This window comes from Lampris incognitus, chromosome 16, assembly GCF_029633865.1.
Source record: "Lampris incognitus isolate fLamInc1 chromosome 16, fLamInc1.hap2, whole genome shotgun sequence".
Lineage (NCBI taxonomy): Eukaryota > Metazoa > Chordata > Actinopteri > Lampriformes > Lampridae > Lampris > Lampris incognitus.
In genome coordinates this window covers 28,374,001-28,517,612 of record NC_079226.1, presented here as the reverse complement: position 1 = coordinate 28,517,612, position 143,612 = coordinate 28,374,001, and the positions used below count along the sequence as shown (strand labels likewise).

The 143,612-nt window shown below is 43.4% G+C and overlaps 9 protein-coding genes across 11 annotated transcripts in view; 1 reads left to right on the top strand and 8 right to left on the bottom strand.

The window, feature by feature from the left end:
• Positions 1-3,125: 3,125 nt before the first annotated feature.
• fyna (FYN proto-oncogene, Src family tyrosine kinase a) lies at positions 3,126-21,892 on the bottom strand. 3 transcript variants are annotated; one of them, XM_056296229.1, is made up of 13 exons: positions 21,755-21,892; positions 16,655-16,731; positions 13,258-13,514; positions 12,152-12,248; positions 10,632-10,730; positions 10,264-10,367; positions 9,926-10,075; positions 8,826-8,990; positions 7,516-7,695; positions 6,957-7,033; positions 6,591-6,744; positions 5,413-5,544; positions 3,126-4,775 (listed from the first exon to the last, which is right to left on the bottom strand). In XM_056296229.1, exons 3-13 carry the CDS (start codon positions 13,502-13,504, stop codon positions 4,567-4,569), a joined length of 1,614 nt encoding a protein of 537 aa, XP_056152204.1. In that variant the 5' UTR covers positions 13,505-13,514; positions 16,655-16,731; positions 21,755-21,892; the 3' UTR covers positions 3,126-4,566. The 3 variants fall into 3 exon arrangements, with proteins under 3 accessions (XP_056152204.1, XP_056152206.1, XP_056152207.1); XM_056296231.1 differs by having other exon boundaries at positions 16,659-16,731; XM_056296232.1 differs by lacking the exon at positions 16,655-16,731.
• A 10,311-nt stretch (positions 21,893-32,203) lies between these two features.
• Positions 32,204-35,046, top strand: marcksb (myristoylated alanine-rich protein kinase C substrate b). Its single transcript, XM_056296306.1, has 2 exons — positions 32,204-32,535; positions 33,529-35,046. Exons 1-2 carry the CDS (start codon positions 32,440-32,442, stop codon positions 34,090-34,092), a joined length of 660 nt encoding a protein of 219 aa, XP_056152281.1. The 5' UTR covers positions 32,204-32,439; the 3' UTR covers positions 34,093-35,046.
• Positions 35,047-40,376: 5,330 nt separating this feature from the next.
• On the bottom strand, positions 40,377-44,756 carry col10a1a (collagen, type X, alpha 1a). Its single transcript, XM_056296283.1, has 2 exons — positions 44,612-44,756; positions 40,377-42,553 (listed from the first exon to the last, which is right to left on the bottom strand). Exons 1-2 carry the CDS (start codon positions 44,739-44,741, stop codon positions 40,719-40,721), a joined length of 1,965 nt encoding a protein of 654 aa, XP_056152258.1. The 5' UTR covers positions 44,742-44,756; the 3' UTR covers positions 40,377-40,718.
• Positions 44,757-67,288: 22,532 nt separating this feature from the next.
• si:ch211-266g18.9 (transforming growth factor-beta receptor-associated protein 1) lies at positions 67,289-75,407 on the bottom strand. Its single transcript, XM_056296488.1, has 11 exons — positions 74,714-75,407; positions 74,291-74,485; positions 71,765-71,919; positions 70,931-71,013; positions 69,936-70,283; positions 69,633-69,690; positions 69,320-69,463; positions 68,971-69,111; positions 68,713-68,872; positions 68,192-68,613; positions 67,289-68,061 (listed from the first exon to the last, which is right to left on the bottom strand). Exons 1-11 carry the CDS (start codon positions 75,405-75,407, stop codon positions 67,909-67,911), a joined length of 2,553 nt encoding a protein of 850 aa, XP_056152463.1. The 3' UTR covers positions 67,289-67,908.
• A 1,535-nt stretch (positions 75,408-76,942) lies between these two features.
• Positions 76,943-80,663, bottom strand: fhl5 (four and a half LIM domains 5). Its single transcript, XM_056295769.1, has 5 exons — positions 80,502-80,663; positions 80,040-80,214; positions 78,556-78,725; positions 77,343-77,529; positions 76,943-77,094 (listed from the first exon to the last, which is right to left on the bottom strand). Exons 1-5 carry the CDS (start codon positions 80,661-80,663, stop codon positions 76,943-76,945), a joined length of 846 nt encoding a protein of 281 aa, XP_056151744.1.
• Positions 80,664-88,964: 8,301 nt separating this feature from the next.
• fut9a (fucosyltransferase 9a) lies at positions 88,965-90,059 on the bottom strand. Its single transcript, XM_056295710.1, has one exon. It carries the CDS (start codon positions 90,045-90,047, stop codon positions 88,965-88,967), a length of 1,083 nt encoding a protein of 360 aa, XP_056151685.1. The 5' UTR covers positions 90,048-90,059.
• Positions 90,060-93,571: 3,512 nt separating this feature from the next.
• manea (mannosidase, endo-alpha) lies at positions 93,572-96,692 on the bottom strand. The gene is made up of 5 exons (XM_056295709.1): positions 96,440-96,692; positions 95,553-96,176; positions 95,174-95,283; positions 94,913-94,989; positions 93,572-94,697 (listed from the first exon to the last, which is right to left on the bottom strand). The coding sequence occupies exons 2-5, from the start codon at positions 96,082-96,084 to the stop codon at positions 94,064-94,066; spliced, it is 1,353 nt and encodes a 450-aa protein (XP_056151684.1). The 5' UTR covers positions 96,085-96,176; positions 96,440-96,692; the 3' UTR covers positions 93,572-94,063.
• A 5,036-nt stretch (positions 96,693-101,728) lies between these two features.
• Positions 101,729-131,479, bottom strand: LOC130126864 (serine/threonine-protein phosphatase PP1-beta catalytic subunit-like). The gene is made up of 8 exons (XM_056296506.1): positions 131,428-131,479; positions 126,091-126,222; positions 109,367-109,597; positions 109,105-109,209; positions 107,739-107,810; positions 107,350-107,501; positions 106,343-106,477; positions 101,729-103,775 (listed from the first exon to the last, which is right to left on the bottom strand). Exons 1-8 carry the CDS (start codon positions 131,477-131,479, stop codon positions 103,671-103,673), a joined length of 984 nt encoding a protein of 327 aa, XP_056152481.1. The 3' UTR covers positions 101,729-103,670.
• Positions 131,480-141,188: 9,709 nt separating this feature from the next.
• The window catches only part of plb1 (phospholipase B1), a 21,304-nt gene continuing 18,880 nt past the window's right edge, over positions 141,189-143,612 (bottom strand). The window contains exons 34-40 of the mRNA XM_056295405.1: positions 142,894-142,959; positions 142,630-142,724; positions 142,269-142,350; positions 142,024-142,128; positions 141,792-141,887; positions 141,581-141,655; positions 141,189-141,437 (exon numbers count right to left, since the gene is read on the bottom strand). Coding sequence (XP_056151380.1) covers positions 141,189-141,437; positions 141,581-141,655; positions 141,792-141,887; positions 142,024-142,128; positions 142,269-142,350; positions 142,630-142,724; positions 142,894-142,959 — 768 coding nt within the window. The remainder of the gene's footprint in view (positions 141,438-141,580; positions 141,656-141,791; positions 141,888-142,023; positions 142,129-142,268; positions 142,351-142,629; positions 142,725-142,893; positions 142,960-143,612) is intronic.

Sequence of the window (143,612 nt, the reverse complement as noted above, 5' to 3'; positions counted from 1 at the left end):
GGGTCAAGAAGGCAAGTTTTAGGTTTGGCTGCCAAAGCCAGCTTGGACAATGTTTCCAGTGAGACAGTCTCAAAACATGAACGTACAGGGACAGTCTGAGAGTTCTTATAAGAAAGTGGAATCACAGGGTCTGTAGGTAGATTACTTATTTTGTTTCTAATATCAAATTTACTATTTTTGATGTTTTGTTTTTGAAATTTTTTTATGTTATATGGTTTGGAGACAGTGGCACTGACGAAAAGACAGAAAGTGGAGATGGACGTGGCAGCGTTGAAGATGCTAAGATTTTCACTGGGAGTGATGAAGAAGGACAGGATTAGGAATGATTATGTTAGAGGGACTGCTCAAATTGGACAGTTTGGACACAAAGCAAGAGAGGCAAATTTGAGATGGCTTGGACATGTGTGGAGGAGAGATGCGGGGTATATTGGGAGAAGGATGCTGAATATGGAGCTGCCAGGGAAGAGGAAAAGACGAAGGCCAAAGAGGTTTATGGATGTGTTGAGGGAAGACATGCAGGTGGCTGGTGTGACAGAGGAAGATGCAGAAGACAGGAAGAAATGGAAACGGATGATCTGCTGTGGTGACCCCTAACGGGAGCAGCTGAAAGTAGTAGTAGTAGCAGTAGATCAAATTTACTGCCAAAAAGATTCCACGAAATCATGGACAGTAAAAGGGGAGCAGTTGGTAGAAGGTTGCTTCTGAGTAAGTTTAGCTACAGCGTCAAAGAGAAATCAAGGCTTGTATTTATTGACATTAATTAGGCGAGGAAAATGTGCTATTTTAGCTGCCGACAGTGCTCGCTTATTACTTAACAGTCGTGCCACACAAGATGAAAGACCAACTTTGGATTTATGCCATTTTCACTCGTTTCCTATAGGCCAGAGCATGCATCTCATCAGTGAACCAGGGTGTTGATTTTCTTCGGTGACTACTTCTGGTAGTTAGAGGTGCCACTGACTCGAAGATTAGAAAGTGTTGTATTAGGTCACTAGTAAAGCTATGGACAGATCCAGTCAATACAGTGAAAGGAGCCAGGGCCTCTGGTATTCTATCACAAAGTGCTATCAGGCTTGATGGGCCGATATGACGGGTGTTTAACATGTTGGTGCCACAGCTATGAGGACAAGAAAGTGCTGCCTGAAATTTGACAAGAAAGTGGTCTGACACAGCAGATATAAGAGGAGAGATGGTAAGATCAGAAACAACTATACCACATGCTAGAATCAGATCAAGAGTGTTGCCACTGCGATGGGTGGTGCCATGCACATATTAAACAAAACCAAAGGTATCAAGGACTGCCGGAAAAACTTTAACCAAGAGGATCAGATGTTTTATTTAGATATTGCAATCACTATGGATAAAGGTATTGTCAATATGAGTGGCAAGCTCGGAAAAAATTCAGTGAAATCATCTAATTGGGAGTACGGCCCAGGTGGCTGGTAGTAAACAAGGTAAAATGGGCGGCACGGTGGCCCAGTGGTTAGCACTGTTGCCTCACAACAAGAAGGTCCTGGGTTCGAACTCCAGGCTGTCCCAAGTCTTTTCTGTGTGGAGTTAGCATGTTCTCCCCGTGCCTGCTAGGGTTTCCTCCGGGTGCTCCAGTTTCCTCCCACCATCAAAAAGACATGCATGTTAAGGTTAATACTCCTGCCTGTGCCCATGAGCAAGGCAATGGAAAGAAGAACTGGAGTTGGTCCCGGGCACTGCAGTTGCCCACTGCTCCTATACAATAGCATGGGTTAAATGCAGAGAACAAATTTCATTGTAATAACACAAGTCATTGTAAGAATACAATGTCAAATAAAGTGGCTTTCATTTTCAATGGCAGGAGTCCATTAACTTGGACAGAGATGTTCACGGCTGTTGCGGAGGGAGACGTGACTGACGCCTCAAAAGATTCAAATTCAGTATCAGATTTTGAGCCAAGATTAAAGATAGTTATAAATTAGGGCAACAACCCCATTATTTTGGTAGCTCAAGCAGCATGAGCACTAGCGTAGTCAGGCGATAAGGCATCATTTAGTGGTAAGAAAACATTTAGTTTCAGACAAGTTTGGCAAACCGAGCATATCAAAACTGTGCTCCAAGATCAAGTAATTTACCAGCATCGCTTTGCTAGACAGTGATCTGATATTGGTACAGTCAATTTTCAGGGGTTGTTTACTGCTAGGGTTTTCTGGGATAGGCCTTTGATTGGGGCTAGCAGTAGATGAGGTCATTTTAATCAGGGCAAGATGTCTAAGAGTAGCAATAGAAGAACTGGGGGGCCTGCGTATATGTCGAGGGAGAGAATGTGATTTGATGAGATGATTTGTGATACACATTGCAACTCCCAGAAGTGGATATAGTAATTAGATTGTTGTGATCAGCTTTTGGTGTGCAAGAAAACTTGCACGCGACACGGCGGGACAAGGAGACATCTGATGATAAAATATCAGTGTAGGTTGGCTACCACAATTCTGTAGCCGGGTCAGTTATTTTCTTTAAGTAAAATTTCCAAGTACTACAGGCTGACTTTCATTCAAAAAGTACAAATTTCTTTACTTTTTGAAAGAATTGGAAGAATATTTGCTTTAAAAATTCTCGTCAACATACGTATATTGTTTGGCCAAGGCTATGCTATGAAAATACAGAAAATAGTCCAAAGTATAAACTTTTCCCCCTGTTTTTAGTCAAAGGCTCATTGGGATTTCCTAATTCGTATGATAACAAGGAAATGTGTGAAGCCTGCTGTACTTTGGCTGTGGCCCCGTATTGGTATGCACATCTCTGAATGTGTATTTACAAAGCAGATAGGCAAGTGATTTGCATTTAGCCGGAGTTCAATCATGCTGCCTCCTTTGTGTCAAGATAAGCCTGAGGGGAAAACCTCCGGGACATGTACTGACCTCAAATCACCCTCCCAGACTGCACTGCTCTTTTATGTGGATTCATTTCCCCTGTCATCACATTTTCTTGTGCTGAAAAAAATAAAAATAAAAATGGGGATCTCCGTTAGAGGATTCTGTCTGCAAAAATCTGAGCTCCTTTGAAAATATACGTCGGTCTGTAACAAGCTGAAACCATTCAGTTCACAAGATTAGGATGGCAAGATTGTTTATTTCAAAACCTGTGTGAACAATTAACAGACAGAGACAATAAATAATGCAGAGACCAAAAATATTTTGCCTATCTACTCAATGAGAATAAACCAACTGCTACAAAACTGAGGATTCACCCCCCCCCCAAAAAGAAACTTAAATAGTGGCTTACTGTCCTGCAATCTCATCCAGACAGGGAAATTCAACATTTTCAGGACACTGTAGGTTTACCTGGTTATTCCACTGTATATGGTTAAGGACAAAACAAAATGGCAGAGAAAAAGAGAGCAAATAAATACTATGAAATAAACATGTATGGTCTCATAAACAGCATGTTATTTCCAGATACACATTATGGAGGGACAATTACAGGTTTGCATCCTTCATTCCAGTCATGAAAATGTGAAAATGGCAGTTTGTTTGGCCTTAGAAGCGCAGAGACAATCTGTATGTTCAAAGCATAGTTCTTACATAGCCTGCTGCCATACAGTAATGCAACATACTTTTAAAAATATCATCATCATAATAAGCAGTCAGCCTAACAATGGTTGCCATTTGCAGGGGCATCAACCCCTATACAACCACAAGAAGCCACGATGAATTAAGTTACTTTAAGCTGATTCAAAAAAATCCTTGGCTTATAAGCACAAATACAATGGATGCACTTGATGTCAGTGCAGATGCCATACAAGTTTGGGGAGAAGCCCATGATGCAATAGGCGTTTAGTTAGTGTATAGAAAGCATGAAGGCATTCCCTTACTTTATAAGAATATTACTAAACATAAAAAGGCAAGAACGGGTGCTATAATACATCTAAATTCCTTGAGAAGAGGATAGCATTTATAGTAACCTCGTAAAAAAAGGTTGGTGGACTCCCAGAGAAATTTCTGAGATTTTCTCCACAATGTCTAACAATCACCATTCCTACGATTATGTCACGATTTGTTACCAACTGTGAGCTTCACATGTTTATCTACAAGCCATAATTCTGAGATAACCTTGACCTTGGATTAAAAAAAATCCACACATTTCCAAAATATCAAAAGTAATATAAAACAAAAGAACGGGGATAAGTAAACAAGCAGTTTGTATTTATTTACACTACGTACAAGATACACACCACAATCCATTCCTCTCATCTGCAGTAGTCCATTTCAATTCGTCAGTCATCTTGGTGCCCCTCCCCCGCCCCTTCCCCAAAAAGCGTACTTTTTTTCCAGTCCAAATGAAGTGCATCAAGATGGCGGTTGTGAAGTCATCAGCTTTGAAACATGAAACATATCGTAAAAGAACTGGAAGCGTGAGAGTGGTAGTGAGTTGGGTTTTTACACAGCGGTAGTGTCATCATCCACCATATGAGGCAAGTTAGTTATCAGTCATTTAATTATCTCACCACAAGATGACAAAGGACTTGTGGTGTTTGTTTGGCCCCCTCTAGTGGCCAGCGTATGAATAACACGAGATGACAACGGCAACTGATGCTCAGAGATTATCCCCCGGCTGGTACTGTGGCTCAGTGGCAGTGAAGTAGTCCTCCAAAAAGGCCTGCAAGTACTCGAAGGTAGGCCGCTCCTCCGGGTCTTTCTTCCAGCACTGGATCATCAGCTCATGCAGGGATATGGGGCAGTCCTGAGGGCAGGGCATTCTGTAGCCGCGCTCCACCTGCTCCAACACCTCACGGTTGTTCATACCTGGAGAGATGAATACAAAATTAATATTGTGAATGGCAGGCTCTGGACCAGCATGGACACCCGTAGTTCCCATGTCCTTGGAAATGGCTGAGCAAAATAATTTGCTGGAAACATTTCCTTGCGTAAGTTGCAGTTACTGTTAAGAAGAAGAAGAAAGCCACTTTATTTTGTGATTGTATTCTTACAACGAATTGTATTCTTAAAACAAACGAGCATTTAACCCATCCTATTGTATAGCAGCAGTGGGCAGCTGCAGCACCCGAGGACCAACTCCAGTTCTTCTTTCCATTGCCTTGCTCAGGGGCACAGGCAGGATTATTAACCCTAACATGCATGTTTTTTTGATGGTGGGAGGACCGGAGCACCCGGTAGAAACCCATGCAGATATGGGGAGAACATGCAAACTTCACACAGAAAGGACCTGGGACAGCCAGGGGGTTCGAACCCAGGACCGTCTTGCTGTGAGGCAACAGTGCTAACCACTGGGTCACCGTGCCGCCAACTAACAAATAACAGTTTCCTAACTTTCCTTAATCTCTACACAGGTAAATTTCTGTAGCGATGTCAGTGTGAAAAAGGACACAGACAAACGCACAAAAACCCCACAATAAATCAGGGTTCATCACACGTCACTCACCAGGATAGGGGACTCGGCCCTTGGTCACCAGCTCTGTCAACAGGATTCCAAATGACCAGACATCTGATTTGATGGTGAACTTCCCATAGAGTGCTGCCTCGGGAGCGGTCCATTTAATGGGAAACTTGGCACCTGAAAACAAAAACGAATGAAAGAGAGGGGAAATTTTTTTTTAATGAAAAGTTCAGTTGAAAGGGCGGCTGCAAATTTTAAATGCTCATCTTGAGCCTGCTGTCACAAATCCATAAGCAAAGTGAAATCAAAAGTAGAGTAAATGTCTCATAAGGGAAACCCCAATGAGGTAAGTTATTCTGCTCTTCATTGTATATTTTTCCCCACATTTTCTCCACATCTATTATTTCCTCAAGAGCATGGATATGAGGAGATTATAATGTCTCACCAGGGGAAATGGAACAACTATGTTATATTATTCATTTTCCTTCAAGTACAGGCTTTCAGAACACGAAGATATATGTGAATAGCTTCACAAGTTGACAAAAGGACTCCTACGTCTGCAAGCTCACAAGGGGAAAATTATTTTCTCTATTTGTAGAGTAACATGTGCATTCAATTTTCTTTTTTATTTGTATGTCCTGCACTGGCCATCTGCACTAAACATGTGGTGCTTCTGTATCAAGTGTGCACACATATACACTTTCATCAACTTGTCTGTTACTGACATGCCCCTACACCACCCCTTCACTGAAACATGATTCTGGAAAAGAAAAGGGAGTGACTTTGTGAGCAAAGCAGAGAGAGACAAACAAGACAGACGGAGAGAGAGATAGAGAACACAATGTTTTGTTCTTAGAATTTACAACATAGCATAAGTCATTTAACACCCCCACCATTTTTTTGTCCTCTGACAATGACATTTTTTATAGCTGGCTATGGTTGTAATCGTTCTTGTTACCTTCAATCAACTGTGGCTGACAACACACTGTGTTATGGCACTTAGAGTCAGCTGACAGACAAACATTAAAATAATAGTCATCTAATAATCTCTACACCAGCTACCAGTCTCGCTCTGGTGATCATAGACCAGATCCATAACACCAGTGTGAGTTGAATTTTAGATTGAAATTAATAATTAACCCAGAGATGGTGCAACCAGTAACAACAGAATGCATTTTCAATGCTGAAACAACAGAGCTGTGTCTTGAAACTGTGGCTACTACCTTGTCTTGCGGTGTACTCGTTGTCCTCTATGAGGCGAGCCAGACCAAAGTCAGCAATCTTACACACCAGGCTGTCTCCTACCAGGATGTTGGCAGAGCGCAGGTCTCGGTGGATGTAGTTCATCCTCTCAATGTAGGCCATGCCTGCTGCCACCTGGGAAATGGAGTTTTAATATCACTGCTGTTCACACCATCGTGGTTAATGGTTTCAAGGTGATTTATCACTGCCATAACATCAAGGTAAGAAAGTGCTTTACATTTGTATCACTGAGCTTGAATGGTGGACAGTGGTTGACATGACTGAGATGAATGATGTACCTCTACAGCGTGCGGCATTGTGTTTTATGATCAAATATAATGATGTACCTGAGCCGCCATGTCCACTAGATTCGGCAGCTTGAGACCTCGTCCTTCTCCGTCCTTCAGGAAGTCAAGCAAGCTCCCTGGGAAAAAGGAAGGGAGGAAAACTAACTGAAACCTTCTCTAACAGATGGTGCAACATCTTCAGATGCCAGGCTTTAACTCAGACTTGGACCAAGACTGAAAGAAACACACTGTAGCTAATATGACCTCAGTATTGGGAATCTGACAAGATGCATTCCATTTAGCCTGGACATTTATTTGTCCAATATTGTTGTGGAAACTGAACAACAACATTTTTTTAAGCCACATTACTCCCATCACGACAACACTGATTAAGTTGGCGTGCAAGGATCCTGTCATGAATTGTGTTTCCAGCAGAGACTGAACACCAAATTGTAGAATCAGATGCAAAATATATTGGCTATGGTTGCACCCGTGTGTATGTGCACAGCTGCACTGTCCGCATAGATAAATTATTCATATACCTTGTGGATATGAGTGTGCATGTGTGTATGTAATATTCATAATGCGTATTATGAGTGCTGGCTTGAACATCCGCTACCTTTGCTCATGTACTCTGTGACAATATAGATGGGCTCCTCGGACACCACGGCATAGAGCTGGACCAGCTTGTCATGTCGAAGCTTCTTCATAATCTGGGCCTCCTCTAGGAAGGACTCGGGCGACATGGTGCCTGGCTTCAGAGTCTTCACTGCCACCTTAGTGGTGCCATTCCACGTGCCTGATGACAACAAGACAAGAGACGACCACTTAGAGACAGTCTGAAAGATTTACAAAAGAAATTTTCATCTTAAGTATTCTGGTGTTTAGTGTTAAAATCCTTTTTTTTCCTTAAGGGAAGTGAAAAATAATCTGCCTCTGGGATGAGTTATTTTACTTTTCTTATGTTTCTGATCCTAACCAACAGGTTAAAGACCATTCTTAAATCAAGTTTTATTTTGTTTCCATCCATTATCCAAGCCGCATATCCTATTTAGGGTAACGGGATGCTGGAGCCTATCCCAGCAGTCATTGAGCGGCAGGTGGTGAGACACCCTGGAAAGGCCACCAGTCCGGCACAGGGCCGACACACACACGCTTTCCCGCCTAGGAACAATTCAGTATGGCCGATTCACCTGACCTACATGTCTTTGGACTGTGGAAGGAAACCGAAGCACCCAGAGGAAACCCACGCAGGCACGGGGAGAACATGCAAACTACACACAGAGGACGACCTGGGATGACCCGCAAGGTTGGACAAAACCTGGGGCTCGAACCCAGGACATTCTTGTTGTGAGGCAACCATGCTAACCACTGCGCCACAGGAAACCACATATGTTGCATACAATGAAAAAGTACCCCAGTTCTCAACAATGTGAGCTAATCAGTCTAAACCCAAAATTATTACTATTTTTTTATTTTGTTTCAACTAGAAAAATGCACTCCCTACATTTTACTTTGTTTCAACATCCTGGATCCACTTTGTAGAAAACTCCAAACAACTGAAACTACTTTGAATTGAGTGGATTTATCCTACACCATTTGCACTCTTTTTCATGTTTTATGAAAAATATAAGTAGAGACAATGATTCTTAAGATGTACATTTTTTTACTGTAGGTTTGGTGTTGTTCATGTCGAAGGATAAAACATTTTGTGACAGGAGAAAACATGTTCTCGGTGGAGTTCAGACTTTCAGTCATACTTTACTCCTGTATACCTAACGCTGTCAAGGATTAGGGCAACTCAAGGAAAATCCTCTTTGACATATTAAGTCCATTATCGACTGGGCAATACTAGTCACTGACATGAATGTGCTACGTAACTGTAAAAAAAACAAAAACAGTTTTTTATCTCTCATAGCTAACACTTACCCATCCAGACCTCTCCAAACTGGCCATTGCCAAGACGTTTGATGAGCTGCAGCGACTCCCGCGGGATCTCCCACACGTCTTTGGTTTTAACGGACAGGTCTGCCAGACGGGGCATGCCTTTATGGCATGGGACTATAAGCCGGCAGCAAAGTCCTGCAGCCCTGGCTGGATTACCAGAAATCAATCAATCAATCAATCAATCAATCAATCAATCAATCAATCAATCAATCAATCAATCAATCAATCAATCAATCAGACTTTATTCATACAGCACAGTTTGCACAAAAAAATGTAATGCAATGCATGGAGATGAGGGAAACCTCAAAGGGAGGAAATTAAAAGACAAGTATTTATCTATACATATGATATCGTGTGTGTGTGTGTGTGTGTGTGTGTGTAATATATATATATATATAGACAGAGAATACAAAGCCCAGATAGGGCGAAGGCAAAGAGCATACATGTATGTATTTATGTGAGTGTGTTGATGGAGAGTGATGACTATGGACCCAGGTGAGGGTAAAGGGGGGGGGTGAATTTGAATCACATTATAGTTCTATCTAAACCTTTTCTTTTTTTGGATTTTTCCCCCTTTTTCTCCCAAATTATCATTTGTACTTGGCCAATTACCCCACTCTTCTGAGCCGTCCTGGCCTCTGCTCCACCCCCTCTGCTGAACCGGGGAGGGCTGCAGACTACCACATGCCTTCTCCGATACATGTGGAGTCGCCAGCCGCTTCTTTTCACCTGACAGTGAGGGGTTTCGCCAGGGGGACGTAGCGCATGGGAGGGTCACGCTATTCCCTCCAGTTCGCCCTCCCCCCCGAACAGGCCCCCCGACCGACCAGAGGAGGCGCTAGTGCAGCGACCAGGACACATACCCACGTCCCACTTTCCACCCGCAGACACGACCACTTGTTTCTGTAGGGATGCCCGATCAAGCCGGAGGTAACACAGGGATTCAAACCGATGATCCCTGTGTTGGTAGGCAGCAGAATAGACCACTACGCTACCCGGACGCCATATGTAGGTTTTTCTATCGTATAAAAATATTGCCTACGTGCACTCGATTACATCAAACAGGTCTGTCCTGGCCTTACCAGAGTAGTGCTGCACCAGCTGCTGTAGCGTCTCAAACTGTGCCCTGGTGGTGATGTAGTAGCCACCGCTGTCCAACTTGCGAATTTTGTAGTGTTTCACGTGATCTCCTTTGATGTCATCCCAGTCCTGGATAGACAGGGAAAAGGCCCCTGGCATGGAAACAAGGCGGCGCATTAGATAAAGGGAGAAAAAAACAAAACAAAAACAGTGACACCAAAGGGACATTCAAGGTAACTTTAGGTGCGATCTTTCATTTATTCAAAAACACGTATCAGTTTTCCACCACTACAAAAGCAATCATCTTGTCAGCGTGTTAAACGTTTCTTAGTTACAGTACCTTTGGTTGTTTCACTCTCACGGATGAGGAATGTGCCTCTGGGGTTGCCGTTGGAGAGGAGCTGTCTCTCTGCGTCCTTTCGGCCTAGTTTACCAAAATACCAGCTGCAGGGAGGGAAAATATTAATCAAACTGCGCTGCTGAAAATTTGCTTGGGTATTTAGGAAATGTAGCAGTGCTTTCTTTAGCGGTATGACATATCGCACAACAGACAGCGTGATGACCTCTGAAATATTCATGATATGTTCACTGGTGAGGAACAGGGTTGATAGTTTGTCGCAGTGGCTCTGGGATAGGGGACTTGAGTGTGTGTGTGTGTGTGTGTGTGTGTGTGTGTGTGTGTTGTTCATAAAAAAAACTTATACTCACTCCTCAGCTTGGATGGAGTCCACTGGAGCCACGTAATTACTGGGAATGTAACCAGTTCCACCCGTAGTGAGAGAACGAGCCTCCCACCAGTCTCCCTCACTGAGGGAGAGAAAGAGAGCTAATCTTTTGTTCGCTTGTATCATTTCATTACACATTTAAATATTCCTGTTTGAACATAACACACAGTAGCACTTGCTCCACATGTTTCCTTCCATTACTTGTTTTCACATTTTACATTACTTTTCAGTGCACTTGCACAAAAACATTGATGAAACATACACGTCAATGAAGTATTTATGAATTTGTCTGACTTGAGAAAGAAAACCAAGGATGGGAGGAGGAGTGAATGAAGAGACGAATATATAATATAATATACATGAACACGTGATGCAGACAAGATTATATAAACATAGAGATTTAGTGGACGCACAAATTTAAATTTGTGTCCTCCCCCTCAGAACTGACTGAACAGAACTGGTAAAAAAAAAAAAAAAAAAAAAAGGTTGCTCCCAATGTTTTGGTGAATAATGTCGTAAAATATGTAGTTTGAAGGGCGGTCTAGTCTGTTGCCTACCAACACAGGGACTGCCAGTTCGAATCCCCATGTTAGCTTGGTCGGGCGTCCTGACAGACACAATTTTCTGTGTCTGCGGATGGGAAGCCAGATGTGGGTATGTGTGTCCTGGTCACTGCACTAGCGCCCCCTCTGGTCGGTTGAGGCGCCTGTTCAGGGCGGAGGGGGAACTGGGGGGAATAGCGTGATCCTCCCACACGCTACGTCCCCCTGGCGAAACTCCTCACTGTCAGGTGAAAAGAAGCGGCTAGCGACTCCACATGGATCGGAGGAAGCATGTGGTAGTCTGCAGCCACCTCCCCTCCCCCCAGATCGGCAGAGGGGGTGGAGCAGCAACCGGAATGACTCGGAAGAGTGGGGTAATTGGCCAAGAACAACTGGGTAGAAAAAGGGTGGGAAAATCCCCCCCCCCCCAAAAAAAAAGAAAAAAAGTAAGGTTGCTCCCAATGTTTTGGTGAAGAATGTCATAAAAAAATATATAGTTCGACAAAACAGTAGAAAAACGAGGCGAGCAATATGCATGGGTGCTAAGAAACCTGATGGGATGTGTCTGAACTGGGTGTCATCAATACTGTGGCCTGAACCCAGACTTGTTCTAGTTGTGTGTCACGAAAACGTAAGACAAAGAGATGAACAACGAGCATTATATCCCAGGAATAACATGCACCGTGCTGTGTCACGGCAGGACTTTCCCGAGCGTACCTCTGACATCAGCCAACATAACAGGCTGTTTTCCTTATGTGCAAAATTAAAGCGGTCCAGTGTTTTTGCAGAGAACTATCCTTGACACATGACAGATGTTTGATAGACTGGGTCACTTCACCTGTGCCTGTGAAATGACTGTCCTTTTCAAACGCTGGAGCTCAAAGTTCATGAAAAATGAAAAACAGGGGGGAAAAGAAGACCGCCACCCTTCAGGCTGTCATGCAGATGCTTTCACACTTACGTGCTGTTTAGGATCTGGAACTTCTCCCCCTTTCTGAAGCTGAGGTCATCCTCAGTCCTGGCTTCATAGTCATACAGCGCCACAAACAAGGTTACCCCTGTAGGAGACAGTTTGAATGGGATGGTTAGCAAATGTGCCAGTGAAGAAGAAGAAGAAGAAAAGAAGGGGGAAAAAAAGAAGAATGCTGCCAATGGTCTGCCAATATTCTAGAGGCCATAAGAATTTATCTGATGTAATTTCTAATAGCCTCAAAGTCCCTGTATCTCTTACATGCCTGAAGCTAAAATGATTTCATTTTCTGATTTGATCAGAACCATACCAGGACAGCAACCGCTCCAGCGCCTCAACAAAGCCTCACATCTTTTCCCGCCTATGCCACGTCATCTCAACCACACCTAACGCGAGTCAAACCTTACTGACATCTCGGTCCACCCTGCCGATGCATTACAAAGGGGCCAGATAAGGTTTCTGCTCCAGTTCTTTCCCAGTTGACCTTACTGTGAGTATTTTCTCACTATTGCCTTCTCACTAAAATCTTAGATAGAAATGCAGCTTTCTTATACAAACAAATGAATGATACTGGTTCAACACAGCGAGGAACTGTGTCCAAATCTACCTTGAGCAAAGGCCCAGATGAGTTAACATCAGAGCTAGGGATGCTTTCACTGTGAGCATTGCATACACATATCTTTGGGATCTGAGTAAGAAACTGTAAAATTCATTTCTCTACTCCTGCAGAAGTTCTGCACTGTTCAGCATGATGTCTGGTCTTTCTGGTTGTCAGATGTGCTTTGCCGGGAACCAGCAATAATCTAGGTCGCTCTGTTTTCCATTAACTTGGAGCCGATGGCCAATGCATACTGTGTCGTTTTGACCATGGGTGAATATCATCGTATTCATGAAAAGGTGAAAGCGACACACAAAAATTTTAGAACGAAGATGTTAAAAATGACAAAGAACTAGGGGTGAGGTGAAGGTGCCATTTTTAAAGGAGAGGCCAAATTCTGAATTTAACTGTTAAATTCTGAACTGAGCCGTATTTAGAAGGACTGCCAAAACTGACTTGGACCAGTAAAACAGTAAATCAATGAGGTAAAAGTCCTGACCTGTTCCTCCTCGGGACCGGAGCGTCCCAGACTGTGAGGAAGTGTGGACCCCTCCGAACACGGTCACCCCCTGCGTTGCTGCGCTGTGGAAGTTGTTGTAGTTTGGGATGGCGGTGACCCCGAAGCTGGGGTAATGCTGCGGCGTTGGGTCAGCCCCATAGCGGTACCCCGAGTTTTGCGTGAGACTGGTCTCCCGATCATCAGTGAGTTTTGTTGCTTCTTTATCCTTACATTGGACACAGCCCATTCTCTACTGTCTACAGTCAAGGATTGAGGAGAGAGAGAGAGAGAGAGAGAGGAGACAGAGAGAGCGTGAGAGAAGACAGAAAGAGAGAGAGAGGGGAGAGACACACACACACACAGAGGAGACAGAGAGAGGAGACAGACAGAGAGAGAGAGAGAAAATGGTATTAGTGGGTACATTTGCTAAAACAATAGTTTAAGAGCCAATCCCACTGGGAAAATAATGATTCAATATTCCATTATTACAGGGCTTCCTCAGAGAGTCATGGTGAGCCTTTTGAAATTTCTACTAATTAGATGGAAATAAAACATGACACTTTCAAAACCCTCATTATGAATTATACAGATGAATGTGATGTGACAGTATGTTAGCTGCAGCCTGTATCTAATTAGATTATCGTTATAAATTGTGATATTGGATACACTGACATATGTTGCTGCGAGATAGTCTATGCTGAGAAACATTCTCCAGCATACCTTGTCATAAAGACATTAACAACGCTACTTACTACGGTTTATTTTACCACGTTATTCGGCCGCAGCCGCCGAGAATGAATTTAGACATGGTATTTGTGTTTACAAGCTGGCGTGCACTTTATTTTTGTTTGTTTTACAAGAAACCACATACACCCTTCTATAGGTTTGCAACACAAACCCTAAATTAAAATGTGCAGAGGCTCTCAAGAACAAACTGCTCCCTGGCTTTAAGCTGAGTCTCATGAGGGGGAATAAGGGAGCATTTGGCCTCCCTAAACCTAAACTACTTTCTATAATGACTGAGGCAATCTGTTTTGCCAATTAAAAGAGCCTTACCATCTTTAAAGACCCAGTCAGACTAATGCACATTCCAGCTCACAGTCCCCCTTTAAGCCTTGGAAGCCAGTGCAGCCTGGATGACATGGCTAGGAGGAGACCGCTGACAGCACTGTTGTCTTTCATCAGTATTAGCGGCCAACTTACTTCTGAGACGGGTAATTGAAAGCACACTTGTTTACTGCCACTGTGACTGGAGGGAGGGAGAGAGAGAGAGAGAGCTACTGGCTGCGGGTAAAGTCTGGCCTCTCAGTGCTACAGATGGACCCTCGGGGAAACCATCACACTGCTCTTGACCCCCTTCAAAGACTCGATGGGACCCACAGGAGTGGCGGAGAAGGATGGGTTATTGGTGCAGACGCATTTCTGTCAGGTTTACCATTACCACCATCTCGTGGGGAATGTGCTCGCCGTTGAATCATAGAAACCAACGTGGTCAGGCTCATTAGAGGTGCTCACAGCTAAGTAAATATAAGCAACAGCTCAGATAATAAAGATTTAGATTTGGATTGTCAGCCAGCACTTTCTGCCCAAACACTGATTCGGATTAAATCTGATCGTCTTTACAACCGTCTTGTCAGTATCAGTTTGATATTGAAACTACCTCATTTGTAGTGTTGGGCAATACGGAAAATATTAATTCTATGTATTATCACCATAATCATATGGAAGTTTGCATGATAGCCACATATGGTCACAATATTTGCTTACATATGCATACAATACCATGTTTAAGAATCCGACTGAGGTTCCTCACATTGAACTGTTTGTTAATGTTAAGTATAATGTCAAACCAAAAGTAGTTCTCAAATAGTGTTCCCTCGAATATTTCAGACCTCATTTTGTGTTTTAGGTAACAGATTCTTGCTATCATTAATTTAACAAAACTGTGTATCGCAGTATAGGACAATGTCCAAATTTCATCCCAATACAACATCATTGAAAGATGTTAAATGATAATACTGAATGAATGCCCAGCAATACTCATTTGTGAGTACTGTATCAGATGAGCTCTTGTCAGTTTAGTTTTTCTCCTTTAAAGCCCATTGCATGATCACTTGGAAACTTAGGGGCGAAAAGAGAGTTGTACAATATGTTCCTCAATCCCTCCACAGTAGGGCCGTCCTCTTTATTGCATTTACTTGTAAGGGAACCCAACACCGTCAGAGGAAAAAGTGCAAACAGATGTGTCACTTGCTGAGCACTGCTGGTACTGCGACAGGCTGGGTACGATCAACTTATATCCTATGAAGACCCGAGAGCTTGCCATTGGTATTTTTTTCCACTTCTAAAGGCACATCATATTCCACGGAAATTATGGGGTAAAATGGTCCTTTTTAGTGGTGGGCACAGAAATGCTGTAAGCATACATTAATAATTCAACACAAGAAATTGTGGATGTCTACTTGCTGTTGTCCCAAAACTGTGGTTTCTTGCTCCCATGCTGCTGCTCACTGCAGCACAGCGAAGCACTGACATAAAATAGAAGAGTCCCATAATCTTGTGCAAGAAATTGATTCATTTATGGACTTGTGCCAGAGCATAAACAAGGACACTTAAACATCTCCGGCTGTTTGAAAGACTAATAACTAAATTAGGGGTTAGCTGGGGGGCTAGTATGGTGCAAATTTGGGATTATACTATAATTTAATCAAATCTAACATGCGGGTTGTGTTTTAGTTAGTCTTTCATAACATTATCCATGTTAACTTTTTTCTCCCCCCACTTTTCTCTCCAATTGTATCTGGCCGATTACGCCACTCTTCTGAGCTGTCCTGGTAGCTGCGCCACCCCCTCTGCCAATCCGGGGAGGGCTGCAGACTACCACATGCCTCCTCTGATACATGTGGAGTCGCCAGCCACTTCTTTTCACCTGACAGTGAGGAGTTCCGCCAGGGGAGCGTAGCGCGTGGGAGGATCACGCTATTCCCCCCAGTTCCACCTCCCCTGAACAGGCGCCCCGACTAACCAGAGGAGGTGCTAATGCGGCGACCAGGACGTATACCCACATCCGGCTTCCCACCCGCAGACATGGCCAATTGTGTCTGTAGGGACGCCTTGACCAAGCCGGAGGTATCACAGAGATTCGAACCGGCGATCTCCGTGTTGATAGGCAACGGAATAGACCGCTACGCTACCCGGACGCCCCATGTTAACCCTCTTTTGTCCGTCTCTGCTGTCCAGAGACAACACTGGGGGGAAGACCTAATGACTTTACTACGTTAGGTGGAACATAGACAAGACGAGCATCGTCACTAACAAGTTAGGTGTGGCCTGAAACGGACCCACATGGTTGCTGCGTATTAGTTACCGGAAACACAGTTCAACAAGTAGAACTCACCTACTGTATGCTGTAGTTTCAGTGAGTCCAGATCTTTATTTGTTCCACATTGCGTAGCGAACAGCGCAACGGAGCCACTGCAGAAAGAAGGAGATTATTGTGATTCATTACTGCCAGTAGAAAACTATGAAATACCCATGAGTAGTAATGGGCTTTGTGGCAACGTTACAGTATAAGCCCCGACCGAAAACACAGACAGGAATGGGATAAAAGCCCACTCAATCTCTAGTAATCCTTTAGAGATCAGATAATCATCCTTGTCATTTATACTTTTTCCAAGCATCCTCTGGTCTTCTTCCTCCTACCCTACTTTCTAGCAGGTATAAAGTGCATATGCGCAGGTCTCTCCCAAAGCAACAGAAGAAGAAATAGATATAGAAATAACAGAGCCGAGGTAAACATCTGTGATATTTCTCTGAGTCTGTTGACAGTGTGCACCACATTGACTGATTATCATAGCGTTTAACTGGGATGATTTTCCAGACTAATGAGTTCATTTTCCAGCTACTGACTGGTACCTTTACAGTGAAACAAAGGTCTTTGGCACGCGGGCGTTCAAATAGCAATAAGTCTAAGTTCAGCGTGTCACATCCTGTCAATGTGGCAGTTATGTAAATGTGTTACTTAATGATCCCAGCATTGACAACATAGCGGAGCCTCAGTGTTATACGACAGCGTGATGCGAGACCTGTGCTCACTCAGATTGATCAACTGAGCACGCCCGCGGTTGCAAAACGAACAGATGAATTCTGTTTCTACGGTGGACCCCCCCCCCTCTTTATCCATGGTGTTTATAAAGTGCACTGCATCCGTTCCTAGAGAGAGGGGAGTAAATGACGGGAGATCTCACATCATCATGTTGCCTGCGGGGATTATGAAAATCTTCCTACTTTAAAGTAGAAAGGGCCCGGGACTACCACACTGTGGCTTTGAAACGTGCGTAGCTGTTTTGCTACATGGAATCTGGGACAGCCAGCATCGTTAATGCGTATGCTTTGGTGGTATTGTTGTATTGGCAGGGTGTTAGCTTAATAAACATTTACATATGAATCGTGTCTATGGGGCACTTGGTCATGTCACTGAGGTTGCTTAATGAGCACGGCAGAATTTTTTTGTGTGGATTTTTTGGATTTTGATATACTCTATCGATCCCCGTGAGGTAATTCTGCTCTTCATTTAACCCATCCTAGCTGTGTAGCTAAGAGCAGTGGGCAGCCGCCGTGCAGCACCTGAGGACCAACTCCAGTTCGTCTTGCCATGCCTCGGTCAAGGGCACAAACAGAAGTATTAACACTAACATGCATGTCTTTTTGAGGATGGGGGAAACGGGAGCACCCGGGGAGAAAACCTAGCACAGACACGGGGAGAACATGTAAACTCCACACAGAGGACGACCTGGGGTGACCCCTAAGGTTGGATAACCCCAGGGTTCGAACCCAGGACCTTCTTGCTATGAGGCAACAGCGCTAACCACTGGACCATTGTGCCACGCAAATCAGCCATATTTGGACATCAGCGGACTTGTACTGATTGAATTATGTATCTAGTAATTCAGATATATGAAATTTAGCTGTGGCAAATTCACTGGCAATAAAGCAAGCTGGCCAACCCATCTGCCATTCAATAGTTCAATAATGGGATAGAATTTTCTGAGGATCACAGATAGATCTTCTTCGTTCCGCTTGATAAGCACGGGCTAATCGTCCCTTTATCCAATTGTAAATACGAATTAGGACTGTTAACAATAGGGCTGAACAATATATCATTTCAGAATCAGCATCGTAATAGACACGTGCAAACAGTCACACTGCAAAGGATGCAATGTCGGGCTAAAACTCTTCCTACTTAATGGAGAACAAAATCTTGCAAGGTCTGCTTTTTAATGACTATTCTCGAAGAAATATGTTCTGGCATATCTGAGAGACAGTAACATCATTCAGCCCCTCTATATTAACACACAGAGGTTGAGGAAAGACCTGACACTACCACTAAATAATTGGTGTGTCTTATCCCGGCAGCCCAACATGACAGACTGACAGATAAACAGACAGACATGTTAGCCTGACTGCTGCCTGACCTAAGGCACAACATAAAAAAAAAAGCAAGAAAAAAAGGGAAGAAAAGATTATGGCGTTGCAGCCATGGGGCTAGTTCCTGTCATGGAAGAGTGTGAGTATTGCACGACCACCACAGCCTGCAAGAAGACCCATCATGCTATTTTCAGAACCAAATGAACAGCTTGCCTCCGAGAGGACCATACTGATGTGAATAAAAGGGTCCAGTGGGGACACGATTGTGCTTTAACAGTTAATAACACAGATGAGAGAGTGAAGGAAAGACAGTCAGAGCGATAGTAAGCGAGAGAGCAGGTGTGGGAGGATTTTCACATGCAAACATGGGTGGGTTATAATATAAAAGATGGAAATATATCAAAACTGCTGATAAGCCAGAGATGCTGTTTGGACTCTTATTTACTTTAGTCCACTGAACATCATTTGTCCTATTACTAGATTACTTGACAACAGGAAGTGAAGAATGAGAGGATTGAAGCCAAGGTGCTAATACCACTTCAATGTAAAGTAATTGAAAAGGTTTAGTGCAACCTTGGTCACAGGGGCTGCAAATTAATTTCATGAAATGCGGGGCTTTATTTGAACCTTGTAAAGGCATATATGCATTAATCGCCCAACACCGCACAGTGCATGGAGGCTTAATGAGGGAGTCCCCCCTCTATATAATAACCACGAGATCAATACGCTATAACAAGACAAACATGTCAGGGTCACCCACAGTAACAGATTGATTAATGGGCAGTCAGTCAGTCAGGCCAGAAAAAAACAGGTAGGCCTATTTGTCATGTGCTCCTGCTCATCCATGGTGCAACGAATATGAATAATCATTGGTGCTGGACTGTAAGCAAAACATGCTTTCTGTCAGCACTGCCAAGAGTAAGTTTGAAAAAAAAAAACCCAAACAAATCAGAACAATAGACTGACTTATTTCTTTAATTCGATTCAGAATCTGTGTTTAATGTGACATTAAAACTAGGAATCCCGTGACTGTTTAACCCGAATGAACTTCAAATCGCCATAGAATATAATAATTTTTCAATTTGCATTTAAACAGACTACAACAAAGCAGCCCTTTCTAAATTGAAGTGGGGCGTCCCTTTGCACTCGTTTCATTGACATGCCATGGACCAAGGTCAAGCCTCCCACATCCCTCCTACTGAAGATTCCCTTGCAATGAGCTTATTCAAAGCCAGAAAACAAGTTACCATACATTAACCTTTCTTCAGTCTAAGAATTGGCGAAAAAGGGTAGTTTTCCGTTGTGTGCCATTAAATGGCAGCGAAAACCCACTGGCATGCTTATGAGTTTCAGTACTGCACTAATATGTGGACCCCTCCTTAAGGGTACCATTCTCTAGATTGTTACAATATTTGCTTGTCTCAGACAACTGAGTTCATTCAGCGAGTCAACAATACAATGGCTACATTTCACTAGCCCACAAGATTATCTTCACAATGAAATGCAGTGTTGGCCTTTCGAAGCATTCTTCATGTACTGAATGAAAAGAGGCAGTTAGAGAGCCCACAGCTGAGCCTCATGTTTAAGTGTGGTTTTAGGCCCAACTGTGTTTTGGTGTCACACTGTTCTCAGTCGAGGATGTTGAGTCATGCAAGTTGTTAAATCACTGAGCTCATTGTAAATCACGGAGTACCCTCTGAAAACTTGTGACTAGCAGTTGAATATTATCAAAACTGGAGAACCAACTTATCTCTTTCCCCTGCTGCTATGGCGGCAGGCCATTTCATCACTGGTTCTGCACGGAGTCTGCATTAGATTTTTTTTTTGAAGCCGTTCTTTCCAGATCTTCCGCCAGTGGAGGGCAATGGTCAGAGTAAGAAACCACTGGAAAATGATGATGCGGTGGGCCTACAGCATGCAAGGTTGGAAGGTTTTCCATATAACCAAAGAGTAATGCTTGGGTTGATGGAAAGTGAAAACAGGGTTGAGGGCTCCTTGATAACTATGTGCTTAGGTTCCGATGCAAGATTAACCGCATTAATGATATGAGTTGTTTGACAAACTAACAGGCAAACACGGGCCCTGACCTTTAAAAATATATCAAAACAAAAATAATAAAAAATATAAGCATGCATACACCTCCTGTTTGCATGAGCTGCAACTTAATGAGGGTGTAGAATAGCCAATCATGTCCTTACTGGGCTAAATATTTCAGGAGCGCAGCATGGGTCAATACCTTTAGTAAGTAGGTTAAACTGCATGTCCCTATTGCCTAATGCCTGAGGCAAACTGAACATGGTCCATGGCACATAACAACCAATAAACCCCATCTCATTCATTCATATTTGACACACATCACGCACGCCAAATGTGCTGTCATTCATGTACCAAGAACATAAATAATTCAAACAGTTGTACGATGGTATGAAAACCAGCAAACAACTCCAGTGCCAGCTCCACGACGAGGCCACAATACAGCCCTAAAATTAAGTAGGAAAAAAAAACTTATGGAAGCTGCATGTTAGAGGCCAGAGCAACAGCTACATTCACGCCGAGTTTCACACAAAATGGATGGCTACACCTTCACAGCCACCAGATAACCCAATTAATGCATCATCAATTGAACAGTTAACACCGTTGGCTATGCAATGACCTCATAGAAGATCGCAGTTATTCTGGGAAAAAAAAATCAATATGAGGCTTTCCGTGTATATGCTATCGTAGCATTCAGTTTTGGTAAGCTATTCTGCAGCGCATCCATCCCCCTGCTGCTGCAACAGAGGAGCCCCTCTCCAGAATCACAGCGCTGCAAAACATCTCATCCACAAATACGAGTATTTCTATGAGTGCCCATTCGACCGGCCAACACCTAAACTGTCCCGAAAACAGATTCATTCTACGTTTGAATAAAGGCTACGGAGGCAACACTGGCAAGGACTGCGCGGTCCCACAGTGTGTTATTTATCTCCTTTGCCGAAATGAATTCATCTCGCAGGGCAGGCTGGCAGGCTACAACACAAGACGAGGCGGCTGCAGCGATTGAAATTCAACTCAGATACGTTCTTCTTACCACGAATAAAGCAGACTAATCCATCTGGGGTTTTCCGGAATGTCCGTCGCAGAAAATGCGCCGATATTTTCTCTCTCTCTACTTCTCCGTTAATGTTTTTGGCTCGTAGAAGATAATAGCGGCATACCCGTCCCAGCCCCTGTCGCCGTGCGTACAGATGATGATGATGATGATGGTGATGGCGTAAAGGCTGATGATGCGGACGCGGACGGACCACAAGCTCTGATTGACAGCCCGTTCCGCCAATCGGAGATTACGATGCGCAGCCAGACACGTCCCTGTCTAGGGGGTGTTTTGGAGTGACTGAAAAACAGACACGGTGGTTGCGCCCATGCCTGCAAACGTAGCGGGAGACTTGTTTAAACCATCGACCCATGCGTTTCTTTTTTCGGTCTGATGTTCGCTTTCGTGGATTACAATCTTCCGATGTGTCATTCGTGGTGTGATTCATGGTCGTTGACGTGTAGCCGTGATCTCACCAAAAACTAACAGTTCTGAGCATAGTCGTGATTGGGCTTTCAATCGCAGACTCCATTGTACATGAGTTTTGATCGATAGGGTTAAATGATAATAGATGGTCTCCGAGACAGTGATACTGAAATGCCTAGTTTACTACCAAAACATTCATAAAGACAAAACAACTAGGGGATGACATCTGTGCATGCTTACCCTAAAAAAAAAATCAGATATAGGCTCACCCTATCTTGAATACTACGCACATATCTGTTTTATATGGACGGATCTCCTACGTGGTATTTCAAATTTAGTCAGTTTGATTATTAATGTGGGCAAATATCATCTCCATAATTGTAAATGGAGGAGATCAGGCCCTCCTTCACCTTGAAGGAATGACTTCAGTGTCTTTGATCGCCACTTCTTTATGTGTAGTGGTCGTGTTTTGATTGCATAATTGATGTAACCCCCTTGCATTACGTTCCAGGAAAGCTTTGTGGTTTTTCCCTATCTTGTGCTATATAATTGCATAAAAATCCCCACAAAAGCCGGGCACTGCTGGGGCTAAAAGAATGAGAGTCAGACCAACAAAATATCACCTTGAAAACTGTTATTGCTCTGGAAGGACATACAGTGATTTGATCAAGAATTTTAAAACATGTCGTCGACTTCCATCCATGAGAAAACTTAGTTGGTGCTGCAGAGGAAGAAATTTGAATAGAAGTAGAGATAAGAAAACATAATAGTAGGCATAATGATAAGGTGAAATAATCATGGAGGTACACTAGATGACAACCAGTAGCGTACCGTGGGGTTTCAGTCAGGGCCTTCATTAACAAAATGCACCCCCCCCCGCACACACACACAAACTTCTCATATAGTTGCTGATACAGCCAACACAGCCAGTACAAAATACACTATCACACCCTATATGCACTACTGGATCAACACCAACAAAACAGCTGATCATCAACAACCACAACGTACACCACTGTGCACTATAGCACCTATTGCAGCATCACCATCAGATCTTCCTTTATGTCACTCAGCAACCAGATTGCACACACACACACACACACACACACACACACACACACACACACACACACACACACACACACACACACACCACATGGCACAAAAAAACAAACAAATTTCCACAGTTGATGCAACAGTGTTCACCAGTCACTCACGCAACTTCAACAAATTCAATAAAATATAGCCAAAATACTATCAGTGCACCACGTTCAGTTCAATAAGAAAAATTAAACAAGTAAGTTACCTTTGCTGGTCTTGGTAAACCCATCCAGCTATGGTATACGTCTTCCTCTAGCAATTTATTTCTCGTCTCCAAATGGTCACCATGAAAAAGGCCCACAAAGTAGACCAACAAGAACACCAGTAGCTGTGAATGCGGTGGCCATTGCGTTTTCCATCAGTTCGCTCACGACCCGCCAAAGGCTGAAGCTCAAAGTTGATGATGACACCGGGGCTAGCACCGATACATCACAGGGCCCTGGGTGTTCTGTCACTACACATCAAAAATTTGATTGGCTGATGATACAGTCACTCAAAGTTGTAATCAGTTTGCAGCTTTGGGCTTCAACGAAAGGCCAGCAATACCACTAGTGCTGGTCCAAGGGGCTGTGATGCGTTTAGATGACGTAGGAAACCCATGCTTAGCCCCAGGAGAAAACAAGCAATTGAATTTAGACATTTCAGACCCAATTCAATTTAACTATGAAAAACACATTATGATTGTTATTTTGACAGGGCCGGCAGAGAAGGCCCTGATGGCCCTGACAGCCCACCACTGATGACAATGTGATGTACATGGTGTGCTAATGCAGCAGCAGTGCCTGACAGAATCCAGACTCCCACTCGAACAATAAAACGTGGTTGTCAGAATAAACCAGAATATATTTTACTAGTCAACTTTTCCAAGTACTGGGAATTTGACTTAATGGATTTCTCAAATGGGACACTAAGGCATAATACAATATACATATAAACCTAAAAAAAACATGGGTTTGGATTTCTCAATATAAAACTTGCACAAACAATGTCAATAAAGTACATGTATATAAAAGGCATAATGACAAGTGTACAGTTGCAAAATAAATACTTTACATAAGGGGTGATATCACAAGTCTGAAATACCAAAGAAAATGTATCTATGTTTATAAGAAACAGCAGGACACAAGTAATGGAATAAAAAAAATTGGTGTCTATTGTTCAGTATTCACATCAAGGAGCATTTCACTGAGAGATATAATGTTAACACAAATGTATGCAGATCTGGCAGCATGGTGGCAGTGTGGTTAGCACGGTCACCTTACAGCAAGAAGGTCCTTGGTTCGAGCCCCAGGGTAGTCCAACCTTGGGGGTCGTCCCGGGTCGTCCTCTCTGTGGAGTTTGTAGTATGTTCTCCCCATGTCTGCGTGGGTTTCCTCTGGATGCTCCGGTTTCCTCCCACAGTCCAAAGACATGTAAGTCAGGTGAATCGGCCGTACTAAATTGTCCCTAGGTGTGTGTGTGTGTGTGTGTGTGTGTGTGTGTGTGTGTGTGTGTGTGTGTGTGTGTGTGTGTGTGTTGGCCCTGTGATGGCCTGCCAGCCTGTCCAGGGTGTCTCCCCGCCTGCTGCCTCATGACTGCTGGGACAGGCTCCAGCATCCCCCCAACCCTGAGTAAGGATAAGCGGTTTGGATAATGGATGATTGAATGTATGCAGATCTATAAGTATTTTGATGATGAGGATTATACAGAAATACAAAGCCTGATATCTTTATGAATGCGCAATAATCCAGGTAAGGAAATCACAGAAAGTTGAATCAGTTCATCTCGGCACAGCGTTTCCTGACAGATATGGTTCATCACTCATCTAAGTGACCTCTTCAGTCTTAACTGGTATCCCCACCGATCATAGCTTCAAATGTCTTTTGGTTGGAAGGTAATCAGCCCACAGCAGAGCAAAAATAGAAATAAAAAATAGAAATAAATAAATAAAACATTTCACTCCGTATTTGTTCATTAATTGTGGTATCTAAGGCCAGAGAATGACATACAAACAGAACTGACCCCTCAGGGCAGTGGTTCACAATTGGGGTCCTCAAGACCCCCCATTACTGCTGGTTTTCTACCCTGCCAGTTACTTGTATCTATTGTGCCAAATCGTAACACCCCCAGACAAGACCGGCGAAATACCTGCAGAGTTGAATAACAGTGGCACAGCAGAACAACAGAACAGAATCAAATCCAATCAACTAGATCAGATTAGAATAGAAAATAATATTTTACACAAATTATCGTGCAAAGCCACTAAATGAAAAATAAACATGCTGGTCTAAGATGCCCTGAGTTGACCGTTCTCATATTAGTGCTCAGAATTTATGAATGGCGCGCCACACCTCTGTACCAGCCCAGGACGTGTTAGTGGGCGTTCAGTGATGTAACACAACATTATGTGTGACAGCTCTCAGATCATTGATCAATGTAGTGTTGTGAAAAGCGATGCCCTCAGCCAACCTCCAAACATAATTTTTCCACTGCATTGCGTGGCCTTTCTATGTTGAGTTGTAGCCCGTATCCAAGGGGTGGCAGTAGTTTGGAATAATTGTTTTACAATTAATCTCTCTCTCTCTCTCTCTCTCTCTCTCTCTCTCTCTCTCTCTCTCTCTCTCTCTCTCTCTCTCTCTCTCTCTAACTATACACACTCTTTCCCTATGAAATATTATAGATGCGTAACGCACACACACACACACACACACAGGTTGATGTACACGTGTACAAGCTCCACAAACATCATTCTCTCTTACTGTCTCATTTGTCATCTAATTCAACTCTCTAAATCTCACAAAGAAGTCAGCAGAGGAATACGGATGATCACACACACACACACACACACACACACACACACACACACACACACACACACACACACACACACAGATGTGTTTTGCAAGTGGGCTATTTCTCAGCAACACACAGCCTCACACTCATACACACGCACGCACGCACGCACGCACGCACGCACGCACGCACACACACAGTAAATATTTTTGAATATTACAAACACTGACTTTTTACATGCTTTGCTAACAGGCTGAGTAAGACCAGGGCCCTGTTTCAGAATGCGGGTTTAATGAAACCTCAGACACGGTTTCACAAAGCCAACTCTGGGTCAGTTACTATGGCAACATACTCCGTGAAGCTAGCCTGCTCGCTGGCCGGTTTTCTTCAATTAACCCTGAGTTTCTCCTCCTCTTCAGCTGAAGCCTGCAGGCTGAAGGAGGTGTCAGACACGGCATGTCCTTTTCTTGAAGAGCCAGTTGATACTGAAGCACAAATACTCTGCAGAAATATCCGTGAGGTGAGGGTGATCACACCTCGCTTGGATGTTTTATCATCCCCTGATGATTATCTGTTTGAGTGTTACCATTTTTCTGCACAACTGATCATTTATCTGAACAATATTCGCAGCCCTCATATCGTTCATATGACACATCGTGGACATGCTCTCAGTTCGGAATAAATTCTTTGTGTTGTACTTAAGTTTGTGGGGGTTTTTTTGCCAGTGGAAGTTTTCTATATAACATCGGTGATGCTGAGCATATTTCCAAGGCAACTGCCTGTCCGGCTGTCAGAAATATGACTCTTGCACTGAGATGTTTACTGTACACTTTTGTGGTGTTCCCAAATCACAGAGCCACAAGACTTATCAAAGAAGAATTCCACAGAATTGCAGGTATCAGTCTAAGCAATAATTAATTTATTTTGAATGATGCTTTGAGACTTGAAGCACTGTTAATGTGATATATTTTAGGGTTTCCAGGTGTGATTAGCAGCATAGCTGTCACTCATATTCCTATCACAGCTCCTTCGGGAAATGGAGATTATGTGAATAGGAAATCTTTCCACAGCATTAATGTGCAGGTAGGCCTAAATAGTAGCCTTTATCATTCCAAACGAAAGACACTTCACAATACAGCTACTGCAGCCAATCACTGTTCTGCACTGTGAAGATCAAATGTGATGCAGCCCACATCATCAACAATGTGGAAGCAAAGTGGCCTGGGTCTGTGAATGACTCACAATTTTTTTTGTGTAAGTGTACACTGGATTCTAGATTTACCCATGGTGAGTTTCATATATATATATATATATATATATATATATATATATATATATATATATAGTGTGAGAGAGAGAGAGAACGCTGTTTTTCTTCTGGAAACCGTCAATGGTGTTGATAGAAGTGCTCAACTAATGAAGTGCGGAATCTCAATACAGATGCAGGAAATGTACTGATATGTATTAAAAGTTTTTTTTCGGCATCTGTACTGATATACACTGCTCAAAAAAATAAAGGGAACACCTAAAAACACAATATAGACCTCGATGAATGAAATATTTCAGCTGAAAATCTTTATTTATTAGACAGAGGAATGTGTTTAGAGCAAAATAACCTAAGAATGATCAATGGAAATAAAAATCATTAGCCCATTAAGGTCTGGATTCAGAATCATACTCAGAATCAAAGTGGAAAATGAGAACATAGGCTGATCCAACTTCTGTGGAAATTCTTCAAGACGATTCAAAATGAGGCTCAGTAGTGTGTGTGGCCTCCACGTGCCTGTATGCACTCCCTACAACGTCTGGGCATGCTCCTGATGAGACGACGGATGGTCTCCTGAGGGATCTCCTCCCAGACCTGGATCAGGGCATTGGTCAACTCCTGGACAGTCTGTGGTGCGACATCGCGTTGGCGGATGGTACGAGACATGATGTCCCAGAGGTGCTCGATTGGATTCAGGTCTGGGGAACGTGCAGGCCAGTCCATAGCATCAATGCCCTCGACATACAGGAACTGCTGACACACTCTGGCCACATGAGGACGAGCATTGTCATGCATGAGCAGGAACCCAGGGCCCACTGCACCAGCATATGGTCTGACAATGGGTCTGAGGATCTCATCCCGGTACCTAATGGCAGTCATGGTACCTCTGGCTAGCATGTAGAGGTCTGTGCGGCCCTCCAAGGATATGCCTCCCCAGATCATCACTGACCCACCGCCAAACCGGTCATGCTGGAGGATGTTGCGGGCAGCAGAACGTTCTCCACAGCGTCTCCAGACTCTCACGTCTGTCACATGTGTTCAGTGTGAACCTGCTCTCATCTGTGAAGAGCACAGGGCACCAATGGCGAATCTGCCAACCAAGATGTTCTCTGGCAAAGGTCAACCGGGCTGCACGGTGTTGGGCTGTGAGCACAGGCCCCAATTGTGGACGTCGGGCCCTCATACCATCCTCATGCATTCTGTTTCTCACCGTTTGAGCAGAAACCTGCACATTAGTGGCCTGTTGAAGGTCGTTTTGTAGGGCTCCGGCAGTGCTCCTCCTGTTCCTCCTTGCACAAAGGACCAGATAGCGGTCCTGCTGCGGGGTTGTTGTCCTCCTGCGGCCCCCTCCACGTCTCCTGGTGTACTGGCCTGTCTCCTGGTACCTCCTCCATGCTCTGGACACTGCGCTGGGAGACACATCAAATCTTCTTGCCACAGCACGCATTGATGTGCCATCCTGGATGAGCTGCACTACCTGAGCAACTTCTGTAGGTTGCAGATACCGCCTCATGCCACCTCTAGTGGTGAGGGCACTAGCAAAATGAAAAACTAACCAAAGATCGGCCTTAAAGATGAGGACAGGCAAATGGTCTGTGGCCACCACCTGCAAATCCATTCCTTTTATAGGGGTTGTCTTGCAAATTGTCTAATTTCCACCAGGTGGAAATTAGACAATTTACCAACAGGTGAAATTGATTCACAAATCAGTGTTGCTTCCTAACTGGACAGGTTGATATCTCAAAAGTGTCATTGACTTGGAGCTACATTGCATTGCTTATGTGTTCCCTTTATTTTTTTGAGCAGTGTATATATCCTATAATAATCAATATTTTGTTTCTGCCTATTGCAACTGAAAATCTAAACTGTATCTTTGTATTATAGGAGAGTCCGATCCGATGGTTATCTGCTCTGTGACAGAGGATACCCCAACCAGCCCTATTTGCTGACCCCTTGCCCTGATCCTTAGCCCGGCCCACAGCAGTGTTATAACTTGGCTCACTGCAGGACACGAGCCAGGTTAGAGAGGGCCATTAGGATGCTCAAGCCCCGGTTCTAGTGCCTTTGTAGGCTCAGGGTCACACCATTGCCACAATTAGAGGAGCTCAATGTCCAATTCAACCAATGAACGATCCTGATAATGATCCGGACCACCCTGCTGACACACGAGATGGAAAAGTTGTGATGGTGGTACTGGACCCCCACCTGTTTTTCAGACCTCAACCTTGTTTTCTATTGGCTATAATGGAGGTCAAATTTGAACATATCCAGTATGAGGACATTTGGAGTCTTGTATGTATAAAGGCATTTAGGTGTTGCTTTCAAATAGACAACATTAAATACTGGCAGTGTTGGGATGGCTAAAAATTGTATTTTTTTTTTTGCTTAGTAAATTTCACTAACTACTTAAATACATCACATGTTGAATATAGCCACTGAATGCTGTTTAATTAGGTAGGACAGGCTAAATAACATCAACGTTGCTTGTAATGAGATTGTACATTACCTGTTTGAACAATATTTTTATATTTCATCTTCAGTTGCTGCCAAGTAGGTTTTGTGCCTGTTGGGTTGCACCTGCACAAATATTACACACACACACACACACACACACACACACACACACACACACACACACACACACACACACACACACACACACACACACACACACACACACACAAGCTCTCTTTCTTTTGCTGCTGATCCTCTACTGCTTTTTCCCCCCTTAAATATATACTCGTATTCTGCATATGTATTCTTTAATATTTCTATCTCCAGCGGGGTGAAGTAGGACGACCTTTTTTTCCTCTCTCGCGGTTGCCATGGTGAATCGTAGTATCGGAGCTCCATTGATGATGTCTTCTTATAGTCGTCACGCACGCGCTTAACTCAAGAGTTGATTGAGCTAACTCGGATCAGCTGTTCTGAAACCGAGAACTCTTGAGTTCGACCGCCCAGAGTTAGTTAAACCAGAGTTCAGGCTTAACCTCAGTTTGCTGATCTCTGAAACAGGACCCAGGTTACGTCCTAATGATGTACACACACAAACACGTACACACTCACGCACACGTGCAAAGAGAGCGAGAGAGAGAGAGAGAGTATAATAGGTAAAAAGCCTTCGGGCTTTATTGTGTTATCTTGAGTCTTTTTGTTTTAAAGTACGGCGCTGTTCTGACTTCCTCAACAGAGACACAACATGGCCAGCTGAAATGTAGCACATTCATGTTCTTGCCACTACTTTTCTCTTTCTCTTTGTTATTCTGTCCAGGGCCTCTGACTGTAACCAGCCCTGTCAGCTACTCCAGGAAACCTGAATGCAGCGGTGTGCACGTTAATTTAATTATGTATACTTTGGTAAATATCTAACTTTAGTTACCTCTGCCAAGGAAGGAGGGTTTTGTTTTTGCCCCGGGTTGTCTGTCAAAAAGATGTATCAAAAAGGAAAGGATGGATTCTCATGAAATCTGTGAGCAGGATGGAGGAACAATTGAATGAAATTTAACGGAGAACTTCTGTATGTTTTTTTTTTAAAAGACATTCGTTATTTTTGCAAAAATGTACCCCCCCCCCCGTAGAAAATTATACCAAAATGTTGAAAAGTCTGTAATCTCCTAGAGAGGTTTATTGACGTCACAATTCAATTCATCAAACCAATCCAAACCCAGTTTACCAACACCATCATTTTTTTCCAAGTTATGTACTTTGTAGGTTATAATGACGTTGTCTGGTAAAATCAGCTGGTAAAAATCAGTTTCACAACCACACACAAATAGCCTATCATTCTCAGGTTACATCCCCGAGGCAAGTGAAAGATTCATGTTGTGAATGTTTAGGACACAAACATTTGTGGTTTGCTTATTAGTGAAAGCTCAGTGACCCGTGCTAGATCACCATAATAAAGAGAACTTGACACTGTAATCACGAGCATGGCCTGGCCAGAGCAACAACAAGAGTTGGGTGAGAGAAGTCACCCCAACTCCACAAACTGCTGTCTGTTTGTGTATGACTTTCATATTCAACTCCATCTCGGCCTTCAGTAATGACAATCCCAGTAGTCATCCACACAGTAGCTTGGCAGTGCAACGGATATTTTGAGGCCATTTTGAAAATTGTAAACAAGGAGATGTGGGTTGGGCTGGCGGCGGACTGAGAGCACTGCAGGCTGAGACAGGCGGCCAACATCGGGGCCATTAACTCTGATTATATCTAGGTCACTGGGATGCTCCAGCAGGCAGCATCGAGCAGACAAGACACTGTTATGCAAGAGGGGATAAGAGGGGTCGGGGCTCCCAGACACTTTTGTTTTTAAGGTGGCACATATGTCAGTAGGGTGCGTGAGGTTGCAACAATGAGACTGCTTTAGTACAGCTTTGTTAGCTGTCCCAATCACGCTATTGTTTGCTATTGCTATTGTATGCTGTTTGCATACATCATTTAAAAAAAACTACGAGGACCCCCCCCCACACACACACTAAACTGGGGCGCGTGTATCAATAAATAATAGCTTAGGTGTAAGTATGTCTTTAAATGCCTATCCTCTCTAGTTTGTAAAGTTTGCTCTTCAGTGAGCGAGTCGAATATCCTTGAGCTATTCTGCTCCGGAAATAAGACGTCAAATAACCGTACATGTTGCGTGGCCTGTGAGTTTGAAATAAAGTCAGATATGCTCACTTTAGGGTGAATAAAAGACAAATTTGTTGCCCATGTTGTTGTTTCGTGCCTATTGTCCATAGCGGTCCCGCGTAAGCCCCGCCCCCTTTTCCAAATAAGCCTTGTGATTGGGCGAGACCAGATTGCTGTGTCGTCACAGCTGGGAATGCCCATTCATCAGTGGACTTGGGCGTTGTACTCCGCATCTCATTTGCGGCGGGGGCAATTTCTCCACTTGAAAATTCCGCACGGGAAAAATTGAAAGAATTAAACGTTTCTTCGGTCACATCTTGCGGCATTTTGCAGATACTTATCTGTCCGTAGCGGTAATTTCGGTTTCAAGTAGATTCAGTGGCTTCGATTCGGTCAGACGGTCTCGGCGTTTGACTTGAAATTGAAGGAGGGAGCTTGCGGTCTTTGTTCATTCATTTCATCGGTTGGGTTCCTTTGTTGAACCAAAAGCATGGGAGCACAAATCTCCAAAACCGCTGGGAAGGAAGAAGTCGGTGCAGAAAAGCCAGCTGAAGGCGCAGCTGTTGCGGCTAAGTCCAATGGACAGGTAATAAAATGAGTCGGGGATCTGAGAATATCGTTAATCGTCCAGAAATGTGTCCCAATTTGGCAATGTATTGAGTCAATGGCGTGCTCCATGTTCAATTTAGCGCATCCCCACGCTCACCGAAATCCAGGGAAAGTGGCCACATGCAGGCTGTCCATTTTCACTCCCCACGCTCAGTAACTACAGTAATTTTAAATGTAAATCAAATATTGTTTTAATGAGTGTAAGATAACGGGGATAAACTTTGAACGGAAAATATTTTATATCTACTTTGGGGAAGAAAGAGGCCAGGCGGGGTAACTAATCATCTAAGTAATTGTTGGCTTATTTCTGGATGAATCAATTAGTGCTCTCCCAGCCATTGGGATTCTTATTAAGTTAACGAGTCTTTGGCTGTATGAGCATTTTGCCGTGACTCCCTTCATTCAGTGAAGGGACGTGCGTGTACGGCGGCTTGTGGCCGCTCTCCCCGTGGCATGGCCATTTTAAAACCGATAACCACGCCTTTGTCGCCAGATTTAAGACAAGGGGGCATGCTCCGTATTCTCCAAATTCTGTCACGGCCTTTTTTTTAAAAAAGCAATCAAAGGATGAGGAAAACGAGAGGGTGGAAATGGGGAAATAGCATTTTATTTGACTAAAAAGGCCATGGAAAAATCCCCAAATTCCTGCATCCATATAACGACACGAGCCGACTCCATGCGCCCCCTAGTGGATTCTGATAACACTGCACTGTCAGCCGCCTTGCCATGATCTGTCGTCATTCTCCTAGTAACAGATGTTGCAGCAGTTTTGGGACTATTTTCTCATTGGCTACTATCCGACGAATTTGAATGATGCGTATACAGAATTTTCGGGGGGGGGGGCACCCTTGTTAAAATGTTCAGAGTAGGGCCATCTTTTGGCTGGGTGCTGGTGTGGTTGTGCCTAATTGGCATGCTTTAGCTTGTTTTCCATTAGTATTCACATGGATGACAATTCTTTTATCCACAGGAGAATGGTCATGCCAAGACCAATGGAGATGCCTCTCCGGCTGCAGAGGAGGCCAACAAAGCTGATGTCCAGGCCAATGGCAGTACCCCTGCTGAGGAGGCTCCTAAAGAGGCAGGCGAGAAGGTAGATGCTCCTGAGGCAAATGGTGAGGAGGCGGCAGCTGCTACAAATGGAGAGGCCCCTGCCAAGCCGGAGGAGGAAGGCACCCCTTCTACCAGTGATGATGGCAAACAGAAGAAAAAGCGCTTTTCCTTCAAGAAACCCTCCTTCAAACTCGGTGGCTTCTCTTTCAAGAAGACCAAGAAGGAATCCGAAGAAGCGGCAGAAGGAGAACAAGCTGAAGCCCCTGCTGAAGAAGAGAAAGCGACATCTGAGGAAGCTGCTGCCGAAGAGGCCAAGCCAGCCGAAGCTGGTGAAGGTGCGGTCGAGGAGGCCACAGCTGAAGAGCCAAAGGTGGAGGAGGTAAAGGCAGAAGGAGAGGCAGCCGAGGAGAAACCAGCTGAGGCTTCACCCGCGGAGCCAGAGGCGGCAGCCAGTCCAGAGGCCCCGGCTGCTGCTGAGTAAATTGCACACGGAACAACAAGACACCGGAACAGAGGAGGGGTGAAAGAACCTGTCTGAAGGAATTCAAGGACTTGTCTAAAACCAGGGATTTTTGTTAATTTTTTTTTGATTGTTTGTTTGCTTTTTTTCCTCTCTCCAACCATTTCATCCATAATGACTGCAAGGTCCCTTGCAGTGATGGACAGGAGATGTATAGGGGGCGGGATTCCTTCCTCACTGCTTGTTGGTGTTTGCATTTTGCTGCGTGTGTGAGGGTGCATGTGGGTGTGAATGTTTTCTATGTGAAACCATGACTAATTGTGTTGACAGGCTGGTGAATTTGACATATTTAAATGAAGTATTTGGTGCTGGGCAATTGGATGTAGCAGCTAAAGCTGTGTCTGCAAGATTGACACATTGTGATATTTAAAGGGAAGTTACAAACCAAGTCTTAGATGTTGTCTTTGCAGTGCACAGTTGTTTACAACTCAAGCTCAATGCTCCTGTGGACACATTACCATTCCTAAAATTAACTAGTTTAGTTGTCAAAATGATAGGTGCTCATCACTTTCCATTAGTTTCCACCATTTCAAGATTCTGTAGTAATGCATGTTGTATAGACTTTGATATTACTGGTTTTATGACTGAGATGTACCTAAATGACTGAAGTTTTTAACAGATTACCCATTGTAAATGAAGTTTTCCTGTTTTTTCACCATTTGTAAGATTGAATAAAATTGGAAGATGTTTTAAGCAAATTTTGCTTCAAGCTGTGCTGACTACAGTATTGATTTGTATGTTTAGATGATAGTACTGGTTAACGATTTAAGGGTGCTTTCTTTTGTATATAGTGAAGCTTCGCCCTGTTTGAGATGGAATGTAACTTTGCCTATAAATGGTATTACGACTTTTCTCTGAAGGTGGTCGGTTTATTTTCCATGAGCACTGTGAAAGAATAAAGAAATAAACGTGTTAATTGGCGCTCTCAGCTCAGTTATTCATAGATCTGACACGAAGCCCTCCCGGGATTGATTTACCTTTGTAAATTGAGTAGGCGTTGGAATTAATAATGCCTCTGGTTGAGGTCAATGTGCTGAAGAAAACGATGTCCATGAGATTAGTTTTTGTTAATCTGTATACGCCCTCATGTGGCGTATATAGGAATTACAGGAGGTGAAGCAGTGGCATTTGGCCTTGTCGTTTGACGGTCCTGCACGCTGTTTTGTCTGAGGAAGGTCAGAGTCTTTCTTTACGCCACAAACAAATTAGGTGTGCAAAGACTGATGGGTTATGCAGTTATAGTTCTGCTAAATCTTTTGTTTTTAATCTGAAAAAAGCACTTGCTTTTAGCCATTGAGTGGTATACTTGTATGAAGATTTAGGGTGCCCTGCAGCCTCATTGAGGAACCCTGTTTGTCCACCTTAATCTATAAGTTAAATGGAGGTACGGTTTTATTTAAAAAAGCAAATAACTGAAAACCACATATCAAACTATAGCAAAAGTTATGGCTTACTCAAAACTGAGGGGGTATCGACAGAAGAGTAAGATGAATTACCAGTAAAATACACCCATGTTCCACCAAACTTGTTAATGAGCATAATTTCTTTCCTACACCTACATAATTTTCATAATTTTCATGGTGCCAGTGTCAGACATGCTTCCACCACTTCAAACCATCATAATGAAATGACTAAGCTGCTGCTTCAAGAACCACATCATAATTATGTGATTTTTGAGGTTAGTTGTGTCTGCTTCAATCATATCGCTCCCGGTGTTGTGCAGTAAATAGCTGTGCATGCAACACACATTTTACAATGCCTAGAGATGTCATCGCTCGAGTATCTTAATGCAGCCCGCTCCAGATGCAGCTCTAATTGATGGTTTCACTTGCTATTAACACATCAGGACCCCTTCTAGGAAACCCCAAACCTCATGAAAACTCCAGAGGAGTAAAAGAGATGGTGGCACACTCTGCTCCAGGATGTTTTTAGCCCACCGCGGTCATACCCAACTTCATAGTAAAACCTCGACTGGGTTCACTCCCACATTAACCCTGTACACTTCAACTCCAGCCACCGCAAGAAGGGTGTGTTTTATGCACAATATTTCTGTCCCTCTCCTCTGGACTGCATGTCCCTTTTGGACAAAATGTTGAGGTTTAAGGCTGCCCACCTCAGCCTGTATATATCTCTCACATGGATGCAGGATCCTGGAAAACCACTCACCAGCTGGAATGTTATGAACAGTGCTGTGATGTAGATTTCCCGTCATTCATTTATTCACTCATTCATTCATAGATGCCAAAGAGTACAGGGTATGACATCTGAATGAAGATGAGAATGAATGACAATGAAGGTAAAAGTACTGAAAATGGAATTTTTTTTTTATTGCAAATAGATTTATCCCAAATATCCAAATCCAGATGATAATTCAGTAAAGCGGTTCATGTGATCAAGGCGTCTACCACTGTCTGCTGCCATGTGATGGGCCTGGGCCTCTGTCTTCCTGTCTATCCCACCTCCGTCCCACCTCTTGCCCCACAACCACAGTCCACAGACCAGTCTCTGGAGGGCAGTCCCCTCAGCAACTTGTGGCTTCTGGTTGCCAAGCCCAGGCAGTTTCCACCTACCAGTTTATCCTCTGCCTTTTTCGCTTGAGGCCCCTCACAGGGCCACCTCTTCCCTCTGCAAGACAGTGTTGATCAGCTGCTGCCCTCCCCATCCCTCATCCCAAAGCAACCATATTCAACACGCACCTTCATTCTTAGAGGCGAAAATAGACTCTTAACTCTGTGTGTGTGTGCGTGTGGCCGTGTGTGTGCGTGTGTTTGGGTTGGGCAGTTCAATTTAAGATCCAATCTCTTTGATACATTGTATTGCCGTCTTATTGATGGAAATAGATAATCCACTGATCCATGGACCACTTTTGATAGATGACACAAAACACATCAAGCCAGCAGCTTCTGTATGATTCTTGGAAAATAATGTATTTGCATGTTGTTTGTGACAAATGATCATAAAACAAAATACACAGACTTTTTGAGCAAGTCATTCGTTCTTTTTTATATTGACACATTTTCCTCTCTCAATTTACCAGTCAATCTTCATTCCAACCCTCATCTATGGTGATGAGCTTTGAGTAGTGACCGAAAGGGTGAGATCGCAGATACAAGCGGCTGAAATGAGTTTCCTCCATAGGGTGTCTGGGCTCAGCCTTAGAGATAGGGTGAGGAGCTCGGACATCCGGAGGGAGCTCGGAGTAGAGCCGCTGTTCCTTCGCATCGAAAGGGGTCAGTTGAGGTGGTTCGGGCATCTGATTAGGATGCCTCCTTGGCGTCTTCCTTTGGAGGTTTTCTAGGCACGGCCAACTGGGAGGAGACCCCAGGGTAGACTCAGAACTTGCTGGAGGGACTACATGTCCAATCTGGTCTGGGAATGCCTTGGGATCCCCCAGGAGGAACTCCAGGGCGTTGCTGGGGAGAGGGACATCTGGAGTGCCCTACTTAGCTTGCTGCCATGATGACCCAACCCCAGAGAAGCGGTTGATGATGAGATGAGATGAGATGAGATGAGATATTTTCCTTGAAAAAAGTGGAAAAAAAATTCATTGGTTTAATTTAGCTTCTTGTGGTTGTATTTCTAATGGTTGCTGTCAGGTAGGCCTTCAACAAATGCAGAAGCCAGGTAAAGGTGGGTTTGAAGAAGAAGTAAAGAAGTTGTGGTTAATAAACAGACATGTCAGACCAAGCACACAGAGTACCTTTGCCAACAAATGCTACAAAAATCCAAGTCCAACCGTGTCTTTTTGGGTTTTGTTTCTTTGGCAGTGTTGAATGTGCTCACACATCTGCACTATGGAATGACCAATACCACTTTTTCACCACTGATATCAATTTCATATCATAATATGAATCTTAGAGTATCAGCTGATACTGAGTACCGATCCATTCAATTACTTTTGCTAAACTTTACAGACGTAGACCACTAGTTTGGGGTTGGTGGGCACCAATTGAGGCCCATAATTGAGGTAGAACCAGTTTTTCCAGCGTTAGAAAAAATAGTCTTCCATGTGTCGAAAATGCACACACTTTTATTTTTGACATGTCTTAATGCATGCTCAACAATCCAGGTAAGGAAATCCCAGAAAGTTGAATCAGTTAATCTGGACACAACGTTTATTGGGAGAAACATTTCCTCATTCATGTAAGTGACTGCAACCAACACATACTGATCAGTACTTCAGGTTTGACTCTCATCCTCCACTGGAGCACAAACTAGGAGTCATCAGGACGCTGTACCACCGAGCTGACAACATCCCCACTGACACAGCAGCCAGGGAAGGGGAGAAATCCCACATTAAACAGGCTCTGGTTAAGTGTGGTTATCCTAACTGGGCGTTTGTCAAAGCCAGGAAGACGCCCAAACAGTGCACCAGCTGATTGAAGAGAGGAGAAGGACAACAGCTGCCCAAGCGTAAACCAGTGGTGAGTCCATATGTGGCGGGAGTGTCAGAACAGTTGAGAGGCATATTTTCCAAACATCATGTCTCAGTTGCTTTCAAACCCCAAAACACGCTGCGCCAGAGGTTGGTCCACCCCGAGGATTGGGTCCCCTGGCACAAACAGAGCAATATAGTGTACACTGTTAAGTGCCAGGAGGATTGCCGTGACTTGTACATCAGGGAAACTAAACAGATGCTGGCCAAGAGGATGGCACAACACAGGAGAGCTAACACGCCAGGCCAGGACTCAGCAGTCTACACCCATCTACAAGCCAGTGGCCACTCTTTCAAGGATGAGGATGTGCACATCCTTGATAGGGAGGAACACTGGTTTGAACGGGGAGTCAAAGAGGCCATCTATCTGGGGAGGGAACGACCATTCCTGAACCGGGGGGGGGGGGGGCTATGAGCACATCTGTCACCATCATACAATGCTGTGATTGCAAACATTCCCAAATCCTCTGTGAATAGTACACATGGCCATCGAAACTCTAGTTAATGGTCACGCCCATATTCACATATGAAACTGATCGTTGGTTTTGTTCGTTATGCAACTGTGTTGTTTATAAGGGTGGGGATACCTGCAGCAGTGGCAGCTGGTGTTAACAAAATTTTTTTGTGGGGGGGGGGCAATTTACATTGGCGCACACCTGGGGGTACAAACCCTGATAAAATCTATAGGCTACATTGTCCTTCTTGATAACTCCGTGACTGTGTGGACATTAAAGCAGCTGTCAGGTGTGCTGCACCAAGGTAAATTGCGCCCCCTCCAAAAAAAAAATGGTTAGCAGGAGCCGCCACTGACCTGCAGTCAGTTTAGCCTGAAGAGGTCACTTAGATGAGTGATGAAACATTTCTCTCCCAATAAACGTTGTGTCCAGATGAACTGATTCAACTTTCTGTGGTTTAATTTTTGACACATTACTCATGGCTTTTGGTATCGGATTTTACTCCTGGGTAAAATCTCAGATACCAATACTCAATTTTAGCCTGGTATCGGCCTGATATCCAATACCAGTATCATATTGGTATCGTATATCAGTATCAGTATCAGAATCAATGCATCCTCAAACAGCAATGTGACTTCAAATTTACCTTTCAGATTTAAGGTGGACAAACACTGATGCAGTTACCAATAATACTATGTGATAGTAAATTAAACAAAAAAACAGCAACAACCCTCTGGGTTTATAGATTCAAATATCACATTAAACACCCCTGCCTTCTTACTATGACTAAAATAAAATGCTTGTGATATAGGATACTAACTATCCTTGCTTGATAAAGTAATGCATGCCCAGTTCAGTCCACAGTTTGTATTAATAGTGTGACTGTGCCTGGTCCAACAAAAGAACGGTGATTTTACAATTAAGTTCACCTCTGCTGTGCTTTAACATTTATTTCACAAGTTTCATGAGTGATTTTAAATGATTTTGCAACAACTTTCTCAGGAGCCCCATTTAAGAAGTGTCACTCAGACAACAAAACTCGGTAAAGACATCTTTTATTTTGGTCATTATGCTTTACATGACATAATGCATATTTAGGGAAATAACAATGTTGGTGGTAAACAGTTGTTTTACTTGAATGACAGTATCTTTAGTGTCATATATCATGATGATCAATTTGACCATTATTGTTTCACAATGTTCAAGTCACATACAAGGACAACAGGTACAACATGTTGCACAGAAAGTATTTGTGTCGTTTTAATAAGATTATTGGTCACCATAAAACAAGGTAGTACAAAAAAACAAAAAAAAACAACAACAAAAACAGACAAACAGAAAAAAAAAATCACAAGTTGAAATCAGTAAAAAAGGAAGAGAGTGGAAAAGAATTCAGGACACAACACAGTTAAGACACCTCAATTTCACATGCTGTCTCCATTACAAAAGCTTTTTGGTAACTTTGCAGATTGCTTTCCCCGTCCCTGATAACCTGTTTTTTTTCATAAATTAGATATCCTTCTTCTAAGCACCCATTTCTTGTAATCTTTCAAGTCGAGATGCTACTATTCCCCAAAGAAGAGTATAAACTACCTGTCTATGTTTTAGCTGAGGAAAAATGAACAGGGAGTTTTTAACTTTAGTTTGAGAAATAGATTGCAAATTCAGTTGTGTGGCTTTCGGGAACCGATGCCGTATCACGTTGAGGCAATCAGGAACCCAGAGAAAGAGCAGTGGACATTCTCGGCGGCAAAGACACCGTTGGCCTCATCGTCAGGGATCTGGACGTAGACGGTGTCCTGCTCATCAAGCAAGAGGACAGCGCTACCAGACATCTGGTCCAGGAAGCCCTTGTTGTACTCATCATAGCTGAACATGACAGGCTGGCCATTCTTGTATAGAGCCACCAGAGCATGAGCTCCATTGACATGGATGCTGTAGGAGAAGTAGTAGACTCCAGGCACCTGGCATGTGAAAATGCCGGACTCAGGGTCATAGTGATTCTCAGCATTGTACACGATCTGATCAAACTTAATGGGGGTGCCAGCAGCGGGGTAGGGAGTGGCCAGAGAGGCAGTGAAAGCAGACATGGGAGACTTGACCATGACCTCACCAACACCCATGCCCTTAGCAAAAACGACCTCACCAGGGGGACCAGGAGGGCCAGGGGGACCAGCTGCGCCTTCAGCTCCATCAACACCTGGCTCACCAGTAGCACCGGGGGGACCCTGAGGGCCAGGGATACCCTTAGCAGCGAAACCAGCAGGGCCGGGTGCACCAGGAAGACCTGGGTGTCCCTTCAGGCCGGGAGCGCCAGCAGGGCCGGAAGGTCCAGCAGGTCCTCTAGGACCAGGGGCACCATCAGCACCAGCAGAACCTGTCTCACCTAAACGGCCGGGAAGACCTTTGGGTCCAGCAGGGCCGGGAATACCTGGGGCACCAGGTGTACCTGGGGCACCTGTGTCACCTTTGTTACCTTGAGAACCAGTGGCTCCCCTGGGGCCAGTGGGGCCAGCTGTGCCGGGATAACCCTGTTTTCCCTGGAAACCCTGTGCTCCCTGATCTCCCTTGTATCCCTTAGGACCCTGAGGTCCAGTTGCACCTGCGTCACCTTTAGAGCCAGCTAGTCCAGTCTCACCTGGGAAACCTCTTGCACCCTGAGGACCAGCAGGACCTGTGGGTCCAGTTGCACCAGTAGCACCAGTGTGTCCTGTTGCACCCTGCTCACCTTTTACACCTGTGGCACCTGTGCTACCTGTAGCGCCCCTATCTCCTTTCTGTCCATTTGCACCTGGCTTGCCATATCCGGGGATTCCAGGAGCACCAGTGGCTCCAGCAGGTCCCTGGTTACCTTTAGGACCAACAGAGCCGGGTAGACCTGGGGCTCCATTCTCACCTGGTTTACCTGGCATACCCACACCGGGGGCACCGGTGTGTCCCTTGGGTCCCTGTGGTCCCGTGGGACCAGTGGCACCATCCCTCCCTGGGCTACCTGGCTTTCCTGACTCACCGGAGGCACCTGGCTTTCCTGGCTTCCCAACTCCTGGCTCACCTGGGGCTCCAACTGGGCCCATAGGTCCTTCAGCTCCTGCCTCACCCTGAGGTCCGGGAATTCCTACCCCTCTATCACCCCTTGGCCCTTGCAGGCCAGGTACACCTGGATGTCCCTTCAGACCAGGCTCACCCCTGGGTCCCATCGCTCCGGGAAGACCTGAAGGTCCAGGCTTGCCGGTGGCGGAGAGGCCAGCAGGTCCGGGGCTTCCAGGAGGTCCGGGCATTCCTCTAGGTCCCTGGGGGCCAGAAGCTCCAGCGTCTCCCTTGTCTCCAGGGGTGCCAGGGAAGCCAGGTTTGCCAGGTCCACCTGGGGATCCAGGCTTTCCAGCAATGGAGCGGCCAGGAGGTCCAGCAGGTCCGGAAGGTCCCTGTGGTCCTGGCAGACCCTCAGCACTCTCACCTGGGGGGCCAGGAGGGCCAGGAGGCCCCTCAGGGCCAGGCTCACCTGGGGCACCAGGCTCACCTGCCACTGATACAACTGGAAAGTATAAAACAATGGTTCTCATTAATGACCACATAAATAACATGATATATTTCTTTTTTTAAAAGCAATTGAAATTGCAAAATTAGATGAAGTTGGTTAAAAATGTCTACTGAATATATGTTTTTTATTCCTGTACATCTGATACAGAATCTGATACTGACTACAGTTGGTGTGGGAAACATTTTAAGTAACCCTAATTATTTTACATCAAAATAGGCAACCCATGCTGGTACTCTGCGTTCCCAGTTCTAAGTGTGTGTGTGTGTGTGTGTGTGTGTGTGTGTGTGTGTGTGTGTGTGTGTGTGTGTGTGTGTGTGTGTGTGTGTGCGTGCGTGTGCGTGTGCGTGTGTATGAGTGTGAGGCTGTGTGTTCCTGAGAAATAGCCCATTTGCAAAACACATCTGTCCCATTCAGCGCCATCAGTACATGTTTCATGTGAAAGGCAGGACATTTCTATTGCAAAGTATTTTGCAGAACGACAATAACTTAGTGGTATGTGATACTAAACAGAAGATGGGGCAAGACATTTTCCCATGAGCCAATGTTTTTTTCAATGTGGTTTCTAGCTGTTATTGATCACCTGTGGCACTTTCTCATTTGATGCCCTAATTTCATGAAAACACTACATAGGAATATTCAGTGGACCTGTCTGTGAAATAGAAGGGCTACACGAGAGGGAGCCATTTTTAATACGCCGCCTTAATGTGGTCACATGCTCCCGAGAGTTTAAAGGCATTGCTCCTTGGGCAACCAGAGCTCAATTTGGATAAAGGCAAACAGATGTTTCTACTTCTGTGTGAAGCAGGCACACCCAAACAAACCACACTGCTGGGTGACCGGACTGTAATTATCAGTGTCAAGCTAAAAATAATTCAGAATAAGGCACACAATCTGTGACTGCTACATATGTCATCTTGCATGTAAGTCCGCCCACTGAGCTGTGTTGTAATTGACTTGGGGAACTGCAGCGCTGGGCTTCCTTGAAAAGCAACACGTGTTTCTTTTGTTTGTTTCTCCAGAAGACACGCGACAGGGTTAGAAATATGATTTTATCAATATTGTCTTGCAAAACAAGTTGTGAACTCTCAGTAGAGCTCATCTGTATTTTTGCTGTGAATGGATCAATTTGACAAAAATGAAAACTGGGATTTTGTCAGTTTAAATGGCTTAAGTGAGATATTTATGAAATATCTTAAGCTGAATGCATCTAAAAACTGCAAAGGAAATTTCATAATATCAGTGTGCCCTTCAAAATATTGCATGTTCCTGTAGGGAAATAATAATCTAAACAAGTGCACCATAAAGTGCTTTCATATGGTGCAGCAATCATATGAAAATATGTCCTGTGCCTTGCTATAGTTCTACATCACCGATAGTAAAACAACCATGATACAAAAAAAAAAGGAAAAGAAAAGTTTTTCCAAATCGACTGACATGAGCATAAATCCCAAAGATCTCAAATGCAAGTTGTTTGAATATGTTCTTAATCAAATAGCATAGCTCAGATAGCGTTAACTCAGGCATCTGTCATACCAAAAGGACAACATTTGACACAAAGCTTTGGAGGTGGACGTGGTCGTTTCATGCAGTACTCAGCTGCTTCCAAGTGATGCTCTCTGAAGAAGCAATACATTATGTAAATTCCTGATTTGAATGGGCTATGTGACTGGGCAGCATCTACGCCCCTGCAGCAAATCAAGGCACGAGATGCTCGAGGAAGTTGGTGCTCAAGTTGCAGAGTCAAGGCCTGCTTGTAGTGCAGTTCAGCCTGAGCGCCTACAGTACTCTGCATCAGCATGCATGTCTAATGATGATGCAATGTGCCATAGTCTCTTGCTGGCACTCCACCGGTTCCACACGTTTTTTTCTTCTTTTCTGTATGTATATACATATATGTTTTCTACTTTAGTGGCAACATCTGTGAGACCTTGGTCTCCTAGAAGTACTATTGTTGTGTGCAAAACACAGCAAAATGCCCCACCAACAAACAAGGCTATGCTATTTTGTCAGAGAAAAGCTGCACATAGAGAGCAGCGTGCTGTAGTTTCTTACCGTGGCTCTTCACAGAGTAGGGCTGGTACTGAGGGGCGGCCTTCACAACCTTCTTCACTACGTATCTCTCGCCATGGGCAGCTGTCAAGGCCACCACAAGGAGGAGGATGCTTGCTACGCGTAGGTCCATTTTCAACGATCAAAACTGCAAAAAGAACAAGCAGACAATGTAAAACAACCCGTAACTTGGTATGGACTGACAGCAAGGTTGCAATGGTTCATTCCAGCAATGGCGACTCTGCTTTAGTGCTACGGTCTCTTTTCTCAACTTTCTTAACTAAATCTACATGTGGCACATCAGTCTAGAGAGATGCATGAACAAATGCAGGGCATACATGGAAAATCAGCAAAGTCTAAATCACGGGATAGAGATTACTAAGTCAGTTTTTCTTAAGTTTTTTTTTTTTTAACAGAGCATCCTGGGTCCTCCACAGGCAGTTTGTTCTCCCCAAGCATCAACCAGGCTACCCTTTTCTGAGGTTTTGTTCAGCTCAGAGCCAGCCAAAGTCAGCTTAACTCCCGCACGCAGCCCGGTTGCTCTACCTGTGGGCTAGGAGCCTCTCGGGGCCTAGACAGAGCCTGTATGATGACTACACTCCTCCAGAGATGGAGCTGTTTAGGGAGGAAGAGAGAGCACACATACCGGCATCCAAGGAAGGCGGAGGGAAAAAAAATATCTCTTCAGCACCAGTGAGCTCCTGGTGCCGCTGTATATCCTTAGGGTAGGAGCACAACTGAGGATATGCTGCCTACCAGTGCAGTGATGTGAGTATTTATACTATATGAACCCCTTGCATCATTAGAAAAAAGGAAAAGAACCCCCACCACACAAGTACCTCCCTCCTCCTTGCTAGGTTGTAATTAGCAGACAGATCTGCCCAATGCAGGCATGTCCCATCAGGGTGCCTCCATGTCCTGAATATCCAGACACATGATTATCACTTATTTCAGTCTTTTTCTGAACTGCAAAATAAGGAGAGGGAGGGGGGAAATAAAAGTAATATCTTGTGTTTTTTTTGGGGGGGGCATACATTTGACTTAAATCATTGATAAAAAAAGAAAGACTGTTTAACTGTTCATTTTCACTTTTTCCCTTTTTAAGGCAACATTTCAGGGGGTTTTGTCCATATGCAAACAACATATGTTCAAGCATGTGTGTGTTTATGAGATACCTATATAAAAATCACACACACTACATCCAATATCCACATCCACATATATATATATATATATATATATATATATATATATATATATACTCACAAACAAATAAAAGAAAATGACAGCACAAATATTGCTCAACAAATGTGGCATTGAAGATGTACAGCCGCGGTCTCGTCTGCAGATTTGCATTTCTCTTCAGCTCGTCGGTGTAGACGTACCATTTACCCTCTGCTGGATGTCTGTTCACCCTCCGCCCCTGGCGTGATAACGCACACAAGGGGGAATTTTGAGGGGGAAAGCTTGGCTTGATTTACGTAGCCCAAAAAAAACAACACTTTAGCATGAATTCCCTTTTACTTTTTTGTGCTCTTGAAGCAAAATCTCTACTTACCGTATCTTAAAATATCTTTTATTATGTGCATGATCACAATCAGGCCTGACGTAGTGTGTCATCATAGGTTAATGTATACGGCCTCTCCTGCTGAGATAAACAAAGTAGCCTGGATACCGTTTGGTCAACTTGTTTTTGTGGCTGGTCGAGGACAGACAGGCTTTGATTTGCAGTCACTATTTGAGGACCGACAGTTTACAGTCCTTAAGTTGTGTATTTTTGTAAGTGCTTCATCCCCAAACAACTAATAAATCTAAATAAAGAGGCCCTGGAAAAGACATTTGGACCTATTTGTATCTTGGCCCTGTGAATGCAGGGCCTGTGTGTGTGGTGTCTGGCGCTTTACATGCAGTACTGCCGTTTGGACACCAGAGGGCAGCTTTTACTGTCGCTCCGCAAACACAGAGGGATGCTGCCGGTGAGAATGGGCCGTGTCTGTGTGGTCACTTGTTATTTTTGGCCGCCGCAGTACCTATACATCATCCGAGGTTTCAGGCCTATTCCTACTATTCCTGCAATTACAGCTGGTTTCTGTCATGATGTTGTATTTCCTCAATCAGCTACCATGTCCTCCGGTATTATCCTCCCTCACCCTCCACCTTGCCCTGCTTACTTTGGTATCCTTCAGCTGTAATTTATCAATTTCCCCCCCCAGCCACATAGGAAATGCATACACCCAAATAATCACATGTTCTCCAACACACAAATGGCCAGAAACGATGTGTAGGGTACTCCGTATGCCATCGTAAAAACTTTCTGAACATGGGACCATATATGGTACATCTTCTTCCTGTGTTCCCATGATGTATACATGTGATGCTGGCCGATGTGCGAATCCGTGTGTGTATTTGTATAAAGGATGACAGACATGCGGATGACCAGAGGGTCTACCAGGTTGCTGCAGCAGGGCGACCTATACCATACTTGATTCAGAGGAGCTTCTTTCACCAAGGGTACGAAGCGTAATTAAAGATTCTGAGACACGGAGCTCGTTTGAACTCTCTCCCCCCCTAAGACTCAGACCAAATTAACTGTAATTTTCTCAAGTGCTACCTTGCACAGCTTAAAACACTAAATCATTGTCGACAAGCATTGTTTGAGCATGCAGTTCCTATCAAATATTTTTTTTTCCTCCAAATTTTTGGAATTCTGCTCATAGCGAAGACGAGGGCAGGTTAGCAGTGACGGTAATGAGCTCCGGCTGCTGGTTGGCTAAGACCTTGTCAGAGTACGCGTGCACGTGACACGTGCGACTCAAGCAGGTGAGATGGATCTGGCAAATATCTGACAGCTGAATGGCAGGTGTATGCTTACTTTTTTCGCATTTTGGCGCTTTTAGATAAAATGTCACGGTATCTTCTTAGCAAAATCATATTTGTCTCGGCATTTCCGTAGATGTTATGCAGCTGAACATTGCTGCTGTGGTAGTGTGCTGGTGACCGCCACACTTTGGTTTCCCTGTGCCACTTATTCTGATATTTCTTAGTTACACCATATTATTTCCAACTCTCTTTGTGTTTATGACCAAAAGAAGAGGCCCGGCCATGCCAGCTCTAGTCAGATTTAGCTAAAATGACAGAGCAAGAGAGGGTGGAGTCAGATTTTTATATGTTTTAGCCATTCAGATTATTTCAGTTTATTGATTTATTTTTTTATGAGAGCGTGAAACCGCCGCAAAAGAAGCCCTGCATTTTCATTTTGATTTTTGTGACGACAATGATTCATCTCCGTACTTATAAAAAAAGACCGATGGCAACGTGCATTTGCAACCGAGCATGAGAGGAAGCAACGGCGCTCATGCTGCATCTTGGAACAAGCGGCACCTTGGCACGAGTTAGACTCAAGTTAACATAGTCGTTGTGATGTTGTTTATATGTTCAAAGCACTTTTTTTTCATTTCACAAACACGCCACTGCAAACATCTGAGAGGGACCCAGTGTTCTTGTGCTTCTTGGTAAAGCTGAAGGCTTTGAAAGTGCTCAGCAGTTTGCATGTTCTCTGCTTTACTCATCAGCATCCCACAGCAGCTTGATGTGGCGGCCATGCCTCATTGTAATAACCATTAGGGATCAGGCTATTTGCTCTCAAACTGGAAGTAGATGACGCGACTCTTGTACTGTTGAACAGTGTTCACTGTTAAATATATACATATGCATGCATTTCATGTCACTTCATAGACTTGATATAAGGAACTCAGCACTTTTACCATCCATCCATTATCCAAGCCGCTTATACGAAACTGGGTCACGGGGATGCTGGAGCCTACCCCAGCAGTCACTGGGCAACAGGTGGGAGACACCCTGGACAGGCCGCCAGGCCAACACACACACACACACACACACACACACACACACACACACACACACACACACACACACACACACACACACGAACACACACACACGAACACACACATTCACACCTAGGGACAATTTAGTACGGCCGATTCACCTGACCTGCATGACTTCGGACTGGAGAGGGAAAGATGATGATTTGATTTCTTTAAGCTGTATTGATTTGATCAGAATGAAATTAGTAAGCATTGGAGATGACAATATGAGTTCTTTTATGTTGATGTGATCAAAATGAACATGGGAATTAACACTTTTACTGAATTCAGAAAATGATTAAAATTGTTTATGAAGAATATGACACACCCAAAGTAGTTCAGGGTATAACACAGCCACGTGGCCCCACAAGGATTGTATAATGTAAGCCCGTGTGTGTGTGTGTCCACATGTGTACAAGTGTGTTTGTGCACACACACACACACACACACACACACACACACACACGCACGCACACACACACACACACACACACACACACATATATATATATATATATATGCATGTACATGGGTATAAAAAGAAGTAATTTGTAGTAGATTAGTGAAATGTGAGAACTAAACTTAAATTGTCCTTCACCTAACTGCCTAGTTAATTCGAAATAAAACATGTTGAAAGAAGGATGGGAAGTTGTGACAGGGCAATTTTCTTTCTTTTTCAGATGCTGCATGTTACTCCAGCCTTCCTCTGTCTGTATCTTACGACAGACAGAGGTTTTCAGCACCTCTGTGCTACGTCCCCGGGCAGAGCTGCAGAACGGTGCTGCCGACACAAGGTGATGACGCTTGCTCCTCTACCATACAAAGATAACAGTGCCTGAAGAAAGGTTTTCGCATTTTGTCTGTTTTTGCTCACTCTGCTGACCAGGAATTGATGTTTCGGGTTTCTTCCCCACGCTGACCGAGTCTCAACCCACACCCAAGAGGAGAGCATAATTGGTGGTTGATGTAAGGGAGACCTCACCAAGCACGTGAGTTAAGCAACAGCTAAAGATACACCATCATGATGGCTGGGATACAAATTTAATGTTTCAATAAACTCTATGGACCGCTAAGAGCTACTTTAAGCTTCATGAATGGCAGCCTTGATGGGGGCCCTGTGCAAGTGATTGGTGGGTAAATTACAGGGTCCCAAAAACAAACTTGGCCCAAATGAGGGTCCGGAAGTGGAACGGAGCTGAAGAATGGTGGTAGCCTCATGTTTAGACATGAAAGGTTGCGAATAAAGATGGTGCCAATTTGAATTCCAAGACCTGGGAGGAAAGTGGGAGCGTGAGTTACATCCGTCTGTCTCTCAAACACCTGGTGTGCAGGTGCCCTTGAGCAAGACACTTTCTCACTTAAGCACTACCTGTTCCGCGTGGAGCTGTTGGCTGTGACAGTTTTAGCACGGTTAAGCTAAGAAGCGCCCAGGTGCAAATGTGTGTGACACAAGGATGGCTTTAAGGTGTTTTGATGTGTAAAAAATGAAATTACAGTGCGTGCACAGTGACCGGTTAGGAAAACAAAACAAGACAAAACACTGCAGACCATGGATACAGTGAGGAAAACTTTAAGGTCTTTTAATTTGTAAAAAGGTAAAATGCAGAGAATCCATATGGTGATGGGGTTAGCAACATTTGAGACGTGAAGCTTTTGGCCCTTTGTAGTTTATGCATGTTATTTTCTGGTTTGAGGGCGCCTTCATACCATTGCTAATTTGTGAAAGCATGAACTGCATATTGTCAACCAATGAAAAAAAAAACGCCTTTCCACAGAATCGAGTGTTACTTTATCTCAGCTATGAAATTTAAAGTGTTCTGTTTCCACAGCTCAGTTGGGCTTAAGGTTATATTTTTGGAAAAGTCTGACTCAGCTGTTGGTTTGAGGAAACTTTCTAAGGCCTTGTTTTGTAGAAGAAATCACAGCTCCAGCAGCCAGAAACTGATTAAACCAGAAGTCTAGCAGACACTTTATGAGGTGTTGCAGAAACACCACTTGTGCACACAATGTATTACAAAGGTAAAAAGTTCAGAAGAGCATTTTTCCTCTGGTCCTGTCAATGCCTGCTACAGCCTTTTTGCTCATTATGTTGTAAAAAAACACTAATATATGTCTTTTTTGGATTCTCCCGCTTTGTTCTCAGTCACCTCGTATGTGTCTTAAAAAATTCCCAATCATACAGAAGAGGGCTTAAATGGTGCTGCGGAGCCAGGAGTATATGCTTATTGTGGGATCATTTAGGGATATCAAAGTTAAATAAAGTCACTGTAATGGGATTTTCAGCACTTAAGTGCTGGTGGTGGAGTCCTGTATTTAAGGATAATGACTAATTCGAGACATCAAGTCTGTGAAAATTGCAGGTTGCATCGTTTGCATCAGGCAGTATCAGGCCATTTCACAGCAACACTCAAAATTTTGTTAAGGTGTGAAAAAGAGCCAAAAGTGCACCAAATCCACCCTCTGGATAACAAGTAAACTATATTTGTCAGTGCAGGCTTTATGTTGGACTTGTCAGTTCACCGATACATTTGAGTTTAGTGCGTTTGTGGAATCGGGAAAGGACAAGACCTGCTTCTTCTGTGCCTCCAAGGACGAGTGACAGTCGAGACAGGAAGTTTACATGACACAAAATGTAACTTCATGTTTTCCACAGCAGATACTTAGAATTGTGCCATAATGGCTTGCGGAGAGACAGGACCGATGTTGTGGCGGAATTATTTGGATCCAGCCACGTCTGTCCCGAAATAAATGCTAGTGCTAAAAATTTAGTCAAAGCTCACATGGCTCACATATATCTCCGTTTGCTGTACATATAGACATGCTCACAGGAAACCCGCTGGTGTTTAACGGCATTGGGTCCAACACTTTATCCAGTGTGGTCTGCAGGATATGGTGGCCGGCCACTCGAAGCTGTGTGGGAGATGATAGCCTGACTGGTGCCAGAAACTGCAATCAAAACAACTGTGCTTAAAATGGAATATATCCATATTATATAATAGCATCTACTATGGGATCAGAATCATGTTTATTTTATTGGCCATGTAGGTTTGCACAAACATGGAATTTGACTCCGGTTTTGTGGCTCCCTCAGTGTACTTAACATAGAATAACAACACTACAACACAACAATCTTCAGATATAAACACAAGGATTGACTTACTTAATATAGAATAACAACACTACAACACAACAATCTTAAGATACAAACACAAGGATTGAATTATACAGGTGAAATAAGGGGTGATAAGGTGCAATGGTGCAGAGAATATATCAGAGATACTGAAATAAATGTTAGCAGGATGTGATCTGATTTTGAGTAACAGCATAGAAACACAGCATAGTAAAACAGGGGATTGGAGGGTGTGCTTCAATTATCTGGGCAATGCACAGCTCAGCCTTCCTGAGAAAGTCTACCCTAGGGTGCTGGAAAGGAGGCTCTGACTGATTGTCGAACTTCGGATCCAAGAGGAACAATGCGGATTCTGTCCTGGCCGTGGAACAACAGACCAGCTCTTTATCCTTGCGGAAGTGCTGAAGGAGGCATGGGAGTTTGACCAGCCAGTCTACATGTGTTTTGTGGACTTGGAGGAGGCTTACAACCATGTACCCCGGGGCACTCTGTGGGGGGTACTGCGGGAGTATAAGGTACCTGGCCAGTTGTTACAAGCCATCCAATCCTTGTATAACCAAAGTGAGGGCTGTGTCCATGTTCTCGACACAAAGTCAAACACGTTTTTGGTGGGTGTCGGACTCTGCCAAGGTTGTCCCTTGTCTCTGATTCTGTTTGTAATATTCATGGACAGGATCTCAAGGCTCAGCAAAGGTGAGGAGTGGTTTTGCTGGCCTCATCAGAACGTGACCTCCAGCGCACACTGGGGCGGTTTGCAGTTGAGTGTGAAATGGCCGGGATGAGAGTCAGCACCTCCAAGTCTGAGGCCATGGTTCTCTACTGGAAAATGGTGGATTACTCCCTGCGGGTTGGGGATGAGTTGTTGCCTCAAGCGAAGGAATTCAAGTAGTAGTAGGTCTTGTTCATGAGTGAGGGTAGGATGGAGCGGGAGATTGACAGGAGTATTGGTGCAGCATTAGCAGTAATGTGGACATTATACTGGACCGTTGTGGTGAAAAGGGAGCTGAGTCGGAAGGCAAAGCTCTCAATTTACCAGTCAATCTTCATTCCAACCCTCATCTATGGTCATGAGCTTTGGGTTGTGACCAAAAGCGTGAGATCACAGATACAAGTGGCTGAAATGAGTTTCCTCCGTAGGGTGTCTGGGCTCAGCCATAGAGATAGGGTGAGGAGCTCGGACATCCGGAGGGAGCTCAGCATAGAGCTGCTGCTCCTTCACGTCGAAAGGAGCCAGTTGAGGTGGTTCGGGCATCTGATTAGGATGCCACCTGGGCACCTTCCTTTGGAGGTTTTCCGGGCACGTCCAACTGGGAGGAGACCCCGGGGTAGACCCAGAACTCGCTGGAGGGACTACATGTCCAATCTGGCCTGGGAACGCCTTGGGATCCCCCAGGAGGAGCTGGAGGGCATTGCTGGGGAGAGGGACATCTGGAGTGCCCTACTTAGCTTGCTGCCACCGTGACCTGACCCCAGAGAAGCAGCTGATGATGAGGTGAGAGATGAGATGAGCATAGTAACACAATAAAATCGATAGCATAGAATTAAGTTTTCAGTTTTCCTAGATATGACGGTTCTATTAAAGTAATCACAAAACAAATTCATAATTCTTAAGTTCATAGGACGGCAAAAATATATCAATTTTCTGCATGTCCCCGTAGATGTTAGATGTTATGCATAAGACTATAATGCAGTTGTTTATTATTTTAACTTGCAGAAACATGATGAGGAATGCACTATGGTCAAATGTAGTTCTGCACTGACAAGAGCATAAAAGAAATTGGCCCAGCATGTGCAAAGATAAAAAAAAAAACAACACCTCGATCATTCATTCAAGTGGCTTCCAGCAGATGTTTTGGAGTCTTCTTTTGCTGAACCACAGAGACAGGAACATCCCAGAATAAATCACAAAGAAAGTACAGAAAATGGAAGATTCATTCCATATGGTTTACATGGCGGCAGTCGGCTTTTCAGCGTGTTTGTTTTGGGGTTTTCGGTGGACCAAACTCTTCATATTTGCAGGATATTTTGAAGAGTGGCCATAAAGGTGCAGCTTGAATCAAAAACAATCATGTTTGGAGTTGGTGAAGGTCTCTCGTGTGGCCTCCGGTGGGGGCAATAGAAATCTCTCTGACAGAGCACACACCTCCAGTGTATTTCTAACATGTGATCAAACTGCAGAATGTCCAAACTGCCCACCGCTGGTCATCTTTTCTCATTTTTTTGTCTGTCTCTGGCCTTAAAAACGTTAAAGTTTGCATTTCACCTTTTAAATCACTTCCTGAGTCCTGCACAGGAAGTGATTTAAGCCTTTCTCACAATGAAAAGTCATGCCGGGGTCCATTTTTAAAGTAGCTATTAGGGCTGCATTTGTATGAAATGAGCTGTTGAAACCCCTTTCTATTTTTAACGACTTTGTTCAGGATGGTGTACTACAAATGTGCATACATCTAATCACCGGCTTTTAACATTGTGTTCACTTGATAACAAAGAGACCATTTGTTGAAATGTTAAGGCTAAGTCAAAATAATGACCTGGATCTTGGCTTTGTTACGGTGAATAATATATAAGAAACAGGGACATTACATAGATTAAAGCTATTAAAGCAATTTGCAAATTAGAACCACAATGTCCCCCGTTTCTCGCAAGCGGGAGGTCTTTTTTCATGTCCTGATCCATGCTCAATAATCCAGTAAGAAAATCAAAGAAGGATGAATCAGTTTGTCACTTAGTTGAGTGATGAAACGTATCCTTCAATAAACATCGTATCCAGATGAACTGAACTGATACAATGTTTATTGAAAGACACGTTTCATACGTTTCACGTATCTGTCAATAAACATTGCATCCAGATGAACCGATTCAACCTTCTTTGATCTTTTTTTTTTCATATATACAAGTTTCTAAATATATCAGAATTGCCAGGTCCTGCGTTTCTGTTTTGGAGACGAGCAGTCTACTTTTTCTGTTAGAGCTGATTAACATATGATGACAGGAGTAATGAATGCTTCCGGGTGGTCTGCAGGGCCCAAAGTCACGAAGCAGGACAAAGAGTTTGTTGGTCCGATGAGCCGACAGATTCTGTGTGGAGAGCCCGTTTCATTGTGAGGGCGGGCACCGTGCACAACCAAGCCAAGCCGTCTCAAACAGAGAAAGGGAATGAGTCAGTGTGCTCTGTAATTTCAGCACATAGCAGCTGTCTTAAATGACCACCAGTGAGGAGCTGTTAAGCAGCGCTCTCTACATGCAAGACTTTCCCTTTTTCCTCTTAACATAATAATTACAGCGTCATTTCCCAGCGCTCTCCCCCCTCAATTGCAGTATGTATAGGTTTAAGTACAATGACAGCTTACTGGAAGATCTTTCTAGTATAGGCCCGATGCCTATTTTGGGTCCCCGACCTTCTTTCCTGACAAAGAGGCTGTTGTTAATCTCTCCCGTAATTCCCGTACCAAATCTCCTTTTTTTTTTTTTTCCTTTCCCGGATGATGAAGGCACTATAGACAAGATTTTCCTGGCTATGTCCTTTGCACAGATCTTTTACCATTGTTTACTCAGGGTTAAGGCGAGATAGCCCAGCTCAAAACCGTACGAGACGATTTGCTAACCCTGCTGAATGGCACATGCAAAAGACTTTGAAGGGGTTTCCAATTGGTCGTCTTCTCAGTTATTTGCACTGCTGTATTTCAAACAAAATCTCCAAATGTGTCTATTTGAGGTCCTGCGGTAAAGGAAGAGAGGATTGCAGGACTAATATTGGTGCACCTAAACTGCACTTTTTCTCCAGAATGTTTACTTTGGTCGAGTCACATTTTGGTCAAACTGCAACTGCTCGCGGCTGAATAAAAACGAGGCTGTTGGCTCTGCTTGAGTCCAATCTTAAACCAGACAGGTGCACACAAAATATGTCTGGAAATTCTTGATGTGTAACGTTTAAGGGGCAATAGCCTTCTGAAAGGGCAAAACATCTGATCCAATATGACTTTTCCCAAGATGGAAGCGGGCTACACCCACTACTGTGTAGATCTCCCTTAATAACCCAAGCTAATAATTTCCAGGAGGATGCAATTGTTTAGCTTGTGGTAATGACAAAAAAAACAAACACTGATAAACAATTGTGTTTATTTCCAATACTGATATATTTCCAACACTTTGAGATGTTTTTGTTAAACTTTTGGGCCATTTCTCAGTCAGCAGTGACCAAACGTCTGCAGGTTTGATGTACTTTGGTGTCCCAAAGTAAGTATACTGCACTTTTAATTTGGTAGTCTTCTTGCCACAAGTAAGCTTTTACTGTGCACTGAGAGTAAACATAGAAGGGCCATGGCATGGTGTAATATTTCCAACTGCTTTAAAAAGAGTCTTCTATCTGTAATCATGGTGACAAAATGCTGCATTGAAGATGATTCAACAAAACCTATGCTAACTTTAATTGGACTTTGCTGTACAATGCTGTGCTATATTTCTTTATTGCTTGCCAACAGCCAAAGTTTATTTCAGATGAATATGGGCTGTTTGCAGGAATGAAGTCTATTTTACCTCATTCTTGCAAAAGCACATAAATAAATATATATATATATATATATATATATATATATATATATATGTGTGTGTGTGTGTGTGTGTGTGTGTGTGTGTGTGTGTGTATATGTGTGTGTATGTGTATATATATATATGTGTGTGTGTGTGTATGTGTGTGTGTGTATGTATGTATGTATGTATGTATGTATGTATGTATGTATGTATGTATGTATGTATGTATGTATGTATGTATGTAAATGAAGCCTATTTTACCTCATTCTTGGAAACAGTTCATATATATGTGTGTGTGTGTGTGTGTGTGTATGTATGTATGTATACAAGCTTCAAATCGTAAATGGGATTTGTGCCATGTTTGAAATATGATCTCAAAACCCTATTGCCCATGCAGTGTTGATTTACAAGCACAATATGAAGACTTCCAGCTGATTGCAGATTCTGATCCTATCTATACGACACAGACAAGTGGGTTGCTTCATTGAAATTAAGCTAATTATATTCCACGCCTGTGCACATGCGAGCAACTATAAGCTATACTTTCACCCGCCATTATCCTTCCAAGGTTCCGTGACTTCTCTGAAACACCCTCTCCAAATTAAAGGTCGGAAAAGTGCCAGAACCTGACATTATAAGCTGGGAGCTTTTTTTGGGGGGGGAGTGAAAAGCCACCCAAGCTCTTCAGTCTGTCAGTCACTATATGTATATCTCAACGTGAGATCGGAAGCATGCTGAGAGCTTATCATAAACTTCAGCTTGTGGAAATCCATCATCTCTAGTCCAGTATGTGGAGCAAGGGAACTGTATTTTGGGCTCTGATGAGAAACTGCAATATATGGGCACGGTCACAAATACGCGAAATTAACATTAGCGAATATTCGCCTCCCGTTCACTTCCATTCTATGCGAGCCAAGGGGCGAATTAAAACATTCGCTTCTGGTGGCAAAGCAAACTCGACTCTTCGCTTCGCGTGGAGCGACTCTGGTGAACGCTGACCGGCGAAATCGCGGATTTGCTTCAATACCGGAAGCGAATGTTTGAATTCGCCACTTTGCTCTAATAGAATGGAAGTGAATGGGAGGCGAATATTCGCCAATGTTAATTTCATGCACGTGTAAACTACAAAAGACCGGAGGATCGGCCCCTTTAGTCGAGCAGCTAGCGATGTCGCCTTGTGGCGCAGTACACATTGGATCGAATCCCGCACCGGGCGAGAAACTAGCTCGTTCACATTGGCGGCAGCGGTGGTGTCCGGAAGCGTACAGATGCTCACACGTCTCTTCGGAACGTGGGAATAAGGAAGCGCAAGGGCGCGCTTCCGGGAGAGAGTAACTAGTGTAACCGGTTATTTTCTTGCCCGGTGCGGGATTCGATACGAGGTGTACTGCACCACAAGGCGACATCACTAACCGCTCGGCTAAAGGATCAACCCCGTCAGCTAGGGACTAACGTGCATTATTAGTAGTTTACAGTCGTCACCCTCCCCGGAAGCGCGCCCTCGCGCTTTTTCATTCCGCGCTCCGAAGAGACTTCTGGGGATCTGCACACTTCCCACTGCTGCCACCAATGTAACCGGTTATTTTCTTGCCCGGTGCGGGATTCAATACGGGGTGTACTGCACCACAAGGCGACGTCACTAACCGCTCGGCTAAAGGGTCAGACCCGTGACCTAGGGACTAACGTGTCTTATTAGTAGTTTACACTGGTTTAAACTACAAGAGACTCACTGGCCGGAGGTCGGCCACTTTAGTCGAACGGCTAGCGATGTCGCCGTGTGGTGTAGCACACCCCGGATCGAATCCGGCACCGGGCGGGCGGGAAAGTAGCTCGGCTGCGCATGTTTGACCTTGCCGTAAATGTTAATAAATCACCCGTGGACTTAAAAAAAAGCATTGTAGCGAAGCGATCCAAATGTTTCGCCTTGCTCTGCGCAAAGAATTATGAGGGTGGGAAATTGTTATGATTTATGTTATATTTTTACGTGTTCAAATGTTCTTTTCATGTTGGGGTGTGCTGTTTGTTTGGGGTTCGACTCGGGCTAAGTAGGCGACCATTTACTGAGTGACTGACTGACTGACTTGTAGGACCGTGACTTAGACTAACGTCTCCTGTTGTACGTGGGGGGTGGGGGATTCTTGTTAAATGCTAAATTCTGTTATGTGTGTAAATAAAGGAGCAATCCCGGGGCCGTGCGGTGTATGGGCCATGGGGATTGCCATAAAAACTGAGATCTCTGCCTCATGACTCCCTCTTCTGCCCAAGCTCGCCACATTGGCATCAGAAGTAGGATTGGGGTGAAGAATGGAGAGGGAGATCCAGAGACTGGAGCGGAACATTGAGCGGACCCGTTGGCGCTTGGAAAACCTGGCATGGTAAAAGACAGAGCGCGCGCCAGAGATGGAAGTTTTCCAGCCCACCCTGATAGCTCCAGCAGCGCCGCTCAACTCCAGTGCACCACGGCTCTACTGCCCCCTAGAGGCTGGGGGGTTGGAATACAGGGGAACGCCTGCTGCCTGCCACCACTGACCACCCCTATCGACGAGGAGGGGTACTGTGCATAGAACACCAGCCAAGTTGCCCAAGTACAACAGGATGACACATCTAGAGCCGTACCTCTCGCAAGTCCAACTAGCGGCATGGCACAGCAGATGGAGCAATGAAGAAGGTGCCATTCACCTGGCTCTGGTGTTGGAAAGAAAAGCTTTGCAGGTGCTCCTCGACCTAGCCCCATCGGAGCAGCGGGACCTTCAGGCCCTGACCATGGCACTGGAGAGGCAATTCGGGCAGCGACCCTTCACTGATCAGAGCAGGGAGCAGCTAGCCAGCTGCCGCTGCCAAAAGGAAGAGAGCCTGGACACCTTCGCCGCAGATGTTCAGCTGCATGCCGAACATGATTACCCGCAGTTCAATGCAGCCGCCCAAGAGGAGCTGGCCCTCCACGCTTTCCTGCAGGGGCTAATGCTAGAGCGGTAGCACCAGCATGTTTGCCTCGCCATGCCCCAATCCCTCAGCGAGGCTCTCTGTGAAGCTGAACAGGTCGAGATGGTACTCTCCACGCGGCCTACCCAGCAGAAGGCCCCTGCTCTCCGACCGCATGTCAGGTTGGCCGACTACGATGAGGAGGAAGAGGCAGAAGAGGTCTAACAAGTTCGGTCTCCACTACAGCAGTCTTGGCAATGGCCTCGCAAGCAGGTGAGCCATTTTCAAACTGCATTCACCAATGTACATTATCATTAATCTCTCCATAATTCTTCCCCTTGATCGCCACCTTGCTGTGGTGGAGAAGCTGGCGTGTACCAGTGATCCCGAGAGCTATGCCATCCGGAGCTTGGCTCCTGGTAGGGTCACCCAAGGTGGACAGGTAAAGGGGGAGGTTCCAGATGAAGCGCTATTCAACAAAGACCTCACCGCAGAACTGGTGGAAGATGTCTCCAGGTCACAAGGGCAGTGAAGGTGGATGAAGGCTGCAACAGAGGGTGGTCCTCAATCGTCTTGGTTCTCCATGCCATTGGACTCTGGCCACCCCCTGCCAAAGACTGTGTGTGGCTGCAGGCGCATCAGCCACTTCATGTAAAAAGCTGTCACGTGCAGGTGTCCTCCTATTATGCGGCTCCAGGATCGGCCTCTACACCCACCTGAGGACCCAGAGGGACTCAGAGGGAGGACGGTTATACTCAATCCCGTGTGACCGCCGATGATGATGATCAATCTTTTATCAGTCCAGGTTTCATCATGCCCTTGACATTAATAACAACAAACCTGAGATGTAGCTACAACTTTCAAATTTAACATCGGGATGAAATTGTCTCACGTGATTCACGAATGTATAAAATCCATGGCCCCTATGGCTGTGTCAAGTCGGGTTTCGTCTGCTTTGACTGTACAAGAAACGATGACATGATATTACAAAGTAATCAAGCTTTAATAGAATTACAGATTCACATAACAATAGGTTAACCTGGGTAGCGTTGCGGTCTATTTTGTTGTCTAACAACACGGGGCTTGCCGGTTCAAATCCTCGTGTTACCTCTGGCTTGGTCGACCTTCCCTACAGACACAACTGGCCGCGTCTGCGGGTGGGAAGCCGGATGTGGGTATATGTCCTGGTCGCTGCACTAGCGCCACCTCTGGTGGGTCGAGGCGCCTGTTCAGGGGAGAGTGGGAATAGTATGATCCTTCCATGTGCTACATCCCCCTGGTGATACTCCTCACTGTCAGGGGAAAAGAAGCGGCTGGTGACTCCACATGTATCGGCGGAGGCATGTGGTAGTCTGCAGCCCTCCCCGGATCGGCAGAGGGGGTGGAGCAGCGACCGGGATGGCTCGGAAGAGTGGGGTAATTGGCCGGATACAACTGGGGAGAAAAAGGGAGACAAATTTAAAAAAAAAACCAAAAAAAATTGGGTTAATTTTATATCACGTCTAAGATAAAGAAGCAAGGCTAATCAGTGGGTACGTGAATATTTATCCAAGAGTTAATTAAGTTAGTCTCTAGTTTGCCTCTCTCCCCAGGTTTGGAACAGTGCCTTTTTATAATTTTTTTAGAGGACGTATTTCACCCAAGATTTGTGAGATTTTAAAAACCATGCTAACATGAGTTGACACACAGGACAGACAGACAGTTGGCATGGTTTAACAGCTTTTTCAAGTGGCAAGTTAAGGTTGCACCATAACATGTTATGTTGGCTTTGGTTTGGTGATTCAACAGTGGAAAGCTAGATAGCTTTATTTAGGAGGCGGTGAGTCATTGTTCCCTCATCGCAGCAGTGACCAACCCTTTGATTTACAGTCGCACTCTCCGTTGGGTTTCTAGTTATGTTGAAATGTTAACCAACACCTCATTCAACAAATAATCAAATGAGACAGATCCGGCATATCTGTTGCAGGCTGGGACATGGTAATCCGCTTTGGCTTCCCCACTTATAATTCAAAACAACCAAATACAGAAAAACGAAACACTCCAGACTGAAAATCCAGCCATGCAAAGTCCATAATGACAACATTTCGCTCATTTTAAAACCTTTAACGGGTCTTTGTTCTTTGCCAGGGCATCTGCCAGAACTTACTGGTTCTTCTGGGCAATTGTACTTAGCATCTTTTTAGATACTCTCAAATATGGGTATGTGTTGAGGGATAAAACCACAAAGTGCAGAGTTGCTTTACTCAACTGTTGCTTTGTGTCAGTCGCAAATCAGTTATTTTTCTCTCCATGGTGGTTATTTTTCACAAAAGGCTATATGAAAGGCTTGCAATACCCTTCAAATGGTATTTTCAGATAGTCAATCCATAGAAATAGCATTGTAATTCTATGCTGACATACAACACACCTCTAATTTGTCTCTGTGCTAAAGACATGACTCAGGCTTTGATAGCCATATATAACTTTATGATAAGTCATGGGACTTCCAATATTCTCCTATTATATGACTTTGCATGAATTGTGTTTAGCTTGAGCAGCAACGCTGAATGGGGTCATGGGAGGTTAGTGCTAAATGCCCCTGCTATAGATTTTCATATCATGGGCTGCTGCAGATTGAATGCTAGAGAGTAGAGGAGGGAGGGGCGTTTATGACTCCAACGGTCGATATGAGGGGGCTGTGGAACATTTTTAACTCCCTGGCCTCTCTGTTGTGGTGAAGGGTGTGTCTATCTGTGGGGACGATTGGCGCTAAATATCTAATTATGCGTGATGCTATGCTCTCAACTTTCTCAGGGTACAGTAACAGTAAGCCAAGGCGGCATCTGCTCTGTAATCAGTGATGTCAAACACCACATGAGGCGCAGTCTTGGAGATAAAGGTTGGAGTCTGGTAGGGATCTGGTGGTGAGGAACACACGTCCCTCTCGGTGACAGAGCTTTAATTATGTTACTTTCACACGGGGTAGACAGTAAAACCAATATTTGTGGCACCGTATCAGCCATTTGCAGTTTGGTAACTGCTAATTGCTGGTTGTGAGCCGCAGAATGATCAAGATTAAGATGTACCATGATGGAAATCTGGGCTATATGTAGATGAAATGTTCATGTCTTATAACATGTTTAACTCAATTTATTCTGAATAAAATTTCCGTTATAAGAATCCTGATGGTTTCCTCTATTTGAAACCATAAGGATCCAAGACCATTTGGTAAAGTGTGTTTTTGGACACTTGATCTAATGGTTTTAATGTTTTTCATCAGAAACCGTTAACCTGATCCCGATGGTTTTCCATTGAACATAACTTGCTCTGATGGTTTCCATTAGACATACCAATAAAGAGCATTACATACCATCAAAAGTTATTGCATTTCCTAATAGAACCATTAAAATCATCAGAAAATGCTAAAATGGGTTTTGATGAGGTTTTTTTTTAGCAGAGAAAAGCATCAGATTTAAACTTCACTGGAATGGAGAAATGATAGATTAAAGGATAATTTTTAAAAAAAAAATCTCATTTGTACTTTCATTGTATTTTTTATTTTTCTGTTGTTTGTTTTTTGATTTTGAGATACTTTATTGATCCCCGTGAGGGAAATTACGCTCTTCATTTCACACATCCTAGCTGTGTAGCTAGGAGCAGTTCTTCTTTCCATTGCCTCAGTCAAGGGCACAGACAGCAGTATTAACCCTACCATGCATGTCTTTTTGATGGTGGGGGAAACCAGAGCACTCGGAGAAAACCCACCGCAGACACGAGGAGAACATGCAAACTCCACACAGAGGATGACCTGGGGTGACCCCCAAGGTTGGACAACTCCGGGGTTCAAACCCAGGACCTTCTTGCTGTAAGATGACAGTGCTAACCACTGTGCCACCCATTTTTTGGCATCGTGAATATTGGTTTTTATATCATTTTGGAGATATTGGACACAGGACCATTGCTAGAGACAGCTGTACAACAATGTCTTTTGTTCCTGTGGAACATGAACAGCAGACATGCTTCAACAACCCGATGATCTATTTGGAAGTGAAACTGCAAGTGAAAGTTAAATATCATCATCCAAAATGTCCAATATTATCAACAATTGTCCGTCACATCGGTGAGCCACTTCTTGGTTCAAGTTGCAGGAACGACCAGTTTATAATTACCATAGGTAGTAGTAACCATCGATAAACTACCCAGTGACTGCGATTGAGAAGTCAAGTCAAGTCAGTTTTATTTGCATAGCCCAATATCACAAATTACAATAATGGAAGATCATTTTACACAGTTTTCCCTCGTGTCTGTGTGGGTTCCTCCGGGTGCTCCAGTTTACTCCCACAGCCCAAAGACATGTAGGTCAGCTGAATCAGCCATACTAAATTGTCGCTTGGTGTGAAAGTGTGTGTGTGTGTGGCGGCCCTGTGATGGACTGACGGCCTGCCCAGGGTGTCTCCCCGCCTGCCGCCCAATGACTGCTGGGATAGGCTCCAGCATCCCGCAACCCAAATTTAGATGAAGTGGCTTGGATAATGGATGGATTTTACACAGTCTAACTGAGGCGCTGTTTTTGCTGTTGTTGGAACGACAGGTTTAAGGATTGTATTCTGTGGCGCCAAAACATGCCGCTGTAAATCTGTGTCCAGCGTTGTGTCCAATATTTCCACAATGAAGCCGGTGAGTAAAATGCTAGTGTCATAACTTCTGTGCACAATGGCAAAAAATTATGAAAACGAGACGCATTTCCTAAAAAAGCAAAGTTACACGTTTATACTGTGCAAACTGACAACAATCAGCGATCAGCCTGTTTCAAAAACAGTTTGCTGTGCATCATCGCCTGGTCACTCTGTTTCATTTGCATGAGCGAGGAGGAGAATGAGGTAAACTGGTAAAAGGTTCAGCTGTGAAAGAGATTCCTCACTTGACTGCAGTTTCCCCTCACAGCTTTCCCTGAGTCAGCAATAGAGTCTGGATCTATTCTCAGAAACCTCAGTGAACCAGAGTTGAAAGGTGATGGACCTGGAAACGAGACGTACGTCTCCTGATTCAGGGCCCAGATGTTCAACCACAAAATGGACCCCATGGGGAAGGTCATTTACTCTCCACCTGCGAGTCATTCATTAGAAAAGAGCGGGGCGACGCCTTCGATCAGATAAAAATAATTATGGAGGCCTCACTGAAAAACACGTACAGTTGCCAAGAAGGCCCACTCTCCATAAATGAGCACTCAATCTTCATCCGAGATGGATTCATTAGTCCGTGAACAGTTCAGATCATTAAGTTAATGCCCCTTAAATTGCTGAGGAGCATGTCTATTTATGGTTGACTGTTGGTCAGAGAAAGAACTGAAGTTCCAGTGTACATCTGAAGCTGCATTGGGAATTTCTGCAGGATTTGCACTGGGAAGTTCATAAAAAAAACAAAAAACAAAAAACAGCAGGTGATGCTACGTTCTTACCAAGGTTGTGATTGAAGCTGCTACACACTGACATTTGTGGTATTGTCTCTTAGTGTCCAATCAAACCGATAATCTCGAGATGAACAGATTCTAGTATTGAATTAACTGTCACTTTGCAAAAGTGTCAAAAGGATGTAGATGGAGTTTATTGAGCCCATGATGGTACTATGCTACACGTGGGGTATTACACCATACCATGTGTTGTGTAGCCTATGTTTCAGGGTGGGAGGACCGGAAGGGTGTCTGTGGTCAATCTCTCCCCTCCGTGTCTCTAGCGGGCCACCCTACACATTTCTCCCAGTGGCATCCTGCCAAAACCAAAGGTAAAGAAAGCCATGAAAATGAGTGTTGCCTCTGAAGTCAGAAAATAGATACGTTTCACCCTCTTCAGCTATTTATTCCCATGCTTCTTCTGCTACAGATGTAGCATTAGTTTCGTTGGGCAAAGTGGAAATTAAAGAAGGTTCAATCGTTTAGGTTTTCTGCTACCTTACCATTATTGCTACCAAAAGGGCTGCAAATTAAGATTCTCCTTGTCTCTCAGCGACCACTAAGCGACTGAAAAATGCGTCATAGGGGACATGATGCAGTAATTTGTGGCTGTTGACTCTATAAATGTCTACGATGCACAGCCGAGCATTGTGTATTCAATTTTTTCCCATGGGCTTTTTTTCTACCATGCTACCTGCTGTTTGTAAAGTTGAAGTGGAGAACAGTTATTTTTCCCTCGAAATCTCTGGAGTCATTCGAGTCCAGAGTTCAGCTCAATCTGCTCACAGGGATATCAAAAAAATGACAGCATGCGCCGCACTGACTTTCAAGGTTGCAGAACTAGCCCTGTGAAACAGGATAAAAGAAACGGTATTCTTTATACGACACTAAACCAAGATGTATTAAAATCAACACGGCAGTGCAAGTCTAATAATATAAATTCCTCGGGGGGAGAACATAACACAATGAATCCCTGTGCCGTTCCCTTTAACGCTTGCGCCTCTCTTGGAGAAATGGCGTCGGCATGTAAACATTCTGCAACCCAGACAGCAGACTTTTTTTTTTTATTTAGAACAACACGAGACAAAAATGTTCTCGTTTTACCCTGTTCCGCTGGGTCTGTGGCATGGATATTTATAATGGGAGACCACTGTCTGGGTACCCATCATACTTTGCTCCATTACTGTTGATTTTTGCATCCAGTTCCTTCATGTGTAAAATGGCCATCTGGCCAAAGCCGCGCCAGGGTGCATGGCTTCACTTTGGGAGGACTGTCGCATGCACAGGCCCTCTCGATCCCTGAGCACGGATTGCACCAGATTACAAGTGCCTGACATTTGCATGCACAGGAATTTATGCAGATTTCAAAGCCCCATATACAGGAGTGTGACTCTGTACTCTAAGGTGACTAAAAAAACGAATCTAAGTGCATTGAATACCAGAGGGTTCAAAGCCAAAATTTGGAAAGAGGCTCCGTGCATGTGTGTTTGCATTGTTGTCATTTTTCTACCTTACGGTTCCTTGGGGCTGTTGTGCAGCATCGCAGATGACAAGAACATTCTTGAGGGTAGAAGCCCACACGTGTTCAAAACAACAGTGGTGTTTCCTTAAACTGTCCGTGACAGAAGAGCCCAGCATGTGAGCCCAGCATGCCCCAACACTGGGTCCACCCAGTGGCCATCGGGCACGGCCCAACGCTCAGCCACTCACAGAGCACCAGCCCCTCACAGTCAGTAAAGACCCTGAGACGACTTATTTAGAGCTCAAAACATCAACGCGCTTCCACAGACCCCTTTGTACTGTTTTCAATGCCACATAGCAATTACACCATTTTACATTTACAGCCAATGTTTAAGGCTGATGCTCTCATCTACAGTGACTTACTTGCAAGGAGTGCAACAGCGGAGTAAGTTTCAGTTCATCTTAATGATCCAGATCACCAAAATGTTTTGTGCAAATCGGGGAGAGAGCGCAAGGGTTGGGAACACGGTGCACGAACAATTTCCCTAGGAGAGGTAAAAACTACTCGGAAAGGACACAAAACCAAGACCAAAGAGTAGAGATAGAGGAACAGTATCTGACAAGAGATGAGGATGAGAGGAGAGGGGATGTGATCCAGTGGGGGGAGAGTGATGCGAGGTCCTCCATCCCATTTTTAAGGCTGATGATACACTTTTTCCAAATTCTTTGGTGACCAGTTTGATATACTTTAAGTGAGGGTTTTTAACTGATACAATGCCCTGGATGTCTGGAGCACAGATATTCAGTCACTGCAGGGCAGAAACACTTTGCACTTGCAGAGAGGCGAGCCAGATGCATAACTCAGGCCACTGTTCTGGCTCCCCAAGGCGTCTCCTTAACTCTATTCCCAAAATGCATCAGCAAAAAGAAATACTTGCAGTTATGGTTAGCCTTAATGACTTAATTGCCACAGAAATAGACAAATATATCTTGATTCTGGTGTCCCTCCATCTAACTTAATGATATGTGTTTAAGTTTATTTACAACAAGATTTCCATACTGTGTTTCCGTGTTCACTGGGGTTGTGTGTTATTATTTGCAGAGCAGCGCTGGGATGTTCCCTAATGATATGGGAAAAAACGTTGGTAAAAGTACTTTGGATTTCATATTCCATAAACAGACATGCCATTTTGTGCTTTATAAAATGGGTTTATATGAAAAACGAACCAGAGCAGGGAGGCGGATGAAACTCTTGGTGTATTGTACATTTTGTTAGCATGTTTACTTTTCACTTTTTAAGCCTGTAATTGTGATTTCTCTCGGTCACGAATGTATTTTAATACATCAAGTAACGGCCGAATAAAAGTGTCTCACGTGCACTTGGTTGTTGACATTGACATTCTATTTCCATCTTTATGTAGATAAATACACACAGCCGGTGGAAACTGTGATAGAATAGATGCAATATATAGGGCAGAGGGAGGATGGTCAAACTCCCCCTGGTCATCAGGTTTACCACAGGTGGTTTCCTTATGAAATACCAGCATCTGATCATTGAATATATGTCTCAGAGTGTCCTCTGCACGCTCAGTTCATGGCTATAACGGTCCATAGTCTGATGAGGAAATGACTCAGACGTGCCAGCTTCAAATATGCATTACTAGCTATTTTACATTTTGGAACCAGTTATTTACACAATGTATTTTATTTTTGTAATTAGGGAATATGTCTAGTCCACAGTCTATGAATTGAACCCTTGTACTGAATGTGCCAGGATGATACATTCTAATCCAGGATAATTGCTGGGGAAGACGACACAGACACTTATATGGCCAAATAAAAATGCAACTCTGAATGGCCCTCAGACGGTACAAGCATACAGACAGACAAACACGCAAACACACACACACGCGCGCGCACACACACACAATAGAGCAGGCCATCAGTCCCTGGTTGACTCCTCGTTGCTGATACAGTCTATGTGGATCAGTTCCCCCTTGAGGTTACAGACAAACTGTGGCACAGTGATGTCCCTCTGACAAGCTGTACACACCTGGTTCTTATCCACGCTGAGCATCATCCTTGACGTCTGGGTCTTAAAGGGAGAGGTTGAAAGCGGAGCAAAGTTTGGAGATGTGAAAAAACAACAACGCAGAAGATAAAGAGCGCCATGCCTGAGTGGTACACCAGGAAAGGAGAATTACGAAAGCAGCCATGGAACTCACCCGAGCAACTTTATATCTGAGGAGCTCTGCCTGGGCCAGACCCCTCTGTAATCCTCTCATCCGCCTCTGGTGGAAGGTCTCCCTGAGGGATCCCAGTAGGAATTGGGAGACCAGCCGGACAGACCAGTGCTCAGGCAGGAGCTGGATGACTTTCTCCAGGGCAAATGCCTGAGCGTTGTTGTTCAGCAGATCTGCAGCGGCGCTGGCCAGATCCTTGCAGCTCAGGTAAACATCGAACAGAGTGAACAGCAGGGTCTGTCTCAGCTCTCCCCCCCGGCCCTCGGCAGCCCTGTGGCAGTAAGCCTCTGCAGCATGGGGGTCTCTTTCCTCACGTACGAGCACCTGCAGAGCCCGGGAGTGTTCCCCTGCTTTACCTAGTAGGATGGCTTTCTCAGCGCAGAGGTCCGTTGACTTCACTTGCTCTGTGATGAGACACAGCATTTGAACAAAACTCAGCTTACGATAAACGGAAAATTTGGTAATGACTGTAATGCAAATTTTGCCAGGCAGTATTCACAAACCATATACAGCGGGGATGTCATAGAAGACTGATTCCCATAGTAGGCTTTGTAGTTTCTCTCTGGTCGCCGCTGTCTCTGATTCTGTTTCCCCTTCCTTATGAAGGGTCTCTAGTATCTGGGTGACATATGCCAGGGCCAGGAGGTTGTGATGGCCTTCCTCCTGGGGGCACATCAGCGTTTTCAGACAGATCTGCAGTCATCTCTCAACACATCTGACGTAGGACAACATTTACTAGCGTATGTAGCTGCAGTACATACCTCACTTTTCAATTCATGGATCAAGAACTCAAGGTAGAGCAGCAAGGCCAGTGGATACTTTTTCAAGTGAGCAACGATGTCTTCTGCTGCAAAAGTGTCTCTGTCATCTGGGTGACGCTTGGTGAAAATCTGCACGCCAGTCTTTTAAGATAAAGCAAAATCTCGGTTAGTAGTTTGAAGGTAGAAATAATAAGTCTATGAGTTTGACTTGTTGTATGTAAAACCACAGTAAATCCCATCTAAGTCTGATACCATAACACCACTATGGATTTATTGTTGTGCCAAAAAGTTGGATTGTACGACTCTGCCCTCTGCAGTTAGACCTGGAGAATGAAACGTGAACCGGCACCTCTTGGTTTCTCTGCAGAGCCCAGTCTGCAAACGTCCACACAACATCTCTATCTTTCAGCTGGCTAAGAGTCCACACTATGTGTTCATACACATTTGAGCAGGAAGCATTATCATGGTAGCCATCTGCAATCTTCACCCACATCTGTAAAATAAATAAATAAATAATTGGACAGGTAGATTTTCTTAACAGTCATTTGAGAATACAAATATGTATAGCTGCATATTTTTTGACAGAATAATTACAAAAAAACCCCAAACAAACAAATAAACAAAACAAAACACTCAAATTGACTAAATTGTTTGAAATTTACCTGAATTGCATCAGTTTGCTGCCCGTGGATCTGATATAGCAAGCCCAGTGCAAAAAATCTGAAAATAAAAACCGTCCATCATCATGACATTATTTAAGAAACAGTACAGTGAAAATTACACTGAAAATTATTCAACTTAGAGGTGTTACCCCTTTTGCACATGACTTAACCATGCCATCTACCATGAAACCACAAGCATCCTCCTTCTCCAGGTCCTCCCTTGGTAAGTTTCTAAAGCTACCTCATCAGTTTATATGGTCTATAAATCCCTCTGCAGGATGCGGTGTGCGCACTCATTCTCACCTGTGGTGCTGTTCCAGAAAAGGAGTGCAGTAGTCCAGCCTGCAGGCATTGGGAGATGCCACAAGCGACTCCAGGTACTCATTGTGTCCCTGCTCAGCATAAAGCGTCAGGAGAGTGCAGTCCACCTCCTGAGCGCACTTCCGGCCTTGCTCCATCCCTCGGACAGCTCGCAGGAAATTACCCAGAAAATCCAAGTAACGGTGAAATGCGGCGCTGTCAGCTTGTCGTAGCAGCTGGAGGTCCTTGCGTTTCACCACTCGAACTAGCTGGGTGTGAAAGGCCTCACCGAGACAGGACTCCATGTCAGGGTAGAGGCCAATAATTTCTCTGGGATCCAGCTCAGCTTTGCTTCAAAAAAAGAAAAAGAAAAAGAAAAGAAAAGAAAAGAAAGGAAAAAAAAAAGAAAAAGTAATTGATATCGATGTCTGTGTCATTCTTACACTGTGCCACAAAACAGAATGGATAACAAATTCGCAACGATTATGTTTGCGACATCAATTACTGCAGCACTTTCTCTGGGATGCCCCCCCCCCACCTTTTTCTCCCCAGTTGTATCCAGCCAATTACCCCATTGGTCGAGATGACCCGGTCGCTGCCGATCCCGGGAGGACTGCAGACTACCACATGCCTCTTCCGATACATGTGGAGTCGCCAGCCGCTTCTTTTCACCTGACAGTGAGGAGTTTCGCCAGGTGGACGTAGCACGTGGGATGATCACGCTTTTCCCCCAGTTCCCCCCCCCCGAACAGGTGCCTCGACCGACCAGAGGAGGCGCTAGTGCAGCGACCAGGACACATACCCACATCCGGCTTCCCACCCGCAGACACAGCCAGTTGTGTCTCTAGGGACGCCCGACCAAGCCGGAGGTAACACGGGGATTCGATGTGGTGATCCCCGTGTTGGTAGGCAGCGGAATAGACTGCCACACCACCCGGACGCTTGTTAAATTTAAAAAACAGGTAACAGAACTGAATGCGTGAGGGTGTTGCTCTTACATGAATAGATCCCTTGCCTCTGAAAAAGCCTCCTGGTAAAACCGAGCAAATCCGGCCAGGCAAGCGATCAATTTATGCAACTCCTGCCAAGAGTGAATATTCTCTTAGAACGGACACATATTGCGTGAGCATATTCATTTACATGCAGGAATATCTGGGCTTGAGTGGGGGGGGGGCAGAAGATGGTGCGTCTGTCCTTAAAACTCGAAAGCTGCAAATCACAGCTTTTCGCCGGACAAAGCACAATGAATGAATAATGGCTGTGGTATTAATTCAAACATCCTCAGCCTAAACCTCTAACCGGTAACCTGAAAAACCACACAGATTACACCAAATCTCACGCACCATCTGTTGTCCCCTGTCACTACTAGAAATGCACTCACGGTGCAACAGCGGCTCAAAACAACACGTTGTGTGCCCCTCCGCATCGTGGGTTAATATGCAATGTACGTGAGGGAACTATTAAACTGACACCGGGCGATACAGGGCCCGTTGTGTTTGCTCCACACGCCAAGTCTCTGTAGATGTTTGGCAGTGGGGCACCACAGCAGGAGAGCTTGTGAACGTCTAGCAGCAGCCGAAAAGGTGGATTACGTCAAGGAGAACGAGAAATGAATCCTTGGGCTCCTTCTAAATTTACTCGTATGCGACCCTCGGGATGGGAGAACATTAAAATGTATATTTGTGCTTTGTTTGGAGACCTAGTTTTCAGAGTGAGGACACGCTCGTTTCCTGTTGAGTGTCTATTTATTAATTTATGTGAAATGCAATACTGAGCTCTAGTCTTCTGTGCTCAAAGGAAACTCAAGACAGCTTCTCGTTTGTGTGTTGCACCTCGTACGACTCTGATGGAAGATGGCTTTGAACGCCACCCAGCAACAGCGAGGCCTCCTCCAGCCTCTGGTCTCCAATGAGAGCCTGGATCTGCTCCTCCAGAGGCACCAAGGAAAGAGCCACGATCTGCTTCTGTGTGAAAACTAATGCACCATCTAAAGCAACAAAAAAAGAAAAAAGAAAAGAAAAAAAGAGAGATTTTAATCCCTGCGGATGTCCCAATGTAGCAGCAGCTGGTGAAAGAACAACCGAATGAATGAATATGAATCCGAACAAACATCGCTGAGTGATTTAAAACAAACTGCTCCGCACTGCCAAAATGCCAGACGCCAGGTCAAAATCTGGACAAAATTTAATACAATCAAGCAAGAAAATACCCAAAACATGCAAAATAATCTACCAGTGCGGTAAGATTTCTAACCTTGGTCTGGTTTCTTGAAACAAGGTAAAATCTTATCTCAAGAAATCAAAAAAATGTACACGAAAGTCCAGACATCTTGAATTTGTGCTGATAAAGACAGTCTATCAAGTGTGAAGGATGTTTTGTTAGATTTAATCATGCAATTATTGCACAGAATTGCTTAAAACAGTCCTCTTACCTCTGAAAATGTTTTTTAAGATAAAATAACTAAGTTAGATATCGCAAGATAATTATTCTTAGATGATGATAAATTACCATACATAAGCTCTTATAATAATAATGATAACGATAATAATAATAATACAGCCCTGTGATGGCCTTGCGGCCTGTCCAGGGTGTCTCCCCGCCTGCTGCCCAATGCCTGCTGGGAGAGGCTCCAGCATCCCCGCAAACCTGAGACCAGGATAAGTGGTTCGGATAATGGATGGATGGATAATAATACATTTTATTTATAGGGCACTTTTAAGAGTACTCAAAGATGCTCTACATAAGTTAAAATGAAAATAAAAGCTACACATCATAAAACATGTAACACACAACATTAATCACACATTAAAAGCAATTCTGAAGAGGTGAGCATTGATTAGTGATGTGAACGTGGACAGATCGGTACAGTTTCTGATGTATTTGGGGAGGGGGTTCCAGAGGGAGGGTGTAGCTGTGGAGAAGGCTGTCACCCCAGGTCCGGTGCTTGGTCCTGTGTGGTGGAGACAGGAGGTTGGCATCATCAGAGGAGCGAAGGCATATGGGGTATGGCAGTGGAGCAGCTCGGTGAGGTAGGAGGGGGCCTGGTTATGGAGGGTTTCGTGAGTGAGGGGACGGACTTTGAACTGGGTCCGTTGTGGGACAGAAAGCCAATGGCTGCTCTGGATAGGAGTGGGTGAGCAAGCGAGCAGCAGAGTTCAGGATGTACTGGAGTTTTCAGGACTTTGGATAGTGAGCCATAAAGAATGCTGTTGCAGTAGTCAGTTCTGGATGTGATGAAGGCATGGATCAAGGTTTCGGCAGCAGAAAAGGAGAGTGATGGATGGAGACGAGCTGTGTTTTTTAGGTGGAAAAAAGCAGTTCTGGTGATTTGATTGAGGTGGCGTTCAAAGGAGAGGTTGCTGTCGAGGTTGTGGATGTGTTGGGAGGGAGACAGAGTGGCGTTATCGATTGTGAGGCATAAGTTGTCCGTGGTTTTGGTAAGGGATTTGGGACTTATGGTTCTTGATAGGGAAATGATTCTTGAAACATGATAAGAGCTTAAAATCTGTGATTGTAAACCTGTCAGACTCGTTGAAATATACAGTTTTTGGAGCATGGGATTTATGGGATGAAGTGATGTTGCCATTGTAATGCTGGATGATATGGAAAATATCATTATCATGATAATCATATATTGATATCGATATATATCACAATATTTGCTTAAAAATACAAAATTTAGAGTCAATCTGGGGTTCATCACATTGAACTGTTTGGTGTCAATAAAGTATGACATCAAGCCAAAACTACTTTTTCCCCCTCCTTTTTCTCCCCAATTGTATCTGACCAATTGCCCCACTCTTCTGAGCTGCTCCACCCCCTCTGCCAGTCCGGGGAGGGCTGCAGACTACCACATGCCTCCTCCGATACATGTGGAGTCTCCAGCCGCTTCTTTTCACCTGACAGTGAGGAGTTTTGCCAGGGGACGTAGCACACGGGAGGATCACGTTATCCCCCTCCCCCCTAAACAGGCACCTCGACCGACCATAGGAGGCGTTAGTGCAGCGACCAGGATATATACTCACATCTGGCTTCCCATCTGCAGACACGGCCAAGTGTGTCTGTAAGGACTCCCAACCAAGCCAGAGGTAACACGGGGACTCGAACCGGCGATCCCCGTGTTGGTAGGCAACGGCATAGGCCGCGACGTTACCCGGATGCCCAAAACTACTTTTTAAATAGCACTCCGTCAAATATTTCTGACCTCATGTTGTGAGAAATTCTAGGTAATAGATTCTTGTTGTTGTCAACTTGAACATGATTATATGACAATATCTGAACTTCACCACGATATAAAAAGCGTGGAAAGGCGATGAACAGTATTACTGCATTATTGCCCGAGCCCTGTGCCAGTGTACCTGTTGCAGGGACCAGACCGCTGGCCCCATCCAGACTCATGGTCTGTTTGAGCTGCTGGTCCAACATGCTGTAGACAGACAGAGCTTGGGACTGCAGGACCAGGATGTAAGGGAAACACACCGCCGCCGACAGGACCACCGCAGGCCACTGCAGCGGAGGACGCTGGCTTATCCCCGTCGTCATCACAAACATGCCTGTAGGATAAGGACAGATGAACAATATGTCTGCAAGAACAACACCCTCTGGTCTGACAGATATATGAGATGATACCATAAAACATGCTTTATAGCTGCTTTGGAAATGAAGTGGATTGTATATGCATGTAGGCACTTGTCTTTTATTTCCTGTAAAAAAATCTATGGGGTGCAACCTGTAGAACAGTGTGTACCGGTGATGTTTTTGAGGGCTTTTGTTTTCCTCACCTAAGGATCCAGGCCCGTTCAGTAGGAATTCTCCTCTCCCTGCTGTGGCGACGATGATATTCTGCCTGTTATGATTGTGAGGGAAGAGCTCCATGCTGCTTTCAGTCTCATAATCATAAAGGAGGTATCTGTCGCCAGTCGCTAAGCACAGACAGGAGCCGTCCACTGCCAGGGCCACGGGCTCCTGGGCCAGCGAGACCTCTTTCACAACGTCCCACCTGTTCACACCCACCACGTGGATCCGCACCCGTTTCCTGCGGCTGGATGACGTCACCATCTCCACACATGCCAACCGGGACAGGGCCGCGAGTGCTGATTTGCACACGTCGAACAGGGACACGTGCTGGATCTTCTTCAGAGTCTGCACCGGCTCTAACGAGAACATGTTGAGGGCTCTGACGGAGCCGTCCCACAGTACCAGCAGGTGGTTGAAAAGCGGTACAACCCTCAGCTGTGTTACCGGGCTGCCTGAGCCCAGTTTTCTCATCTTCCCCTCTCTGGTTCTCTCCCCACTCAGACTGAGGTTTCCATTTGTGCTGCTGGAAAGGATGAGGTGCTGGACCGTCGAGTCTTTGGCACCGGTGTAGACGTTCTGGTCGTAGCGCTCAATGCACTGGATGCTGCTGCATTTGTCCTCTTTCGGAGAGGCCTGTTTTTCATAGGCGTGTGCTCTAGTGAAAACCCTCAGAGACATATTCGACATCTATTATTTGTTCCTTTTTCTTTCCTCCTTCACTTTCAGAAAGTAAAAATAAATATATCCATATCACGCCTTAAACTGGGAGCAGAGACATCGTTCATGAATACTGGAAAAACACTTTCTACAGTTATGACTCATCAAAAAGCTATAGAGCGTATCAGAAAACGCACAGAAATGATTGTTACGGAGCCTATTTTGGAAGAAATCCCTACCTCTGCCCCGTTCTTGTCGCCTCTGCGTTCACAGCCAGTGTGTGAAGTGTGCAGCAGTTTGACCTCCCCATGTGACTGTCTCCTGAGAGGAAGTCCATGTCAGCATTTTACACCATTTCACACCACAAAGCAGCCTGTGAGTACAATTGTGCAATCGCCCTGCAGTTTTAGCAAGAAAACACTTTACAAGGATCACAACAAGGAGCATGCTGGAGAACGATATTTTGAGATGGCCGCAGACATCACAATGACTTGTGGGTTTTGGGTTTCTGCATGGACCAGACAAGGGGGAGCTGGTCCGTGGACCATGCATAAGTATATAGGTACAAGAACAAGCGATCCCTCGGACAAACCGTATACCGTCATCCTGCTGCGTTTACAACATGACCTAGCCGGGTTGCGATGGGGTCAAGAGGCGACACGAACACCGCAGGACTGTTGCGCACAAATAGACATGTAGAAGGTGCGGTATAATATTGTCCTAGGAAAGATGTCAGAAACTGATTCTTACTTGCAAAGCCACCGTGGTAAACAGATTTATTACCCTGCAATTACTTCTCTGCTCAATCAGAGCCAATCGTATGAAATGGCTGGCATATAAACATCTCCTCTGGATGGCACCGTTGTAACAAAATTCTCAATCTGAAGACACACAAGGACCACTGAGGAGCCTAGCCAGTGTTCACACCCAGCACAGAGGAATCTTTACAGAAGCAGAATATATCAAACACGTTTTTAAAATTCCATGCGTTCGTTGTCTGAGGTGGAAATGGATTCCTTATCTAAGTTACTGCAACCCCTGCGCCCCCCCCCCCCTTATGAGCACAGCTGCAGTATCATAGTTCACGATAAGAGAAATTGAAACCCAGGCCGGTATGAAAGGAAGAAGGCCTTTCTTCCGAGGTTAGTTTATTTATTTATTTATTTATTTAATGGCCTTACAAGTGTGACAAGGACCAAAAATGAATCATTTACATCACAGGATTTGCTATTAAATGTTTCAACATTTACTAAAAAAAAAAAAAAAAAAAAGGAATATGGTACGGTTCCATTTCTTTTTATCTCAATAGTTGTAGCGATACATGAACACAACACGTGAATATGCGACACAAGAGGAACAGTTATTTGCAAGACCAGGCTTATAGCATTAAGATTTTCTAAGGCCATCAGGGTACCTGTCGGTGAGTCCGACTCCAGAGAGAGAGAGAGAGAGGGAGAAGCGAGATGGAGAAATACGCCCTGACCCTGTGTGATTTATAGCGTTATTGATGCGAGTTGTGTTGTAGTCGTTATGAGGCCGTGAACCCCGGGGCGAGGTCACTTCTCTCTGCCGCAGTCGGTGCACAGGATGTCATCGCGATGGGTGAGGAAACCACGACCCACCAGGGACAGAGAGCACTGCACGCAGGTAAAGCACTCGCTGTGCCACTGCCGCTCCTCAAAGGAGATGTACTTGGCCCCAGCCAGACCTGTACACATCAATCACAGACCGAGACAGGCAGGGTACATACAGGCACATACCCCCCCACACACACACACACACACACACGTACACACACACACACACACAAGTGAGAGGCAGGTTAATTTAGGAGTTTTGACTGGCGGGGCTGAGGAGTTTCCCCAGCCACAGAAAACGGATGCTTTAAACCCAAGCCGAGGAGCTGCATGGGGGTGGTGAAAATGAATGAAAATATGAGCACAGTCGGTGACTCACTGGTGATGGGCTTGGTGCAGCCCACACACTTCTTAGCATAGAGGTTGTTAAAGCATTCCAGGCAGTAGGGGAAGTTCTCCCTGGAGGTGAAACGCTGCCCTGACAGCTGCTTCTTACACCCGATACACAGGAAACACTCGCGGTGCCAGGGCTTGTCCTGATAGGTCACTCCACCTGTTGTTATGGACTATGGGCCATGGGCACAATTTAATACAAACACACACACACATACACACACCAAGCACAAACAAACAAAATAGTTGTCACCGTGTATATTACCTCTTGGCACTGAAGCTCACGCGAAGCTCTGAGGGTTAAGAGAATGTGTGCGTTTTTTTTTCAGATCCCCCCCCCCTTTTTTTTCTCCCCAATTGTATCCAGCCAATTATCCCACTCTTCCGAGCCGTCCCGGTCACTGCTCCACCTCCTCTGCTGATCCGGGGAGGGCTGCAGGCTACCAAATGCCTCCTCCCATACATGTGGAGTCGCCAGCCGCTTCCTTTCACCTGACAGTGAGGAGTTTCACCAGGGGGACGTAGCGCGTGGGAGGATCACGCTGTTCCCCCCAGTTCCCCCCCCACACACACACAGGCGCCCCAACCGACCAGAGGAGGCGCTAGTGCAGCGACCAGGACACATACCCACATCCGGCTTCCCATCCGCAGACACGGCCAACTGTGTCTGTAGGGATGCCCGACCAAGCCGGAGGTAACACGGGGATTCGAACTGGCGATCCCTGTGTTGGTAGGCAATGGAATGAACGTGTGTGTTTTGTGTACCCATTGCACAGAACACAATCACAAATATACACACAGATACTCCTACTGTTATCCATCCTTGTTGTATCAGGGCACAGCATGGGTACATACAAAAGTCACAGAAGCAGCAGTCATTATATATATTCATGATCTTCCTAACTAGATAGATAGATAGATAGATAGATAGATAGATAGATAGATAGATAGATAGATAGATAGATAGATAGATAGATAGATAGATAGATAGATAGATAGATAGATAGATAGATAGATAGATAGATAGATAGATAGATAGATAGATAGATAGATAGATAGATAGATAGATAGATAGATAGATAGATAGATAGATAGATAGATAGATAGATAGATAGATAGATAGATAGATAGATAGATAGATAGATAGATAGATAGATAGATAGATAGATAGATGGATAGATGGATGGATGTAATCTTACCTTTTTACAAGCACAGCACTGGTAGGCAAACTGCTTCTCAAAGCAGCCCACACAGAAGTAGCCAGTGTCTTTTGGGATAAAGGATTTGGTTCCTATTGGTTGTTGGCAGCGGTGGCACAGGAAACAGGTCTCATGCCAGCTGTTCCCCTTGTATTCCATTTTACGGGAGCCTGGCACGAAGAAAGAAGAGCAGCTTAGTCAGCATATGGTACCTCTATGACAGGGGCTCACTCCATCCTAAAATAGACCACCTCTACCTGCAAGGGACAACAATGCACTCCTGATAACCGAGTGCAGGCCAATGGGGCTAGGAATAAAGGGCCAACATGAGACTGCTTCCAAAGATAGGAGAGAAAGAAATTGTGCAGCACTCTATTTTTAGTTCAAAGTTTCTTTTTTTTTTTTTTTACACGATAATAAACAATTATATGATACTCCATCTTTGGTAGGAAAACTTGTCATTGCTCTCTTTCCTCCACAGGGGGGTGAGAGTACAGGGTTAGCTGCAGGACAATGCAGGAGGGCATGAAGGAGGATCATGGCTGAGGCTGGCATTTGTGCTGAGTTTACTGGTCTCCCCAATGACTACCCTGCTTTTCCGTCCTTAACCATCACTATCATGAGCACATCATTTTTAGATGCAAGCACCTCATGAACCCGCCTTCTAACTCGCAAGCTGACTTTCAGTTCAGTCTCACTTTAAGCTGTACTATTTTTGTGCGACGTATCATTTTTTTGGGGGGGGGGGATTGTGACTAGAGGCCTGCAAGCCCATCAGGTTCTTTCATTATGCCCATATACACACAGAGCACACATATGCCACTGTATGAAATATTGTTATGTTGATTATATTATAAATATTACACATATGCATGTACGCATGCATTGCATGCAACAATTGACCATGCCGTGTGTGTTTGCATGCATCAGGGAGAGCGTGCATCAGAGAAAATGCGTGTCAGAGAGAGCTTAAAGTGAAATTGGTGTCGGTCTTGGGTTGGGCTCGGGCTGAAAAATAGCAGACCTTGTCAGGCGGTTGCCAGGCCAGGGCTTGAACACCATGGGCCAGGGCCAGGCTAGGGCTGGAGTTTTTGGCCCTTGCAGGGCTGTAGTTGTGAACCCTCCCAAAATGAATATGAGTGACTACATCTAAAATATATGGTGTTGTAAGATATTAAAGATTTTGCATTGTTTTTTTAATTTGATGTTATAATCCTCATTGCTAATAAAATTGGTAAAACCTTTTTTTTCCCCACAGCCCCACCACTATTCTCTCTCTCAACCTAACTTGGTACCGCCCATGTCCATGCAACACCATGCATCCTTGCTGTTAATGTAGCATGTACGAATCTGGATCTGTTGGACATTGTCACCGTAATCAGCTTCATCACTGACATCATTGTGATCGTCATTTTCAATACCATCATCATCAACATCACAGTTACCATCATTATCGCAGACGTCATCGTCACCACCAGACATACCTGACATAATGGTTTTCTTGCAGGTGGTGCACTTAGAGGAGTGGTCATGGGAGTAGCATTCTGTGCAGAGAAGCTGCTCATCCTTGGCAGAAAAAGCCTTGTCCACCAGAGAGCGACTGCACTTGGCACACTTGAAGCACTGCTCGTGCCAGTGGCGATCCTTATAGGACAGGTCCTGTGGATGTTTAAGACAATGTTTACTCCACCTGTCAACGGATGCGACGTAGAGAGTTTGGCTGAAACTGTCATGGTTAGAGACATGCAAGAGCAAATCCAGCATTGGTGTGAGAGATGTGCCCAAACTACTGGGACCTAGAAAAGAAGGGCCAGTTCAGGCCATTAGAAAGAGAGAGAAAAAAAATCTTTTAATCAGAATTTTAGGCAATTAAAGATTTTTTTTTTTGCTACATTAGCGGTGTTGAAAATATCATCTTCCAGTTCACGTTTAGCACCCCCTCTTACCTTGCAGTTACAGCTGATTGGTGAACAACAGCTCTCACAGCTGTTAGCGAACAGGTTCTCGTAGCACTTGGTACAGTACTGTGTGTCCTCTTTCATTATGTACTTCTTGCCCAGCAGGGATTCTTTGCAGTAATGGCAGTCGAAACGCTCGCCGGTGGACATATTTGCTCGCTTTCCTCAGCTGTGGGTCAAAGAGAGGAGGGGGAGGAAAATTGAACAATAAAGGAGAAATGGAAGAAACAGGAACAAAAAAGCCCCGTAATAGGCCCTTCTTCCTGCAATCAGTGAGTCCAAGCAACGCCCCCTCTCATCAGCCAGGGCTCAAAACGCAACTCCTTTAAAAAGCATCTGAACAGCTGAGGAAAAACACTTTGATACAGTAAGTAAGAAGTCTCTACCTCAGCTGACAATAGGATGAGGATAAGGCTGAACTGAGGGCTGCAGCAAGCGGTCCAGGCACAGGGATGGGGCAGGAATGAAAAAGGGGTAAGGCAGGATTAGGGGGATACATTGGGGGGCTTCTCTATAAATACTGGCCCTCTTATTAGCCTTAATCTCTGGAGAGAATGGACATGCTCCACTGCACCACTCTGCACCTTTTAAGGGAGTTGGTGATGTGCAACCCATGAACCTCTTGTGCTGACGTAATCATTCATTTTGTTCTTTTATCGCTGAAATGTTAAAAAAAAGAAACGACAAAGGACGTGACACACCACACAGGAACACTACGAAGATGTTTGCAATCTCTTTAAAAGGCAATTCCCTAAAATTCTGATTTTGAAATGAACAGAAAATAGAGTCGAAAGGAGCGATCTTATCAGCGGTGTCAAATGAAGCCAAAACGTGTGATTGCTACCAATTTAACATTAATCCACATCAGCATAATTCTGCTATTTAGCCTCAAACTGATAAAGCCATTATTTCTCCCAAAGCAATCATCGGTTTGGGTATCAGCGCTATATTACTGTAGATTGTTAGCCATTTGGATGTCGCGGTATGTCCGGACACGCTCATGGCACTGCTCCATGCCTGTACCACATGAGCCGTTGCAGATGGCTTATGGGAGGGAGGCGCCAATAGCTTAGTGGTTGCCAGGCCCTCCCAGCGGCTATTGACAATGTCTTGGCACCCCTACAGATAGGGTTGGGGGGGGGGTGTTGGCCTCTAGAGGTTCAATCAAACGACAGTAAATTCGTAGATAAAGAGGCAGGTTGGTCGAGCTTGGTTAATCGCTTAAAAAGAATGAACGGAACAAGATGGTGGGCAAACATTGTTCCGCACACTGTAGGTGTGACCAGCAGGCTGGAGACCTCGTTTGTCCTACTCTCAATTATTCATCACATTCTTGGCCTCGCTTGCATGGCTTTCCCTCCTTCTTGTCATCACCCCACATGTTTATCTTCGCTGTTCTGTCAATAAAGCCTGAAACTGCCAAAAAATAATTAATGAAAAAGAAGAAAAAAAACCCACATTTTATATGTATTATAGGCACAAATTCTGAGCGTAAAAGGGCATCTCACTTTGAAGTGTGACTCGAGTCATGACCCGAACATATGGGGTGTGTCGGGGTAATGAATAAAAATGCATACTATATGTCAAACAGCACATACACAGGCATGGCACGTACAGACACTGCCCACAAAGCTTTCCTTTTGCCACCTCATTAAAAATCCCCGCACTTGATCATCTATGAGTGGCAACTTACTAATTGCATTTGGACCTTGGAGCATGTGGTTGTATCATTTTTCAAGCGGATCAGGAGGCAGACGTCTTTATAAAAATAGCCTGGGAAGACCACCAGCCCTATCCAGATGCCTCAGAGGCCTAATCCTTCATAGACACACAGGAAGGCACAGGAAGGTCAGCAACTTGGGATGAAGCCGACAGGAATGCATCTCCGGCCAGATAAACTCAATTCCCCGCTGCTCCTTACAATCTAGCGCATAGCGGGGGTAGACATTTTACAAGTATACAGAAAGAAATTCAATCTCGTAATGAACTGAGGCTCGTCTCATAATTGCAGTGTAAGTATTTTAAGACGATCTCAGCCCCATGGTGGGCCCAACATGTTTAAGCTTAGGACCAGACAGCAGAATCTGTTTCTGTCTGTGCTGTGCAGGGAGCTGATACCTACAGGCCTCTGAGGGATAATGTAGACCTGTAGTATTGTTGGCCTGTTTTCATTTGAAGCTTTTGCTGCATGTTATGTAAGTCCTGTGTCAAGTTCAACTTTTAAAAAAAATCTCTTTTTTGAGTTGACATCATGCTAGCCAAAGTCCTACTTACTACTTACTAAGTAGGAGGATATTTTGGATTACAGCGTTATTTCCTGCATTGGATTACCATAGTTTTTGGTACAGGTTACTGTTGGTGTACAGATCAGCAGCTGCAAATCACAAAGCCAGACCTCAAATAAACCCAAACCATAGGCCAAATATAATCCCAGCCACTCGAAAGCTTTGACTATCTTGCATCGGTTGGTATTTCTACCATGCTGTGATGCCGCGCCAGTGTGGGGGTGACCTATATTCACCAGTAACAAAAAGGCACCAATCTCCATTTGGCTTAAATGGCGGTCATAAAAAAAAACCCACTTGTCTGTGAATTTACAGGCAATTTTTGACTTTTGCTGGACATGTTGCTGGGCAATACTGAGCATTAAATGTTAAGTCACTGCATACTAAAATGGGGGGACAATCAACATTTTATGTTTTCACTATCAATCCATTTGTGTGTTTTTGTCTGCGTATTTGGTGATTTTTTTTCACCCCAACTATGTAAAACACAAACCCTCTGCAATGTGTGTATTCTCTGCTAGATAGCAGTGCAGCAGCTGTCTTTGTCTCTTAGATTATTAACTTCTAGATAGATACCAGACTGTGCCAACTCTGCAGAGCAAAAGGCTTGCTGATCTTGTATATTCCTTTGCCTGCTTTAATCCCCTGAAGTCAACCAGTGGGCAGCTGCCAACAGATTTTGTATGCGGCCCGCCTAGCCCCAATAAATAGGCCTTTATCTAACCTGGACTCAGATGTCCCCTTATCTCTAATGCATTCAGTCTTTACATCAAGGTGTCCGTGGCTGTATTTTTTTTTCTTCTTTAATCAAAGGTTCTCAGAGAAGAACAGATACTTTTACTCTGGTGGCTCCTTTGGGGCGGTGGCTCGTTACAGACTGAGAAGGCTCAACGCTAACTCAGCCGCATCTCCTCGGAAGCACAAACATCTCGCCGCAGTGGAGTTGACAGCCGGTTGGCATGGTGATGACAGGATAAGTAGGACCCATCAGGGTTGCGATGAGGGGCTGATCCAGCAGTTAATGAGAGGACTCACACAAACCTGTCCCGCTGAGCGGGACTCGGCCCTCCGCTCTGACATGGAGAGGCCCTGACTCTCACCAAAGCATTCAGACAGAACAGGATCGCCTCACAGGGGGTTTGCTGGGGGACAACGAGGTACAATCACCAACTCTGTGATCTAGTAAAACCTTACACCCCTTCAGGGAGGGATGCTGAGTGCAAGGGTAATGCAACCACCTCTGCTCCCATCTCCCCAGCATTGCTGCTGTACTATCACCACCACCCACTCGCTACCAGTTCTTCGCCAATGAGTCATGGGTAGGAGTGGGTGACACAATCTGTCAGAGAGCCAGACATATGAGCTCCATAGTGAAGGAGGAGAGAAAGTTGTCCACACCTCGGACTATAAAAGCTCTCTTGGATAAACCTTGGCGGATTTCGAGGTACTCAGATAATCAGTGAATAGAAAGAAAAATAGTGGTCGCTTGCAGAATGACCACTTGACATTGTACTACATTATGTAACCTTAGCCATTAATTTGTCCTGCAAATGTCACTATTGATCAATAATGTACAACGGGTGAAACACAGAAATGAAATCCTACCTGTTAGAAGACAGCAACATCTTCATTTAGCATCATGGTGTCAGAGCTCAGAGAGGAGCTTTGACATCTTCTTCTTCTCTGGCTTTGTGCCTCTGCTGTGACGACAGCACAGATACTTTCCCAGGAATAATAACTTCACTCCCCAGTGCTTTGCATTCAGCCATGTCAACTTACACAAACAGTTCAGCCCAAATACACAAGCTTAAGTTTTTTATGAAAAGATACCAGAATCTGGGATGCATCCCAAAAGCAGCGGCCTTCACAGTGCTCCAGCAGGAGTATTAAGGCCAGGAATTTCCTCTGGATGACCGTTTCTACTCCACTATACGGACTTCCAGGGTTGAGACAGTGGAACTTAAATGGGAATATTTTCTCTTTTATCTGACTGTAACATTGCTGACAGTGATCGTTGGTTCTGATTTTGTACCATTTTTATGTGACGCACAATGAGGTGAAGCTCAAGGACACTTGAGTGACGTCGTGATATGGTATCAATCATTTACGTCAAATAGTACCAAGCAACAGAATTTGCAATTTCATGCCATTATAAAACACTGCAAATATGAAAGCTATTGCTAATGATGTTCAGTGCAGAGTGTGGAAAACTTGCAGGATGAAGTTTGAGCAGGTTGCCTGAACTTTCACTTAAATCCCCCACTGGCATCAATAGATAATTTACCCTGGTGTTCGAGGTGGCATATGCTTATCACATATTTTGGCCGTGGTGTGCAACAGAGCTAATATATGACCGCAAATGCCAGAGTGCTAGTGAGGATATGGGGTAACCAACAACAGCTAGAGGACCGAAGCGTTACCACCATAACACGCTCTCCAGGCTCTCGTCAATCACTTATCAGGGCTTTGGGGCCCCTATTTATACCCTGCCTGCATGGCACTGTAAAATACACTCTGCAGGAACCGTGGAAACTACAACTGCTATAGATGTGAAAATGCTAACACAGATGTATGTTAGATAACATGTCAGGACCACTACTCTTATTTCTAACCTGATGGCTCTAAGGTTTCACACGCCAACAAAATGTGACGGTAAAGAGAGAAATGGAAGAGGCTACTTTCAAATCTTATCTACTGGGCAGAAATACAAATTTTTTTTGGAGGGGGGGGGGCAATAGCAAAGGCAAAGCAATAAGGAGATTAAACAAGCATCCACCATAATATATTAGCTGAGATCTATTTTTTTTAACAAAAGAGTAATAAGTAATAATCATATTGCCTCATTCATCTGTATCTTTATTTTCTTTGACACTATCAGACATCTACAGTAAAACACAACATTTGGCAAAATACAATGATTTGGCAAAAAAACTTGTATTGATTTGTACCAATATGATGGAAGATGAGCATTGCCTTATTTTTATTTATTTCTTTTCTGTGTGGCTCAGCAACACTTGATGATGTGATCCATGTACCATGTTGTAAAAGGACGACAGCAACGTCAGTGCCGGGCCCATCGTGGTGTCCAGAGACATCCTGAATCGCTCTCGTTTCTCCTTCAGTGCTCTCAGACTCAGACAAGGACAGAGGTGAGAGCTCATCGTGTTTGAAATTTGTGCAAATAACGAGAGAATTGGACAGAGGAAGAGAGAGAGACATAGAGAGAGAGAGAGAGAGTTTAGACAAAAAAAATTAAAATTAAAATCCGTTGTTGCACTGAGTCACAAACCACGTTTAACAACAAACCTTTGTTTTTCATACACAAAATTAGACTGTACAATATGAAACCATACCTGGCAGTTTCATGGTTATATTCTGGGACGGCCTAGGTCCGGGATGACAAGTTTACAAACTCACCGTAGCTCCATCGGAGACAGCTACCAGCACAGTGAGTCACACATTTCCACATAAATAAAAGTGCCATACGTATCTTTGCTGGGTTTCGGTTAGACTTCTGCAATTAGGTCATGCAAACAGGATTACCACCTAATCCAGAAAGATTGCCTGTATTCTTCAGTGTAAAACTGCCTCACTTGAGTAAAAAAAAAAAGAGTCCACTTTGCAACACTGAGGCCATTGTCTTCGGCTCTGGCTCGCCTTTTAAAGTGTCTCTCTCCCCTAATTCCTTCATAGTCACAGCTTGTTGGAGCACCAACATTACTCAACGAAAGGTACAGCGAAATCACATTCACTGCCTGACAACACTTGCATGTTAGAAAGAGATTGTAGCATTAAAAATATATACAATACATGGTTTTCCAACAATGGGAAGGAACACTGTGGAAGTTCCCCTCAGTCTGCTGCACACGTTGGAATGGTCTGTTAGCGGGCTAGCTTGTTGGAGACAATGACTTGATCTATACTTTTGAGTCAGACAGCGTTCGTTATTATGCTTTAAACCATATTATTCCATGGCATATTGTGTAAGAAAAATATGTAACTTTGTCTAATTTACACCAGTGGTCCCTTTAACAGTGAAGAAATATCAAAATGAAAAAAACCTGAAAGGTGTTTGAGTTCCTTGACCGAGGAGCCGCTCTGACTCGTCTTGCATAAAATGTTGACATGGTTTTGCTCGGCCGTTGCTGGGAGACGCCATCGACCATCGTGTCAATAGCTGCTGAGTGCTGTTCAAACGCGTTGTGCTGTCAATAAGCCGTCCCGATAATAGTGAAAGGTAACGTGTATCTGCATACAATGAGCTATCTGTTTACAGTGTGGTCCTAAGTGGTAAGGTAGCTGACCAGTTGCACAAATGTAAAGAGGAATGTAAAAAAAAAACCCAAAAAATTCAGAAATTATTCTTTCACACCCAACCTCGATCTTCCCAAACGACAATGCAGTATGACGATTTAGAAGACACAAATGAACAAAACAAAAGATCAAATCTTAAAAAGCATAAAGATCGACCAGCAAGGGGATCGCTGGTTCGAATCCCCGTGTTACCTCCATCCGTCCATACAGACACAATTAGCCGGATGTGGCTATCTGTCCTGGTCCCTGCACTAGCGCCTCCTATGGTCGGTCGGAGCGCCTGTTGGGGGGGGGGGGGCTGGGAGGGAATAGCGTGATCCTCCCATGCTCCCCCTGGCGAAACTCCTCACTGTCAGGTGAAAAGAAGCGGCTGGCGACTCCACATGTATCGGAGGAGGCATGTGGTAGTTTGCAGCCCTCCCCGGATCAGCAGAGGGGGTGGAGCAGCGACCGGGACGGCTCAGAAGAGTGGGGTAATTGGCCTAGTACAATTGTGTGTGTGCCCCCCCCCCAAAAAAGAAGCATAAAGATTGGATTCTGCGGGTAATAGCCTCATAGTGATAATCAGTATCAAAGTTTACACATTTCACGCTTTCTGAAGCTCTCCCAAGCATGTGGGTGGATCTCAGCATGACCAATCCTGCACTACTTTTAGACATGACACTATATTGTTCTTAAACTGCTAAAAATATAAATTTTGTACAATTTTTGTTCAAGACTGTTTTGCGGGAGGTGAGAGGAGTACAGCAGGCCCACACAGAGGTCCTCCTATTAAACGGCTTCGTTATCCGGGTCATCTTGTGCTGTTATACTATTTGTGTGCATCACAGAATCCATGGGACTTGTTAAATCATCAGCAACATGTTCGGCGAGGAGGAATATCGCACTGCAATGCAATGGTGTTATCAACATTAGGCCAACATCCAGCTGAACTGTGACGCGTTACATGTGATATTCGACAATGCCCATCATGACTGAAATAGTAATTTCTTTTACAAAGCAGAATCACAGCTAGAACAGTGATTTCACTGTGCTTTCCACAAAAGAGGTCATACGATGCCCACCTGTCTTACTCTACAGATGTCAAGATGGGTAAACGTTTTTTCTTTGCAGTGCAAATGCAATCTTACAAAAAAAATACAGAAAATATGGACACCCCGATAGTTCCAAAAATACACAATATGTACATTTTACAGTAGATGACACAAGTGAACTACTCTCACATCAGAGTTCAGTAAACACTGCATAGGTGACTGCATCACTATCACAGATGGATGTTCTTAATCATATAATTCCTCACTTCAATAAATATTACATAAATATTTCCATTGTAACAATTATACTGTCATTCTGTCCTTCATAGAAACACTATTTCAATTTCACCCGAGTGCCACTCTTCGAAATGACACGTGTGCAGTGTCTCCACAATGGCACAAAAACAAGCTGCATCATGACCGTATCCATCACAGCTACATACAACCAATCATGCACACACAAAATAATTTTAAAAAAGCAATAAAATAGCAGCAAATATGGTTACATTTAGAGGTGAAGTGCAAAATATGATTCAAAGAGCATAAAAAAGCAATGCATTTGGAGGTGATACAAATTAAACACGAATCAGAAATTGATAATTAGCAGAAGTCAAAGTAAGGCTCCGAAAAAAAACCCAAACTTGCTTGCAAAGAAAAATACAAAATAGAACTTCGCATTTGGCCCATTGAACCGAAAAGCAAACATCATTCAGCAGCACTGCACAGAACGGTGATGAACCTCCATACCGAGTGAAGGACAAAAATCTCAAAGCACTGCCTTCAAAAACAAATCAAGCACTGCATAACCCTTCGAAGCCCTATCCACCCCAGTACCATTTGTCAAGGTTATTGAATGCCTTGTACTCCTTGTGCCTCCGCAGATAATCACAAGCCAGGCATGTGTGCTCAGCCCAAAAATAGGCCCTTTTCACTTTGAAGTGCCGCCGCCATTCAAAGTACCTGAGGTACAGTTCCTCGTTTTTGTCCAGGAGCAGCAGGTAGTCGGCCAGCTCCTTGGGCGAGGTGAAGTCATCCACATGGATGAAGGCGTCCCCCTGGACAAAGTTCTCGTAGTTCTGCCTGGCCGGGCCGAGAACCACCGGCACTGTCCCTACAGATAGCGGGTTGTACAGTTTTTCAGTGATGTAGTCTTTGTGAATGGAGTTCTCAAATGCCAGGTAGAACTTACAGCTCGCGATGGTGGGGAAGTAGTCTTGGTCGGAAATGTACTCCCCAAAGGCTTGTCCGTACGCATGAACCTCGATGTGTTTGTATAGCTCATTGTAGTATTTCACTCGCACGTGGTCCGGGTTCCAGTTGCTCACAATCCAACAGATGAGCTTGGTTTTGCTGGGCGGAACGAAGTCTTCCTCGCCCTCCGCTGCCACGATGGAACCGTAAGGCACTTCGATGTCAGCATCCTGACGGTAGTTGAGGGTCAGGTTGAACAGGTTCTCAATCCCTGGCAGCTGGGAGGAGTGGGATGGTGACTCCAGGTTCATCCATATCCACTTCTGGAACGATGGTCGCTGGAGCGGGGGCAGGTTGGACAGGTCGGTACATATGTCCCTGTGATGGATGACGACCCCATCTGACTTGTTGTAGAGGTTCCTGTCCGCTGTGATGAAGCAGCCCTCGATGTTGAACAGAGAGCTGCAGACGCTCAGGTCGTAGGTCTGTCCAAAGGGCCAGAGCCAGATCAGCACAGTGGTCAGGTTCCTGTCGCTCTTGGTGGAGAAGAGATTTTTGACCCGGTCTGTGGATGCTGTGGACTCTATGGGACCAGTCAGCCAGTTGGTGGATGGTTTGAAGTACATCAAAAACAGAGTCACGAAGCATCCCAGCAGAAAAGTGATGAGCAGAAGGGGTCGTAGAATTCTGTGGAAAGGTGCAGATGGCATACTCTGTCCTGCAGGAACAGACGAAAGCGGGAGGTGATCAAAAGTACATGGAATCACATTCGATATTATAATTACATGCTCCAATACCCAGTATCATCACTTCATTATTTGTTTTTTGAACACTTTGGCCCATTAGGCCTAAATTATTCATGATGCTGGATAATAGATCCACTCTGTACATTAATTATAACTGTAAAACAATAACCTTGAGTGGATTTTGATTCGGCTCTCATCTCTGACCCCTCTTCAACTGTACATAGGTAATCAAACATACCTGGTGGATTTGACTATGAGGTAAAGTCCAAGCAAGAGTAGAAGTTCTGGAGTATTAAAGAAATGGGTCCTTCATTGGGCCGAAGGTGGAATCACTCTTCTCAGTGACTCGGTGTTCGTAAGAAGAAAAAAAAGTGCTGGTCTCAGCTGATGAGATGATGCTTTGCTCCTTAGGAGAATAATACGGGCCCTTAATCGTCTAATGAAGGGTGGACAATCTTGAGCTTTTTGGTCTTCTCGACGATGTCTCCTTTACATGAGGAGAGGAAGAACAATGGTTAGGCTAGACACTGGGGGAACATGGGGAGGTCATCCCCACTATAACATGCAAGCTATATAGATTCAAAAGACACAAATGGCATGCTGGGTACCACGTCTGGATATTAGAGGCAATACACGGGGGAGGGGGGGGGACAATACAGCACTCTAGTGCAATGTTAAATCAATGCTAAAAAAGAAACCGCTTTTCTTGAAAGATGTCTTCTGAGTTACATAAGACGTGAATCAAATGAACAGAAACCTGCCAGCAAAACATTTGTGTCATGTGTTTTTTTTTCCTAGACAAATGCCCACGTATAGTAAGAGGATGCTGCCATCTTAAGGCTGAGGAGAGAAGAATGGCCCTGTGATTTCTCCAACGTGCGACACCTGCGTGTTGCATAAGGAGGCGATAAAAGCAGATTGAGATGCCAAGTGGCAAAACAGACCTTTATAGACCCATTGCCATTCCACACACACACACCACCCTAAAAAAAAAAAAAAAAAAAAGCTTCACCGACTGTAGCTTGACCTCTGAATTTCCCCACACCATCTGTCCGGTAGGCCACAATTACAGTAAGTGACCGGCGATACATGCAGCTTTCCTGCCTTCATCTTTCCCATCCATGCAAACAGCAGTGGCTGAGGTGCGGAGTTCTGTGTTCATAAGCCACACGAACCAGGGCAAGATGAATCTAACTCCTTTTAATGGCTTATGGTATCAATACATATTTCATGTTGGCAAATCCTCTTACATTGCTGAAACATGCTCTCTGTTAACAGCGGTGATGGGCTGTGATAAGCCCCTTGCCTTACAGAAGATGCAACCCAAGCATGCATCCATATGCACTCGGTGAAAAGAAGAACAAACAACAACTTAGATGCGGAGAGGCTGCATTGTAGTTCAGAGATTAAAGTCACACTTGTGAAATATGCAGTGCATGGCAAAGTTATAGTGTCTCCATGGTGATCATGCTGGATGAGGTCAGAGGGTGACAGTCCCTACTTGCCCCGTTTTCCATAAAAAATGTCCTTAAACTGTATCTAGTCGAGTAGGACACGTGTGCAGCTCCTGGATTCATTCAGATTTTGAGATAGCAGAGACAGGAGTTATGTCAAATGCATTGTGATATATTTGGGGCATGGGGCACCGCATGGCTGAGTAGTCTGCAGTGATGCTACGTTTAAAATGACTGCAAAAAAAGGAGAAGAAGAAGAAGAGTAAAACGAAAAACACAACACAAGATTGTAGGTATCACCCCTCACAGAAAGCTGCACGCATATTTGCTACAGAGGTGTTGATAATAGGTAGGCTGTAAGGCTAATCCCATAATGGAAATCATTCACTCGTGTCCAGAAATCATCATTTCTGTGGGGTTTTTTTTTCCTCCTTCCTTTCTTTATTCTGCAGAAGAGGTGAGAGCTCGTTTTCATTTCAGCCACTGAGCATTGAAGGTCATTTTAAAACAGGGTCTACGGCTCGAAATGGGTGTCATTGGTCATGAGAGGACCTGCATTGAAGTTGATGAGGATAAAGACATGCACGAGCACAGGGACTCCTGACCAAACGCCCTTTTGCGCACCAAGGGGGGGTAAAAAAGAAACCCCGCGCTCAATATAAATAATAGCCAAGGCAGACGTGAAAACCGTATTTGCGACGAAAACCGTCAAGAGTGTGCGAAATCCAAAGCCTCGTCAAACCCGACCGGGGAACAAAAAAGAAAATCGCAGCAAATGAGAAACAAACAGATCAGTGAATAGTACCACATCATTTATGTATAATTAGCTTCACGAGGATGTGCCAGTGTAAACCCAGGTAGCTATCATTGCTCTGCCATCCATGGAGTGCAGGCGGAAAGCCCCCACACACACACACACACACACACACACACACACACACACACACACATCTCACTCACCATCTCGACAGACGTGAATCACAACAGACGTGTCTTTCCGTCGCCGCGCCGTTTCGCATCCTCACCTAAAGACACCTTGCCGAACATCGCCGGGGAGCCGAGGAGTGATGATGTGCGCACAACAGGAAATCTTCGCCGGTCGCCGAATTCGCCAGGACAGGCTCGGATGAGCCCAAATCCATCGTCCTGATTCCCGAAACTGCTACCTACCTATAGCAATGGGAGCGAATTCCCCACCACAACCGCTACCACCACCCCACCGCCGCTACCACCACCCCACCGATGCCCACCAATGCAAAGAATAATGGGGCAGATATTCTATGCGGGTGCAAAACTGGCGGCTACTCTCTTGCCCCACAAACCAAATTCATCGGGGTTTGTGCGTGCGTGTGTGTGTGAGAGAGAGAGAGAGAGAGAGAGAGAGAGAGAGAGAGAGAGAGAGAGAGAGAGAGAGAGAGAGAGAGAGAGAGAGAGAGAGAGAGAGAGAGAGAGAGAGAGAGAGAGAGAGAGAGAGAGAGAGAGAGAGAGAGAGAGAGAGAGAGAGAGAGAGAGAGAGAGAGAGAGAGAGAGAGAGGGAGAGGGAGAGGGGACGCCATGAACGCTCAGGGATGTGAGATGTGATGCGATGTGGAATAATTCCCTGCTGGCTGCCCATGCGCTACCTTGCTCTGTTTACCGACAGTGCAGCTGCGGGCTGACCGTGGAGGAATAAGGAGGCTGAGATTCGCGTCAGCTTCACATTCTCATCTAAGAGAGAAAGGAAACGTTATTTTTTTTCCCTGTAACACAAACCGGGTGGAAATAGTTTGTTGTTGCCCCCTCTGGCCAAACACACCTTCCATTTTGGTGACAGTGGTTGTGAAAAGCATGCCTGCCTGTTTGACTGTACACATAGGCTGATGGCTTTCCAGTCACTCCTGTGCTGTTCTCCAGACAAGGCTGTGTGCACATCACTGGGGACGGACGATGTTATTCCAGTATCAGGCTGCTTGAGATTCCAACCCGCATGTGCATTTTATTCGACATCCTTTTATTAATAGAGAGCTGGGCAAATGAAGCATTGACATGGTGACACCAAATTATTTTACTTATTTGTTTCTTTCCTTACACAGGGTCCAGTTTATTGACTCTTATTCAGCAGCAAATTGCATAAAGATGAAACATGCCCATGCACAGTTTAAGCTGGAAGTTGATAATGAAATTTGAAATAGTGCATAACCTGGTCATCCGCTTACATTACCCAAAATTGCATAGTACTGTGTTAACAAACAGTAGCACAATATCAGTTAACTCACTAAAGGGGGGGAAAAAGTCAACATAAATCACAACAGTGAAAAGTAAAATAATGTGACACTTGCAAAGTCATTATCAAAAGGCTTTATGTATATCCTTTGGCTTTTCTAATACTATAGTTAGTTACTATGCTGACATTTTCTGATGCATGTGTGTTCCTGAAAATTCTGAATCCGTTTTTGTGCATTGAGTGACCGGCAAAGATATTCATAATCAAGTATTTTAGGTACATTTCTATTATTCTGCAAATATCTGCTATGGTCCATCGTCAGATCAGTCTTGCCACCTGCTGCGCTCACCACCAAATATTGCTGCCCATTTGCAGGTTATCTCCAGATAAACAGCTGGCCTATTGGGCAAGTAGTCTAGATACACAGTCTGAGCTGGTTTGGGGACTGCCATTTCAATTTGAGTTCCTTCGTGCCATTCATTGAAGGATGTAATAGAGATGAAATCAGGCCTCGCCTCTAAAGCAGCACTCAGTGCTGTTTCGTAATATTTCCCATTAATGCGATTTCGAGTGTTTTTGAAGTTCCAAGGTCGAATGCTTGTATCAATGTACCCTGGGCCCACACTCGGAATGAATATCAGGTTATTGTCCTCGCAGAATGTTTTTATAGATTCCCAGTTGCGATGTGTGGACCCATAGGAAAAGCCATTTGTGGCAAAGTAGGTATAGAGTCCATCAAAACCAGCAGTCAAGATATCTCTCTTGTGTTTCTCCTCCACCAGCAGGGCGATGAAAATGGCATCATAGGGGGTATCTCGGATGCTGTTGCTCTCTGTGTGCTTTAGCAGTTTGCCCCATTGTTCAGAGTTCAGCAGGTACGAGTCATACACATAGAACAGTGGAAGGACTTTGCCAGTGTTGGTCCTGTACCTGAAAAAGGCAGGATGCTCTCCATACCTGAGGAGAGAAAAAAAATCAAATGATCGACCAAAGAAAGGAATTCAAAAAATAACCCAACTACAAAAGCTCATGAAGGATTCAGCATTGAAGCTTTTGCAGTAAATCAGTATGGTTTGTTGTTTGGAAATGAACAGTGCTTGGCTGTCTATGTTTAGTTTTGATAGTTTTGCTAATGGACTGAGAACATATGAAGAAAAAACACTGGCACTCACTTCTCAATGATGTACTTAACATGAGCGAACATTGAGGTCTCATCCCTTCCTTTGTATGGCTCAATGTGAAAAGCTACCTGATTAATGGTGAGGACATGGAGAGGCATTTAATTGCTACAATGAACTAATGTCAAATACTTCATGCAATATACATAACCAAAATATGATTCATCTGTTTAGTGGTAGAATACTTCAAGCACTTTTTCGGTTGCTTGTTACAAAAAAGTTGGCCACTAGAGTCTCTTATACCGTCATACGGACCTTAATGTAGTATTTATGTGCCACATCCAACAGCAAAGGCACCATGTCATCGGTTGGCTCTCCATTGTCATCCTTCATGCCGGGAGGGTACCAGGAAACAGCAACGACCCCTGAAAGTTGAATGCGTACTAAGTTAAACTGCGAAATGAAAAATGTAAGAGGCAGAGGAGATATTACCTCGAAAACGAATCACTGGTCTAAATATAAAGTATAATTATACTGTAGTGATAATGTAAGAGACGCAAACATGTCCTACATTATCACTATATATTATATTATTATTATATTATATTATACAATATATGTCACTATTATAGTTTGAAGAGTGACACAAACACTGGAGGAAGGCTGCGTCGTGCAGGTTCCATTTCTTCCTTACCAATAGCTGCCGTCCGCAGTTGTTGCATGTGGGCCTCTATAACAGAGGGGTCCTTGGAGCTGTAGGCCCCCAAGGCTGGGTAGAAGTTGGCCCCTACATCATCAGGTGGGCTGTATCTCCCCTGAGGGTACCCTTGAGCTACTTTGGAGTCCCAGTGGGGCAGCTGTGGGTGGTTCCAGTGAATGTACTTGCCATCAAACTTTGGGTTTCCATACCATGTGTAATAGAAGGCATGGAGGAAGTAGTTGGGAGGAGAAAACTTCCTCAGCACAGCTTCCAATTTTGCATCCTTCTCTGACTTACTGGAGTCATTCATTTTGGTCTGATCAAGCTTAGCATCACCCTTGTTGTCTCTCTTAATTTGAACGTCGTTTTGTACGACTCCCCTGACGTCTGGAAACAGCTCAACGCCGAAAGGGCTGCCAAGTGGGGAATCGTCTGGTGGGAAGGACCTTAAAACCAGCGTTATTATGAATACGAGCAATGCCAAACCAATGAATGTGATGCAAGATTTGCGCTTCAGCCTTGCCATTCTTCAGCTGGTGCTGGAGTCTATCCAAGGCCCATTTCTGACTGGTGAGGAGCTGCTGTTAGTGGCACTGGAATTTGTCCATGGTAATTTTGCTAGAATTGAAGAAATTAGATATTTCACAGAATGTTGTCAGCAGGAGAGAGAGAGAGAGAGAGAGAGAGAGAGAGAGAGAGAGAGAGCGAGAGAGAGAGAGAGAGAGGAACGATCACTGAAACAATCTAATGGTTAGCTACAACCTATTGTACACTGACGATGGTTTGACATGAATACAACTAGTCATAGATCCCACAAGTTTTTTTTTTGTTGTCTATGTAGCCTTACATAGGCCAAAAAAGTCACTCAAACTCTACTGTACCTGCACACATGTAACACCCCGATGAACTTTACACCTGTCAACAACAGCCCAGCAGACACAGGGAGGGTATGGGTTTGTTATATCAGTTTTCAATGAGACAGGCGAAACAATTGGCTCGAAAACGATCGATTCACAATTTCTGTATAACGTGACTTTATAGTCCGTCTAATTGCTAAAGAGAGTCCTCATTAATATTTTTTATCATTTGTGATGTAGAAGGCTGGAGGCAACCGTCAGCTCATCAACGAGTAGCTTCATGCTAAAACGCTAGCGCAGTTATGCATCGCAGATCTATAAGCACCATCGCGCTCTGCGATGTCTGCAATATGCCCATCATAGCACATAGAGATCTACTGTTTTGCACCGTCACCGTGACCGCTTAACAGGAATCACAATACGGTTTAGCAGGAACCCGACAGATGTCGCCCCCATTAGTTTAGGGTGACACATTACATGACGTCCGTAACGCGTTATGTGCAGACGGGTGACAAGGAAATAACTGAATGCCTTACCCCTACAGTGGGGGTGGGGGTGGGGTCCTGTTAGGGGGACTCTCTTATGCTGTGGGGGGGGGGCATTTTCCTGACATGGTTTGGTGGCACGGTGGCGCAGTGGTTAGCGCGGTCGCCTCACAGCAAGAAGATCCTGGGTTCGAGCCCCGGGGTAATCCAACCTTGGGGGTGGTCCCGGTTCGTCTTCTGTGCGGAGTTTGCATGTTCTCCCCGTGTCTGCGTGGGTTTCCTCCGGGGTTACAGTTTCCTCCCACAGTCCAAAGACATGTAGGTCAGGTAAATCGGCCGTACTAAATTGTCCTTGTAAGTGTGTGTGTGTGGGCCCTGTGTGAGATGGCCTGGCAGCCTATCCAGGGTGTCTCCCTGCCTGTTGCCCAATGACTGCTGGGACAGGCTCCAGCATCCCCGCGACCCTGAGAGCAGGATAAGTGGTTCGGATAATGGATGGTTTGGGTGAGTCGACTTGTCTCCTTGGACGGAAGGGTCACTGTAAATCAATACAAAATTATTCTGTGTGATCACCTTTATCCTATGATGAAACATTTCTATCCTGATGGGAGTGGTCTCTTCCAGGATGACATCCACAGGGCAGGAGGAGGAGTCACTGTATGGTTTGAAAGGTATGAACATATACTATGGCCTTCAGTCCCCAGATCTCAACTCAATTGAACACCAGCACTTTTGGAAGAATGGTGTCCATCCCCCCAGCAGAGTTCAGAGACTTGTAGAATCTATGACCAGGAGCGTCGAAACTGTTTTGGAGGCTCGTGGTGGCCCAACACCGTACGAAGACATTTTATGTTGGCTTTTCATTTCATTTGTCACTTGTATGGATTTCAGTGGAGGGTGCTGGTTTTTCCATTTGTTTTTGAAATTCTAAATTCAAATGCTAGAAATTATTCAATGCATGTCAATGACTAACATCAGCTACGTGCTCACACTATTAGAATTGAATAGAATCACTGTATTTTTTCTAAAGGAAACTTAAAATGTAGTAGCGAGTTTGAATCAGATAAACAAAATATGCTAATAAATTACACAAATATATTCTAATTATACATTTCAATTCTCATATGTAAATGTTTATACAAATAAAGTATACAAATACATTAATATATATGCATTTATACTTTTATGCTAACATATTATACTAATAAGCCCTGTGATGGCCTATCGGCCTGTCCAGGGTGTCTCCCTGCCTGCCGCCCAATGACTGCTGGGATAGGCTCCAGCATCCCCGCGACCCTGACAGCAGGATAAGCAGTTTGGATAATGGATGGTTGGCTATATATACTAATATACAGTACTACTAATATACCTTACTACTATTATACTGCTGAAATATACTAATTTAGTAATACTCTATAGAAATATAGTCAGGTGCATAAATATTTTAACGTTGACAAAGTTATTGCATATTGGAGTTGAATTAGATGATGAATATGAGGCCAAAGTACACTTCCACCTTTAATTTGAGGGCATTTGCATGCAAATCGGGTGAACGGTCTAGGAATTAGAGCACTTTTTACATGTGCCCCCCCCTTCCCTTTAAGGGATCAAATATAATTGGACAACTGGCTGCTCAGCTGTTCCACGGCCAGGTGTGTTATTCCCTCACTATTTCATCTACATGTAAGCAGATAAATGGTCTAGAGTTAATTTCAAGTGTTGCATTTGCATGTGGAATCTGTTGCTGTTAACTCTCAATACGAAGCCCAAAGAGCTGTCACCGCATGATGCAAGCCATCATCAGGATGACCAATCAAAACAAACCCATCAGAGAGAGAGCGAGAGTGAGAGATTTTTTTAGAATTTTAAAACCAATCTTTATTTAACATAATTTTTTAGACAAATTAAACAACAAATTTAACAAAATTATTTAACAAAAAGACAACATGAACAAAGAAAAAAGACAGCAAGAGAGAGACAGAGAGGAGGCCCCTCAGCCAGTTGGTCCTGAGGCTCAGCGCAGCCAACAGCACAAAGCATCAGCACAGCCCTCACACAATCTGGCCCAACCAAATTATAGCTCAAGAAAAGGAAAATTACATTAACCATTGGCCATCTATCACAAAAACTCAAAGCAAACTTCAATGCCATTTGCCTCTAAACAGACAGTACACCATGGCAGACTATCTGACTACCATGACTGATCAGAAACTGAGAAAGACATTAACTATGTAGACTCAGTGATCACAGCTTGGCCATAGAGACTGGCCGACACAGGCAACAACAAAAAAAGTGTGCCGGTCACTGCACTAGCACCTCTTTTGTTCAGGGGAGGGGGAACCCGGGGGAGAATAGCGTGATCCTCCCACATGCTACATCCCCCTGGTGAAACACCTCACTGTCAGGTGAAAAGAAGCAGCTGGCGACGCCGCATGTATTGGAGGAGGCATGTTGTAGTCTGCAGCCCTCCCTTGATCAGCAGAGGGGGTGGAGCAGCAGCCGGGACAGCTCAAAAGAGTGGGGTAATTGGCTGGATACAATTGGGGAGAAAAAAAAATGTATGTATTCTGGAAGACCACTGGAGCTCAGGAACACCAAAAGGCCTGGAAGACCACTGAAAACAACTGTGATGACAGAAGAATTCTTTCCATGGTGAGGAACAACCCCCCTCACAACAGTGGGCCAAATCAGAGGGTTTCCCACAAGATTTACCCAATTGGTAAACCTCAAAAACAGGAAGATCAGATTAGAGTTCGCCATAAAACATCTAAAAAAAAAGCCTGTACAGTTCTGGAACTTAAAATGCAGTAGCCAGTTTGAAGCAGATTAACAAAATATGCTATTATACAAATATACTCTAATGATAAATTAGATAGGCTCCAGCATCCCCACGACCCTGACAGCAGGATAAGCAGTTTGGATAATGGACGGATGGCAATATATATTAATATACAGCACTACTAATATACCTTATTACTACTACTATACTGCTGCAATATACTAATTTAGTAATACTCTATAGAAATATACAGTCAGGTGCATAAATATTTGGACATTGACAAAGTTATTGCATATTGGAGTTCTGATGACAGAAGAATTCTTTCCATGGTGAGGAACAACCCCCCTCATAAAAGCGGGCCAAATCAGAGAGTTTCCCACAAGATTTACACAATTGGTAAACCTCAACAACAGGAAGACTAGATAAGAGTTCGCCATAAAACATCTACAAAAAGCCTGTACAGTTCTGAAACTTAAAATGCTATGGACAGATGAGACAAAGATCCACTTGTACCAGAATGATGGGAAGAGTATGGAGAAGGAAAAGAACTGCTCATGATCTGAGGCATACCACCTCATCTGTGTAGCACTGTGGAGGTAGTGTTATGCCATGGGCATGTATGGCTGCCAATGGAACTGGTTCCCTTGTATTTATTGATGATGTGACTGCTGACAAAAGCAGCAGGATGAATTCTGGAGTGTGTAGTGCTACATTATCTGTTCAGATTCAGCCAAATGCTTCAAAACTCATTGGACGACACTTTATGGTGCAGATGGACAATGACCGCAAGCATACTGTGAAAGCAACCTAGGACTTTTTTAAGGTGTATAAGTGGAATGTTCTGCAATGCCCGAGTCAATCACCTGACCTGAATTCAATTGAGCATGCATTCCACTTGCTGAAGGCCAAACGGCCCAAGAACAAGCAGGAACTGGAGACTGCTGCAGTAAACGCCCGGCAAGGATCTGCAACCAAGTATTAAAATTATTTTATTATAATGGTAGTTTGTGCAATTACTTGAGCATCTAAAATTGGGGGGCAATGTATAAAAATGGTTGTAATTCCTGCATGGTTCATACAATACTTTTGACAAAACCCTTAAAGCTGAGAGTCTACACTTAAAGAACATCGTTTTATTTTAAATCCACTGTGGTGGGGTAGAGCCAAAATAATGAACATTTTCACTGTCCAAATACTTACGGCCCTGACTGTACGGAAAACCCACTGCCCCACAGGAGGGTTCTCTTACCCTCCTGACTGCACCTTGGAAGAAAGCTGAGCTCAAATGAAGCTCAAACAGTGAATGTGCAGCTGAGAAGTGAAAGGCTTACAAGACCATCATGTAAACCTATCTAATGTCTTTATGACTCGATTTCAAGTCATACAGTGTCATCCTCTTCACATGAGACTCTTTCACACTTTTTTGAAAACATTTTCTATCAGTTTTGGGTCGTTTGTATAACCTCATTCGTTGTATGTTTAACCTTACCCTCTTCTCCATCTATTCCAAGGCAGAGTTTATGCAGGCGAGCAGCATCCAGGCCTCAGGCTTGGCTGCCATTGCTTCATCATCTTCATCCTCCCAGGCCCCAGGCTTGGCTGCCATTGCTTCATCATCTTCATCCTCTTGGTGTCCAGGATAATATTGTAGATCATCCTAACATAGAACCTGTGTGATCTCCATATGGGCTTGCCTTGTTTCTTGTTTCTGCTGACCTACTGAGTATAAGTGGGGCCATTGCAAAGAGCAAATATTGAATACAACGGGGTCTCTGGGGTAGCAAAAAGATTATCCAATCAGTATGAAATGACTTTAAAGTTCAAACATGGCCACCCAAGCTGAAGGGACAAATAAATAAAAGATCCTCCTTTTCAGCATTATCTGTTAGCAAGGCGAGATTCACGAGCCGCATCATTTCAGTCAATACGTCCATGGCCGAGTATAATGGCTGAATTATCCTATCAAAGGTAGCCCATGTGTGGCCCTTACTTGCTTCATTCCTGCAGACAGTGTCAAGTAGTTCCTTTCCATTTACGACAACATTTCCAGTTTCATCCATTTTATTGAATTCAGAGACTTTAAAACCAACTTATACAAACTGTAAAATAACTTTTGGAAACACCTCAGTTTTTTTTCCATCTCTATCATTATTAGGAAATAAATTAAGTGACTATTCAGTAAACAATGTGAATAGGGTACATAGAAATACAACAGAAAGAATACAACAAAGAGCAAAAGTAAATAGAGGCAACTGTTAAAAAAAAAAAAAAAGAAAGAAAGAAAAGTCAACTGCTCTAACATTTGCAGCGGACAGAACTTTAATGCCAGCCAGTAGAATACACATATCAGTTACCTGCTGGTAGTAACGGTCTTACATTGGCATTTTAATCAAAAGCTCAACCTGATCAGTCTACTTTGACGTTTAAGTTAAGACTTGTGTACTGGCAATTTCTATACACCAGGTGGCATTACTATCACACTAATACCATAGTAATGCCAAGGCCACCTTCTGTCTTTTACCAAATTCTTGCTTTGTATCTGAACAAACTGGGGGAGAAAAAGGGGATGTTTAGCACATTTCCCTGTGACTCCTCAAATCGGCCAACATCCCATTCGCTTTTGTGTTACTCCATTTCCGTTTCAGAGCTTGCTGGCTATATGTCCCATGTATGTAGTGCAAAATGTAGGATATTGCAGATTTATTTTGAAGCTTGCATTTTAATTTTTGCTATTTATGCATTTTGTACACCTCAGGAACTTAGCTAAGGTACAACCTTGCAGCACATGCTATACTGTTTATTCTATTTTCATGGGATTCACTACAAGAGCCAGACTAATAAAGGCAACTCAATATTATTAGCAGGTATTCAATTTAGCCAGTCTCGGTTCACACCAATGACATATTAACCACAAAGAACTGGCTGACTTATATAAGGAAAAGAGCCCCCACAGGGTTCAAACTTTTTCAAGGACACAGCCTGCTTGAAATGACACAAAGTTTTTTGATTCTGATCTTTGACTCTGAATCAGGTGGATTTTATGTGGGGACAATTATATTGAATAGAACTAATAAACAGATATGGGAGAGCGTCATTTGCACCTCTGTGTGAGAAGTGGCATGTGCTTGTGTAGATGTGGTATCCAGGCACAGTGAGGCATGAGAGAGTGGGGAGTCTGTGTCCACTGGGAGCTGTTTCTGTGTAAGTGCATCTACGCTGCCAGCAGCATCAGATCAAATCTGTGTGGTTCATTCAAGCTCATCTTTGTTCACATCTGTTCCTCAAATTGGGGGAGGAGCATTTTTCCCCAATGGCTGAGTGTTTCAAAAATATGTCCAACACTACACAAACAATCACCAGCGCATGCACATACACTCATACATTCTACTACGTACACGCGCTATGATGTGTTTGAGCTGTGAGCAATGTCAGAACTGTTAGAGGTGTTCATGTGTGTGTGTGTGTGTGTGTGTGTGTGTGTGTGTGTGTGTGTGTGTGTATACGAGCTGAGTGACGCGGTGTCTCAGTTGACTGAAATTCAAATTATGAGGAGAGTTCTCGCTTTTTTTTTTCTTTTTTTTTTTGGAGAGGGATTGAGCCAAAACAAATTTTAATATCCATTTTGTTTTCGATCAAGAATTCCTCGGACTCGTTCCCTCTCCTCTTTCATAGAGGAGGTGTTTCCATACAAACAACACAGAACCTTAGAGAACCTCAAATGACACTGCAAGTAAAACCACAAGTAGAATATTTGTTAATAATTATCAAAAATACCAATAAACAGGCAAAAAAATAATACATCAATTGGTCACAGCAAACTTATATACACATACATATTAAGAAAAGAGCTGTCAGTGGAGCTGGGATGGGGACACTGGGGCAATGAATAGGCCCTGTATTATCGCTATACAGGGGAGTTACTGGGGTTGCAGTGATGGACAGACTGAGAATAGGTTGGGGAAAGAGGAAAGGCAGAGGAAAAATGGCATGTTCACCTCTTCTTAGGGGCTTGGGCAGTGCGGGGCGGGGTGACGGGGCGACCAGAATTGACGCCACCATACTGGTACTTAGCCTTCTTCTCTGAGGGCTTTAGGATCTTGAAATGGAAGAGAGCGAGAGAGAAAGTGAGATATAAGGAGCATGCTCTTTGCCACCGTCTATGGTGCATGAGCTGGTTGACCAGCAGAAATCATTCTTCATAAAACCTGATGGAACAACAAGAAGCGGGTAGCCCTGTTATAATGGAAATGCAAATCCCAGCTGCGCTGGGCTGACATTCTGAATCAAACTGAGTCAAGCAAAGCCAGCACATGTGTATGGAAAAGTGGCTTAAGAACATCAAAATGAATTTTGTGAAAAGCATTCTACCTCTATGGTCTTGGTCCAATTAGATGACAGAATAGCTACAGCTTTGGATAAAGAATTCACAATTGGAGTATTTATTGACTTGTCAAAAGCTTTTGATGTAGATCATATTATTAAATAATCTACAAGCTCATGGTGTTATTAGTATTGAACATAATTGGTTTAAAAGCTACCTGGTTAACAGGAAACAATGTGTCATTTCGAATGGAACTAACTCATCACACATATTAGGTCCTCTTTTACTTCTTATATGCATCAGTGATTTGGGTTGGTATCAAAAGAAGTGGTCTTCATTTTATATGCTGATGACACTAATATTTTTCTTACAGATAAAGAGGAACATAGGTTGATAACCCGCATTAACAATGTTCTCGAAAGGATAGATATCTGGTTCAAATGCAAAAAATTATCTTAATGTTCTAAAGAATACTTATATGATATTCAAGCCTAAAAATAGAACCCTATCAGATCATCTTCAACCCATTATCACAGCTAATAATGCACTTGAATGTTTCCCATGTTAAAATGTCTTCATGTATGTTCAATAATCCAGGTAAGAAAATCACAGAAAGTTGAATCAGTTCAGCTAGACACAACGTTTATTGAAACGAGAAAGGTTTCATCACTCATCTAAGTGACTTCTTCAGTCTCAACTGACTGCAGGTATCCCCCTACCCTTATAAACAATACAGTAGCATAACGACCAAAGACAACGATCGGTTTCATATGCAAATTGCCATGACCATTAACTAGAGTTTCAAAGGCAAGGGTGTACTATTTACATTTGGGATTGGGATTTGGGAATGTTTGCAATCACAGCATTGGAAAATGGTAACAGATGTACTCTTAGGTTTAATCATTAATGATCAGCTTAATTGGAAAAACACATCTCTTATGTGTCCAATAAAGTTGCAAAGAATATTGGTATTTTATAGAGATTAAGACATATTTGTCAAGAAAAAAAACTCGATCTATATTATTCTATGATTTATACTTTCATTTATTATGGCAATATAATATGGGCAAGCACATGTAAAACCAGTCTCGATTCCATCTTTTTATTACAAAAAGAAATTGGAATGGTCACCAACTCTAGCTGAAATGCTCCTACTGGCCCATTATTTCAAACCCTGGCAATATTAAATATATTTGACATAAATAAATTCCATATTGGTACTTTTGTCTTTCAATTTCTTAACATTTCATTTCGTGTTTCTTTTCAGTTCGTTTGTAACTAGGTCTCAGATCTACTGTTATCACATCAGACCTGTTGATCTTTACACAGTCAGTTCTACAGAACTAGACTTGGCCAGTTTTCAATCAGGTATAGTCCAGTCTTATGGAACAGCTTTTCTGCCTCGGTTTGCAGCTACTCCTCATTTCAGATTTAAAAAAAAGATCTTAAAACAGCTGTTTAATATGTAAATGTGATATAACAGTGCATGAAAGCAGTGCAGATACATTTATTGCAATCCTTGTATTTATTTATTTATTCTTCCTTGGTTTTTTGTTTTTCTTGTTTGAAAATTCTATTTTTTTTCTCTATTTTACATATTTTAAAAAATTACATATTTTTAAAATATCTGTCTGTAAATTTCTGGCAAGCATATACAGCTGGCTATTTCAATGTTAGGTGGGTTCTTTTAACAAGCCCTCAGGGTTTTTTTCCTGCCACCTATGCATTTATTATGTTATTTATATTACTTCCATTTTGTTATATGCACAAATAAGAACTAAGAACTATAGAACTAAGAAATACGTGTGTCTGAGGCAAAGTGTTAAGGGTGCTATATAATATGAGATTTAGAACATTAATATAGCAATAAACAGTTATTTGCTATGTAAAGCGATAGTGGAGTAATGATGTCCTGAGCAGAGAATGAAGTCACACTCCCTCTGTGTGCTGTAATCTGAGCTTCTCTGTTCTTTGTTTTGGAAACCAGTCTGGCCACGTGTGCATGTTAGTGCACATGAGGTAGCTAGCATTAGCAGGCTAGCCAGCAAGCTAATAATTACATTACATAGTCACTCAGTAGATTGAAGAAATAGCTCCCTACCAAGCTGAATACGTTACTAATGTTAACAAAATAACTCTATACTGTAAAAATTGATATTTCAACCAACAAAATAATAGCCAAGAACACAAAGGTAGGGGTGCAAAGGGAGGGCAGTTGATTTGTTTTGGTCTTCAATTTTGAGAACCAACAATGTTTATGAACAGAATGTAGTTATGAATGTTGAAGACTTCCACTGCAAGTATACACGTTTAAGTTTTTTTGTGTGTGTAGTTGTATCTACCTGGAAAGAGCACATGAGGGACTCATCAACACTCATCATTCCGCCCGCATTATCAAACTCCCCACAGTAGTTCGGAGCAGAGAACAGCGTGACCAGTTGGCGTTTGGCAAAGAACTCATATCCATCCTCCACAACCTGCGTGAGAACAGGTAAGATTAAACCACGGCCACAGCGTTTAATGTAGAGACCTAATTTCACTGAGCCAACCTGCCCTTCACAAAACCCATCTGCCAGCAGAGCTTTTCAAAATCCCATGTCTGCATCAATGTTAGAAATACCCGATAGAAAACCAAAATCAGCTCAGCTAAAGTGACAGTCAACACTCAATAATTATCAGTGACCATCAGTTAACTATTTCTATGGTATTATACTGAGTTTTTTGTTGTGCATAGTGAAGGTTATGAATAATGCACGTTTTCATGCATTATAAACAAACATGAACTGTTCTAACAACAAATCTAACTAAATGAATAGAACTAATTACATAATTAAGAAAGAATAGAAAATGATGTTAAGTGAAGAACGCTATTTTCTGCACGTGACTTTGCTTGACAAACTATGCATTGGTTATTCTATTTAATAAGCAGACACTTCACACTATTATCAGAGAGAAGGATGTGTATGAAGACAGGAGAGGGGAACTGCAGGATTAAGGTGGGGCTGGGTTGCTCCACTGGGGCCAGTAATGTGTGAGTTGGCAATTAAGCACTCGGGGTTTTTATGTCAACCACAGCCATTACTCATGAAGAGGGAGAATAGAGCCTGAGAGTGGAATTCGAAAAAACTATCAAAACTGTAACTAATGTGGCAGTTAATTTTTGAAAATTAAAGAGCAAGAATCAGGCTTGTAAAAAGAAAACTAGATCTGCTATCGACATTGGTTAGCAAACTATTTTAAGACCTTGACATCCACCCACTGTGTTTACACTTCATAGACTCATCCATATCCATTTCACCTCACCTTACCATATCTGCAAATCTGCTTATCAGTGTTTTGCCCTCGTTACCTGATGGGCTCGGCAGATGAGGTCCAGGTCATGGCGGTTGAGGAACTTGCTGACCACATCGGCCCCAAAGGTGAAGGAGACGCCGCGGTCGTTCTCCCCCCAGCCCTGCACATCTTTGTCTGGGTCCGACCACAGCAGGTCACACAGCAGACCTGGGAGATGTAAAGCAAACACATGATGGAACAAACAAATGAAGCAGGAAAGAATTGAGGGATGAGAGATAATGAGGTGTAAGAATTCGTGAGAGATTTGACTGCCCTCTTTGCTGATGGATGTACTGCTGCAAATACTTTTCAGACAAAGGAAAAAGACAGGCTGTGTTAATTCAAATTAAAATATTAGAAAGAAAATCATCATGAAACAAATATTCAGTATTAATGAGTGCACACCTGTATCTGGCACATCTGTTGGCCTCATAATCCTGCGGATCTGTTCCATTGACTGTAAATCAGGCGACAGGCCTGAAATGGGAAATATGTTGCTTGTTAAGATTACAGTGCTGCCGTTTCCTTGGATGGTATTTTATAATGATAAGTGTATTAAAAAGTAGGGCTACATGATATTGAAAAAAAAACTCATATTTTTTTTCTGCGATATATACTGCAATATGAAAAAAAAATACAGGAATTTTCACCAGATGACTTTGGGGTGATTTTGTAGGGGAGTTTCTGGGAAATTGTGAAAAGTGAGCAGTGCCTTTTTTTCGCCATTTGTACGGGAAGAGGAGGAGATGGAAGCAGAGCTACGGCCAAGAATAGTGATGCGTGGATCAGCTCTGATATCATCCGAATCGGCATATACACAGAAATCATCCACCTTCCACCCACCCGAACGAATTATTTTCTCCAATTCAGAGACCTGCACCCACTCACACATTGCCATTATTTCTCAGTGGGTTATATGCAAGCATGATGATATGGTAACATATTACACCATGTTTGAGGTACCAGTTTTGTGGCTATCGTATACATACAGCACTTCACATGGGTAACTATTTCACTGAATCACTCCCACACGGAATTCTTCTGCCCTTTTTTTTTTGTTTTCAATTCTCATTGTTTAATTCTCTGTCGGATCTTTTTTGCATTCATTGCTGTTTAAGACAAATGGACGCCGCAATTGGTGCACTGAGAGTCTGGTCTGTAAATTCGTACCTGACAAAAAAATTAAGCTTCAACTATATTCACATTTTAAAGAATTTAATTAATATTTTCCTCAGGATCCGCAGTGGTGTAGCAGTCTAAGTATCAGCTTTGTGTCGATGCAGTTGCCCACAGGGAACCGGGGTTCGCGCCTTGGTCTCGTCAGATCCTATGGCCGGATTTGATGAAGCAGCAATAATTGGCAGCGCTGACTTCGGGGGGGGGCGGAGTCGGCTTGCATTCGTTACATGAATGCGTCTCTGTGCGTGTCGGCAAAAGCAGTGGTTCAGCCTGGATTCGCCTTGTCACAAAAGTGGTGAGGCGTCTCCTTCGAGACTGCCGGCCGGAGAGATGCAGTTGGTGAACGCATGCAGTAGGAGGGTGGGTGTTTGAACTAGAATTGTTGAGTTAATTTGCCTTACTTTTCACCGCATATCCTGCTATGACTATTGTGTATGCACACATTACAATGACAATAGGGAAAAGGATAATAGGGTTCGTCACTTTTTAATAGGGCTACACGATATTGTGCACCCCTATTAAAAAGTGTCCATATTTATGATTTGGACAAACAAGCAACTGAGACATTAGACACTCAGTTTCGTTTGCTCACCTCCGTGGCAACAGAAGATCTTCTCATCAATAATTGCGGCTATCGGGAGGCAGTTAAAGCAGTCTGTGAAGGTCTTCCACAACTTGATGTTGAATCTGCGCTTACCTGATTTAATATACAAAGACACACAATCAAAACCAATTCAATGCTTATTTTTCTTTGCTCAGGTCATTTTCTTGTGTGTATTGTGAAACATGAGAGTAGCGCATCAACTGAGGCCTATCAGTGTTGTGGATGGGTGGGTACGTTGGTGTCTGCTCACACTCGTCGTAGAAGCCGTAGATGCGGTTAATGGAGGCACACTCGTGGTTCCCCCTGAGCAGGAAAAAATTCTCCGGGTACTTGATCTTATAGGCCAACAGCAGGCAGATGGTCTCTAAGGACTGCTTCCCTCTGTCCACGTAGTCCCCCAGGAAGAGGTAGTTGGCCTCTGGGGGGAAGCCGCCATATTCAAACAGCCTCAGCAGGTCTGTGTACTGCCCATGGATATCGCCTGCAGAGGAAGGGGGCAGGAAGGGAGGGGCAAGAATTAACATGGCAGTTAAAAAGGTGTGGAGAAGAGGACAAAATGAGAGCACGGAAAGGGGAGATGCAGCGACACAATCAGCTGCTGCTGAAAGAGGAAAAGAGACAAGAGGAAGACAAAAATACCGCTGGAGCAAAAGCAGGGTAGGGAGAGGTCATTAAAAGGACCTAGCCTAGATAAGATAGGGGAGGAGAACAGAATCCTGCAGTGTGTACCCAAAAGGAGGAAGGGGAGGCAGAGGTCACACACAGACACAAAGGACAGAGTCAAAGCAACTAAAGGGATTCACACAAAGGGAGAGACATTTTCCTTGTTGCTCTTTTCCACTGAACTCGTTCTCTCCTGCCTCACATTCCCCAGTACATCCACACACACACCTCCCCCTCTCTTTATATCAATCTTGACTCTCAGTGTACTGCAGGACATGTGGGTTGGTGAGGATAAATGCCTGCATGACTCTATAGGGTCTGCATCTGCGAGCTCAAGGACACACACACAAAAGCAGAAATGAGCCATTGCTACAGCGACCAGATCAGTGCCAAGGCTCAAGGGAAATGAGCTAGGAGGGAAAGAAGACCGACGATCCAGGTTAATCACACGCACACATACTCTAATGTGGGGGCACACACACACACACACACACACACACACACACACACACACACACACACACACACACACAATTCCTAACAACCTTCAGTATGACCTCAGACCACGCCCTCCCCTCCACAACATCAGCCAGCTTGTGTCTGAAGTGGGGGCTCTCTTACCAGAACAGGGATGAACCCTTTCTAACCCAGCCAAGCCCTGTTTCATTTATAACTCCTTGCAACGACTAAAGAGTTGCTCTAATTTGGGCTAAGTGCTGAACACAAGTGACGACTACCGAGAGCCTCGCTAGATGCACACAGACAAAATAATAATATTGATAATAACCATAATTAGGGGTGGGCGATATGGACAAATCAAATATGAAATTTTTGACTAAATACCTTGACTACCTCGATATCGATATTTTGACGATATTGTAAAGATGAATATTGGTGCTCTCAAAAATATTTACATCATGACATTTTTGATAAACACTCATTAGTAATATGGATATGATGTCCAAACAGGTAGAGACAAATAATATAACAGCTAGAACAGTCTAATCATTGCATCCCTTTATTGTAATGCAGCCTTTAAAACCAGGAAAATAAAACACATATTTAGGGATGTAACGATAGACTCAATTCACGTTTCAATACAATTCACAATACTGGGTTCACAATACAATTTTCTCACAATTTTTTTTTTTTTTTGTGGACGGATTGAGATTAAAGACAAGTTGTGACTGAAAAAGATTCCTTTGACAAAAATCTACAAAATATATTTTCTCTCATCTTCCTTTTTTATATCTAGTGTATAAACCATGCAAAACTTAAAATGTCCTTTTCTTTGTAAAAGTGAACCTGAAAATATCTTGTTTTAAATAACAAAAAAAAACTAAATCGAATTTTAAAACAAAACCCAAATTAAATAAATAAATGGATAACTCAAAGTCTTGACGCATGCTCACTAATCCATGTAAGAAAATCACAGAAGGTTGAATCAGTTCATCTGGATACGTTTATTGACAGATACATTTCATCACTCATCTAAGTGACCTCTTCAATGTAAACTGACTGCAGGTATCCCCACCCTTATAAACAATACAATTGCATAACGACCGAAACCAACGACCAGTTTCATATGCAAATATTGGCGTGAGAGTTTCAATGGCCATGTGTACTATTCACAGAGGTTATGGGAATGTTTGCAATTACAGCATTGTAAAATGGCAACAGGTGGACTCTTAGCCCCCCCCCCCCCCCCCGGTACAGGGATGGTAGTTCCCTCTTAACATAGATGGCCTTGGTTAAGTGTGGTTATCCTAACTGGGCATTTGTCAAAGCCAGGAAGATGCCCAAACAGCGCACTAGCCAATCGAAGAGAGAAGGACAATAGCTGCCTAAGCATAAGCATAAACCAGTGGTGATTCCGTATGTGGCTTGAGTGTCGGAAATGCTGAGACGCGTATTTTCCAAACACCATGTCTCAGTTGCTTTCAAACCCCAATACATGCTGCACCAGAAGTTGGTCCAGCCAAAGGATAGGGTCCCCTGGCACAAACAGAGCAATATAGTGTATGCGGTTAAGTGCCAGGAGGATTACCATGACTTATACATCGGGGAAACTAAATAGACACTGGCCAAGAGAATGGCACAACACAGGAGAGCTAACACGTCAGGCCAGGACTCCGCAGTCTACACCCTTCTACAGGCCAGTGGCCACTCTTTCAAGGATGAGGATGTGCACATCCCTTGATAGGGAGGAACACTGGTTTGAATGGGGAGTCAAAGAGACCATCTATGTTAAGAGGGACGACCATCCCTGAACCGGGGGGGGGGGGGGGGGGGCTACGAGTACATCCGTCACCATCTTAAATGCTGTGATTGCAAACATTCTCAAATCCTCTGTGAATAATAAACATGGCCATTCAAACTTTAGTTAATGGTCACACCCATATTTGCATACGAAACCTGCCATTGCATTCCGTCGATATCTATCTATTGCCATTTTACAATGCTGTGATAGCAAACATTCCCGAATCCTCTGTGAATAGCACATATGGCAGTTGAAACTCTAGTTAATAATCACGCCCAGATTTGCATATGAAACTGTACGTTGATTTCGGTCTTTATGCAACTGTATTGTTTATAAGGGATGGGGGATACCTGCGGTCGGTTTAGACTAAAGATTTCACTTAGTTGAGTGATGAAATGTATCTGTCAAATGTATCAAAATGAACTGATTCAACCTTCTTTGGATACCGATAAAGAAAATCTCTTCAAATAAAAAAACTAAGGCTTGGCCCCTGTTCCTAGCTTAAAATTTATATATTTTTAAGGGATATCAGCATATCTACATTTTCAGGCAGAAGCTGAGAAATATGGGCATTGACAATGTCCCACCTGAGGTCATAGATGTATAGATAGACGCCGCATTGTCCGCTGGATCGTACGTCAAACGATTCGCTGAAATCGGCCGAGAAAACGTTATAGCGGTTTTGATCCAGAAAAAACGCAGTTCCCGTTTTCTTATATTTGTTTACAGTCCAGTCTTGCCCGTTCCAATATGGGAGTGACGTTGATTTATCGAAGCAACAAGCCGAATCGGCCAGTGTATGTCTACATACACTGTCTATGTCTGCGCTGTCTTTGCAGCTTTTTTTTTAACTTTATTCAACAAGACAATGTACATATTATGTCAGGTACAAACAAGAACACACAACACAGGAGAGCTGATAACATAAAAAAAAAATCAATATATATGAGATGAATGACATTCTAAATAAGTTGAAAATTAAATAATTATAGTAACAATACACAAATATAAATCTTTGTATATAAATATAAAATTTGACATCAGGGTGTTTCATCAAATATGTTTCTGTAACATTCTAAGAACCTGTTACTGTTTCTGTTGTAAGAGCAACAGAGTTAAGCACTGAGTTAAATTCAATCAAAAAAAGAGGGAAAGATGGTTGTGAACCTAAAAACTTCTGTTTATGAATACAGAATTTTCCCAATAAAATAAAAAAATTAACAGTTCAGCGATTTGTTACTCATATTGCCATAGTAACAAATTATATCTTTAAGAGTAAAACAGTGAGTAACATAAGTGATATTGAAAACATGAGAATTTAAATCAGAACAAAATTGCATTGTTATTTTAAACTGAAAGAATGGATTGACGTTTCATCAGCATGTCCACAAAAAGAAAAAAGTGTTATCAACATTGACAAATCTGAGGATTATAGAATTCACTGGATAGATTTTGTGTAAGATTTTAAAATGAATTTCTTTGACTTTGTTAGGAATACAAAGCTTATAAGGTAAAAGCCATGTTTTTTGCCAGTTAATTTCCAAATGTGAATTCCAGTAAAATTTTCCTCTAGGGGTGATTTTGTTTTTACTTTGAAAAATTTGACGGATATGTCTATTATTAAATTTCTTGTCATTTATGTTGATACCATTCAAAAGCAATGCAGATGGAGTATCTTGGGTATTTCCTCCACCAAAACATAAGTGACTCCTAATAAGATGGATTAGACTGGAAGGAATGGCTTTAACAACAGAATTGTATTCTTTAAAAGGAATTGGAAAGTTGTGTCTAGTTATACAAGCTCATAGGACAGGATACAGCCATGTTCATCCAAAATGGACAAAACATTGACAATACTTCTTTGGAACCACTTTAATAAAAAAGAGATTTCTTCCTAATAATTATATAATCAATATTCCATAAGACAGTTTTATGATGAGAAAAATTGTGGATGAAGCATAACTTCCAGACAAGAGGGGACTGCTGATGAAACTTGCTAAAGACAGGAAGTTTGTTAGGTGAGTAATTACAAGTTAATATAAAAGAGAGAACACCAATTTTATTAAAAATATGATCTAGGATGAAGAACCACAGAGAATCTAGGTTTGCTGGACATTTTTTAGGCAAATAATTTGAAAAGTGTTTAAAGTATAAAATAAAATTAAAAACTTCAAGACGTCCTGCTGCTCTACTGTTAGAAAGTACTGCCTTTTTAAGTTTGTGAGTCTTATTTTTCCAAATCAAGTCAAGGAATAACTTGTTGATTTCACCCACTGTGGGGTCGTTAACAAAAAGAGAAAGGGAAGGATAAATGAAGCGAGAAAGGCCCTCAGCCTTGGATAAAAGAACTCTGCTGTATAATGTTAAGTCTCTTTGAAGCCAGAGGTTAAAGACATTTTTGGTTTTCTTAATCCTTCCATTAAAGTTCAGTTGCTGTCTGGCTACAAGGTTTTTAGTTATATAAATGCCCAAATATTTAACTTTGTTCTTTACAGGAACATATGCAATTAACGCATATTCACAATCATGTATGGGCAATAACTCACATTTTGAAACACTGAGTTTCAAACCTGAAGCTCGTGAAAACTTCAACTTGGTTTATAGTTTTCGGCAACTGATCTTTATCTCTTTAGAAAAGAGTTGTGTCGTCAGCTAGTTGCAAAATTCTTATTTTACTATTAAATATAGAGATGCCTTTAAACTCTGGATCATGTACAATATTTAGGGATAATAATTCAACAGCTAAAATAAATAAAAAGGGTGAAATCGGGCAACCTTAACAGACACCACGTTTTACATCTATGGGAGGTGTTCAAGTTGATAACCACAGAGCTATTGATATCTTTATAAAAAATATCAATAGCATCTATAAAGGTTTTTCCAAAACCAAACAACTGAAGACATTCTCAAAGAAACTTATGTTCAAAAGTATCGAAGGCTTTGTAAAAATCTAAAAAAAAGAATAAAAGCTTTTGAATGTACTGAATCTGCATAGTCCAATAAATCTAACATAAGTTTGGTATTATTGCTAATATGCCGGCCTTTAGTAAAACCGGACTGTGTTTCAGCAACAATATGATTAAGCCCTGTCTTTAGTCTGTTTGCATAAGTCAATGCCAAAATGTTATAATTATAATCAATAGTTAGAAGAGTAATAGGTCGCCAATTATCTATTAAAAAAAGTGAAATTATCCAGTTTTGGGATAAGGGAAATAATACCTTGTTTCATAGTTGTGTTCATCTCTCTGATTAATACATTCTTTGTACAAACAAAATAATGGGTTTTGAATGGTCCCAAAAATGAACATAAAATTCAACTGAAAGACCATCAATACCTGGCGATTTTCCCTTTTTCATTGAGAAACTAGCCATTTTAATTTCATTTACTGTCAGATCAGAATCACAGAGTATTTTACAGTCCTAATCAATAGTAGAAATATGCTTTCTTATCTTACTGATAAAACTTTCACAATAACAGTCATTGAATTCAGATGTATACAGGTTCCCATAAAAGGAAGAGACCAAGTTGGAAATTAATTTTGGGTCTGTACACTGGGTTCCATTAATATTAAGAGCAGCTGACTTTCTTTTGCCATTTCTTTTTTCAAGAGCAAAAAAGTAGCTAGAGTTCGTCTCCCCATCCTCTAGCCCAGGGGTCGGGAACCTTTTTGACTGGGAGAGCCATAAAAGCCAAATATTTCTAAATATATTTCATTGAGAGCCATATAGTATTTTTAACGTATAATAAATTAAATATGTCTTACTTTTAATGCGACTTCTGGTGCTGCATGGTTTTGCTGATGGCCTTGTAGTCTGGTTCATACGTGGTGAGGTTGAGCTTCATGCAGGCGTTGAGGCTTCCATCAGTTAAACGTGAGCGTAGGTTGGTCTTAATGTTCCTCATATGCGAGAAAGACTGCTCACATGCATATGTAGAGCCAAACATGGTCAATACGGCAATACTCACACGCTGCATTGTGTGGTATGTCACAGGAAGCTCGTTCCAAGTTTTAAGAATCCGCTGGTCTTCAGGTTGAAGATTTTTCATTTCTGTCCACTTGTGTTCCCTCGCCAGCTCTGCTCGCTGTCGCGCAAGACTTTCCAACTCTCCATTAAGTGACTTGAACTTACTCATCCACATGTCTGATGCCTTCAGGTCAGCAACTTCCAGCTCAAAGTCTCCGATAGAGACCCCAGGGATGCATGTCAGGTCGATTTTGTCCACTGCACACTCATGTGGATGAGTGATGAACTTGAAAAGACCAGTGCGCGCACGAAATTCTCCAAAACGTGCTTTGAATGACTGCAGGAGATTGAACGTAAAGCCAGCTAGCTGCTGGAGATCCAGATGTTGAGTGGAGTCACTTGCTAAGCATGCATCTCTAAATTGTTGCAGTCTTTCAAAGTGCAGAAGACGACCTGTTTCAATGTCCCTGAGAAAGACTTCCAGCTTGCTTTCAAATGCAAACACTGCTTGTTGAAGGGATGAGATTGTATTTCCAATACCTTGCATTTTCACATTGAGCTGGTTCAGATGGCCAGTTATGTCCACGAGATAGTGAAACTGCAGGAGCCAGTCAGTGTTGTCTAGCTCAGGATGCTTGACGCCTTTCATTTCAAGAAAAGTCCGGATTTCACTCAGGCAAGCTGCAAAACGGCTGAGCACCTTCCCCCTTGACAACCAACGCACGTTGCTGTGTAAAAGCAGACCGGGATAATGATTCCCAACTTCTTCTAACAGAGCTTTAAACTGGCGATCATTTAAAGCTCGGGCAACAATAAAGTTGACCACTCGAATGACCAGAGACATCACCTCGCCAAGCTCCTGGCCACACGTCTGAGCGCAAAGCGCCTCCTGGTGCAGGATGCAATGAAAACTTAGGATGGCTCTCTTTTCATGTTCACGGAGAAGCGCTACAAATCCTTTGTTCTTCCCCAACATACAGTGTGCACCATCAGTACAGACAGAAATAAGTTTATCCATCGGTAGTTTTTTTTCTTTAGCAAACTCCATGAAAAACATGAATAAATCCTCTCCTCTTGTTGTCCCTTTCATTGGCAAAACAGCCAAGCTTTCCTCACGCAGTGTGTCACCTGCAGCATACCTGGCAATGATACTGCACTGAGATAGATGGCTAACGTCTGTTGACTCATCTAACGCGAGAGAAAAGTATGTCCCGGCGTTTATGTCCTTAATTTGTGTTTCCTCGACTTGATTTGCCATCATGATGCTACGATCGTGCACAGTTCTTGCTGACAGGGGCATGTCTTTTATTCGTTTGATTATCTTGTCTTTATGTGGGAAGTCATCAAACAGTTCATTAGCCGCATCAAGCATGAATGTTTTGGCATACTCGCCATCTGTGAATGACTTTCCATTCCTTACTATTGCCAAAGCCCCCGCAAAGCTAGCGGAATTCCCGTCACCTTGCTTGGTCCACACACGTAGTTGCTGCTGACTCGTTTGCACTCTCCGCTGTAGCTCCTCGCATGCCCTTTTCCTGCTGTCCCCCGCTGGAGATTTCCATGCAAATGAAGCATGGTGCGTATCGAAGTGCCGCTTTATATTTGACCGTTTCATCGATGCAATTTTATCATTGCATATTAGACATATCGCAGATCCTGCTCTCTCCACAAATGCAAATTCCTCTGTCCACGCAGCCTGGAATGCACGGTAATCATCGTCTTTTTTTCTTTTCGCCAGCTTTTCCGTTACAAGGGTTGAAGCGGATAAACTAGTTGGCTATCTGATAAAATTGATTTCTTCACCTTTACAATGACCCGGACATGCTCGCGAGCCATTGGTTCCCGACCCACGGGTGACCCGTGACCCGTGAAATTTATCTTCAAAACTAATTTCTGTTTACTTTAAAATGACACAGTATTATTAAGAAATATCACAAGTATTTTAAAATCAGTTCCAAACTGATTTTTTTGAAAAAAAAAATTTTTTCAACTCAAAATTGTCTGGGAGCCATATGCCGTCACCGGAAGAGCCATATATGGCTCGCGAGCCATAGGTTCCCGACCGCTGCTCTAGCCATTTGGCTCTGGATCTTATAAATGCACCCTTGGCCAAATCCAGATAAATTTGATCCATTTTTAGTTGAATCTCCTTCAATTCCAGTTCTTCTTCAGTAGATATACTAGTCTTAAATAAGAGGACATTTATTCTGTTTAATAAATTAGACTGTTTTACTTTTAAGGGCTTTTAACTCTACTTCTCTGTATAGGAACACCTCTAATCATGTACTTAAAATACTAATTTTTGTTTATATTCACAATTTGTGTTATCAATACATATTTCATTAACTAACTTTTTAACACTGTCATTAGAGGGTCTGTCTTTAAGAAGGGTGTTGTTGAGTTTCCTGTAGCCTCTTCATTTTGGAGTATCCTGTAGGCCACTAAGCTTTAGAAAAATTTGCTTATGATCTGACAACGGAGCAAAAGAATGAAAGACATCTTTTGCAAGATGAAGAACAGATGATGAGATTAAAATAAGGTCAATTCTGAACTAACAGGATACATTCTTATGAGACTAAATAAAATCCTGTATATCAGGATTTAAAAAGCACTGCGCATCAGTCAGAGAGATCAGAACACACTTTTAAAACAAGATTATTTCTTTGAAGACCTTGACAAATTTTTGGAGGAAACCTATCCATTGCACCATCAACACATTCATTAAAGTCATATGAGCTCATTTAGTTTAGAAATTACCTCACAAAAACAGCACCTTGTTGGAGGAATGAGAGTTGTGACCACAAATATTACACACAATGAAAATTTAATTATCTTGTTTAACTGTGACTGCAATCCATCTGCCATCGTTTGAAGGAACCATCTAAAGAATATCCCCTTTAAATTTACGCAGGAAGATTGAGACTCCAGCAGAGTGGTTGGTACCACGACTACAGTGAATTTCATTTCCCCACTGCCCCTTCCAAAATTTTACATCTGACTCACATGAATGTGTTTCCTGAAGAAGTATTAAGTCGGCCTCACTTCTTTAACAATATAAAAAAGTGGCTTTCTTCTTCATTGCATTATGTATACCCCATGACATAACTGATAAGAGAATTTAACTTAAAATCCATTAAAGAAATAATAATAAAAAAAATAAAAATAAAAACAATAACAAAACACAAGCTCTCAAGTAAACAGGTAACTAACTAGAACTTTAAGGTGTTTTAGTCTCCTTTGAAAGAGGGCACAATAGACAACTTAGTAGGACATGGTGAACAAATACAGTGACTCAATACAATGCACAATATATGGCAATTTAACTTGGCCAACCCCTGTATAGAAATGTAGCATGTATAGAAATATAGCAGATGTAGATGTATAAAAATACAGCATCATGAAGACGACATAATATAACTAAGTTTTCTTTGCCGGATGTTTCTTGGCGTGGAGGAGAGCCCGCTCTGCAGCAAACCATAGTCCACAGTTCAGAGATTAGACGATATTTTCAGTAGGTGCACTTGAATTAATTCTCTGGTCGAGAGAGTAATGGAAATTGCTCAACAGAGTTATTAAAATGTGAGCATCTCAATCCATCAAGCGTGCGAGCCTAAAAGTCCATGGAGTTTATGAAAAGTCATAAAATGTCCAAGTGGTCCATTTTCCCCCCTCCCATCGATCTGACCAAAAGGGCAAAGGAAGGAAGCTTTTTTCCCTTCTTTTCTTGCTTTTTTAACAAGGGCCAGAGCTTCTCTCTTGTGACTCTGTCCTCAGGACTCAGTACCTTGGTGAGCTGCAGTTTGTTATCCCGCAAAAACTTGCAGCCTTTGGCACTCTTCCACACAGCATCACGGAGACGGCAGCGTGCAAACATGATGATGATAGACCTGTGGGATCCATCCTTTCTTCTTGGGCCAAGACGATGGGCAATGTCAACCCCCTCCTCCAGATATTCCTGAAGCCCGGGAGAAACGTTTCCGACAACATCAATCACCATTTTTCTGACATCTTCATTGGTCTCATCTTTCAGTCCATGTAGTTTCAAAGACCATCTCCAACTGTAGTGTTCACATTCATCAACTCCTGCCCTTAAGATGTGGTTTTCTTTTTTCAAATCTTCAATCTCTGACTCCATGTGCTTCAGAATTTCTTTATGTCGGTTAACATCCACCACAAGTTGTTCCACTGTAGAGGACAGTTTCTCAGTGCGTTAAGAATTTGCATCTGTTGTCATTTCAATCACTGAAGTCTTGCGGAATGTCTCGTCATGTTTGTTAGAGAGCATCTGGATTGCTACCAAGATATCTGCGCTGCCGTTATTACGGTCACCATTACCGTTACCACCTCGCTTCTTCTTTTTGGTGACAGGTTTGAAGGGGGAGTCAGCAGGTGAGGCAGAAAAGATAGACTATGCCCTCTGGGTTATTAATCACCATCTTTTCCATACCTGGTACATTCAGCTCCATGGAAGTTTCAGTGTCACTCACGTTAGCATTAGGATCGGTAGACATTTTAGCTAACGGTTAGTTTTGATTCAAACTTTTACCACTGTGCTTTTTTTAAAAATACTATCTTATTTCCACTGATAACTATGCCCGGTACCAATTGCAAAGATAATCTGTCACTTATGTGCACATTCCATCAACTGAAAATCCAAATATTCGGGTTGTCATACTACAAAACCTTACATTTGTCTTACGGAGAAGTTCACATCCACCTCCTTAGACCACTGCCATCTCGGCTTCCTTCCCTCCGCCGTCTTTGCAGCTTTATACAGCTACTGATACGAGTGATGACGTAGCACCTCAAAAGTAGATATCGCCCTCTGCTGTTTAAAAAGAGTATCGCGATTCTTTTTTTAATCTCACCCGATTTGAATTGGCACATATTTGTGTTGGGAATTTACTGTCTCGCTAAGTATGGTTACATGTCATATCACAATATTACAACATCGAAAATCCCTGATGATATCTAGTCTTACATCATGATATCAATATAATAGACTGCCCAGCCCCAACTATAATTTTTTTAGGGGGGAGGGGATCCCCCCCCCCATTTCTCCCCAATTGTACTTTTTCCAATTACCCCACCCTTCCAAGTCGCCCTGGTCACTGCTCCACCCCTCTGCCAATCTGGGGAGGGCTGCAGACTACCACATGCCACCTCCGATACTTGTGGAGTCACCAGCCGCGTCTTTTCACCTGACAATGAGGAGTTTCGCCAGGGGGACGTAGCATGTGGGCGGATCACGCTATTCCCCACAGCCCCCCCCCGAACAGGCGCCCCAACCGACCAGAGGGGGCGCTAGTGCAGCAACCAGGACACATACCCACATCCGGCTTCTCATCCGCAGACACGGCCAATTGTGTTTGTATGGATGCCCGACCAAGCCGGAGGTAACACGGGGACTGGAACCTGTGATCCCCGTGTTGGTTGGCACCGGAATAAACTGCTATGCTACACGGACACCCATAATAGGTTTTTATAACAGTCAAAATGGACTAGATATTTATATGCCTATTCCCTTTGACAACAACCCTTTATGGGTTGGTGGTGGTTGGTTGGTTTTTGGCACCACCCAAAAAGCGTGGTGCCAAAAACAAATAGGAAAGAAATTAGAACTAGTCACATTGTGAGGCAGTTGGTGAACGAGATGACTGAATCTGAAATTGCAGCCGAGCTGAAATCTTGGCTCTGGCTGGAGTGAGCCTCTACTCTGTAGTGCAATGCACTGCTATGGGCACTGAAATCCACACCACTGCAATGGCACTCTACTGTGGCAATAGGTCTACATTTATTTATAATGGATTTTCAGAAGCCATGTGCAAAACACCATCAATTTCTTGTTGGTCTCACATTGCATTCTACAGTTTCACTTCATTATATAGTAGAATGAAAGGGTGCTCCTATGAGGGTAATAATAAAAAAACAGATGGCAGGGCCCTAAACAAAAATATGTATTCAGCGGGGCTTGAAAATGCAAAAAATATTTAAGTAAAACCTTAAAATTAACATCTCAGTGTTGACCTGCTTATCAGCCCCCCCGACAGATCATACAAATTTTCCTCTTTCTTTGAAGTGCTTGCAACTTTTCAGTGAAATGTGCCATCAGAGCCTCATGCCTACTGAACAGAATAGGACAGAACAGAATGAGGCCATTTGTCCACCAGAGACATCTGGTAGGTGCTGAAGGTGAGTGCTTGGGTAGCACTGTGTGAAAAGCAGGTGCTGAGCGAAAGAGCTGAAAGATAGGGCATTCATAATATTAGACTCCAATAAGATGTTGGGTTCCTACATTAGGTCAAGGGTGCTGAAAGTGCGACCATATAAAACACAGGAAGCGCTTTTTTCCCCCTTAACACAGGTCTCTGGTAGACACACAGCCTAAGTCTACTGAATACAGATTCACCAAATCCTTACTTGCTTGGACAGACAGTAACAGCAGTGTTTTACATCTGACACTGTATCCTTGCTGTAAGGACCCTTGCCCCTTCCCTTCCATTTGTTGCACTTCTTCCAAACAAAACCAGACGGACAATAGGTCCCCATCACCCAACTAAGGTGAATCTTTCACTTTAAATCGCTTCCATCTAGGCTACAGCATACAGCAGAACTTCAATACAAAGGTAATGCCCTCTTTTGCATTTGCAATGCAAGTCCAATGACAAAACAGACATCTGGCTTATTTGCTTTAATCAGACCAATGACTTTGTCTGATTTAAGTCAGGTCACACTAACGATGTGCATGTAAGTTGTTAAACGGACAAGGGGACCTAAACACAACCAGTGCAGTCTGATCAAGAACAGTTTCTTTTTTCTTTTTCTTTTTTTACCCTCAGCGCTTTCTTTGGAAACTGAAAGTAATTGTCCTGTCAGGTGAAAAACGATTTGAATCCAAATAAATGCCGGTGCATGCTCTTTGCTGAGGACTGCTGAGATTATTTTTTTTAATGTTGGCTACCATCCTAACCAGCCCTACTGTTCTAAGACAACTTTATTGATAAATCGTCTGTCAAATTTCAAGCGTAAAGACATGAAAAATGCACGTTGAAGCACTTAAGTAAAACGCCCTATGTGGCTACCACTCAGCTAGCTACTCTACAGCTTTGCTGTAGGCAGATATTGTACATGGTAAAGCAAAGGGAATATACTGGGTCATTTATGTATATTTAGTACTAAAAAGATTTAGCACTGAAATGGTGTCCGTCTCACCCTAGTGGGAAGGAAGCTGGTTGTTTATTATGCTATGCAAGAAGTACAAGGCACAATAATAGCATTTCAATACTATGTCATTTTCAAGAACACAAAAACAACAATCCTTTCCCTCAGCCGTTTAGCCTGTTTGGGTCTGAATCAAAAGCAACTGTGGGGTGGTGCCAGTTCACATTCAAGCACAAGATTTTTATACTCCTTTTAGTTTGCTGCGGACTGAGATCTTCTATACAAGAATGAATGTGGGCAAAGTTGTTTTGAAATTGAATATGAGGGTTTAACCAGGATAGGCTGTGTGGAGCAGTGGTGTCTGTCTGCCTCCTCGCAATGAATTGCAAGCTGAGGTGGTATAGTTTACACAGCTTGTCCCCGCAGTGTCAAAACACCCCCGAGTAGCACAGGGATTTACTGCAGGGCAGGGGAGGAGAGAGCCATGCAGAGAAAAACTCCAGACTGATAAGTCAGCAAGAAGACACCTTCTTCCCTCACAAAAAACAACAACAAATATATTAATAAAAAAAGAACAGCACATTGAAACCAGGATTTGGGAAAAATACACATCAATACGTTAAAGGATCATCTTTGATTCATGATCTGAGCAAATGGCTAATTTTCTCAAGTTGTGTCTAAGAAAATATTTGCCACCTTGCCAAAAAAGGCAGCGCTACCCTGCACTTATGCATTAATGTGCCAGCAGGCTTAGTTAAAATGGAATAACTGAATCATATGTAAAAAAAAAAAAAGAAAGAAAAGAGTGCTACCATATTGTACAAGCTTTTGGATATTGGTGCTTGGGCAACTAAGCTATAATCATATGTCCTGGTGCATATCCAAATACCCTATTTAGCAAGCTAATCAAATTGTGGAAAAACAACCCGACTGAAAATCCAAATCCATCATTTCTGTATCATGTAGCAAGATTTTGATTGATAAATTGTGCAGCCCTGTGCCTAATACTGTACAAAAAATGTCAATTCTCAAGAGCCTTATTTTGAGTAAAATGCCATGATATCTAACATGTAGGCTGCCGTCTTTGACCAAAGCATGACAGTGTGGTATTAAGGTTAACCTTTAAGAGAAAGAGGGTAAGAGCAGAACCTGATCCCTATAGCCTTAGTGAATAATTAAAGACAAACATTGTTTGGCGTGTATGGAGTCAGTATCGGCTCTCAGGAGGCCTGTTATCTCAGATGTGGGTTAAAGACAGGCAATTGGCCTGGGATTAGAGGTTCAAAAACCAAACAAAAAAGGCAGACGGAAAACACAAAGTAAGCTCACAGAATGATTAAAAAAAAGAAAAGAATGGTTTACTTTAATTGACAGATTTTGACATAGGTTTAGATCTATGTGGAGGAAGGTTATATGTAGGGCCTTTGACGTTAGTTTATTTACCCCCCCTCCCCCCACTGCCCATCGCACTCTCTAATTAGCAAACATGCAATTTGATATGAGAAAGGATATCAAGTCAAGCTGTGTAATGAGATTATATCAAATGACTGGTAACACACTTCATATAGCCACATCTATTTTAAATACAAAAGCCTGCAACGTGTAAACTGCAGCCATCTGATGGTGATTTTCAGCCTAGAATTGACAACGATCCCACAAACAAACTGTGTGGGAGAGAGTTGGCTCGTAGTGTGCCATGAAGTAAGACTGTGTAAGCCTGTCCTGTGTGCTTCTATGGAAGCATGGATACGTTGAGGAACTGGCGAATAAAACTGAAGGGCTCAGCAGGGGAGAGTTGTGTACAGTTGAACTGCTTCGCTGGAGGAGAGAGATAAAGTGTGTGGGAGTGTGCTGAGATGCACTGGAGCCATGGATAGAGATAGCACTTGTTAATCCAACTGTTGAGAAGTAGTTCTGGTGTGAAGGATGCATAATCCTGCTTTCCAGTCGGGTTTGCCTACATTATGTGTATAAGAGGGTGGTACACAATTTTGTGCATATGTGTTGTTTATGTTAGCACCGCCCACCACATTCCATGTTTCATTCTGTATAGACTTGAGCAGAGAAGTCAGGGGGTAAGCACTGACTTAATACAGCCTAGGCACATGCAGTGTTATCATGTCTGGTTATATAAGTGAATTCCAGGCAGCTTCAAAGCAATAAGACTGTTGCTCTGGGGTCTGCACATTAGGCATGGTCAGTAATCTGGGGAGCTTGAGCATGCCCTTTGCCCGCCTGACCCTTGGAGTCAGAGCCTTGCTTTCAGCTTGAGCCATACTTACTTAATGTCACTTTGTCGTCTGGGAATGCATGGGGATGCTTGTGTATGGAAGAACATGGAGTCAATGGGAATGACTCATTGTGGGCAGGGTGCCAGGGGTCCACTCTGTGTGAGGGTGGACTGTCCTCCAACAACTCCAATTCAAAGATGCTTTGTGAGGGAGCCTACATCTGTCTATTTATAAGTTGTAAACAACTAATAAATTGATAGGGTGTCTGCTGATAAAATGCCCCTTTATTGAATTGAGTTAGAATGTTTTGAGATATGAAAAATTACAATGTGGAAGGCAGCCAGAAGATGTAATTCCGACATCGCTACCGCTATCTTGAAAAATTGGAAAGGGGGGAAAAAAACAACAACCCAAAAACGGAGCTTATGCACAAACTGAGACAAAGTTGGGCTGAGTGGTTTCAATGACTTCCACAGATCATGCCCTAAATGTCTATTTTGCTTCAGCAAGAGAAACAGAATGAAAGAGAAGCCAGAGTGAGAGAAAGGAGGAGGCAAAAGGAGAGGCAAGAAATACAGATGAAGCTTTTACTCTGAATAAATCTCAAAAAGAACAGAAAGTAGAAAATAAGGACGAGAGTGAGGAAAAAAAATAAAGAGCCAGGAAATGAACCAAGAAATGACCAGGACTGACCACAGATCTTGAGAGGAGCCTCCAGCTCCAGCAGGATGGGCTGGCTGAGGAATATCTCCCTGGACTTGATGCAGAGCCCTCGCACCTCTGCCTCGGTCATCTGGACTATCTTCCCTGGGCGACATCCCCGCACTGGAGAGGAGACAGGACAGGGTCAGTGTCATCACTATCACTGCAGCAGCACTGGCGGCCAACAGCATCACCATCCTGATCAAAACTGGACCTTAGTAGCCACTGTGAAAACCAAATCTATTCTTGTGGTTAAATGGGCAGTGCAAACACAAATAGTGTGTATACTGCTTCCCCAGCTTTCCACAGCTTAGCCTGGGCCCCAGCTGGGCATTTAAAATCCAATGAAGCAGATATTGGGTGGACTATGAGGCTATATGAAGCCTGTTTCTTCTTTAAGCAACAGTGTAGGTTTACTGTCAACCTGAACCCACTTTTCTGGCCCTTTGCCACAGAATTCAGAGTGCAGATTTATATAAAAACAATAAAAAGATGGAGAAAAGTAGCACGCATTGGCTATAGGCAGCAGCCAAGAATAGACAGAGAGGCATGCCGAAGGTGAGAGGAGAACAAGCCAGCAGTTTCCTTATTAGGTGCCTATTTGGCTGAAAACTCCAACCAAAGCTCTTTTCTGTCTTTATTTTCATGCAAGGCCAATGTATGAGCTACGGAGGACAGACTTCAGCTGTTACTTTGGTGTGTCTTTTTGTAACGCTGTAACCTACATCAAGATAGCGTTCCCACATTTCTTTGGCCAAGAGGTCAAAGTGTGTTCTGTTGTGATCAGAGTACAGTCCTTACTTATTAATTTGCCATTTACTGTTAATCTTGCATATGCTTCAAACAAAACATGCTCAATGATGACACCCCACCATGTATAATAGCGCTAAATTAAGTCATGATCCGACAGCGTGGCTGAAAGTAAAACCAAGCTGTATTACTAACAGAATTTGGTTTTGGTCAGCATGTATAAGTAATTCAATGTGGGAAAACAAGGACGGAATCACTGAATGAAATTACGGATTTCAGATATAAACATGGAAGTGTGCTAAATTTTAAGATTTTTACAAAATTTGGGAATGTATTAGGGATTAAAAGTCATTATTCCTTAGAACATCAGATCCTCTCCCTCTCAAAAACCCGTCGCGCTTCTGTGTCTTTGTGGATGTGAGCGTACGCGTCACAGTGTGCACACATTATGAAACGCACGTGGGTTCACTGTGTAGAACAGAGAAAACAAATCTCGAATCAACCAGCACAGAAGACAATGTCAAAAAACAAAGAGACATGGCCATTCTTCCTGTTGCTGTAGTTGATTACACAAACGGTAGAAATGGGTAAAAAGCCAAAAAATCTGAATAAAAATAAAACCAAGAAAAACATAATTGGATAGAATGAAAAGAAATTTCGGAAAAAAGGAAAAAACAGGCCCAATAGGTGTTGCATTTCTAAAACTGACCAACTGTGCGGTTTAATGATGTTGATACTTGGATGGCTACAATTTCAGCATCCACAGCAAAACGGAGCACAATGTGACGATGATGAGCATTTGATGGTGAAACCAACTGTGATAAACTCATAACTATAGAATTATGTAAAAATTAGCAGTTTTAGACTTGTCCTCAAGCCACCCACTCACTGCAGTTTCCAATATCAGATAACTAGGCTTGGTGAAATGAGTGTGTGTTTATCAGTGAGCCAGTTCCCTTACAGTGTTTTCCTGTTTACCCATTGTTTCCTCAAAGGGCAACAAATTAGAGAATGGTCTTGCAGAAGCAGTTTAAAATGGATTACATTTTGTATGGGTCTGGCTTTCCCTGATCTCAATGGCGCACACGCGCACGCACACACACACACACACACACACACAAGCTCCTCAAACATCACTCTCTCTTACTGTCTCATTAGTAATGTAATCCAACTCTAAATCCCACAAAGAAGTGAGCGGAGGAATACGGATGATCACAGCAGGTCAGTGTGACAAAATAGTCGAGTATGAAGCTCGGTAAGCTAAAATTCTAAATTAAGAGGTTCTAGATTTCACACCAATTTCACACAATCAATTTGCTTATCACCCCACCATCTATCTGTACCGCCTTGCAGATACCAGAATGCTATGTGAGGCACAAAGCATGAAATTGCAGAACCCGGGATCCTTTTTCAATAACAAGTTCACATCAGAACTGAATGAGCTAAAGTTAGTGGCTTAGGCTGCTCAGCTTTAGCACCGAATCCCTCAGTGGTCGGCATTTCTGCAGGCTGGCAGTTTTAAGAGAGATTAGGCTAGGTTCTTAACATTGAGGAGCAAAGGCTAAAATGAAGCACTGCCAAGGATATACAGCCATCATAAATGAGTGTGTCTTTGTGTGTGTGTGTGTACACGTGTCTAGAGAAGCTGACACATAGTGTCCCATATGGCTTAACGCCACTGAAAAAGCAGTCTCAGACAGAGACTTGGCTTTCCCTCAAGATCAAATTTTTCCTGACAGCAAAACATAGGCTTGGCTATTATGTAATGCTGAGATGCAGAATAATGGCTAAAGGCTTTTTAAACTGACTTTGAAGGAAACTCAGGGGAGACTTCCAGTCTCTTGAGATGGTACCACTCGGCTTTGCTTCTGACAGACAACATATGACAGACAGACAACATCAGCAAAATCAAAGCACAACTTAAAAAAAAAACTGTCTCAGCCAGCTATCAGATCTAGGTCTTTAACATGTACAAGAAAATCAGACTGAAAACTTTCAAAACAGTATAAACCCTTTCACCAATAAAGCTTTCTTTATTCAGAGGACACACAAAACTAGAGCAGAAAACTGGTGGAATAAAAGCTGCATCTGAATATATAATTTCCATAGCCTGGGTCCTACAATTTGTGTGTCACAAAATGTTATTTCCTGAATGGGTTGGTCCACAGCTCCTTGTAGAATTTCTAGGACAAAGACCAAAATGTGAACTTAAAGTCACCCAAGTTTGCACCCAAGCTGCTAGGTTCTTCACTCTTGACTTATGAGTCAAAAGCCAAACCCAACCAATGCAGTTTTATTTGGGGAAAAAAAATTCGTGCTACCCAACCAAAACATTGACAACTGTATGCAATTTAAAATTCAAAACGAAGCTATCAGCACTTTCAATCACTTTTGTATAAAATGGCCCGAAACTACTTTCCTGCCTTGCGAATTGATTTAACCCAGAACAATCTTTTTCTTTTTTTAAACTCGTCACTTTAGAATTCTACAACACAAAGCCTACATCCATCTCGGGTGCTAACCATTATGTCTAAAATTCAGCTTTTAATGGCAAGGGCAACATCAGTACATAAACATTTTTCTAAATGACTACTTCTTTTGTGCTGGAAGAATCTGGTGGAGATGACTGTTACCATGACAAAGTTCTTCTCCACAGAGTATATACATGATAACTTTTTTATAAGATGAAAATTATGACTTGTACGCACTTCCAAGCAATGTCTGTGATGGCATATTCAGATCAGACTTCAGATCAACAACAATCTGATAATGAATAATTGCACTTAATACTGAATTGGGGTCACATCCCTCAAACCAGGGATGGGCAACATGATGCAGAAAGGGCCGGTGTGGGTGCAGGTCTTTGTTCTAACCAAGCAGTTACACACCTGATTCTATTGGTCAACCAATAGTCTTTGCTAAGGACATTGATTTGTAGACTCAGGTATGTAATTGCTTGGTTGGAACAAAGAACTGCACCCACACCGGCTCTTTCTGGATCATGTTGCCCATCCCTGCCTCAAATAGTACAGATATTTGTGGAAACTGTGCCCAACTGCATCAAAGACGCTCATTGTTTCCAGTGGCCTATTCTGTTTTACAGGGGAAAAGAAAATTCTCCTTGTGCTTTAGAGCTGGCAAACAATCAATACCAATAGGTTTTTCGTTCATCCCTTTGCCAAGTCCACAAACTGGGTCCTTGTAGCTTAACAAAATGCCCTATGTACTTCATGTGGAGGAAAATGCAAAGAAAAAATACAGTACACTCAAAATGGTACCCTCTTGCTTTGAAAACTGTGTTTGATGGTTAGTTGGAGTCTAATGGTGGCATGTGTCCATGTTTTCTTTATTTCTTTGTCTCTTTATCCACTTGCATGGAGGTATTAAATGTTTGCACTTTATGTGTAGTGTTTCACAGCAAATGTTCCACTGAGTAAATAAGTTTGACATCTTTCATAAAAAAGGAAACTAACTAGGCCAAAGTTACATTCATTAATAAGAATGTAGGAATGAGTCGGGTGTTCATACAAGAAGAAGGTTTGTATATCAGTTTCTGCTGCCAAGACAATCTTTTCCCTGATGTGAGATAGATCAAGCGCAGGAGGACAAGAAAGAGTATACTCACATGTTATTGAGATGAAACCATTTGAAAGACGCAAAGTTACTGCAATGATTGTTGTGCTAAATTTTTTGTACCCTGTCGAATGTTTCCCCAGAGACACAGTTGCCTCCGTTTTAAGGAAAGCGCTTTGAGTGTCTGGAAAAGCACTATATAAATGTAATGATTGTTATTATTATTATTATTGAAGGAGCGTTTGCTTGAGGGTAGTCATTCTCAAACCAATTCAATAAACAACGTGAAGTTAGATAGAACCATCGTAACAGTGCCATTTGCATGACACCTTAAACCCGTGTGATTTGTTAGCACAATGTACGTTCGTTAAGAATAATGAAATAAGATATTTCACTTAATATAACAGGCCTTTACTGTTAATCTAAGAAAATGCAGACATCAACGCGTTTTTCTATCTGAATCCAGGCAATTCGCCTGCTTTCAAAATGTTACTTTGGTTGTGGAAACCGTGTTGACAACCCAAAATTAGTAAAACAATCGATTAAGCAATCAGCATGTAGCTAATTTTCATTTCCTTTAGTTACGGGGAGTGAAATCACAATAACCAAGACCCGCTTTAATGATACTCTTAAGGGGGATACACAATTAGGCACAAGCACAAAATATAAATACGACACCGTTCAAATACCAAGTTTAGTTGCAGGCTCGGGTAAATTGTACGACAATAACACAATGGACGTTAGAAAGAAGAGGCGTTAGAGAAAACGTAGGCGTTCCCCGCTAACAGACTGTTTATAAACACGGCAAGCTAACGTTAGCCGAGGCTAACCAGCGATACAGCGTAGCATTTGCTAGCGCCGGCTAGTACCGTTTAGCTGAAACAGTTTGACAAAATTACTTGTTTTGCAAAATCATTGTGGCGATCAAAGAATAAGCTTCGTGAATTTTTACTGAAAGTAAAATACTAGCTACCGAGCTATTGTGGCTTATTTAATTTGATTCACCTTCCAAAAGGCGAGAGATGATGCTGTCCACGTTCAATTCGCCCTCCGCCATCTTCAAACTGATAAAAGAAAACCGAGTCAGACGCTAGGGGGAGCTGATATGGAGAGAAAAGTTTCGTTTTGCACAAAGCGTTCTGTAAAGTAAGCTTCTTCCTTTTCTCTCAATTTACTGGCGGATCGCAAACAACTTTAAGGTGCGTACCGCCACCTACTGTATAAGAGTGTAACATCATGTCATTTACCCTATTTAAATTCTACCCACCAACCTTGTGTCACTTAACAAAGTAAAGAGTGGTCTTCCTGGTGACTTGTCCCCTCTCCCTCTCATTGTGCTCCCAGCATCCCCGCCTCTCGGACTATATCATGTTACCTTTTCGCTTCACACATAATAATAATAATAATAATAATAATGGTACAATGCAATACATATATGTTGTCACTGTTCCTTTTCCCCAGTAAAAACAAAACCATTGAATCCCGTGTGATCTAATCTGAGTTGTCATGATTTCCTCCCTTCTTTTCCTTTCTTTAAAGTTCTTTCACTGACTTTGATCGACTTTTGTATTTTTTAATACCTCCTTCCTTTCAGGTCTCCCTCCAACCTTTTCTGCAATATTTCAATTCCTTTCTTCTTAATCACTGCTTATCCTTCTCCTTTTCCAAGTGGAACTGGTACCGTTATTTCCTTTTTGCAATGCTCTTTTTGCTAGTTTATCGGCACCCTCATTCAACCCCCCATGTGCTGGTACCAGTGACGTGCGGTGAGGTCAGTGGCTGGGTAGGCAGTGGGCATTCACAAACCCAAATTACATCCTTTTGTGTTCTCTAATGTTTTATAACAATCTGATCCTTCTTCATTCTTTCAACTGCCCCGGAATTCTAGAATATTGTGCCCCCCCTCCCGAGCTGAACTACATCCCAAATGAAAACCTAAGCAAAAATACTGTCAAAGTATATAAAGTACTTTTTTCTTGTTTTTTGATAGCTGTGAAATCACTAAGTAACACCACTGCCTTTTATTAGAGCTCCCAAACCATTGTGGATTTCATTGCGGTCACTACAAACAGCGGTTACGAGATACTATTGTAAATATTGTTGTGGTCTGTTTATACTGATAGTCGTGTTACCCCCTTGCACCACTAGATGGTGCTATGTTAATATGCCGTTTCCTGTTTTGACGTGATAAACGGAATACAATAATGGCTGCCTGCATGATCCTTGAGTAACGTAAACGGCCGTTCTAATCCGACCTGCCTCCTCGTGATTGTGCGCCATTCACACTACAAATATTGTTGAAACATTACCTGAAAAGAAAAACAGAGATTTTGGCAGACATACCGTAATACAACAGACAGCTGCGCTTTGTTGGTTGTGTCAGTGGTCTCATCGACTGGTGCGGACACGAAAGGGGATGCATATATACCTCATCTTGAATGTTCTGTCGAAGAGTGTCACTTACTGCCAAGATAAGGTCGTTTCGACGTTCCGGAAAACACAGGAAACTTCAAGATGCGTCGCCAGCCGCTGGTCTTTCTCCACAATGAGGTTTAAGAGCTCCACATAGTTTCCTCGATTTGATGAGCCGGACTTGTTTCCTCTGAAAGCTAATTAATTCCCGTTTCCATAAAGTAGCAAGTAGCACGTCTTTAGGAATCTCACGATTTTCCCTCGCCTTCGCGTTGTGCGCGGAGACTTGCTGTTTGTCAGCTTCGTTTAAAGCTAGGTAGATCGGAGTGCCGTTTCCAGAGGTTTTCAATGCTATTTGATGTTGAATGTGTGAACTGGACCGCTCGTGTTTGACTGCTGCTGCTGCACGCAGGTTGTTCATGTCACAGTAGCCGGCACCTACCCGTACATTGTCCCGCTCTCTGGTAAACGGCAAACAAGGGAAGCAGTACAGCCCGCTGGTAGTAGCACCGGAGCCGCATAGCCACTCTTTCCGTGTGTACTACTCCGGCTGGAAAGATCGGATGATTTCCTGCCCTTTACGCTGGTGGAGGTCAGGGAGAGCTGGTGTAGGCCTGCCTTGCTTGATGACAAGTAATTTTTGCTGGTAATCCAGTTTATTAAAACTCCGAAGATGTACGATGGTCGACATTACTGATTTCGCTCTGAAGTGTAGCTAAACTGCTCAAATTCAAACGAGGTAGCTTGCTTTATTGACAGCACAAATATCTATGACATTGTAGCAATTTAGCACTTTGGTGGCTCTGATTGGCTTGCTTGCACTCCCGCAATAAAGAGTGCCTTTCCTCGTCCATTCGCCTTAAGCTACGCAATACGCATGCGTAAACTCCGAAATTCACAACATTAAAGGCAATCCTGAAAAAAACAGAGCCTACCCTATTATAGTTTTACATGACCGGAAGACTCGAATTAGCTGATGAATATATAGAGACTTGACTTTGACTGCATGAGATGGCCTTATTAACGACAACCCGTGCTGCATACGCATACACTGAACGCATGGCTGGACGAATCACGAACTGAGTTACTCCACCTCCACATCATCAACTTCCGTAGTAGTATCAGTGCGCGGCACGCTATGCTACATCCTCCTTTCTCAACATAAAAGTTACACTTCAGCATTGCTATAATGATCTGTTTAGGACTCAACTTTGTGTCTCATTACTGTTATTGTCTAACTCACACATTTGCTTTAACATGAGAAAAAAATGAACTTGCTGCTCAAATAGTACAGATGATCTACTGCTGACTCTTAAGTCAAACATGACAATGGCTAATCAGTGTGCGAAAGCATAATATTGTCTTCTCCCTGCAAATAATAGAAAATATTTCAAATATTCTGGCCAGTGCTTTAGTCAGCTGCATCCCTTGATGAGTTATATGTAGTTTTTGTAGCATTTCTGTTCTCATTGTGCTTGGCAGGATTATCCTGTCTCCTGGGAAAATTATTCCTTTTCTCACAGCCACTGTGTCTGATAGGCCAGTATAGTGTCAGTCTTGAGTGTCTGCTACCTGTTTTGGGGCCAACCATCTCTGTGTATGAATTGCAACAGCTGCAGTGTTTCATCTTTCTTTGTTTCACCCCTGAGCTGCTGTAAGAAATTTAAGGACTTAAAAAGGACATGAAAACATTGTAACTTGCACGGATAAATAGACTCGCTAGCCCTTGGCTAATGGGTCGGACCCTTTAGTCGACTGGTTAACATAGTTGCCCGTGGTGCGGGAGACATGGGTTCGCGTCCTGGCTGTGGCGGTTCCCGGGCTGCCCCCCAAATTCGCAACAATATCATTCAAAATACTGTAACATGCATGGATAAATAGACTCACTAGCCCTTAACTAACAGGTCAGACCCATTAGTCGACTGGTTAACATAGTCGCCCATGGTGCAGTAGACATGGGTTCGCATCCCGGCTGTAGCGGTTCCCGGCTTGTCCCCTGAATTTGCTACATTGGTGTCAGAAGTGAGATGGTGCCACTGTGAGGCCATCGGAAGCGTGTGCGCCCAGAAGCGTGAGGGAGCCGATATGCTGAAGCATGGGGACGCCATTCCCGAAGGAGGGGGGTAGCGTAACATGCACGGATAAATAGACTTGCTAGCCCTTGGCTAATGGGTCGGACCCTTTAGTCGACTGGTTAGCATAGTCGCCCGTGGTGCGGGAGACACGGGTTGGCGTCCCGGCTGTGGCGGTTCCCAGGCTGCCCCCCCCCCGAATTCGCTACATTGGTGTCAGAAGTGGGATGGCAAGACCGTGAGGCCATCGGAAGTGCGTGCACCCAGAAGCATGAGGGGGAAACCGGAGCACCCAGAGAAAACCCACCTCAGACAAGGGGAAAACATACAAACTCCACACAGACGACAACCTGGGATGACCCCCCAAGGTTGGACAACCTCGGGGTTCAAACCCAGGGCCTTCTTGCTGTACAGCGACAGCGATAACCACTGCGCCACCATGCTGCCTTAACGGGGGTAGACTTAAAAGCTCTTATACATGATCGTAGTGCTCTATACTGTAGTCTGTCCACTTTTTGCAATGATGTCTTTGCTGCTGCTCCATATAGTTCTTCTTCTTTCGGCTTATTCACTGTTTCTCAGGGGTCGCCACAGCGGATATTAAAGTGTCCATCGGTACCCTGTGAGGGCACAGCACAGATGGCGGTCGTTGTTAACCCGGGCCTTAACCGATACGGTATGGTCTTGTCAATCTGCATACTGATTTTGCAAAATTTTACATCGGATGCCCTTCCTGCCACAACCGCTAACCCTATGGATGGGCACAGGTAAAGCGCTGGATGCAGTATGCATGGACTTACATCCATGCATGTCGCTACTCCTGCTCAATATACTATACAACCATAATCCATTGTTGACCTCATAATTGCCCTCTAACTGTCAATTAATGAGTGTTTATCTGCCCCCCAGTTGCATGCGGCCACAGCTCGTAATAGATTTATGACTTTTTGCATTTTGTTTCTAGGTGTTTGATATGTACTTTCCATGTTTAATTACTATCTAGCCATAGACCCATGTACTTACATTCAGATTGGCTGACCATGCAGGATGGGCAACATGATCCAGAAAGAGCTGGTGTGGATGCAGGTCTTTGTTCCAACCAAGCAGTTACACACCTGCTTGGTTGGAAGCAGGTCAGTGGATGCAGCTTCAAGGCGGACGAACCTGAATAAGGTCAACGGCTTGAATTGCATGTCACTTGGTGGAAGATCTTTTTCAAGACAACAGCAAGGGATAACCAGTCTAGTAAGGACCACTGCAGACCCAGAAAGGGAGTGGCGACATTACTGGGTATCAAACAACTAGCCTTCACATCATTAGATGAAATTAAAACCAAACAAGTATCCGCTATGGCACTAGCAGGTGAGACCCCCAGGCCTGAAAGTGTCAAATCAACTACTGGGGCTGAAGCTGACAAACCCTCTATAGTTACTTGCATAATGATGCTTCTCACTAACACAATGTTTCAGCATCACATAAGAAGAAGATGTACTTGGGTATCTCCTAATGGAGAATGCTGGAATCAGATAGACTATATCGCTATTCCTAGAAAATGGAGGTCATTTGTTTTGGACGCCAAGTCTAGACCTGGAGCTAATTGTGACACAGACCACATTCTGGTGGTGACTAAACTTAGATTCAGACTGCTCAAGAAAAGGAACCAAAAGCCACCTATCAGGTACGATTTAAATCAGTTAAAATCTGAAGATGGTGGCATGGTGGCGCAGTGGTTAGCGCAGTCGCCTCACAGCAAGAAGGTCCTGGGTTCGAGCCCCGGGTAGTCCAACCTTGGGGGTCATTCCAGATTGTCCTTTGTGTGGAGTTTGCATGTTCTCCCCGTGTCTGCATGGGTTTCCTCCGGGGGCCCCGGTTTCCTCCCACAGTCCAAAGACATTTAGGTCAGGCGAATCGGCCATACTAAATTGTCCTTAGGTATGAATGTGTGCGGGTGTGTGTGTGTATGCTGGCCCTGTGTGATAGTCTGGCTGCCTGTCCAGGGTGTCTCCCTGCCTGCTGCCCAATGCTGCCCAATGACTGCTTTATTGTCAGAAACCCAGAAACAGGCAACTCCTGCAGAGTTGTGGTCTAGCATGAAAGAGGCATGGCATGAAACAGGAAGGAAAACTTTGGGAACAAGACCATGCAAAGAACGGAAAACATGGATTAGCGAAGAGACCTTAAAACTCATTGAAGAAAAACGTCTGGCACAGCAGAGCAATAATAAAGTACTATATCATTCTCTGGCTGCAGAGACACCGAGGAAGATTAGAGAAGATAAAAACACCTGGCTAAAAGAAGAATGTTTGAAGACATGAATTTGATAGAGAAGGAAAAGCAAAAGAACTCTTTGAGAAAGTCAAAGCAGTGAAAACAAAAGTTTTCAGACCTCATCAGGTATGCATAAAGGATAAGGATGGCAAGATGCTGACTGAACCCAGTGAGACACTGAACCGATGGAAAGAATTATGGAACTAATTTGTTTAAAAAACCTGATGGAGAGACCCCTCTCAAATGTATGAATTTTGATGAATCAGAGCCAGTTCCACTTCTTTCTGAGGTGGAAAAAGCCATCACTAAATTAAAAACTAACAAGGCACCAGGCATTGATGGAATACCAGCAGAGCTTCTGAAAAACAGTGGTCAAGCAGCTATAGTAGCACTACACCAGCTGGTTTGCAAAATCTGGAGTTCATGTGAATGGCCAAAAGACTGGAGAACACAGGAATTTGTCACAATTTTCAAATCTGGATCCAGCAAAGACTGTGCAAACTATCGCACAATAAGCCTCATTAGTCATGCAATTAAAATCATGCTATCCATCTTGGTGGACAGAATGATAAAAAAAATGGAATCAGAGATGTCAGATGAGCAAGCAGCTTACAGACAAGGAAGAGGGTGTGCAGAAATGCTGGTAACACTGCAAACACTAACTGAAAAGTTATCCAACACAGATAATAAGGCAATGCTGATTTTCATTGATTATTCAAAGGCATTTGATTCAGTAAGCCATGCACAGCTCTTTAACATCATGCTGGAAATGGGTTTCCCTAGACACCTCATTGCGCTATTTCAAGGTCTATATATTGGCCAGACAGCAGTAGTGAGATGGAATGGTGAGAACACAGAAGCTTTTCCAACAGAGAAGGGTGTACATCAAGGTTGCATTGTATCACCACGCTTATTCACACTATACACAGAACAAGTGATGCGTGAAGCAGATACAGATGAATATGGAGTGAGCATAGGTGGTTATAAGATAAGCAATCTTAGATTTACAGATGACATGGTACTAGCAGCTGATGGACAGCAAGATCCAAATGAAATGTTGAGTCGAGTAAATGAGGCAGAGAAAAAGAGGTTGCTCAGTTTGAATGTGAAAAAGACAAAGTGCATGAAAGTGGGTGAATCAGATATTGCAATCTCAGTAGATGGACAAGATGGTCTTTGTTCCAACCAAGCAGTTACACACCTGCTTGGTTGGAACAAAGACCTGCACCCACACCATCCATTTATGGATAATGTTGCCCACCCCTGATAGCTTCTCAGCACCAATCTTGCACTTATTTGTAAACGTCATGCGACAAGACTTGCTTGTTGAAAGCTTGAACCCCCGCGCATGACCGCTTTTCCACTTTCTCTATTGCTTCTCCTATATTCTCTAACAAACATGCCACATTTCTTCCCCTCATCAATATGGCCCCATCGTTTGCATATTGCGCTGATTGGATGCATTCATCTAAATTTGGAATGTCATTTATCATTATGTTGAACAATACAGCACTGATTGCACTCTCCTGGGGGGCACCATTTTCCATTTCCGAATCCTGGTATACTTCTGCTCCAGCTTTGACTCTAATTTTCCTGCCTGTAAGAAAGTCCATTTTACAGTTATACATCCTTCCTCGAATATCCATTTTACTTAATTTGATAAGGGACCCTTTCCTCCACATAGAATCATATGCCTTTTCGATGTCAAAATATGCTATTGTCATCAAATCTTTTATTTTCAATGTCTTTTCCACCTCATTACTTACTCTAACTAGAGCATCTATTGTGGATTGTCCTTTTCGAAATCCACTCTGAAAATTACTCAGTAACCCTCTCTGTTCCAGTTCATGCGTTAGCCAATGAATTATTATCTTCTCCGTCCATTTGCATACATGAGGCATTAACGCTATGGGCCTATAGCTACCAGGATCAGCAGAATCCTTCCCTGGCTTGTTGAACGGTAATATTACTGCCCTTTTTCCAACAACTCGGCAAAACTCCATCCCTTCAGATTTTATTAAAAGGTCTCAGCACTAGCTTCAATGTTTCCACTGGTAGCAGCTGGAACATTGCATAACATAACTGGTCTTGTCCTGGGGCTGCATATCCAGTATCTTGCAAGGCTATTTTGCGTTCTGACATTGTAAAGTCCCCATCCAGAGTTGACATATCATCCTCTCCCTCCATATCATTCTCTCTGTGTGCACTATCGTTCTGCTGTCTATGGATATCATCGAGGTGCTCACCACTATGTACAGCATGCAGCAAATTCCCTACCCAACACATCCGCCTTCTCTTTATCCGACACTGCCAGCCTCTCCCCATCAACCAATGCTGGGATTTTAACTGACTTCCTTTTCCCACCCATTTGTTTAAACATGGACCAGACATCCCCTAACTTTACTCCTCTGCAAATGGTGGAACAGAATTCTCTCCATGTCCTCTTTTTTGTAGATTTAACTTTCCTACATGCCCTTTCCCCCTGGTAATCTATAAGATTCTCTTGCAACATGTTTTTCCTCAAAGCTCTGAATGCCTTGTTTTGTTCTTTTATAGCTCTGATGCATTCCTCATCCCACCAGGGACCACTTTCTCCCTACCCTACATTGTGCTTTTTGGTATACTCACAAAGTTGCAGCATTTGGAATATATTCCATAATTGAATTGTGCATCCCTCTATCCTTCCTTCTGATATTACCAAGTGTGATGACTCCTCACAACATATCCTAAATTTCTCCCAGTCAGCCTTACCAAAGCACCATCTGGTAATTGTTCTCCCATCTTGTAAACACACCTTTGTATTTACTACAGTGAGGACTGGGGAGCGATCACTTCCTACAGTGTATCATTCTTGACATAACATTCACAGGCATTCACCAAGCTATCTGACACCAATGTAAGATCCAGAAATGACACCATACCCCTATTCACATCTACTCTTGTACCTTGTCCATCATTAATGCAGACCAATGATCATTCAGCCAACATTTCTTCCGCTATATTCCCATTACTGTCTCTGTGATTGCGACCCCATCAGCTGCTGTGTGCATTAAAATCTCCACAGCATATTTCCTTTCTATGTATCATTTGTGTTAATCTGAAATTGTCACAAATCTTGATGAAGAAGTTCATACATCTTTGCATGAAGTACATTATTCCACAAGGAAATAGTTTTGTGCATGGTGCTTACTATGGTTTGTGGTAATGTGCAAAGCTACCATGTTGTGATTGCTGCACTTGTAGGATGCAAGGTCCCAGTCAGGCTAGACCTCCGATCAAACTGTAGCTAAACAAACTAAAGAAGCATTCCAAAATAAACACAAAACATTTCTCTGGTTTATTTGAAACTCAGCAGTGGCCAACTTCAGTAGCAGTGGCATACACATTCCTCTGGAAATCATCAGTCTAGTACCATAACATTATACAAAAATAGAATAAATAGAGATGCAATAGGAACCTTCATGATGTTCCCTGGCTGCTGCCAAGTTGCTGTGCACATTCATCATACAACATTTGCTTTAAATTGACGGTGGCACAAGTGGTTTTATGTAATCCTATGTTATGTTATTACAATAAATCAAGTGTACTTATAAGAGACAAGGCCACATAATCACAAAACATTATCGAATATGTGGTAATTGTGTGGGGCTGCAAAGCAGAATGGTCATCCCCCAGCACACTACAATATGATATAGGATTACCTACCAACCGTTATTTGCTTTCTTTTCCCCCATTTTTTACTCTAAAATCACTGAAGATTTGGGAGTACTGTTTATAGACTGTAATTTGCAAATTCTTCTTTACAGCATGTTTTTTTTTCATCCGTGAAGGTCAAAGGAAGATTATAGCATAAATTTCACAGTTATAACATTTTAGTGCAAGAAACTGCAGAAGAAACACAAGAGGGACTAAATCTACCTGCTGTCAAGTAACTGCTGCAATATGGACGGCAAGTCCACTATATGGTCCTGACCCACCCCCCACCCAACCCCAAATAAAAAAACATGTAGCATTTTAGAGCCCAGTGCCCTTTATATCCACCTCACCCTGCATCCTCCTCTTGTTTCGCCTCTCCCAATGGGAGAGGAAGATCCAGGTGACAATCCAGCCAATGAGAAGACCCCCAACAGCCAGCATCACAGCAGTCCATATTGGCACATTGTCTGAGCAAGTTGGGCTGAGAGGTAAGGCTGTGGTGGGGGATGTGGGCACGGGGGTTGTACTGGGAGCGCTGTTTACTTTTGTGAAAATGTAAGGATGTTCCTGAGAGAAACAAGTAAAGAGCAAACGGATCATCAGTTAATGTAATCTTTTATGGCACTAATTATGCAAGTAATCGAAATTCAGCTGAGGAGTCGGTTAGTGCAACAACAACAAAAGAAATGCTTTGATGGCAGCTTCCTTACCTTTGTAGGGCACTTGATGCTATTTCTGTCATTTGTGAAATTGTTGTATGTCTGCTTCTTGCCCACTGGCTCCAACTGCAAATAAAACAAAATATGTCCTTGCTCAAGTTTTAACTGAAATGCAGTGTGGTGATTACGGAAATCTCCACCCAAAATCTCTGCTCTGTCAAATCCAGTTAGCTCTTAAATGTTTCCCCCTAATCAGACTTACCATGTTATTCCACAGGGCTACAGCCATGTCAGCGTGTCCCCGTTCAGCGAAATGGAAACAGTCCACAGAAAAGTAAGTGACATCAGGTTTACCCTCCTGAAGGAAGAGGAATATAGTATCCATTTTTTACAAATACTGTACTCTGGTGATACTGGCATATAAGGGGCCCCCAGTGTGTGTGTGTGTGTGTGTGTATGTGGGGGGGGTAGTTTTTGGTGCACTTGAGACCTACGGCATTCACAGCAAGGACAGAGTTTCGGAAGAAGGGCTGCAGAACCACAGTGAAGTCCTCTCTACCATCATAGCGTCCTCCGTGCACCAGGTTTTGCATCTCAGTCTGCAAGAAACACCGCAAATGGCTGTCACAGAGGCTGATGTAATAGCATTCTGTTATTAGATCTCTACATGACTGCCAGTGATGTTAGGTAGTTTTGGTAAAATGGACACATTTTCGACCCACTTGTCCGGTCCACCAACCTGATATTCTCGATTGATCCGTTTGACCTCTGCCAACTCTGGGGAACTATCGCTCGGCTCCAAGAAGCACTGGCAAGAATATCTTAGGATGACAAAGGGCAAAAATATAACCGAATTTGCAATATGAACTGATTTGAATGAATGCCCACTTATCCTACTAATGTTTGATTTATTGGCCACTGCATAATTAATACCATTAAAACTACTGTTTCAGGGATAAGTTAATCCTGTGGTAAAAGTACAATTTTAATGAGTTTGTTTTTATGGAATATCTATGCAAGTCATCAGTTTGGAGGTAAACCTCACTGTCAACAACGTAAAATTTGCCTCTATTGATTCTTGTATGAACTGATGAGTATACTTTTGTAACACGTTGCAACCAAGACTGTCCCTCTTGATCCTGCGCAGTTCCTCAATTTCAAGTATCTCCAAGACATTTACCATCAACCGGGGGACCTAAAGCCATAATGCAGCAATATTACATTCACACAATCCTGAAGCCCGTTATTCTGGAGGTTCCGAAACCTACATATGTGCAACATGTTTGAATCAATTATCAGAACAGACTTATGGGAACTAATGATAGACCTGTTTACAATGACAGGTAACAAATACCTCATCTTACCTCTTTGTAGAGAATATCCAAGCTTGTCATCATATGATGACTGTAATTCCTAGGTGACAGAGAGGCCTGTGTTTTGGAGACAGAGAACGTAGTAGCTTTGTATACATATTGCATAAAGCCATTATCGTGTCATTTCTGTTTCTCTTTTTACATTTTGTTTTTCTTAGAAGGAAACTATGTCCTGGGCATGACATTAAACTGCACCCTGGGGCTCCCTTGAGCAAGGACAGGACCCCACTGGCTCCTCCTGCCAGGGTAATGGTGAAGCTGACGGCAGCAGGTCAGTGGATGCAGCTTCAAGGCGGACGAACCTGAATAAGGTCAACGGCTTGAATTGCATGTCACTTGGTGGAAGATCTTTTTCAAGACAACAGCAAGGGATAACCAGTCTAGTAAGGACCACTGCAGACCCAGAAAGGGAGTGGCGACATTACTGGGTATCAAACAACTAGCCTTCACATCATTAGATGAAATTAAAACCAAACAAGTATCCGCTATGGCACTAGCAGGTGAGACCCCCAGGCCTGAAAGTGTCAAATCAACTACTGGGGCTGAAGCTGACAAACCCTCTATAGTTACTTGCATAATGATGCTTCTCACTAACACAATGTTTCAGCATCACATAAGAAGAAGATGTACTTGGGTATCTCCTAATGGAGAATGCTGGAATCAGATAGACTATATCGCTATTCCTAGAAAATGGAGGTCATTTGTTTTGG

Excerpts from the sequence above, each read along its gene's own strand:
- fyna (XM_056296229.1), bottom strand. The coding sequence starts at position 13,504 with ATGGGCTGTGTCCAATGTAAGGATAAAGAAGCAACAAAACTCACTGAT. Across the intron at positions 12,249-13,257 it reads CCGGTCCCGAGGAGGAACAG|GGGTAACCTTGTTTGTGGCG; the intron begins GTCAGGACTTTT and ends TGTCTCCTACAG. Across the intron at positions 10,731-12,151 it reads TTCCAGATCCTAAACAGCAC|TGAGGGAGACTGGTGGGAGG; the intron begins GTAAGTGTGAAA and ends TCTCTCCCTCAG.
- marcksb (XM_056296306.1), top strand. The coding sequence starts at position 32,440 with ATGGGAGCACAAATCTCCAAAACCGCTGGGAAGGAAGAAGTCGGTGCA. Across the intron at positions 32,536-33,528 it reads CGGCTAAGTCCAATGGACAG|GAGAATGGTCATGCCAAGAC; the intron begins GTAATAAAATGA and ends TTTTATCCACAG.
- col10a1a (XM_056296283.1), bottom strand. The coding sequence starts at position 44,741 with ATGGACCTACGCGTAGCAAGCATCCTCCTCCTTGTGGTGGCCTTGACA. Across the intron at positions 42,554-44,611 it reads CTACTCTGTGAAGAGCCACG|TTGTATCAGTGGCAGGTGAG; the intron begins GTAAGAAACTAC and ends TATACTTTCCAG.
- si:ch211-266g18.9 (XM_056296488.1), bottom strand. The coding sequence starts at position 75,407 with ATGTCTCTGAGGGTTTTCACTAGAGCACACGCCTATGAAAAACAGGCC. Across the intron at positions 71,014-71,764 it reads TTCCATCAGAGTCGTACGAG|GAGTTGCATAAATTGATCGC; the intron begins GTGCAACACACA and ends CACTCTTGGCAG. Across the intron at positions 69,691-69,935 it reads TTTCTGGAACAGCACCACAG|ATTTTTTGCACTGGGCTTGC; the intron begins GTGAGAATGAGT and ends TTTTATTTTCAG.
- fhl5 (XM_056295769.1), bottom strand. The coding sequence starts at position 80,663 with ATGTCCACCGGCGAGCGTTTCGACTGCCATTACTGCAAAGAATCCCTG. Across the intron at positions 80,215-80,501 it reads CAATCAGCTGTAACTGCAAG|GACCTGTCCTATAAGGATCG; the intron begins GTAAGAGGGGGT and ends AAACATCCACAG. Across the intron at positions 78,726-80,039 it reads CAAGAAAACCATTATGTCAG|GCTCCCGTAAAATGGAATAC; the intron begins GTATGTCTGGTG and ends TCTTCGTGCCAG.
- fut9a (XM_056295710.1), bottom strand. The coding sequence starts at position 90,047 with ATGCCATCTGCACCTTTCCACAGAATTCTACGACCCCTTCTGCTCATC.
- manea (XM_056295709.1), bottom strand. The coding sequence starts at position 96,084 with ATGGCAAGGCTGAAGCGCAAATCTTGCATCACATTCATTGGTTTGGCA. Across the intron at positions 95,284-95,552 it reads ACTGCGGACGGCAGCTATTG|GGGTCGTTGCTGTTTCCTGG; the intron begins GTAAGGAAGAAA and ends TTCAACTTTCAG. Across the intron at positions 94,698-94,912 it reads GTTAAGTACATCATTGAGAA|GTATGGAGAGCATCCTGCCT; the intron begins GTGAGTGCCAGT and ends TTCTCTCCTCAG.
- LOC130126864 (XM_056296506.1), bottom strand. The coding sequence starts at position 131,479 with ATGGCGGAGGGCGAATTGAACGTGGACAGCATCATCTCTCGCCTTTTG. Across the intron at positions 109,598-126,090 it reads GGCTCCTCTCAAGATCTGTG|GCGATATCCATGGGCAGTAC; the intron begins GTCAGTCCTGGT and ends CTTCCTCTGCAG. Across the intron at positions 103,776-106,342 it reads CCCTCATGTGCTCTTTCCAG|ATCCTAAAGCCCTCAGAGAA; the intron begins GTAGATACAACT and ends TTCCATTTCAAG.